At 41.3% G+C, this 121,896-nt stretch overlaps 3 protein-coding genes and 1 long non-coding RNA gene across 4 annotated transcripts in view; 1 reads left to right on the top strand and 3 right to left on the bottom strand.

Moving 5' to 3' along the window:
• Positions 1–1,655: 1,655 nt before the first annotated feature.
• LOC124271023 lies at positions 1,656–8,544 on the bottom strand. Its single transcript, XM_046706084.1, has 4 exons — positions 7,749–8,544; positions 3,155–3,288; positions 2,166–2,340; positions 1,656–1,934 (listed from the first exon to the last, which is right to left on the bottom strand). Exons 1-4 carry the CDS (start codon positions 7,910–7,912, stop codon positions 1,829–1,831), a joined length of 579 nt encoding a protein of 192 aa, XP_046562040.1. The 5' UTR covers positions 7,913–8,544; the 3' UTR covers positions 1,656–1,828.
• Positions 8,545–22,081: 13,537 nt separating this feature from the next.
• On the bottom strand, positions 22,082–53,592 carry LOC124271045 (uncharacterized oxidoreductase MexAM1_META1p0182-like). The gene is made up of 9 exons (XM_046706101.1): positions 53,413–53,592; positions 52,957–53,087; positions 51,977–52,069; positions 31,958–32,096; positions 31,630–31,670; positions 30,321–30,390; positions 28,972–29,008; positions 24,688–24,763; positions 22,082–23,397 (listed from the first exon to the last, which is right to left on the bottom strand). The coding sequence occupies exons 1-9, from the start codon at positions 53,447–53,449 to the stop codon at positions 23,245–23,247; spliced, it is 777 nt and encodes a 258-aa protein (XP_046562057.1). The 5' UTR covers positions 53,450–53,592; the 3' UTR covers positions 22,082–23,244.
• Positions 53,593–58,453: 4,861 nt separating this feature from the next.
• LOC124271044 lies at positions 58,454–80,128 on the bottom strand. The gene is made up of 4 exons (XM_046706100.1): positions 80,032–80,128; positions 63,690–63,784; positions 61,745–62,047; positions 58,454–61,017 (listed from the first exon to the last, which is right to left on the bottom strand). Exons 2-4 carry the CDS (start codon positions 63,756–63,758, stop codon positions 59,332–59,334), a joined length of 2,058 nt encoding a protein of 685 aa, XP_046562056.1. The 5' UTR covers positions 63,759–63,784; positions 80,032–80,128; the 3' UTR covers positions 58,454–59,331.
• A 37,608-nt stretch (positions 80,129–117,736) lies between these two features.
• Positions 117,737–121,896, top strand: part of LOC124271042 — an 8,607-nt gene continuing 4,447 nt past the window's right edge. Inside the window, exon 1 of the long non-coding RNA XR_006896927.1 lies at positions 117,737–117,747. This is a non-coding gene — a long non-coding RNA (uncharacterized LOC124271042). The remainder of the gene's footprint in view (positions 117,748–121,896) is intronic.

The raw sequence follows: 121,896 nt of genomic DNA, 5'->3' as shown, positions 1-121,896 counted from the left end.
AGGTCGACCACCAGATTGGCTGGAGAAAGTAAGATTTTTGGAACATCTTGCAACCAGTGGAACTTACTACACATTACCTTCGAAAGTATCAGATGTTCTCTTGTCGGTTGTAAAGGATAAATGAGTGATGACGGGGACGTAATTTTTTGATAGGGGGGTAGTGTGTAGCAGAGAAATTTTTCATGCTTTTAATGAGTCAGTTTGGTTTATTTGTATAGAACTATTTTACAATTATTGAATATATAATGGTGTTATAGTGTTTTATTGTTTACAAATAAAATAAGAATAAAAATATCATATAAGTCATAAAAAGGTCATTAAAAATATATTTAAGGTAGGTGGTAGTATTCTAAAGTTTGTGGTTTTAAGCATCTGTCAATCATATTGATATTTGGTTGTATTTTTCAAGTATTTCAGATGCATTTCATTCATCTGAAAGGTTCTTATTATGTTTAGGATTCACAAAATATGCTGGATCAAGAGTATGGTCTCAATTTGGATTATTGTTTATCACATGACCCTAATTCCTAGCTCTTAATTGGCTAATTTCAAATTCTCATAATTCCCATGCACCAATCTGAGCACCCTTGTAATAACACTTTAGCAAAATACAGCACCCAGGCAACAAGGCAACAAGGTCCAATAAACAACATCAAACAGGTTAGTTAAATACTTGAATTCTAAATTATGCTTAAGTGTATTTGTTCTTTTATATCTCCATTAAATTAATTGTAGTCTAAATGTTATTTGGTAATTTGTAATATATGGTCATGTTGTAAACCTACTAAACTTGGTTTATTACCTGAAAGCCAAAGTTCATGTTGTATTGTATTATAACTCATGTAAATCCAAATAGCATTATAAGTAATGTTCTGTTTTTAGAACCATTTCCCTCAGTTTTCTAAATGTATTTAAGTGCAATGGTTTTCTTTGAGTGGAGAGCAGAAAAATTGTGAAAGCATTGTCATGTTGATGAATGTTCTGTATGAACAACCATTCTGCTCAGCTTTCCCTGTGTATATGCTTACAGTGGTTTTCTTTGTATTGTGTAAATGTATTGTCACATTGATGAATGATGTTTGTAATTTGCAGGTCGCATATGAACTCATGTCTGTGCAAAACATTTCGTAATGTGTAAATGTTTCTAAGAATGTTATGTGTGTTTCAGGGCTTGATGTATTATTAAAGAAAATGTCTGAATAAATCGCACCTCACCCCTACAGCGAGTCATGTGAACCATTGACATTACTTGGCGATTTAACCAGCTGTAACATGCACTCATGTGACACATCACTATGCAGCCATGGAGGATGCCAACTTTGTGTTTACCCAGTTCCTATACTAATGTGTTCCAATCCCACATTTGCTATGTAACTGATGGTGTGTCAGCAATACCACCCGCAGTCTTATCCTTTTTTATGCAGCTTTTACCCACCTAAGGCTACATCATTACGACAGAAAGGATATTACATATACCTTCAATATCACTCATCACTTTCAAACACATTCACGTGTGCCCGTGTCATTGTTCAGATAAAAGTGTATCACTAGTTGGGAAACCCGATCTGACTAGTCCGTGTGTGTGTCTGCAGTTGAAACAAACAAACTCAATGTTTTTATCATCATTTAATGGTATTTGTCAGGTTATCTTTTTCGGCAAGCGTAGCATGAAACAATGAATGTTGGCTCACATTTTGCCAGTTCCTGGATATTCATAATTGATAAATATCTCACCCCCAATCAGAAAAATAGGATTCAAAGTCTCTTTTTTAACTTCAAACAGCTTTCGTCATCTGGGCGTTATGTCCTCCGGATTGTGGATTTCTTATCAGCGAGTGATGACAGTTATAACTCGTGGGGGACGAGATATCATCTCGTTGCTAAGACGTCTGGTACAGACACGTTTCTCTTGGACGTCAAGGCACATTACATCACTGAAATAATGTAGGCATGTTTTAATATTCTGAACAAAAAAGTTATTGATCATGCATAACTTATTAAAACATACATGAAGCATAATACAAATATCCCCCAAAATATTGATGGTGCCAGTTTTTATTCAGTATATAATACTAGTATAGTCATGCATAAAAACGACAATGGTTGTACAGATACGCATGGTGAGTATTTGAAACCGAGCTGGAATTCAATGAGTGCCAACTCACTTTTTGTCGGGCCAGATCAGATATATAGTGTTCACTGAAAACAGCAGCTTCGTAATTGACCAAGTGAAGGATCTGGGAACTTTCATGACAGTTGATCTGATGGGAGGATTCTCTGTATGGATGTCTCTGATCAGACTCAGCTTCCTGTCATCAGTCAGAACATACATCACGTGACCTGAAATCACGAACCCAAGATTTGGAGAAAACACATCCCTCACTGTGAACATTCCCTTGAATTTAAAACGATAACATCATTCCTACAAGTTAATATAACTATGATTTACAACTGTATACAACAATACCGTATTAGGCTAGTATGGTTTTACGTCGCACTTGGTAATATTCCAGTAATATTGCGACACCAGAAATAGGCTTCACACAATGTCTCCATTTGTGGAATTGAACCCTGGTCATTCCAAGCGTACGCTTCAACAATTAGGATACCCCACCCCATATAGACGGCGGACAAATGCGAGAGTTGTCAAAATGGTCTCGAAAAGTTCTTTGATGTCCAAATAGAATGGACCGTTTTGACCATGTGCCCTTCGAAATTTTTTCTGTGGCCTATTTGACCCTTTGGAGGCTATTCTGACATGAGGCCAAATTGACATGCTCCAATGCGCGCTCACCAAAGGTGCCACGCAGTATATACTTTCTGCATTGATCGGTACATCTTATAGTTTTAGTATCTGTAGGTCCCAGTGTCTGTACCCGTGAAGATCCGGGTTAGAGTTGATCTTCAGTATCCCATGCTTGTTGTAAGAGGCCACTAACGGGATCGGGTGGTCAGGCTTTCTGACTTGGTTGACACATGTCATCGTATCCCAATTGCTTAGATCGATGCTCATGCTGTGTATCACTGTATGGTCTGGTCCAGACTCGATTATTTAGAGACCGCCGCCATATGGCGAGAACAGTGCTGAGTGTGGCGTAAAACAATGAACCAACCAGCCCAGTGTCTGTGTTAGGTGTTGCAACTAGCAACCTACCTGTCGAATCTATGGTGAAGGTGAAACGGTTGCAGCTGATGTTTAAGGGATCCATATGTTTAACATTCTGTTTGTGTGAGTTCTTGAGAATTCGACCTATCCGTCCTTTACTTTCACTGCTATAGAATATCATGCTGAAAGAGATAAACAGTTTGATAAGATATATGATTTCATTTTTGTCACTCAGTTATACTAAGGAAGAGCGAGTGAGTATTGTTTCACGATGTATCAAGGGATATTCCAGAAATGCCATGGCGAGGAACATGAGCAATGCATTTCACACATTACAACCATGTAGGGTATCAAACTAGAGTGTCTGTCGTGACGGGCGTATACTTTAACCACTAAACTACCCTACTGCCTTCTACAGAAAAAGCAGGTGTGACGTGATGATCAAAATAGCAACAAACCATTTGCACATGTAGAAGAAATATCCGCTGAAAGCAGAGTCGGTTGTACAATTGTGATAATATCTTGAGTATATATTTCAGTAGTCTCCATAGTTGGGTCTGAGAACTCGAGCAAAAAACGGTAGTAAATTTGTTGTTCTAGTGCGGTTTCTCAGCTTCCCTTTACAGTTTTTCAACAAAACTTTAATTTTGATGCACAACCATTTTAATAAAACAAACATGTCATGAAGACAAAATTGATTCTGTGTTGACATCAGATTATATTTGCATCTTTGTAAAGTTGTGAATAGACCGATCCAGTATGTCAATCAAAACTGGCGCATGCGTCAATTTTTGGCTAATCAGTAGGCCGGGCGCTCTTTGTGGATTTGTTAGACTTATTTCCGGGGTCAAACGATGCCTCCGAAGCGATGTGCTTCGAATTGTGCCATTCGCACTCGCAATATCTAACATAATGCTGCGATCTGGTTAACAAAAACGGTCAAGACAAAACATGTGAGGCGGGTCAAGGAGTGCGATAGGCCTGACGATCAGTTAGTTATATGTCGGCACCACCGTTCACGAAACTTACGTCTGCTCGAAGGTGGGAATTTGCAAGATCATTACCAAAAGATGACAACAAATAGCAGTTTAAGACTTTGCAAATGTTATAAACACGGACAATTCTTCTCACAACGAAACTTTTTTCGCTTAACGTTTTTAGTCAATACTGGGCATTTAGATGGTAGGCCATAATCTGAAATGAGACGGGCGAGAAAGCCGTGACACAATGTAAACAAATCTGACATCGATATGATTTCGGTTAGGGTCGACCGAAAATAGCAAAACTTGTTACATAAAAGAACAATGTGGTTGATATTGTTGCCTTCGCTCTTAGAAATTCTTAAATTTGTCACACATTTTCGGATGTTTTAAAGTTTCAAACCACAATCTGAAGGCGTGCAGTATCTGTAAATAGTGCAAAAATAGTCGAAGAGTAAATTTGTTTATTCAAACAGATATATCGTCAGTGTCAGCAGTTGGCTATCATGCAATATCCAAATAACAAAATAAATTCATATGAAATAAACCATGTTCATATGAATGCCTATAAAACCATGTCTTAGGAAAACTGTGTGGGAAGAATAGTGACTTTCTGGAATATTGGACGGAGTGAAATAAAATGTGTTTTCTAATTATGAGGACAATATTTGAATTTTTGTTACAACATAAATTATTCATATGTAGGGGAGGTATATTGGATTATAGGAGTAATAACACAACTGTCATTTTAAATAATTCACTGGAAATGGTAGCAAGGTATGTTTTAAGAATCTTGCATCATTTAGTAAATGTGGAAAGGTAATAAATAGATAATAATCTAATCAATTATAAATAATTATTTAATTGATTGACACATCAGATTCATATGATTTTAAGCCAGAACTTGGCAAACAAATATTATAGACATACCATGACAGGACAATCACTTGGTACTAACTTAGTTTGTTGGTTCCTACTTTAACATATCTTTGGTTTTTTAAATAATATATTTACAAATAAGATAATTCAGAAAGTGATTGCTTGTAACACAACTCATTAAATTTATTTCAACATCCAGAGAATTTGAAAAAAGGCTACGTTTTGGTCACACCCTTGTCAGGCATTATTCAGTCCTGGAACAGAATAACTGAAAAAAATCTCATTTGACTGTTCATGTAGCTGGAATGAATATTAAAACATAATTTTAGACCAGATTCGATGTAATTCTTCTGATAAATCTTCAGCTTTTGATGAGATTACCAATATTTGAAGACTGAGCCAAACCTAGTGTATATTAAGATGTTGGTTTTGGACAATTTGTTCAAGGTTTGTTGATGGTTATTTGAAAAATGAGCTTCATATTAAATTGCACACTGGTTTGCAGGAGGTGAAAGCTTCAGGACATTTTCATGTGTGTTTTTCTAAACTTTTGTTATGACTTTATGAATCAACTTTACTATATTTTTTATGACACTAGTAAGTATCTTAGAAAAGGAAATATATCAAAATTAGTGTTATGTCCTCGAGGGATATGGTGTCAGATCTAATAAAACAAAGATTACCATTCTTTAAGAAGCAATAATGTCAATATGTAATTTTATTGACATAAAGCTTTGAACTTAGGATATATTCTTGGTACCTTATTTACACTAGTAGTTAGCAGTTAAATATCTCTGAAGAAAAAGCAATGTATTTGTATTTTGTGTAACATTCTATTTCAATGCTAGTTAATTGTTTGGATAACTGTGGATCCCCAGTTCAAAGATTTTGCATCACATGTTTCCTTTTTCTGGAAGATGGGTCAGTGAACAGGTGCAGACTGTATCTTGGATCTTCTGTGTTCTGATGCTGTGACATACCTGTACATTAAGGCTGACAGTTCATGAAGTTCAGTATTGTCGAAGTTTGTATGTAAATTAGGATTCCACAACAAAGTACATATAGAAACATTAAATTGGAAAGGGTGAATAGAAAATGGACTTCCTTATATTCAATGTCATTTTAGGATGGTGTACATATTTTGAAGAGTGAAACTCTACTGAGAATTTGCTGCAGATTAGCTGCTGAATATTTGCTTCTGGGTATGTCCAGATACGTCCATGGAAACATACTGTTTACAAGCCCAATCAACTTTTAAGATCAAATAAGTTATGCTGTGATTGATTTGTTTACATTAATATATACAGTGAATGAGTGAGTTAGTTAGTTTTACGCCGCACTCAGCAATATTCCTGCTATATGATGGCGGGCTCTAAATAATCGAGTCTGGACCAGACCATCCACTGATCAACAGTCAACAAAGTCAGCGAGTCAGACCACCCGATCCGGTTAGTTGCCTCTTACGACAAGCATGGGTTACTGAAGATCAATATTCTATTCCAACCCCGATCGTCGCGGGTTTGTATATACAGACAAATAAGGTGCACGAAGTAGTAGATGGGAAATATTTTCTGCTTTGTTTATATTTACCATTCTTTAATTCATTAAAAGATAGAAACTCATGTTTTCAGATTATTGATTTAACTAAATTTGAACAATGAATAAGGAAATAAAGGCACCACGCGCAGTGTTGACAATCTATTTATAGATACCGAAACGATCTACAACTTGAAAATGTGGTTGTGTTCACGGTTTTTATAAAATTACAATAGGACTATTTGAAAAAAAAAAGAAACATCAAACTTCAGTTCCTTGGTGGAATTTGTGCACTGAAACATTAATAAATTATAGCTTGTGCGTTCAAGTATCAGATTTTGCACAATATCCTACCCACAAATTCTCGCCATTATAATATGGGATAAGTTGAAAGCGATTTATGCAGCTATTGTCCTACAGAAAAGGAATCTATATTCCATTTGTTCTGGCAATGCCATTATATAGGCTCCGTTTGGAATAATTTGAAAAATTGGCTGCTACCAGAGGTTCAGATAAATATAAATATATCAGAAGAAATTGTTTTCCTTAGCTATACCGAAAGACATAATAACCCACTTAACATCATCACATCAACAACAAAACATCATATATTCACCAGAAGATCACTAAAGAAAGTGCCAGAATTCAACGAAATCCAAAGGGAGCTAACTGACTATTATAGACTAACTAAATATGCAGCCTCCATAAATTCAAATAAAGACACGTTGTATATGTACTGGTTAAGTTGCCATTTACTTTTTCGTTAGTTATTATGAATTGTAATGAGTATGCGCTACCGTAAAAATGCAACATAAATATTTTTTTAAAAATAAAAATAAATAAATTCAGTTCCCCTTCCTTGCTAATATCTTTGACGGACGTGAATTGACAGATAGATTAACTGGTTCGAACAAAAATACGCTTCGTATTCTCAGCAGCTGTCCGAGACGATTTTTACAATCTGTCAGCTAAAATCTATTAAAACATTAAAATCAAATACGTGTTACTCTGTCGACTAAAATATATTAAAAAACAAATACATGTCCTCTTTAAATAGCATTCATAAACGGCAGATACCAAATTACCACAAGCGAAATTCATCAACAACGTTCGAAATCACGTACGCTTCGCCCGCGGTGCCGCCATTGTGATTAGTCCTCCCTAACGTTAAAAACGAAGTGGGCGGGGCTTATCGGCGGGACTGGATTGGTCTATTACCACACTTCCATGAAATAATGATGGAATACCGTTTTCCGTTGAGTACATCTATGGCAATATCTGAAGGGGTATCCGGTAGGTTCATCACACGCTGTGGATCTACTAACATCTTATATCTTGCAAACCACCTAATCTTCAAACGGAACAGTGATTTGCCAGCAGACACATACAAGTAATCAAGATGCAACTGCATTCCTCCAATATTGTCCCCTGGAATATTAAAGCACTGTTATAGACGCTTTTAACATTTTTCATTTATATGTGATATAAAAACTACGACTTAACTACTCTTAACAGTTATTCTCCTTTTGAGACCGACAACGTATCATTCTGGGAGGTACAAAATTCTGTAATTTCTTCAAATGACGCAAGAACATTGGCTTTCTTTAGACTTTGAGCCTCCTTTCATACAAGGGATGGATGAACGCAAATTTACCAGTCATGTGACTGCAAACTGTTTCGAGTTCATGCAATTTGTGAATTGACCCGTGAAGATGAGCTTTAGACTTTAGACGGCTATTCCACGTATTGACGTCGTAAACTTACAGTTTGAAGGCACCTGCATACATGTACACTTTTCTAGGATCTTCCCAGAACACAAAGTGCGTGGATTGTCCAGAAGAACAATGGCACCTTGTGAAGAGCCAAACAGTGATGTAATCACAGCATGACTTGCATTTGTTATGGGAAACAATTTGACCTTCCAGGAATCCGCTTCTTCTCTGTTTGGGTCAAACCATCTGAGCTTTCCTTTCATTCTCCTTCCTTTTGTGGTCCATTCCCTTGGCGAAACGTGAGCACTTAAGAAGTATGCCTTCTTACTCAGCCCTCATTTAATGAAATATGAAATCATTTTTGTTAGAAATGTTTTACACCAAGCACCTGATAAACGCATGAGCATATGATCGTGTTTGGTGAAAGAATTATCTAACCACCATTTTGTTTTCTTGATGGATTTTTTATGCAAATGTTTTTTTATGTTTTCAAAGCATGTTGGAATAAATGTTACATTACTACGGAAGCGTAGTAGGGCCACGGTGAAGAAACCTTTTGGTCTCACTATCTCCTTCGTTGGACTTAAAATCTCCTTCGTAGAACTTAGCATCTCCTTCGTAGGAGATGATAAATATATATTAATATTTGTGTATACAACTAATGTTCCCGGAGGTGAAAGGGAAATTGATAAGAATCCTGCAGTTATGTGGATGAGTCACAATAATGATTAAGTCGAGCAACCACGTCATGACTTAATAATTATTTCTTCCATTTTTTTAATATCACATTTTATGTCTACTTAGAGGCTAGTAATGGCTAGAAAGTATTTACATTTCGAATCGGGGTACTGAGTGATGCTTAATGTTGTAATTACGTTCGTGGACATGTGTATGCCAATCGTAGCAATTGAATTATTGCGGAAAAAGTTCCCTTTTTAAGGTTCGGATTATGAAGTATGGGTATTAATGTTAGATAGTAGAAATGTGAGTCAGTGAATAATCATGACACTAACGTAATGTTGGTATACAGCGTTATTGTGTATGTGTATTACGTTAGGGTGACGTGAACCTTCTATTGATAAGTGCAGTTATGGCAAATTGGGTATGGTTATGTTTGATCTATTATACATGCATTTATTCATACACAGAGGGAAACTGAGGGTGGTGAGGTTATGATATGAAACTCTGGTAATAACACGTCTTCCGCAAGTTGCTGCTTGTCTTCAGGTGGTGCTAGGTTGGATCGGATACATTGGCTATCCTAGAAGGCAGGAAGACAGCACGGGAGATAGGACAAGAGCAGGGTAGAGAAAAAGAACTGGAGTGACTAGGAGAAGAACCATATCCTGGAATCCTATTGCAGTAGTCAGTGCCCCAGATCCTAGATGCTATCTTCTATAGAAACAGAAGAGATAGAGTAAGAATACAACGACCCACTGGACGAAAAAATGCAAACCATAGTGGTAGAGGCTGCAATAGCACCAATTCCAAAGAATACAACCAAACTTCTAAATGTCGAACCTGGAAAATATGCTCAGCAGCAAAAAAAAACAACAACAAAAACGTCAGTACGAATTCAAAATTAGATAGGCACTGTAATCAAATCATTACAGAAATTGATATAATATGCAGATCAAAAACATTTTTTGTGTACAATATCTTGACACATCAATGATTAACTCAGCAAAATTTCAAGATATTACGTGAACGTTTGCAGTCCATTCAGACTTTTGACTTCAGTATCTAGTGTGACCACCACAAGCGGCAATAACTGCAGCACAGCGTCTATGCATGGAGTGCACCAATCAATTGATGAAGGCCATTCGCACCTGGAACCACACTCTGAGGAAGGCATGGTTTGACATCATTCAGTCTCCTCTGAATTTCATCCCAAATATGTTCAATTGGGTTTAAATCAGGAGTAAGGGCTGGTCACTGCATAATGTTGACACCGTTCTGCTGTAGGAAGTCCCGTGTAGCTCTGGCAGTTTTGGCCCGGGCGTTATCATGCTGGAAAATGTTGTTCCGGTGCCGTGCGAAATGTGGTATGATGTGGGGTCTGAGAGCTTGGTCGATGTAGCGCACCGCTGTGATGCTATGGTATAGGTGCCACTTGGTTGTACAATAATGGAACGAAACAAATACAGATATAGAAAAAAATTCTACCAGTCCCCGAATGTGCATACCAAGCTACAAATACATTGCCTTGTGGGTGATCTGTTAGAACGAGACAGCAGTGTAGGCATGTCGATAGGTTTTCCCATTGTTTTGCTGGTGGTTGTACTATGAATAAGTTGGTGTCTGGAGGAGAAACCATCTCTAGGGTTCGTTCTACCAAACAGTTTTCTATTTCTTCCGAGTTGTGTGGATGTGTGTATAGCTAAACTTCTATGGGAATACAACCACGAGCTTGTGCGTTTGGATGCAAGAAAGTTTTCCGCAAGTGTTTGTTTGCGCAATCCGCATAGTCTGCCAGATGCCTACCAATTTGCTCCAGGACTTCTCCTGCTTCGAAACAACCTTGTTGTAGAGTTTTGTTCGCATTGTATAGCCATTTTAGGTCTCGACCCAAGTGCAGACGTGGCCCATGACAACACTCGCATTGTCTAGAATTTTTGGAATATTCGATTGCATATCAGAAGACAAGTCTCCTTGCTCTCGGAAGCCATGTTTTTTCCAAAGGTATTCCATGAGTGTGCGGTCCAGCACACCAGAGAAATCTCTTGTATAGTCAATTGAATACAACCCATAGCCATGTACTAGTAGTTATCGAAGTTATATGAAGTGCTATGCATTGGTAATACCAAATGTCTAATTGGAAGTTGTTCTACTAATGGTATGGATATTTGTTGGCAAAAAAGGTAGTACCAATCCTGGTAGTCCTGACCATTTTGCTGTCCAGAATTTCATTAAGTGATGTCAGAACTCACTAAATACCGCAAGATGAAAGAAGAGATTCGAACCAAGAATCGCAAAACCATGGCGAAGAAGAGAAAGGAAAGTTCATAGCACAGGGGAGACAATAAACCCGTCAAGCCTTCCTTACCAAAACCAAATAAATAGTTGAAGATTGACGAAACAATTTGAAAGACAATCAATGCGCATAGCAATGGAAGATTTATTAGAAATCATAAAGAATGCTGAGAAAAAAAAATTCCCTGGGAAAGAGATTTGAAAACAACAATTTATTTGTTTGTCGAAGAAGATCAAGACATAGAAGATCTAGATGAAAATCCATACATACAAATTTTCGAATATTCGATACCACGAGAAACCCTAGTAGCAAATCTTTTGGGATTAGTTTTACGATTGCTGAAAAACATGTTGAAACATTTGATTTCAGCGAATTAGAATCTTTTGAAAATTTGGCTGGGAAAAAATTCTACAGAACATCAAACTCACCATCGGTGGGAGCTTATTTGACCACAAATAACGCCATCAGGTACCTGTAATGGAACCCCCATTCCCTAAACTACTCAAATACCTGTGTTTGAAGTTCCTGAATTCCGTATCCAGATATAACCAGTATCGGATTTCTTCGCCAAAGTGCTACACTTTCCCTCGTTTTTCTCTTCTTTCATTGCAACACAATTGTCATCTTCCAGACACCGGGCAGCACACAGAATAAGCTGAGCAGTGAAGGTATTGGTCACTGAATGTCTTTTCCCTGATATTAACCTGAAGACGCTCGAACGAAACTGAATGCCATGGTGACCGATTTTCTTGCATTGTGATGATTCATAACTCCTGCAGGTCTTCCACAGGACAAAAAGGCAAAGAACCCAAAGCGAACAGGTCTTCATTGGAAAGTTTGTGAAACTATTCCTGACGTAGTTAGCGAGGCTGTTGACACGTCAATCCAAATCTTCTAAAACAAAACGGCAAAATGAAAATAGTATTTCAATAAATAATGAAGTTAAAGTTTGACATTTGAACATCTCATTTCACACAGTCACTTCTGCTTGTCCAACACAGGGAACACTAATATCAGATTCTCGATAAGAGAATGGGAAAAGAATTTGGCTCCCAAACATTTAATACGTCTTGTCCATACCGAAATGGTTATTTTTCTGTTTTTACATTAACGGGGAAAAGAGGATGGGGTTTTTAAAGATTAAAGGAATATTTCACTGATGAATACCTTTTCAAACAGTTAATATGTGCCCTGACATTTTGACTTTTCCTATTACCCAGAGACAATGAGAGCACTCACATTTGAAAGTCAGTCATGGCGAGTGACATTTCTCCAAGTGCACTGTGAAAGACCATTAATCCGCTTAAAAGTGGACATTGACTCCATCATGTATTCTGGTTCCTCAGGTGGAACCTGAAAGTGCCTGAATTTATGCATATATGCTGTCAAGAGGAGAACCAACAGATGGCCTGTCATGTGTTTCATGAAAATGGTTGACATAGCCGCCATTGCTCCCTATGTCATTTGCCTATGGAAGAATCCTCTCGGCACTAAACGCTGATCTCAATTCAGCCTCCATGATTCACAGGATCTATGCTTTGGTTTGATCCCAAACCGACTTTATGTAACATTTGGGCTTCTATCGGACAAGGGTTATGGCAATTCCTATTTGAGAATCCAGTTAATCACGTCGTGGTTAATCACATCGTGGTTAATCACGTCGTGGTTGTTGTGTATTCCCAAAATGTGTAAACAAGTTTTCTACGTAATGCAAGGGCAACCTGTCGGAAACCTGATTTGACATGTGGACTGGAAAAGGCCAAACCAATTTTATCATTTTATTACGAAATTTACGAAGATAAAAAATGAGAAGGTGGAATTCTACTGACCCAAATATCGTCATTGGACATTTGGAAGCAGAGGAGTCCCAGTCTGCTGTTGCAAGATACATCAACGTCCACCACAGCATCATATATCGATTATGGCATTAATATGCTCGCTTCAATTCGACCCCAGATCGTCCCAGAAGTGGAAGACCAAGACTGACCAGTCCTGGTCACGACCGATTCATCCGGGTGTTTCACCTACGTCACCGATTTGCTACGGCAATGGACACTGCAAGACAGGTGCCTGGTCTTCTAACGATTTCCGATAAAATCATCTGAGAGAAGCGGGAATTCGAGCATACTGACCTAAAGTTGGACCTGTCCTGGCACGACTACACCGACAACGACGTATCCAAAGGTGCAACAAGGCACAGGCGTGGAATCTGGGAAGCTGCGACAGGTTTGGTACAGTGACGAATCACATTTCCTCCTGCAGTGACGGGATGGGAGACAACGTGTCTATCGACGTCGACACAAACGTTTTGTACGGAGCGGGTGGACAAATTTGGTGGAACAAGCATCATCAAACTTCAATGTCATTCCCTGGCCTCCAAAATCTCCTGATTTTAGCCCGATTGAGGAAAAATCGCCGGTTCTGAAGACTAACTTGATGAACGCGTCCATAAACATCACCGTCGTCCTCAGACACTTGCAGAACTTGCCAATGCATTGCAGGAGGAATGGTGAAGAATTCCCCAAGCACAAAATCCGACGATTTATGCAACCCCTTCTAAGGCGGTGTTGAGCAGTGACGGCTGCACGGGGTTGTGTCACCAGGTACAGACCTGAACGCCCCCTTGTATCCACACATGTGGAGTGAACTGAATTAATGCAGACAATGACAACAATACATCTGTTCAGATGAATTTCCTTCATCTATGTTCAAGCTTAATCGACTTTATGTACATTTAAATACGTTTAATACCTTTCCTTATTTATGGCTAGTGCACGCTTCTATTTTTGAAGAGTTCACATATGCCTTCAACAGTGCATCTCATTTAGTCAGCTTACGTAAGGCGATGAAATTGCGTCCCCCTTTAGTTTGCTGTACTTGATTCGCTTGTACTTGTGTTTATATGGTGTGTCAAGAATATCACAAGCAATTTTTATCCAGTCTTATGCAGCTTTAATCCATCTAAGGCTACATCATTGCGATGGAAAGGATATAACATATATCTTTAATATCACTCATAACTTTCAAACACATTCACGTGTGACCGTGTCATCGTTCAGATAAAAGTGCATCACTAGTTGAGAAACCCGATCTGACTAGCCCGTGTGTGTGTCTTCAGTTAAATCAAACAAACTCAATGTTTTTATCATTATTTAATGGTATTTGTCAGGTTATTTTTTTCGGCAAGCGTGGCATGGAACAATGAATGTTGGCTCACATTTTGCCAGTTCCTGGCTATTCAACATGATAAACATCTCACCCACAATCACACAAAAATATGATTAAAAGTCTCTTTTTTTAACTTCAAACAAATGCAAAGGGTTTGAGCTTCTGTCATCTGGGAGTTATGTCCTCCGGATTGTGGATTTCTTATCAGCGAGTGATGACAGTTATAACTCGTCGGGGACGAGATATCATCTCGTTGCTGAAACGTCTGGTACAGACACGGTCCTCCTGGACGTCAAGGCACATTACATCACTGAAATAATGTAGGCATGTTTTAATATTCTGAACAAAAACGTTATTGATCATGCATACTTTATTAAAACATACATGAAGCATAATACAAATATCCCCCAAACTATTCGCGGTGCCAATTTCTTAATCAGTATGTAATACTAGTATAGTCATACATAAAAAAACGACAATGGAACCGGTTGTACAGCTACTCATGGTGAGTATTTGAAATCGATCTGAGCTTCAGTGACTGCCAACTCACCTTTTCCGGGCCAGGTCAGATATATAGTGTTCACTGAAAACAGCTGCTTCGTAATTGACCAAGTGAAGGATCTGGGAACTTTCATGACAGTAATCTCATGGGAGGATTCTCTGTATGTATGTCTCTGATCAGACTCAGCTTCCTGTCATCAGTCAGAACATACATCACGTGACCTGAAATCTAGAACCCAACATTGGGAGAATCCTCTGAATTTAAAAGAATAACATCATTCCTACAAGTTAATATAACTATAATTTACAATTGTGTTAAACAATACAACAACATCAGGCAAACTAGTATGGTTTTACGTCGCTTTTGGTAATATTCCAGCAATATTACGATGGGGAACACCAGAAATAGGCTTTACACAATGTATCCATTTGGGGAATTGAACCCTGGTCATTCCAAACGTAAACTTCAACCATTAGTCTGTGCTACCGCCCCAAGTAAGTAGAAAAATATTGGTATTATTTAGATTTGTTTACAGAGTGTTGGAATGTTTTCTTTTATGCACGACGTAAAATGACCTCGAAAAGTTCTTTGATGTCCACATGGAATGGACCATTTTGACCATGTGCCCGTCGCAATTTTTTCCCTTTGGAGGCCTTTCTGACATGAGGCCAAATTGACATGCTCCAATATGCGTTCACCAAGGTGCACGCAGCATAATTATAATTTCTGCATTAATCGGGACATCTTACAGTTGTATTATTAGGTCCCAGTGTCTGTAGCCGTGAAGATCCGGGTTAGAATTGATCTTCAGTAACCCATGCTTGTTGTAAGAGGCCACTAACGGGATCGGATGGTCTGGCTTTCTGACTGAATCGATACATGTCATCGTATCACAAGTGTGTAGATCGATGCTCATGCTGTGTATCACTGCATTCTCGATTATTTACAGACCGCCGCCATATAGTGTCTGTGTTAGGTGTTGCCACTAGCAACCTACCAGTCTATGGTGAAGGTGAAACGGTTGCAGCTGATGCTTAAGTGATCTATATGTTTAACATTCTGTTTGTGTGAGTTCTTGAGAATTCGACCTATCCGTCCTTTACATTCACTGCTGTAGAATATCATACCGACAAAGATAAACATTTTGATAGTGAGCAATGCATTTCACACATTACAACCATGTAGGGTATCAAACTAGAGTGTTTGTCGTGACGAGCGTATACTTTAACCACTAGACTACCCAACTGCCTTCTACAGAAAATGCAGGTGTGACGTGATGATCAAAATAGAAGCAACAAACCATTTGCACATGTAGAAGAAATATCCGCTGAAAGCAGAGTCGGTTGTACAATTGTGATAATATCTTGAATATTTATTTGCTTCAGTAGTCTCCATATTTGGGAAACGCTGACACACAAAAGGTCTAAGAACTCTAGCTAAAATGGGAGTAATATGGTTTTTAGTGCGGTTTCTCAGCTTTCCTTTACAGGTTTACAGCAAAAGTTTCTTATTGATGCACAACTTTATCATATAATAAAACAAACATGCCATAAAGACTGTTAACCTTCTAGCGCCTAATAGGCCGCTTGGGTTAACCGGGATAATAATGTCTTATCGCTTTGAATGGATGAGTTTAGTTTTACGCCGCTTTCAGCAATATTCCAGTAATATCACAGCGAGGGACTGCAGAAATGCTCTTCACACATTGTACCTATGTAGGGAATCGAACCCGGGTCTTCGGCGAGCGAACGCTTCTATCACTAGGCTACCCCACCGCCCGCTTTGCACTTCGAGCATGCATAAGTGCGTGGATTTTATAAATGTTCATTATTATTTTCTCGCTGAGGGTGACGGAATGGGGAATATTGTATTGAATGGATTAAGCTTTCTTCGATTTGAAGAAATATGCGATTGGTGATTATTTGAATTCGGTTCAGCTAACTCAGGCTCTCAATCACATATATGGGTACTAACAAAAGTTGTGAATAATGATGTGAATAATGACATGAAAAAAAAAAAAAAACAAAAAAAAAACAACAAAAGTTGTGGATAGTGTGATAAACAGACAGAACAAAGTTTAACGTTTTGTAAAATTTGAAATTAAAAATAGAGGTTTAATAGACGCCGGATGTGCTGAAGAAGTGGATGCGTGACCATGCCTGACGGACACAATCCCTGTACGTTCCAAGAGCACTGGTCCTGAACCGCAGGATCTCAAACAGCAGGGATCTCATTAGGTAATGTGTTGGTCCGAAACCCGGGTCGATTAACAAAGTCGTATTGTAACTAGTTGAATCAGCTATAAATTTGAATGCAAAATCTCCTTGCGCAAACACTCTGCTTTGCTTCTATACTTCCCATGGAGTTGAACGTGTGAATTGTGTGCACACTGATTCAAGGATCAAGACAAACACGCATTTAATCACGGTTCATAATTTTGAATATCTATTAAATACGCGCTTCTTTTTATCCAGCGGCACCGGTTCAAATCCATGGAGCCGTTCAAAAGGATCTTGCCTGTATTAAGGAGACACGTATGTAAAATACACAAATTTAATGTAAAGAAATGATATATTTTTAATAGAAAATTTATTAGCATAACAGAACCAAAGGAAGCATATATACATGAATTTTTTTATTTTTTTTATTTCCATTTTTATGTTACAATTTCCATTACAGCAGCTTTATGTTCTTCAATTGAAAGTATTTTAAGTGTACAGTGAGTAGTGTTGATGTAAATACATAATGTGTACATTACCTCTTATATATATAGTACACATATATACAAAATACATGTAGTTACAGTCAGTCAGTTATAGTATTTCGAAAAAGTAAATGGAAGGATGACCAGAAAGAATGAAAACTTGCATAGTTACAATTAGAAAAGGCAATAAATTTTGAGATTTCATAATATTTTAATACTTCTTTTTGAAACCATATAAAATTAGGTTTCACTGCTTTCTTACTACATTTATACAACATATATTTGATTATTATTATCACCACATTAAGAGGATTATTATGTTTACCTTTAAATCCAAATAATATATGTTCTTCACTTAAGTGAATTTTACTTTCGATGTATCCTTCAATCCATTCAGTAAATTTTGTCCAAATATCTATTGCATATTGACAATTACAAAGCACATGTGCTATAGTTTCAGCTGGATCTTTACACAATGAACATGCTGGTGACTTAACATAGCCAATCTTATATAAATAACAATTAGTGCTGAGAATATTATGTAAAATCTTAAACTGAAACCATCTTAAGTCACTGCTTTGTGTACATCTTTTTGCCATCAAACTATAGTTTATCCATTCTGTTTCAGTAATGTGTTTATTAAGATAAAGCTCCCATTTGCTATAGCTTTTAAGTTTTGTAAATTTAGAATTTTGCAACATTTCATAAAATAATCTACTACCTGAAGTACTGTTGATTTTAGAAATATTATAAGGTAATATTGGTGTTTGAGAGATGTCTTGTATTTGACTAAAGTTAATTCTTTGTAGGTATTGGGCGATAGATTGTTTCAACCCTTGAAATGTTAAAAAGTCTGTATTCAAAGCATATTTTTGAATAAATTCATGGAAATTAAACCAATTTCCTGTATCGTTGAAGAAATCGTTAATATATGTTATACCTTTTTCATACCAATGGGAAAAATATACTGGCTTATTATCAATTGTTATGTTATTATTGTACCAGATTGACTTATTCAATACATCCGTAACAGATAGTTCCATATTATCACAACAATTTAAATATGATGCATATACTGACAGTGTTTCTTTCCAAAACTGGTTGTGGATATTTTGGACAATATTGTTTTCTATGTAGAAAGCATCAGCCAAATTTACTATTTTTGCCTCAACTAAATGATCATAAAAGAAACATGCCCATTTGGACTTACTAACAGATAGTCTTTTGATCCAACAAAGTTTCTGAGCTGCAATAACTTTTTCTAATATGGGTACACTTATGCCACCATACTTAGGCTGTAGTGACATTGTATCTCTCTTGACTTTATCTGGTTTAAATTTCCAAACAAATTGAAAACATTTCTTTTGAAAAGCTTCTATTATATTTTTAGGTGGGCTTGGTATACTGCTGAATAAATGGTTTAGTTTAGGTAGTAATAATGATTTTAACACAATATTTCTACCCATTGGTGTTAAAGTTCTCTTTGTCCAATGTTCCATTTCTTTTTCAATATTATCTAATTTATTTACATAGTTCAGATTAACCATATTTCCTAAATCAATATCAAATTCAATACCTAATAGCTTAAACTGTGTTTGTGTCCAGTCCAACTTATACTCTTTACAGAGTTTGTATCTTGATCTCTTTTTGGAACCTATCCATATCAATTTGGTTTTTTCTGTGTTTACTTTTAATCCTGAAAATCTGGCAAAAAAGGATAATGTACTCATTGTAGAGTAGAGACTTTTTTCTGATCCATCTAAACTAAGGGTGGTATCATCTGCAAATTGTGCTAGAAGGGAATATATATTACCAAGTTTTAATCCCGTTATATTTTTATTATTTCTTAACATTATTGCTAGGATTTCTGCGCATAATATGAAGAGATATGGTGATATAGGATCCCCCCCTGACGACAACCTCTTGTAACCTTAAAGAAGGGGCTTGCAAAACCATTAACCAAAACACTTGTTTCAATGTTTTCGAAAAATAATTTTATCCAATTTTGAATACTGGGCCCAAAGCGGAAAAAGTTAAGTACATTATGTATAAATTTTCTATCCACAGAATCAAATGCCTTTTCAAAATCAATAAGTAGTAGTAAGCCTGGTATCTGGTATGATTCTGTATAGTCTAATATATCATAAATAAGTCTAGTCACTTCACCTATATATCTACCCGATAAAAAACCCTTTTGATCCTCATGGATAATCAGTGGTAAGATTGGCTTTATTCTATTTGCAATTGTCGATGCAGCTAATTTATAAGTAGTATTTAAAAGAGTAAGAGGGCGCCAATTTTTTAGAAAGAGTTTTGATTTGTTTTCTTTAGGCAAGCAATTGATTAGACCTTGTTTTGGGGTAGTAGATAAGGCCCCTGTTTTATATGCATAATTTAAAGCATTTATCAAATATTTATTGAGGTCTAACCAAAAGAACTTTAAAAATTCTGCTGTGAAGCCATCTGGGCCAGGACTCTTATCATTTTTCATTTTTTTAGTGCTTCAAGTACTTCATTATAGGTCAGCTCCCCTTCTAAGGAAAGTGATGTTTGACAGTCTAACCTAGGCACTGATACTTTAGCAAAAAGGTTTTCCAGATCAATCTGTGTACAGTCTTCAGTTTCATACAGTTTTTCATAAAAATGTTTCACTTCTTGAATGATTTCATGTTGTTTCTTCAATAACGTTCCATCTGGTTTTTCAAGAGCTGAGATAGATTTAGTTAGAAAATTTCTACTTTCTAATTTTAAAAAGTAATTGGATGGTTTTTCTCCATGTTCTATCCACTTGGCTTTTGATCTAATAAAGGAGCCTTGTGTTTTTACTTTATGTAAGTTTTCTAATTCAAGTTTAGTTGATTTGTATTCTTCTAGTAATACGTCTGACTGTCTACTAGCTACGTCTCCCAGTTTAATCTCAATTTCACTTAGTTTCTGTTCTAGATTCGATTCCAAAGCTAGATATTCTTTTTTACGAGTGGATGAAAAAAGTATTGATGTTCCTCTAATATTTAAAAGTAACATCTCCCATAATAACTGATCATTTATTGTAAACATCTTTCCATCTTTAACAGTTTTGTCTTCGTATTGTTCAAGAGTGTTATTTATTGTTTTTTTAATCATTTCTACATATTCCTTGTCCTTTAGTAATGAATTATTGAATTTCCAGAATCCTTTTCCCCTTTGCATGTCCGAAAGTGAAATTGTAAGAGATACTATAGAGTGATCTGAGTTTATACTAGGTATGATATCACTTTTCTCAATGGACTGGAGAATATTATGGGAAACTAGAAAATAGTCTAAACGAGCTTGCTTTAATGGTGTTGGTTGTCGCCAGGTGAATCTTCGAGCTGATGGGTAAAACTCTCGCCATGGGTCTTTAAGATCTAATATATCAATTGTTTTGAGTAATTCCTGTCTTGCTTTAGGGTTATTTATATGTTTATAATTGTAAGTATCTTTATCAGGGTCTAAAACTAAATTCCAATCTCCACATATAATAAGTTTATCACATGTTAAATTCCCAGCAATTTCTTTTATTTTCCTAATAAACTCAGGTTTATCAGAATTAGGCCCATAGAGATTGATTACAGTAAATATCTTATCATCAATGCTAACATCTACTGCTACATAGTTACCATCTTCTTTATCAAACTTGCATTGTAGTACTTTAAATTCAAAGGTATTATTAAATAAGATTGCTGTACCGCTTGCATTACTTCTAAATGGACTAATGTAGCATTCTTTATAACCCCACTGCTGTTTTATGATTTGTTCTTGGTCAGCTGTGAAATGCACATCTTGCAAGCAATAAATATGCGCCTTTTTATTTTTTAAAAACCTGAAAACTTGTTTCCTTTTGAAACTATTAGTTAAGCCTCTACAATTTATAGATACTATCTTAAATTTTCCTTTTGAGTTTGTCATGAGGATAAAATGTTGTATACATCTTATAGCAACTATTTTCAAAACTGTACACTGTTTTTCTGAGATGGAAAATGCATATTTTGTCAAAAACAAACAAACATAAGAAATTATACAAGTACATAGGAAGTTTGCTTCCTGGCTGGATATCGTATCCGCCACACAAATAATAAGTATACATCATGAAACTCGGGTTTTCTCAACTTTCTGTCTCATGCAGAACTCATACATAGACATTGCATTTATAATCTAATCATAAATGAAAACTGTAGTTAGCCAGTTGGTCTGGGATAATCAACGAACATTACCGTTTCTTACATGTAAGCCACGTTTTAGAAGTTATCATAAGTAATCTTACTTACATTGAAACAGAGTTTTACACTTTTAAATTCATTGTAAGAAAACTTTGTAACTGAAAGTTAAACATTCCAAAAGCGATCACCCAGAATATACATGTAAATGTTAAACTATTTAAGGAAATCGAAATGTGCTGTAAAGTAGAAATTTGCGTACACTTCTACAAGTAAAGTAAAATGACTGTATTTTAATTCATAAATAGACTTTCTTCCAATCAATCAAAAGACAAAACAATTGCAGCTTTTATATAATATTTATTAATTTTTATGAAAAACAAATCAGTGGTAACAGGAATAATTATTCTTGACGTAATGTATGTTAACCTATATACCTTCTGTTGTCGAAATTGTAAAGGGTTACAGCTGACTGACAAATTAAAATCTTATGTGGAAAAACATAGCTGTTAAAGTGTTTTGTCGACCAACATCAGACGAAAAAGGCTGGCTCACCCTTTACAAGGAGATAGTAGGTTTCGTTTAATGTGAGAATCATCAGGCTCTGTCAGTTGTTTCGAAAGTCAACAGTGGATAAAAGGTTTGTTTGATGTGAGAATCGCCAGGCTCTGTCAGTTGTCTACAACGTCACCAGGAGATGTAAAGGTTTGTTTAATGTGAGAATCGCCAGGCTCTGTCAGTTGTCTACAACGTCACCAGGAGACATAAAGGTTTGTTTAATGTGAGAATCGCCAGGCCCTGTCAGTGGTCTACAACGTCACCAGGAGACATATAGGTTTGTTTGATGTGAGAATCGCCAGGCTCTGCCAGTGGTCTACAACGTCACCAGGAGACATATAGGTTTGTTTAATGTGAGAAGAGCCAGGGCGCTTCTTCAGTCGTCTTCAACTTCACCGGGAGATAAAGGACCTTGTTTAATGTAAGAATTGCCAGGCTTCATCAGTCGTTTACAACGTCACCAAGAGATAAAAGACTTTGTTTATTGTGAGAATCGCAAGGCTCTGTCTCCAACTTCACAAGGAGATTGATCTGATTTGTATATTTTCATCAGACTACGTCAATATTGGATTATACTTCACCACGATATGAAGGGGACTTTGTTAAACTGATATCGTATAGCTACATCAAATAGTTCCACCATCAACAGAAATATAACGGATCGCTAGACTGCATCTCATGTCTCCAAAGTGAAAAGGAGATATGGAAAGGTTCTAATTAAGAATTCCGGGGCTGTGACAAATGGTTCAAATATCACCAGAAAATATAACGGATAGAAGTTAGCATAAGTATCGCTAGGCTACATTAAAGGTTCTAATTATGAATTCAGGAGCTGTGAGAAATGGCTCCGCCATCACCAGGGCAAACAGGTTTAGTTTTACGATATCATCATAAGGTAACGTTTGGCTTTTCACCAGGAGTGGTCCCATCCGCAGCAAGCCGCTGATGGCTTACGCATTAAACCGGATTCCACCATCTGCTCGGAGAGTCTCCCCATGGACAAAGGACGCCATGTCGGACGCCAGGAAGGTCGCCACCTGAGCTATCTCGTCAGGGAGACATTCTCTACGGAGCGGAGTTTTGGCATACATGTCTTCGAACATCTGCAAGAAAATGAGGGTAACCTAAGTTAAAAGAATACAGTGACTGTGAGTGAGTGAGTTTAGTTTTACACAGCTTTTAGCAATTATCCAGCAATATCATGGCGGATAACACCAGAAATAGGCTTCACACATCGTGCCCATGTGTGGAATCGAACCCGGGCCTTCCGCGTGACGAACGAACGCTTTAAACACTAGGCTACCCCACCACACCAAAGGAATATACACAAGACTTGAATAAATAGATGAGTCTCCTTTTCAATGCGAAATCGAGCTTATCTGAAGAGGTTCTGCTGCACAGTTACTTTTTTGAATTTCTTGACAGGAACTTTAAGACGCTTTAGTGTCAGTTAATATAAAGTGAGTGGTTTGGAGTAAACACGATCTAAACAAACTTATAAATTGTTAAGTAAGTGTGTCATCTTCAATGTGGGGGAAGGCCTAGTGCAGTGAAGGTGAGATGTTTCCCACTTTGGTGAAATTCACGACTAGGGGTATGGATCTCCTATAAAATCAAACAGGACCATCGCGGGTATACGATAAGACGTATATCATTGATATATACTAGCCACGAAAAGAAATTGCATATGGGAAATCAAAATATATTTTCCAAATAAATGTGAACATAAATACAGATGGTAACACAGCAATTACTGAATTAAATATGCATGTGCGACGTTTCGTGACATCAGTTGTTTTGGCATGTGCAACAAGTTTGCGCCTGTGCATCTCAAATAAACGACGTGGTGCAATGAATGACAAAAGCTGCTGTCGTTTTGGGAAACTCAGTTGTTTGACGTTTGATCGTTCAAACAATTAAACGACTAATGAACCGCCAATTCTGCCACGACGTACGACTGCACAACGCCATGAGGCTATTGAGATGGTCCGTGGGGGGAATGTCTCAACGTCAGGTGGCTGCGCATTTCCATTGCCATGGAAACACCATTTCGCCACTGTTGAGGCGTAATCAGAAAATTGGTGAGGTTGCCGATCTCCCACGTGCCGGACGTCCATGCGCCACATTGCTAAACAGGACATATGGATACGGTAACATCGGTTGTGGTGAAGGACTGTTATTTTTAGGGAGACCAGATTTAACATTTTCCTCAGTGACGGATGTCAATGTGTCTTCAGATGTCTCGGGGAAGCGTTATGCTCAAGCCTGTGTCATGGAGAGGAATCGCTTTGAGCGTGGTTCCGTGGTGATTTGGGGATGCTTACGTCACTTTCTGGAGTATTTCAACAATATCACTTTGGGATCCATCTCACGGTATTATTGTATGTCCATACCTTTGACAACTGCTTTCCCGTTAGTTCCACGTAGTTGCTTCTGGTGTAGAGGTTGGTGCTTGGCAGGGGCCCGGGACTGATCACACAAACATAGATTGCTCACATATCTGTCACATATGTTTCACTCATGTATTGAATTATATGTTCTTCGCTGCTACATCTCCCTCATCCAAACACGTCACACATCCATCTATCCTTCACTCACCTATAACATAATTATCACAAATCTGTCACTGGCTTAACTTGCACACACCTGCAACATTACTATCACACATCTTATCCTGAACACACCTGCAACATTACTGCCACACATCTATCACTTATCTTGCACACATCTTCAACATAACTATCACACATCTACCACTTATCCTGCACACACCTTCAACATTACTGCCACACATCTATCACTTATCTTGCACACACATGTAATATTATTATCATACACCTATCACTTATCTTGCACTCACCTTCAATATTACTGCCACACATCTGTTACATATGTTGCACACACGTGCAATATTACTGCCACCCATCTTTCACTTATCTTGCACACACCTGCAATATTACTGCCACACATCTGTTACATATGTTGCACACACATGCAATATTACTATCACACATCTATCACATATACACGCCACTTATCCTTATCATGTCTATGACATAACTATCACACACCAATCGCATATCTATATCATATCTGTGACATTACTATTGCACAGTTGTCATACATCTGTTCCACATTTGCCCTGCATGTATCGTGCACCAGTATTACACCCCCACATCTGTCATACATCTGTTCCACATTTGCCCTGCATGTATCGTGCACCAGTATTACACCCCAACAGCTGTCATACATCTGTTCTACATTTGCCCTGCATGTATCGTGCACCAGTATTACACCCCCACAGTTGTCATACAACTGTTCCACATTTGTCCTGCATGTATCGTGCACCAGTATTGCATCCCCACAGCTGTCATACATCTGTTCCACATTTGCCCTGCATGTATCGTGCACCAGTATTACACCCCCACAGCTGCCATACATCTGTTCCACATTTGCCCTGCATGTATCGTGCACCAGTATTACACCCCCACAGCTGTCATACAACTGTTCTACATTTGCCCTGCATGTATCGTGCACCAGTATTACATCCCCACAGCTGTCATACATCTGTTCCACATTTGCCCTGCATGTATCGTGCACCAGTATTACACCCCCACAGCTGTCATACATCTGTTCCACATTTGCCCTGCATGTATCGGGCACCAGTATTACACCCCTAACAGCTGTCATACATCGTTCCACATTTGCCCTGCATGTATCGTGCATCAGTATTACATACCCCACAGCTGTCATACATCTGTTCCACATTTATAACATGTGTTATATTTGGGATTACTTTTCTTAGTAAAGTACAAATTCTAGTACTTTTGAGTTGAGCCCAATCCGGGATTCGAACTCACACCCTCAGAGTCAGGGCCCCCAAATCGCCAGCACACAAAGTCAGCCGCCTAACCCACTCAGCTACCGTCCACATTTGCCCTGCATGTATCGTGCACCAGTATTACACCCCCACATCTGTCATACATCTGTTCAACATTTGCCCTGCATGTATCGTGCACCAGTATTACACCCCCACAGTTGTCATACAACTGTTCTACATTTGTCCTGCATGTATCGTGCACCAGTATTACATCCCCACAGCTGTCATACATCTGTTCCACATTTGCCCTGCATGTATCGTGCACCAGTATTACACCCCACAGCTGCCATACATCTGTTCCACATTTGCCCTGCATGTATCGTGCACCAGTATTACACCCCCACAGCTGTCATACAACTGTTCTACATTTGCCCTGCATGTATCGTGCACCAGTATTACATCCCCACAGCTGTCATACATCTGTTCCACATTTGCCCTGCATGTATCGTGCACCAGTATTACACCCCCACAGCTGTCATACATCTGTTCCACATTTGCCCTGCATGTATCGGGCACCAGTATTACACCCCAACAGCTGTCATACATCGTTCCACATTTGCCCTGCATGTATCGTGCATCAGTATTACACCCCCACAGCTGTCATACATCTGTTCCACATTTATAACATGTGTTATATTTGGGATTACTCTTTCTTAGTAAAGTACAAATTCTAGTACTTTTTGAGTTGAGCCCAATCCGGGATTCGAACTCACACCCTCAGAGTCAGGCCCCAAATCGCCAGCACACAAAGTCAGCCGCCTAACCCACTCAGCTACCGTCCACATTTGCCCTGCATGTATCGTGCACCAGTATTACACCCCCACATCTGTCATACATCTGTTCAACATTTGCCCTGCATGTATCGTGCACCAGTATTACACCCCCACAGTTGTCATACAACTGTTCTACATTTGTCCTGCATGTATCGTGCACCAGTATTACATCCCCACAGCTGTCATACATCTGTTCCACATTTGCCCTGCATGTATCGTGCACCAGTATTACACCCCCACAGCTGTCATACATCTGTTCCACATTTGCCCTGCATGTATCGTGCACCAGTATTACACCCCCACAGCTGTCATACAACTGTTCTACATTTGCCCTGCATGTATCGTGCACCAGTATTACATCCCCACAGCTGTCATACATCTGTTCCACATTTGCCCTGCATGTATCGTGCACCGGTATTACACTCCCACAGCTGTCATACATCTGTTCCACATTTGCCCTGCATGTATAGTGCACCAGTATTACACCCCCACAGCTGTCATACATCTTTTCACATTTGCCCTGCATGTATCGGGCACCAGTATTACACCCCAACAGCTGTGATACATCGTTCCACATTTGCCCTGCATGTATCGTGCATCAGTATTACACCCCCACAGCTGTCATACATCTGTTCCACATTTATAACATGTGTTATATTTGGGATTACTCTTTCTTAGTAAAATTACAAATTCTAGTACTTTTGAGAGTTGAGCCCAATCCAGATTCGAACTCACACCCTCAGAGTCAGGCCCCCAATCGCCAGCACACAAAGTCAGCCGCCTAACCCACTCAGCTACCGTCCACATTTGCCCTGCATGTATCGTGTACCAGTATTACACCCTCACATCTGTCATACATCTGTTCCACATTTGCCCTGCATGTATCGTGCACCAGTATTACACCCCCATAGGTGTCATACAACTGTTCCACATTTGCCCTGCATGTATCGTGCACCAGTATTACACCTCCAAAGCTGTCATACATCTGTTCCACATTAGCCCTGCATGTATCGTGCACAAGTATTACACCCCCGAAGCTGCCATACATCTGTTCCACATTTGCCCTGCATGTATCGTGCACCAGTATTACACCCCCGAAGCTGCCACACATCTGTTCCACATTGGCCCTGCATGTATCGTGCACCAGTATTACACCCCCGAAGCTGTCATACATCTGTTCCACATTTGTCTTGCATGTATCGTGCACCAGTATTACACCCCCACAGCTGCCATACATCTGTTCCACATTTGTCCTGCATGTATCGTGCACCAGTATTACACCCCCGCAGCTGTCATACAACTGTTCCACATTTGTCCTGCATGTATCGTGCACCAGTATTACACCCCCACAGCTGCCATACATCTGTTCCACATTTGTCCTGCATGTATCGTGCACCAGTATTACACCCCACAGCTGACATACATCTGTTCCACATTTGCCCTGCATGTATCGTGCACCAGTATTACACCCCCGAAGCTGTCATACATTTGTTCCACATTTGTCCTGCATGTATCGTGCACCAGTATTACACACCCACAGCTGCCATACATCTGTTCCACATTTGTCCTGCATGTATCGTGCACCAGTATTACACCCCCACAGCTGACATACATCTGTTCCACATTTGCCCTGCATGTATCGTGCACCAGTATTACACCCCCGAAGCTGTCATACATTTGTTCCACATTTGTCCTGCATGTATCGTGCACCAGTATTACACCCCCACAGCTGCCATACATCTGTTCCACATTTGTCCTGCATGTATCGTGCACCAGTATTACACCCCCGCAGCTGTCATACATCTGTTCCACATTTTCCCTGCATGTATCGTGTACCAGTATTACACCCCCGCAGTTGTCATACAACTGTTCCACATTTGCCCTGAATGTATCGTGCACCAGTATTACACCCCCACAGCTGTCATACAACTGTTTCTACATTTGCCCTGCATGTATCGTGCACCGGTATTACACCCCCACAGCTGTCATACCCATAACACATCTGTCTTGGTTTATACACTTACTTCAGCGCGTTAACCCTCACTCCAAAAGGTCCCAGCTCTGTAATGATAAACCAATCATTGCACAGTTATTATGACGTGGGTCATTATTTACTTTATTGTATAGTCCAATCCCTGCATTATCTCAGTCAGTTGATCTGTGTGTGGTCGTGTCATTCGCAACTCCTTTGGAGGTATCCAACCCAAAGTTTCATTCTATGAAGCGCTCGTTAATCAGGATACCTCTTCATTCAGTTGGAAAGACTGACTGACTGAGTTTAGTTTTACGCCGCCTTTAGCAATATTCCAGCAATATCACGGCGGGGGACACCAGAAATGGGCTTAACACATTGTGTCACTGTGGGGAATCGAACACGGGTTTTCGGCGTGACGAGCCAACGCTTTAACCACTAGGCTACCCTACCGCCCCCAGTTGGAAAAAAACGGGGAGATTGTTCGAACAAAGTCACTTGAATAAATGGGCGCAAAATATACCAGGTGCTCCAGTGTGAAACAGGGGTCAACATTTCTGAATATTGTCATATTGCTTTCATTCAGTCATATTCTTTTCATTTGCTGACGTGAAAATAAAGCAGCCATGATCACCTTGTGCTGCGTATTTCACACAGGTCACAAATAAGATTAACAATCGCTGATGACGGAGACTAGCTGATAGGATGACCACTCCTGAGAGTTTCTAGGATTTTAAGTCCTGGCTCACACTGACAACTGTTACCCGTGTCACTTAAAATACAACATTGACTTTGTTTATACGCGTACGTGGTGTATAGTCTACTTACATAAATAAGCATACCTTTTCTGGAAAAATTGATTGCATACAAAATCAAATAAAACGTTTCGATATCTAATCTGACGTACAAAAGAAAGTACACATCTGGGTTAAGGGGATTAGTTTTTATTACACCCCACCCACCCACCCCCAACAAAACTAAAGAAGCAAAAAAACCACCAAAAAGAAAAAAAAAAAACCACCAAAAATAACAACATAAAAAAACAAATAACAAACGTACAAAAACAATTAAAAACAATAAACAACAAATAAAACCAAAAACACACAAACAATAAAAACTACAAACAAACAGTTAACAAAACAACAATATCAAACTCCAAAACATGAAATACCAATAAACAATCAAACAAAACACAAAGCAAAAACAACAAACTAACACACAACAGCAAATAAAACAAAAGAAAACACCAACAAAACATAAGAACTAACCTCACAAAAACAAAGTTAATCAGAATCAAAACACTAGAAATATTTACCTTATTGTGGAATATAATCCAAAAGCCAGGATGTGTACTTCTTTTGGACGTCGTTATATAATACACGTAATACCAAACATACGTACCGTCTGCCAATACCTCCGTAAAGCTGTCCAGTGCTGCTTTCGACATGATATAGGCGCCCCAACCCTCAACCTGTCAACACAGCCATGATGTATTTAATCTTCTCCATTAAGGATATCAGTTAGCGAGACGCAACTCGGACTGTCGTATTCCGGCAGGCCTTTTGCGACATACGTAACGACATTGCTTCAACCACACCCCCGGTTTTGCGGATATATCGTCAGCCATTTGTGTCAAGATTGTTTTGTTCAGAGTCAAAATCGAGTTTCAATCGACTTGCAGAAATAGCAATAAAGAATTGGTGGGTGTCGTGATTGGTGATCGATAGGCCAATCATCCATGATTATGTTTACATTAAGTTTTAATAGATTACATGCGATGGTAGCGAAGTGTCCGGCCTTGTCATCATGTATTATACTGTGAAGCATTTCGAGTCGGGGGTCATCTCAAAATAATATTTTTGAATCTTTAATCCTCGCAAAGACACGAGGGCCTGTGGCCTGACCACCCGATCCCGTTAGTCGCCTCTTACGACAAGCATGGGTTACTGAAGATCGATATTCTAACCCGGACCTTCACGAGTCTTTTCCAAGATAAACGTTCAATCCATATATGGTTAAATGTCTTAAAAAGTTCAAAATTATTTATCGTACTTTCATGCAAAACTGTCAGCAGGTTGAAGTTTTCCGTATGTGCGTCCTAAGCAATGTGTGAATTGTACGCAAAATATTCCACAATGAGCCCATTTCTTTTCGAAATTGATTTTATATTCGAAATCCTAATATATAAAATACTCTCAATACAGACAAATGGGACTCTTGAAGATCCGGGTTAGAATAGATCTTCAGGGACCACTTCCACAAAGCGATCGTAGCGCTACGACTGTCGTAAGTCCATGTTAAATTATGGGAGTTAGGAATCACCTTAGAGCTACGATCGCTTTGTGGAAAGGGGGCATGTAACCCCATTATGCGTGTTGTGAAAGGCGACTAACGGGATCGGGTGGTCAGGCTTGCTGGCTTGGTTGACCATGTCATCGTATCTCAATTGCATAGATCGATGCTCATGCTGTTGATCACTGGATTGTAAGGTCCAGACTCAATTATTTACAGACCGCCGCCATCTAGCTGGAATATAGCGGCGTAAAACTAAACTCACTCACTCACTCGGCACATGTCAAGGTTGTTTTACTTTTGAATACGAATGTGTCATTTTTCTAAAATGTGTTTGAAATAGCATATTCATCCGGGGTTGTGACTAGTTCTAATTGTGATGAGATGTAATTAAAGAAAAATAAACGAAAACACTCACAACGATATCTGTAATTGCACTAGAGATGTTGATTACATTTCCTGAAAAACAAACGTTATTCCAACTTAGAAATGCAAAGGGGTATTTAAACATGCATTGTTAAATGTCTTACTTTAGACCAGGGAAATAGCAAAGCGCCACCGAGTCTGGAAATCATCGATGACGCATCGGTGTTCGACAAATTGGAAGCATTTGACATCAGCTAGGTAACACGAATGATATTGACTGGTACACCACTTCCATGACACGCACACATGCTAGATCTAGGCTTATTCAATGACGCTCAAATCAGAGTGAGCATTATGTAACATACGTAAATCTTGTTTACCTTTTGTTTCAAGCAAATGTGGAAGAGCTAGTTTGGTGAGAAACACGTGGCTCTTCAGGTTGATGTCCAATATCTCGTCAAACTGTTCTTCCGGAAGTTTTTCCAGCGGCGAAACATACAGCACAGAGGCGTTATTGATCTAGAATGTGCAGAACAAACTCTTATGGCAACAACGACCATGACGGCCACAACTATAACGTCAGGTGTATGTAGTGTCTAGTCTATAACGTCAGGTGTATGTAGTGTCTAGTCTATAACGTCAGGTGTATGTAGTGTCTGGTCACTGTAACGCCAGGTGTATGTAGTGTCTAGTCTATAACGTCAGGTGTATGTAGTGCCTGGTCACTGTAACGTCATGTGTACGTAGTGTCTAGTCTATAACGTCAGGTGTATGTAGTGCCTGGTCACTGTAACGCCAGGTGTATGTAGCGTCTGGTCTATAACGTCAGGTGTATGTAGTGTCTGGTCACTGTAACGCCAGGTGTATGTAGTGTCTAGTCTATAACGTCAGGTGTATGTAGTGTCTGGTCACTATAACGTCAGGTGTATGTAGTGTCTGGTCACTGTAACGTCGGGTGTACGCAGTGTCTCGTCTATAACTTTGGGTGTATGTCATTTCTGGTCATTACAACGTCGGGTGTACGTATTGTCTGGTCACTATAACGTCGGGTGTATGTTGTGTCCGGTCACTATAACGCCGGGTGTATGCTGTGTCCGGTCACTATAACGCCCGGTGTATGTAGTGTCCGGTCGTTATTGTGTCGGGTGTATGAAGTGTCCGGTCACCATAACATCGAGTTACGTCGTGTCTGGTCACTATAACGTTGGGTGTACGTAGTGTCTGGTCTATAACTTTGGGTGTACGTAGTGACTGGTCACTGTAAAGTCGGGTGTACGTAGCATCTGGTCACTATAACGTCAGGTTACGTAGTGTCTGGAAACTGTAACGTCGGGTGTACGCAGAGTCTCGTCTATAAGGTTGGGTCTACGTCGTGTATAGTCACTATTGCTACGGGTGTATGTAGTGTCCGGTCACTATTGCTACGGGTGTATGTAGTGACTGGTCACTATAACGTCGGGTGTATGTAGTGTCCGATCACTATAACGTCGGGTGTATGTAGTATCCGGTCACTATTGCGTCGGGTGTATGTAGTGTCCGGTCACTATAACCTCGAGTGTACGTCGTGTCTGGTCACTATAACGTTGGGTGTATGTAGTGTCCGATCACTATAACGTCGGGTGTATGTAGTGTCTCGTCTACAAGGTTGGGTCTACGTCGCGTATAGTCACTATTGCTACGGGTGTATGTAGTGGCTGGTAACTATAACGTCGGGTGTATGTAGTGTCCGATCACTATAACGTCGGGTGTATGTAGTGTCCGGTCACTATTGCGTCGGGTGTATGTAGTGTCCGGTCTATATAACATCGAGTGTACGTCGTGTCTGCTCACTATAACGTCGGGTGTATGTAGTGACTGGTCACTGTAAAGTCGGGTGTACGTAGCGTCTGGTCACTATAACGTCAGGTTACGTAGTGTCCGGTCTATATAACATCGAGTGTACGTCGTGTCTGGTCACTATAACGTCGGGTGTATGTAGTGTCCGATCACTATAACGTCGGGTGTATGAAGTGCCCAGTTACTATTGAGTCGGGTGTATATAGTGTCCGGTCACTATAACGTCGGGTTTACGTTGTGTCTGGTCTATAACGTCGGGTGTACGTAGTGTCTGGTCACTGCAACGTCGGGTGTACGTAGTGTCTGGTCACTCTAACGTCAGGTTACGTAGTGTTTGGTCACTCTAACGTCGGGTGTACGTAGTGTCTTGTCACTATAACGTCAGTTACGTAGTGTTCTGTCACTGTAACGTCGGGTGTACGTAGTGTCTGGTCTATAACTTTTGGTGTACGTAGTGACTGGTCACTGTAAAGTCGGGTGTACGTAGCATCTGGTCACTATAACGTCAGGTTACGTAGTGTCTGGAAACTGTAACGTCGGGTGTACGCAGAGTCTCGTCTATAAGGTTGGGTCTACGTCGTGTATAGTCACTATTGCTACGGGTGTATGTAGTGTCCGGTCACCATTGCTACGGGTGTATGTAGTGACTGGTCACTATAACGTCGGGTGTATGTAGTGTCCGATCACTATAACGTCGGGTGTATGTAGTATCCGGTCACTATTGCGTCGGGTGTATGTAGTGTCCGGTCACTATAACCTCGAGTGTACGTCGTGTCTGGTCACTATAACGTTGGGTGTATGTAGTGTCCGATCACTATAAAGTCGGGTGTATGTAGTGTCTCGTCTACAAGGTTGGGTCTACGTCGCGTATAGTCACTATTGCTACGGGTGTATGTAGTGACTGGTCACTATAACGTCGGGTGTATGTAGTGTCCGATCACTATAACGTCGGGTGTATGTAGTGTCCGGTCACTATTGCGTCGGGTGTATGTAGTGTCCGGTCACTGCAACGTCGGGTGTATGTAGTATCCGGTCACTATTGCGTCGGGTGTATGTAGTGTCCGGTCACTATAACCTCGAGTGTACGTCGTGTCTGGTCACTATAAGGTTGGGTGTATGTAGTGTCCGATCACTATAACGTCGGGTGTATGTAGTGTCTCGTCTACAAGGTTGGGTCTACGTCGCGTATAGTCACTATTGCTACGGGTGTATGTAGTGACTGGTCACTATAACGTCGGGTGTATGTAGTGTCCGATCACTATAACGTCGGGTGTATGTAGTGTCCGGTCACTATTGCGTCGGGTGTATGTAGTGTCCGGTCACTATAACCTCGAGTGTACGTCGTGTCTGGTCACTATAACGTTGGGTGTATGTAGTGTCCGATCACTATAACGTCGGGTGTATGTAGTGTCTCGTCTACAAGGTTGGGTCTACGTCGCGTATAGTCACTATTGCTACGGGTGTATGTAGTGACTGGTCACTATAACGTCGGGTGTATGTAGTGTCCGATCACTATAACGTCGGGTGTATGAAGTGCCCAGTTACTATTGAGTCGGGTGTATATAGTGTCCGGTCACTATAATGTCGGGTTTACGTTGTGTCTGGTCTATAACGTCGGGTGTACGTAGTGTCTGGTCACTGCAACGTCGGGTGTACGTAGTGTCTGGTCACTCTAACGTCAGGTTACGTAGTGTTTGGTCACTATAACGTCGGGTGTACGTAGTGTCTTGTCACTATAACGTCAGTTACGTAGTGTTCTGTCACTGTAACGTCGGGTGTACGTAGTGTTTGGTTACTATACCGTCAGGTTACGTAGTGTCTGATCACTGTAGCGTCGGGTGTACGCAGTGTCTCGTCTATAAGGTTGGGCGTACGTCGTGTCTGGTTACTATAACGTCGGTAATACGTAGTGTCTGGTCACAATAACGTCGGGTGTACGTAGTGTCCGGTCACTATTGCTACGGTTGAATATAGTGTCTGGTCACTATTGCGTTGGGTGTATGTAGTGACTGGTCACTATAACGTCGGGTGTATGTAGTGTCTGATCACTATTGCTACGGGTGTATGTAGTGTCCGGTCACTATTGCGTTGGTTGTATGTAGTGACTGGTCACTATAATGTCGGATGTACGTAGTGTCCGGTCACTATTGCTACAGGTGTATGTAGTGTCCGGTCACTATTGCGTTGGTTGTATGTAGTGTGTGGTCACTATAACGTCAGGTGGATGTAGTGACCGATCAGTATCACGTCGGGTGTATGTAGTCTGTGGCTATCTAAGTCGGGAGTACGTTGTGTCTGGTCACTATAACGTCGGGTGTACGTAGTGTTCGGTTTCTATTGCTACGGGTGTATGTAGTGTCCGGTCACTATTGCGTTGGGTGTATGTAGTGTCTGGTCACTATAACGTCAGGTGTATGTAGTGTCCGATCAGTATCACGTCGGGTGCATGTAGTCTGTGGTTATTTAAGTAGGAAGTACGTTGTGTCTGGTCACTATAATGTTGGGTGTACGTAGTGTCTTGTCACTATAACGTCAATTACGTAGTGTCCTGTCACTGTAACGTCGGGTGTACGTTGTGTCTGGTCACTATGACGTCCGGTGTACGTATTGTATGGTTATATAAGTCGGGAGTACGTCGTGTTTTGTCACTATAACGTCGGATGTACGTAGTGTCTGGTTATATAAGTCGGGAGTACGTTGTGTCTGGTCACTATAAAGTCTGGTGTACGTAGTGTGTGGTTATATATGTCGGGTGTACGTTGTGTTTGGTCACTCTAACGTCGGGTGTACGCAGTGTCTCGTCTATAATGTTGGGCGTACGTCATGTCTGGTTACTATAACGTCGGTAATACGTAGTGTCTGGTCACTATATCGTCGGGTGTACGTAGTGTCTGGTCACTATAACGTCGGGTGTACGTAGTGTCCGGTCACTATTGCTACGGTTGTATGTAGTGTCCGGTCACTATTGCGTTGGGTGTATGTAGTGTCTGGTCACTATAACGTCAGGTGTATGTAGTGTCCGATGAGCATAACGTCGGGTGTATGTAGTGTGTGGTTATCTGAGTCGGGAGTACGTTGTGTCTGGTCACTATAATGTTTGGTGTACGTAGTGTGTGGTCACTATAATGTTGGGTGCACGTAGTGTGTGGTTATATAAGTCGGGAGTACGTTGTGTCTGGTCACTATAATGTTGGGTGTATGTAGTGACTGGTCACTATAACGTCGGGTGTATGTAGTGTCTGATCACTATTGCTACGGGTGTATGTAGTGTCCGGTCACTATTGCGTTGGTTGTATGTAGTGACTGGTCACTATAATGTCGGATGTACGTAGTGTCCGGTCACTATTGCTACGGGTGTATTTAGTGTCCGGTCACTATTGCGTTGGGTGTATGTAGTGTGTGGTCACTATAACGTCAGGTGGATGTAGTGTCCGATCAGTATCACTTCGGGTGTATGTAGTCTGTGGCTATCTGAGTCGGGAGTACGTTGTGTCTGGTCACTATAATGTTGGGTGTACGTAGTGTCGGGTCACTATAATGTTGGGTGTACGTAGTGTGTGGTTATATAAGTCGGGAATACGTTGTGTCTGGTCACTATAACGTTGGGTGTACGTAGTGTGTGGTCACTATTGCTACGGGTGTATGTAGTGTCCGGTCACTATTGCGTTGGGTGTATGTAGTGACTGGTCACTATAACGTTGGGTGTATGTAGTGTCCGATCAGTATAACGCCGGGTGTACGTAGTGTCTGGGTATCTAAGTAGGGAGTACGTTGTGTCTGGTCACTATAATTTTGGGTGTATGTACTGTCCGGTCACTATATCGTCGGGTGTACGTAGTGTCCCATCACTATTGCTACGGGTGTATGTAGTGTCCGGTCACTATTGCGTCGGGTGTCTGTAGTGTCTGGTCACTATAACGTCAGGTGTATGTAGTGTGTGGTTATCTAAGTCGGGAGGACGTTGTGTCTGGTCACTATAATGTTGGGTGTACGTAGTGTGTGGTCACTGTAACGGTCACTATAATGTTGGGTGTACGTAGTGTTTGGTTATAAGCCGGGAGTACCTTGTGTCTGGTCACTATAATGTTGGGTGTACGTATTGTGTGGTCCCTATTGCTAAGGGTGTATGTAGTGTCCGGTCACTATTGTGTTGGGTGTATGTAGTGACTGGTCACTATAACGTCGGGTGTATGTAGTGTGTGGTTATATAAGTCGGGAGGACGTTGTGTCTGGTCACTATAATGTTGGGTGTACGTAGTGTGTGGTTATACAAGTCGGGAGTACGTTGTGTCTGGTCACTATAATGTTGGGTGTACGTAGTGTGTGGTCACTGTAACGGCCACTATAATGTTGGGTGTACGTAGTGTCTGGTTATATAAGTCGGGAGTACGTTGTGTCTGGTCACTATAAGTCGGGAGGAGTACGTTGTGTCTGGTCACTATAATGTTGGGTGTACGTAGTGTGTGGTCACTGTAGCGTCGGGTGTACGTAGTGTCTGGTTATATAAGTCGGGAGTACGTTGTGTCTGGTCACTATAATGTTGGGTGTACGTAGTGTGTGGTCACTGTAGCGTCGGACGTACGTAGTGTCTGGTTATATAAGTCGGGAGTACGTTGTGTCTGGTCACTATAATGGTGGTTGTACGTTGTGTGTTGTCACTGTAACGTCGGGCGTACGTAGTGTCTGGTTATATAAGTCGGGAGTACGTTGTGTCTGGTTACTATAATGTTGGGTGTACGTAGTGTAAGGTCACTATCACGTCGGGTGTGCGTATTGTATGGTTATATAAGTCGGGAGTACGTTGTGTGTTGTCACTATAACGTCGGGTGTACGTAGTGTCTGGTTATATAAGTCGGGAGTACGTTGTGTCTGGTCACTATAACGTCTGGTGTATGTAGTGTGTGGTTATATAAGTCGGGTGTACGTCGTGTTTGGTCACTCTAACGTCGGGTGTACGCAGTGTCTCGTCTATAACTTTGGGTGTATGTCATTTCTGGTCATTACAACGTCGGGTGTACGTATTGTCTGGTCACTATAACGTCGGGTGTATGTTGTGTCCGGTCACTATAACGCCGGGTGTATGTTGTGTCCGGTCACTATAACGCCCGGTGTATGTAGTGTCCGGTCGTTATTGTGTCGGGTGTATGAAGTGTCCGGTCACCATAACATCGAGTTACGTCGTGTCTGGTCACTATAACGTTGGGTGTACGTAGTGTCTGGTCTATAACTTCGGGTGTACGTAGTGACTGGTCACTGTAAAGTTGGGTGTACGTAGCATCTGGTCACTATAACGTCAGGTTACGTAGTGTCTCGAAACTGTAACGTCGGGTGTATGTAGTGTCTCGTCTACAAGGTTGGGTCTACGTCGTGTATAGTCACTATTGCTACGGGTGTATGTAGTGTCCGGTCACTATTGATACGGGTGTATGTAGTGACTGGTCACTGTAAAGTCGGGTGTACGTAGCGTCTGGTCACTATAACGTCAGGTTACGTAGTGTCCGGTCTATATAACATCGAGTGTACGTCGTGTCTGGTCACTATAACGTCGGGTGTATGTAGTGTCCGATCACTATAACGTCGGGTGTACGTAGTGTCTGGTTATATAAGTCGGGAGTACGTTGTGTCTGGTCACTATAACGTCTGGTGTATGTAGTGTGTGGTTATATAAGTCGGGTGTACGTCGTGTTTGGTCACTCTAACGTCGGGTGTACGCAGTGTCTCGTCTATAACTTTGGGTGTATGTCATTTCTGGTCATTACAACGTCGGGTGTACGTATTGTCTGGTCACTATAACGTCGGGTGTATGTTGTGTCCGGTCACTATAACGCCCAGTGTATGTAGTGTCCGGTCGTTATTGTGTCGGGTGTATGTAGTGTCTTGTTATATAAGTCGGGAGAACGTTGTGTCTGGTCACTATAATGTTGGGTGTATGTAGTGTGTGGTCACTGTAACGTCGGGCGTATGTAGTGACTGGTCACTGTAAAGTCGGGTGTACGTAGCGTCTGGTCACTATAACGTCAGGTTACGTAGTGTCCGGTCTACGTTAGAGTGACCAAACACGACGTATGTAGTGTCTGGTTATATAAGTCGGGAGTACGTTGTGTCTGGTCACTATAATGTTGGGTGTATGTAGTGACTGGTCACTATAACGTCGGGTGTATGTAGGGTCTGATCACTATTGCTACGGGTGTATGTAGTGTCCGGTCACTATTGCGTTGGTTGTATGTAGTGACTGGTCACTATAATGTCGGATGTACGTAGTGTCCGGTCACTATTGCTACGGGTGTATTTAGTGTCCGGTCACTATTGCGTTGGGTGTATGTAGTGTGTGGTCACTATAACGTCAGGTGGATGTAGTGTCCGATCAGTATCACGTCGGGTGTATGTAGTCTGTGGCTATCTGAGTCGGGGAGTACGTTGTGTCTGGTCACTATAATGTTGGGTGTACGTAGTGTCGGGTCACTATAATGTTGGGTGTACGTAGTAGTGTGGTTATATAAGTCGGGAATACGTTGTGTCTGGTCACTATAACGTTGGGTGTACGTAGTGTGTGGTCACTATTGCTACGGGTGTATGTAGTGTCCGGTCACTATTGCGTTGGGTGTATGTAGTGACTGGTCACTATAACGTTTAAGTGTATGTAGTGTCCGATCAGTATAACGCCGGGTGTACGTAGTGTCTGGGTATCTAAGTAGGGGAGTACGTTGTGTCTGGTCACTATAATTTTGGGTGTATGTACTGTCCGGTCACTATATCGTCGGGTGTACGTAGTGTCCCATCACTATTGCTACGGGTGTATGTAGTGTCCGGTCACTATTGCGTCGGTGTCTGTAGTGTCTGGTCACTATAACGTCAGGTGTATGTAGTGTGTGGTTATCTAAGTCGGGAGGACGTTGTGTCTGGTCACTATAATGTTGGGTGTACGTAGTGTGTGGTCACTGTAACGGTCACTATAATGTTGGGTGTACGTAGTGTTTGGTTATAAGCCAGGGAGTACCTTGTGTCTGGTCACTATAATGTTGGGTGTACGTATTGTGTGGTCCCTATTGCTAAGGGTGTATGTAGTGTCCGGTCACTATTGTGTTGGGTGTATGTAGTGACTGGTCACTATAACGTCGGGTGTATGTAGTGTGTGGTTATATAAGTCGGGAGGACGTTGTGTCTGGTCACTATAATGTTGGGTGTACGTAGTGTGTGGTTATACAAGTCGGGAGTACGTTGTGTCTGGTCACTATAATGTTGGGTGTACGTAGTGTGTGGTTATACAAGTCGGGAGTACGTTGTAACTGGTCACTATAATGTTGGGTGTACGTAGTGGTCTGTAACGGTTATATAAGTCAGGGAGTACGTAGTGTCTGGTTATATAAGTCGGGGAGTACGTTGTGTCTGGTCACTATAATGTTGGGTGTACGTAGTGTGTGGTCACTGTAGCGTCGGACGTACGTAGTGTCTGGTTATATAAGTCGGGAGTACGTTGTGTCTGGTCACTATAATGGTGGTTGTACGTTGTGTGTTGTCACTGTAACGTCGGGCGTACGTAGTGTCTGGTTATATAAGTCGGGAGTACGTTGTGTCTGGTTACTATAATGTTGGGTGTACGTAGTGTGTGGTCACTATCACGTCGGGTGTGCGTATTGTATGGTTATATAAGTCGGGAGTACGTTGTGTGTTGTCACTATAACGTCGGGTGTACGTAGTGTCTGGTTATATAAGTCGGGAGTACGTTGTGTCTGGTCACTATAACGTCTGGTGTATGTAGTGTGTGGTTATATAAGTCGGGTGTACGTCGTGTTTGGTCACTCTAACGTCGGGTGTACGCAGTGTCTCGTCTATAACTTTGGGTGTATGTCATTTCTGGTCATTACAATGTCGGGTGTACGTATTGTCTGGTCACTATAACGTCGGGTGTATGTTGTGTCCGGTCACTATAACGCCGGGTGTATGTTGTGTCCGGTCACTATAACGCCCGGTGTATGTAGTGTCCGGTCGTTATTGTGTCGGGTGTATGAAGTGTCCGGTCACCATAACATCGAGTTACGTCGTGTCTGGTCACTATAACGTTGGGTGTACGTAGTGTCTGGTCTATAACTTCGGGTGTACGTAGTGACTGGTCACTGTAAAGTTGGGTGTACGTAGCATCTGGTCACTATAACGTCAGGTTACGTAGTGTCTCGAAACTGTAACGTCGGGTGTATGTAGTGTCTCGTCTACAAGGTTGGGTCTACGTCGTGTATAGTCACTATTGCTACGGGTGTATGTAGTGTCCGGTCACTATTGATACGGGTGTATGTAGTGACTGGTCACTGTAAAGTCGGGTGTACGTAGCGTCTGGTCACTATAACGTCAGGTTACGTAGTGTCCGGTCTATATAACATCGAGTGTACGTCGTGTCTGGTCACTATAACGTCGGGTGTATGTAGTGTCCGATCACTATAACGTCGGGTGTACGTAGTGTCTGGTTATATAAGTCGGGAGTACGTTGTGTCTGGTCACTATAACGTCTGGTGTATGTAGTGTGTGGTTATATAAGTCGGGTGTACGTCGTGTTTGGTCACTCTAACGTCGGGTGTACGCAGTGTCTCGTCTATAACTTTGGGTGTATGTCATTTCTGGTCATTACAACGTCAGATTGTACGTATTGTCTGGTCACTATAACGTCAGGGTGTATGTTGTGTCCGGTCACTATAACGCCCAGTGTATGTAGTGTCCGGTCGTTATTGTGTCGGGTGTATGTAGTGTCTTGTTATATAAGTCGGAGAACGTTGTGTCTGGTCACTATAATGTTGGGTGTATGTAGTGTGTGGTCACTGTAACGTCGGGCGTATGTAGTGACTGGTCACTGTAAAGTCGGGTGTACGTAGCGTCTGGTCACTATAACGTCAGGTTACGTAGTGTCCGGTCTACGTTAGAGTGACCAAACACGACGTATGTAGTGTCTGGTTATATAAGTCGGGAGTACGTTGTGTCTGGTCACTATAATGTTGGGTGTATGTAGTGACTGGTCACTATAACGTCGGGTGTATGTAGTGTCTGATCACTATTGCTACGGGTGTATGTAGTGTCCGGTCACTATTGCGTTGGTTGCATGTAGTGACTGGTCACTATAATGTCGGATGTACGTAGTGTCCGGTCACTATTGCTACGGGTGTATGTAGTGTCCGGTCACTATTGCGTTGGGTGTATGTAGTGTGTGGTGACTATAACGTCAGGTGGATGTAGTGTCCGATCAGTATCACGTAGGGTGTATGTAGTCTGTGGCTATCTAAGTCCGGAGTACGTTGTGTCTGGTCACTATAATGTTGGGTGTACGTAGTGTCGGGTCACTATAATGTTCGGTGTACGTAGTGTGTGGTTATATAAGTCGGGAATACGTTGTGTCTGGTCACTATAACGTTGGGTGTACGTAGTGTGTGGTCACTATTGCTACGGGTGTATGTAGTGTCCGGTCACTATTGTGTTGGGTGTATGTAGTGACTGGTCACTATAACGTCGGGTGTACGTAGTGTCCGGTCACTATTGCTACGGGTGTATGTAGTGTCCGGTCACTAATGCGTTGGGTGTATGTAGTGACTGGTCACTATAATGTTGGGTGTATGTAGTGACTGGTCACTATAACGTCGGGTGTATGTAGTGTGTGGTTATATAAGTCGGGAGGACGTTGTGTCTGGTCACTATAATGTTGGGTGTACGTAGTGTGTGGACAGTGTAGTGTCCGATCAGTATCACGTCGGGTGTATGTAGTCTGTGGCTATCTAAGTCCGGAGTACGTTGTGTCTGGTCACTATAATGTTGGGTGTACGTAGTGTCGGGTCACTATAATGTTGGGTGTACGTAGTGTGTGGTTATATAAGTCGGGAGTACGTTGTGTCTGGTCACTGTAATGTTGGGTGTACGTAGTGTATGGTCACTATTACGTCGGGTGTACGTATTGTATGGTTATATAAGTCGGGAGTACGTCGTGTGTGGTTATATACGGGTGTATGTAGTGTCCGGTCACTATTGCGTTGGGTGTATGTAGTGTGTGGTGACTATAACGTCAGGTGGATGTAGTGTCCGATCAGTATCACGTCGGGTGTATGTAGTCTGTGGCTATCTAAGTCCGGAGTACGTTGTGTCTGGTCACTATAATGTTGGGTGTACGTAGTGTCGGGTCACTATAATGTTGGGTGTACGTAGTGTGTGGTTATATAAGTCGGGAATACGTTGTGTCTGGTCACTATAACGTTGGGTGTACGTAGTGTGTGGTCACTATTGCTACGGGTGTATGTAGTGTCCGGTCACTATTGTGTTGGGTGTATGTAGTGACTGGTCACTATAACGTCGGGTGTACGTAGTGTCCGGTCACTATTGCTACGGGTGTATGTAGTGTCCGGTCACTAATGCGTTGGGTGTATGTAGTGACTGGTCACTATATTGTTGGGTGTATGTAGTGACTGGTCACTATAACGTCGGGTGTATGTAGTGTGTGGTTATATAAGTCGGGAGGACGTTGTGTCTGGTCACTATAATGTTGGGTGTACGTAGTGTGTGGTTATATACGTCGGTAATACGTAGTGTCTGGTCACTATATCGTCGGGTGTACGTAGTGTCTGGTCACTATAACGTCGGGTGTACGTAGTGTCCGGTCACTATTGCTACGGTTGTATGTAGTGTCTGGTCACTATTGCATTGGGTCTATGTCATTTCTGGTCACTATAACGTCAGGTGTATGTAGTGTCCGATCGGTATAACGTCGGGTGTATGTAGTGTGTGCTTATCTAAGTCGGGAGTACGTCGTGTCTGGTCACTATAATGCTGGGTGTACGTAGTTTGTGGTCACTATAATATTGGGTGTACGTAGTTTGTGGTCACTCTAACGTCGGGTGTATGTAGTGTCTGGTCACTATAACGTCGGGTGTACGTAGTGTCCGGTCACTATTGCTACGGTTGTATGTAGTGTCTGGTCACTATTGCATTGGGTCTATGTCATTTCTGGTCACTATAACGTCAGGTGTATGTAGTGTCCGATCGGTATAACGTCGGGTGTATGTAGTGTGTGGTTATATAAGTCGGGAGTACCTTGTGTCTGGTCACTATAATGTTGGGTGTACGTAGTTTGTGGTCACTGTGACGTCGGTTGTATGTAGTGTCTGGTTATATAAGTCCGGAGTACGTTGTGTCTGGTCACTATAATGTTGGGTGTACGTAGTTTGTGGTGTCTATAATGTCTGTTGTCCGTAGTGTCTTGTTATATAAGTCAGGAGTTCGTTGTGTCTGGTCACTCTAATGTTGGGTCTACGTTGTTTGTGGTCACTATAATGTTGGGTGTACGAATTTTTGGTCCCTATTGCTAAGGGTGTATGTAGTGTCCGGTCACTATTGCGTTGGGTGTATGTAGTGACTGGTCACTATAACGTTGGGTGTACGTAGTGTTCGGTTTCTATTGCTACGGGTGTATGTAGTGTCCGGTCACTATTGCGTTGGGTGTATGTAGTGTCTGGTCACTATAACGTCAGGTGTATGTAGTGTCCGATCAGTATCACGTCGGCTGCATGTAGTCTGTGGTTATTTAAGTAGGAAGTACGTTGTGTCTGGTCACTATAATGTTGGGTGTACGTAGTGTCTTGTCACTATAACGTCAATTACGTAGTGTCCTGTCACTGTAACGTCGGGTGTACGTTGTGTCTGGTCACTATGACGTCCGGTGTACGTATTGTATGGTTATATAAGTCGGGAGTACGTCGTGTTTTGTCACTATAACGTCGGATGTACGTAGTGTCTGGTTATATAAGTCGGGGAGTACGTTGTGTCTGGTCACTATAACGTCTGGTGTACGTAGTGTGTGGTTATATAAGTCGGGTGTACGTTGTGTTTGGTCACTCTAACGTCGGGTGTACGCAGTGTCTCGTCTATAAGGTTGGGCGTACGTCGTGTCTGGTTACTATAACGTCGGTAATACGTAGTGTCTGGTCACTATATCGTCGGGTGTACGTAGTGTCTGGTCACTATAACGTCGGGTGTACATAGTGTCCGGTCACTATTGCTACGGTTGTATGTAGTGACTGGTCACTATAACGTCGGGTATATGTAGTGTCCGGTCACTATTGCTACGGGTGTATGTAGTGTCCGGTCACTATAACCTCGAGTGTACGTCGTGTCTGGTCACTATAACGTTGGGTGTATGTAGTGTCCGATCACTATAACGTCGGGTGTATGTAGTGTCTCGTCTACAAGGTTGGGTCTACGTCGCGTATAGTCACTATTGCTACGGGTGTATGTAGTGATTGGTCACTATTGATACGGGTGTATGTAGTGACTGGTCACTATAACGTCAGGTTACGTAGTGTCCGGTCTATATAACATCGAGTGTACGTCGTGTCTGGTCACTATAACGTTGGGTGTATGTAGTGTCCGATCAATATAACGTCGGGTGTACGTAGTGTCTGGTTATATAAGTCGGGAGTACGTTGTGTCTGGTCACTATAACGTCAGGTTACGTAGTGTTCGGTCTATATAACATCGAGTGTACGTCGTGTCTGGTCACTATAACGTTGGGTGTATGTAGTGTCCGATCAATATAACGTCGGGTGTACGTAGTGTCTGGTTATATAAGTCGGGAGTACGTTGTGTCTGGTCACTATAACGTCTGGTGTATGTAGTGTGTGGTTATATAAGTCGGGTGTACGTCGTGTTTGGTCACTCTAACGTCGGGTGTACGCAGTGTCTCGTCTATAACTTTGTGTGTATGTCATTTCTGGTCATTACAACGTCGGGTGTACGTATTGTCTGGTCACTATAACGCCGGGTGTATGTTGTGTCCGGTCACTATAACGCCCAGTGTATGTAGTGTCCGGTCGTTATTGTGTCGGGTGTATGTAGTGTCTTGTTATATAAGTCGGGAGAACGTTGTGTCTGGTCACTATAATGTTGGGTGTATGTAGTGTGTGGTCACTGTAACGTCGGGCGTATGTAGTGTCTGGTTATATAAGTCGGGAGTACGTTGTGTCTGGTCACTATAATGTTGGGTGTATGTAGTGACTGGTCACTATAACGTCGGGTGTATGTAGTGTCTGATCACTATTGCTACGGGTGTATGTAGTGTCCGGTCACTATTGCGTTGGTTGTATGTAGTGACTGGTCACTATAATGTCGGATGTACGTAGTGTCCGGTCACTATTGCTACGGGTGTATATGTAGTGTCCGGTCACTATTGCGTTGGGTGTATGTAGTGTGTGGTGACTATAACGTCAGGTGGATGTAGTGTCCGATCAGTATCACGTCGGGTGTATGTAGTGTGTGGCTATCTAAGTCCGGAGTACGTTGTGTCTGGTCACTATAATGTTGGGTGTACGTAGTGTCGGGTCACTATAATGTTGGGTGTACGTAGTGTGTGGTTATATAAGTCGGGAATACGTTGTGTCTGGTCACTATAACGTTGGGTGTACGTAGTGTGTGGTCACTATTGCGTTTGGTGTATGTAGTGACTGGTCACTATAACGTTGGGTGTATGTAGTGTCCCATCAGTATAACGTCGGGTGTACGTAGTGTCTGGGTATCTAAGTAGGGAGTACGTTGTGTCTGGTCACTATAATTTTGGGTGTATGTACTGTCCGGTCACTATATCGTCGGGTGTACGTAGTGTCCCATCACTATTGCTACGGGTGTATGTAGTGTCCGGTCACTATTGCGTCAGGTGTCTGTAGTGTCTGGTCACTATAACGTCAGGTGTATGTAGTGTGTGGTTATCTAAGTCGGGAGGACGTTGTGTCTGGTCACTATAATGTTGGGTGTACGTAGTGTGTGGTCACTGTAACGGTCACTATAATGTTGGGTGTACGTAGTGTTTGGTTATATAAGCCGGGAGTACCTTGTGTCTGGTCACTATAATGTTGGGTGTACGTAGTGTCCGATCAATATAACGTCGGGTGTACGTAGTGTCTGGTTATATAAGTCGGGAGTACGTTGTGTCTGGTCACTATAACGTCTGGTGTATGTAGTGTGTGGTTATATAAGTCGGGTGTACGTCGTGTTTGGTCACTCTAACGTCGGGTGTACGCAGTGTCTCGTCTATAACTTTGTGTGTATGTCATTTCTGGTCATTACAACGTCGGGTGTACGTATTGTCTGGTCACTATAACGTCGGGTGTATGTTGTGTCCGGTCACTATAACGCCCAGTGTATGTAGTGTCCGGTCGTTATTGTGTCGGGTGTATGTAGTGTCTTGTTATATAAGTCGGGAGAACGTTGTGTCTGGTCACTATAATGTTGGGTGTATGTAGTGTGTGGTCACTGTAACGTCGGGCGTATGTAGTGTCTGGTTATATAAGTCGGGAGTACGTTGTGTCTGGTCACTATAATGTTGGGTGTATGTAGTGACTGGTCACTATAACGTCGGGTGTATGTAGTGTCTGATCACTATTGCTACGGGTGTATGTAGTGTCCGGTCACTATTGCGTTGGTTGTATGTAGTGACTGGTCACTATAATGTCGGATGTACGTAGTGTCCGGTCACTATTGCTACGGGTGTATGTAGTGTCCGGTCACTATTGCGTTGGGTGTATGTAGTGTGTGGTGACTATAACGTCAGGTGGATGTAGTGTCCGATCAGTATCACGTCGGGTGTATGTAGTGTGTGGCTATCTAAGTCCGGAGTACGTTGTGTCTGGTCACTATAATGTTGGGTGTACGTAGTGTCGGGTCACTATAATGTTGGGTGTACGTAGTGTGTGGTTATATAAGTCGGGAATACGTTGTGTCTGGTCACTATAACGTTGGGTGTACGTAGTGTGTGGTCACTATTGCGTTTGGTGTATGTAGTGACTGGTCACTATAACGTTGGGTGTATGTAGTGTCCCATCAGTATAACGTCGGGTGTACGTAGTGTCTGGGTATCTAAGTAGGGAGTACGTTGTGTCTGGTCACTATAATTTTGGGTGTATGTACTGTCCGGTCACTATATCGTCGGGTGTACGTAGTGTCCCATCACTATTGCTACGGGTGTATGTAGTGTCCGGTCACTATTGCGTCAGGTGTCTGTAGTGTCTGGTCACTATAACGTCAGGTGTATGTAGTGTGTGGTTATCTAAGTCGGGAGGACGTTGTGTCTGGTCACTATAATGTTGGGTGTACGTAGTGTGTGGTCACTGTAACGGTCACTATAATGTTGGGTGTACGTAGTGTTTGGTTATATAAGCCGGGAGTACCTTGTGTCTGGTCACTATAATGTTGGGTGTACGTAGTTTGTGGTCACTATAATGTTGGGTGTACGTATTGTGTGGTCCCTATTGCTAAGGGTGTATGTAGTGTCCGGTCACTATTGTGTTGGGTGTATGTAGTGACTGGTCACTATAACGTCGGGTGTGCGTAGTGTCCGGTCACTATTGCTACGGGTGTATGTAGTGTCCGGTCACTAATGCGTTGGGTGTATGTAGTGACTGGTCACTATAATGTTGGGTGTATGTAGTGACTGGTCACTATAACGTCGGGTGTATGTAGTGTGTGGTTATATAAGTCGGGAGGACGTTGTGTCTGGTCACTATAATGTTGGGTGTACGTAGTGTGTGGTTATATAAGTCGGGAGTACGTTGTGTCTGGTCACTATAATGTTGGGTGTACGTAGTGTGTGGTCACTATTACGTCGGGTGTACGTATTGTATGGTTATATAAGTCGGGAGTACGTCGTGTTTTGTCACTATAACGTCGGGTGTACGTAATGTCTGGTTATATAAGTCGGGAGTACGTTGGGTGTACGTAGTTTGTGGTGACTATAATGTCCGGTGTACGTAGTGTCTTGTTATATAAGTCGGGAGTTCGTTGTGTCTGGTCACTATAATGTCTGGTGTACGTAGTGTGTGGTTCTATAAGTCGGGTGTACGTTGTGTTTGGTCACTCTAACGTCGGGTGTACGCAGTGTCTCGTCTATAAGGTTGGGCGTACGTCGTGTCTGGTTACTATAACGTCGGTAATACGTAGTGTCTGGTCACTATATCGTCGGGTGTACGTAGTGTCTGGTCACTATAACGTCGGGTGTACGTAGTGTCCGGTCACTATTGCTACGGTTGTATGTAGTGTCTGGTCACTATTGCATTGGGTCTATGTCATTTCTGGTCACTATAACGTCAGGTGTATGTAGTGTCCGATCGGTATAACGTCGGGTGTATGTAGTGTGTGGTTATCTAAGTCGGGAGTACGTCGTGTCTGGTCACTATAATGTTGGGTGTACGTAGTTTGTGGTCACTATAATGTTGGGTGTACGTAGTTTGTGGTCACTCTAACGTCGGGTGTATGTAGTGTCTGGTTATATAAGTCGGGAGTACCTTGTGTCTGGTCACTATAATGTTGGGTGTACGTATTTTGTGGTCACTGTGACGTCGGTTGTATGTAGTGTCTGTTATATAAGTCCGGAGTACGTTGTGTCTGGTCACTATAATGTTGGGTGTACGTAGTTTGTTGTGTCTATAATGTCTGTTGTACGTAGTGTCTTGTTATATAAGTCAGGAGTTCGTTGTGTCTGGTGACTCTAATGTTGGGTCTACGTTGTTTGTGGTCACTATAATGTTGGGTGTACGAATTTTTGGTCCCTATTGCTAAGGGTGTATGTAGTGTCCGGTCACTATTGCGTTGGGTGTATGTAGTGACTGGTCACTATAACGTCGGGTGTACGTAGCGTTTGGTTTCTATTGCTACGGGTGTATGTAGTGTCCGGTCACTATTGCGTTGGGTATATGTAGTGTCTGGTCACTATAACGTCAGGTGTATGTAGTGTCCAATCAGTATCACGTCGGGTGCATGTAGTCTGTGGTTATTTAAGTAGGAAGTACGTTGTGTCTGGTCACTATAATGTTGGGTGTACGTAGTGTCTTGTCACTATAACGTCAATTACGTAGTGTCCTGTCACTGTAACGTCGGATGTACGTTGTGTCTGGTCACTATGACGTCGGGTGTACGTATTGTATGGTTATATAAGTCGGGAGTACGTCGTGTTTTGTCACTATAACGTCGGATGTACGTAGTGTCTGGTTATATAAGTCGGGAGTACGTTGTGTCTGGTCACTATAACGTCTGGTGTACGTAGTGTGTGGTTATATAAGTCGGGTGTACGTTGTGTTTGGTCACTCTAACGTCGGGTGTACGCAGTGTCTCGTCTATAAGGTTGGGCGTACGTCGTGTCTGGTTACTATAACGTCGGTAATACGTAGTGTCTGGTCACTATATCGTCGGGTGTATGTAGTGTCTGGTCACTATAACGTCGGGTGTACGTAGTGTCCGGTCACTATTGCTACGGTTGTATGTAGTGTCCGGTCACTATTGCGTTGGGTGTATGTAGTGTCTGGTCACTATAACGTCAGGTGTATGTAGTGTCCGATGAGTATAACGTCGGGTGTATGTAGTGTGTGGTTATCTGAGTCGGGAGTACGTTGTGTCTGGTCACTATAATGTTTGGTGTACGTAGTGTGTGGTCACTATAATGTTGGGTGTACGTAGTGTGTGGTTATATAAGTCGGGAGTACGTTGTGTCTGGTCACTATAATGTTGGGTGTACGTAGTTTGTGGTCACTATAATGTTGGGTGTACGTAGTTTGTGGTCACTCTAACGTCGGGAGTATGTAGTGTCTGGTTATATAAGTCGGGTGTACCTTGTGTCTGGTCACTATAATGTTGGGTGTACGTAGTTTGTGGTCACTGTAACGTCGGTTGTATGTAGTGTCTGGTTATATAAGTCGGGAGTACGTTGTGTCTGGTCACTGTAATGTTGGGTGTACGTAGTTTGTGGTGACTATAATGTCCGGTGTACGTAGTGTCTTGTTATATAAGTCGGGAGTTCGTTGTGTCTGGTCACTATAATGTTGGGTGTACGTAGTTTGTGGTCACTGTAATGTTGGGTGTACGTAGTGTGTGGTCACTGTAACGTCGGGTGTACGTAGTGTCTGATTATATAAGTCGGGAGTACGTTGTGTCTGGTCACTATAATGTTGGGTGTACGTAGTTTGTGGTCACTATAACGTCGAGTGTACGTAGTGTTCGGTTCCTATTGCTACGGGTGTATGTAGTGTCCGGTCACTATTGCGTCGGGTGTATGTAGTGACTGGTCACTATAACGCTGGGTGTATGTAGTGTCCGATCAGTATAACGTCGGGCGTATGAAGTGTCTGGTTATATAAGTCGGGAGTACGTTGTGTCTGGTCACTATAATGTTGGGTGTACGTAGTGTCGGGTCACTATAATGTTGGGTGTACGTAGTGTGTGGTCACTGTAACGTCGGGTGTACGTAGTGTCTGCTTATATAAGTCGGGAGTACGTTGTGTCTGGTCACTATAATGTTGGGTGTACGTAGTTTGTGGTCACTATAATGTTGGGTGTACGTAGTGTGTGGTCACTATAATGTTGGGTGTACGTAGTGTGTAGTCACTATGACGTCGGGTGTACGTAGTGTCTGGTTATATAAGTCGGGAGTACGTCGTGTTTGGTCCTATAACGTCGGGTGTACGCAGTGTCTGGCCTATACCGTCGGACATACGTAGTGTTTGTTCTTTACAACGTCTAACGTCAGTCGGGAGAATGTAGAGTTTAAACAATGCACTAACCAGGACGTCGATCTTGCCATATTTTTCAATGGTTCTGAAAATGAGCGTCTTCCTGAATTCCGCTTTCCTCAGGTCCCCGATTGCCGTCAGCATCTAAAACATATACATCTGGAATATATACTCGAAAATAACAGATAATTACAGAAACACAAACAGCTATCTAATGATAGAAACAGATGGATAGAAAACGAAAGTACTAGGTGTAGCATTATAATCAGCAGAACATATTTGCGTTGTGATGTAAGGATACAAACAGAAGAAAGACGACAGGATTTTGTTGCTATAACATTTGAGACGCGGGAACAATAATAGGTCAAACGTTCGTCTCCATGGCGTAGTATGGTCCGGATTTATCGCCATATGACAATATCAAAGAGACGGGCCAAGGTCGGCTGACGTAGCAGATGACCTTAGACGTCGGTGTTCAGGTCTCTCGATGATGCCCCAGAGGTGCCATGTTGTTGAAAAGGCCAGAGTTTTGACCCACAAAGCGTTCGTAACGTTACGACCTGTCGTAACTCTATAGTTTATCGTAGGCTAACGAATGTCGGAGCGCTACGAACCCTTGAGAATCGGGAATCAGGATTACTGGGTTGCTGTATGATGTTGTATGTAAGTAAATCGGGTCTGAACCAGGCAATCCAGTGATTGTCACCATGATACGATGACATAGCATGTGTTTATGAATCACCATGAAAAAGTGATGATAACAGGTGTTCGCGAAAAGGTGAGCGTATCCTGCCCCACCGGCGGAACCCGTTATATACATATGCTCAGTCTAGTCAATTGTTTACCTGAAATAATTCGGAAACGTATGGTATAAGTCAAAATAGGGAATTGCATCGGACATTACTTTGTCACTGATGCATCAAATTTGGAAATTTCCTCCCCATGTTTATCATAAAACTTCTTGAAAGCTTTACTGAGGTCTTGAATGTTGTAACCTTGATCAAACAACTTCATGTAAACACGTGAGTCACCTTATCGTTGCCAAGGCCTGTCTGTTTGGCCACAGCCGCAAGGTTCTCCTGCTTACGACCAGTCAGAGAGAGTCGACATCCGCGCTTGGCGAACAAGACAGCCATGCTCGCTCCTAAACCGGAACTTGCGCCTTCATGGAAACAAAACTGACTTTATATTTATTCAAAATACAAACTATTCCTTCTCTTTAAAATGTCTGTTTGTAAGTGTAAGTTCATTGTACGTGGCTTCTTGTAGTTACAGTTCAATGCATATCTTCCAGTTGCCACATCTATTTGAAAATATTAATATTAGAGATTCAGATAGTCAGAAAAACATATCAATACCCTGTTGATGAGTACTTCTAAACTTCAAGTTAAAATGATGCGGCGACTGCGTCTGTCCTGAGAGAGAGGCTGGTTCTTAAAGACCCCAACAATCATACGTTTTTAGATATTAAATCTGTAGCATGATACCTGTTATAATGACGACTTTCCCTTTTAAAGATTCCATTTTCTGAAGTAAAGTCCTTCTTCACTTCTTGCTAGAAAACAATACAATTCCTCATGATACCAAAGGTAAATTGTAGAACATGTATGAATACCAAACTGTTCTTATAATAACAAGAACAAGAACAACAACAGCAGCAGCAGCAACAACAACAACGAGAATGCTGCTGCTGCTGATCAGATGATGATGATGAAGAGGCGGAGGAATAAAAGATAAATAAACTAACGAAGGTTTCGATGGAGCTCGATTGTTATACCTTCCGATACCATCATCACAGTTAACTATTGATATTTGAACTGAATGAATGAATGTATGAATGAATGAATGACTTTATTTGGTGATGAGGCCACATGCCCTTTACACAGTGTATTACATCTGGGAAAATTCAGAAACACAGGGAGCGCCTGTAAAATCAGAGGTACCGATGACAACAGAGGCAATAACTGTCAATGGCAAGCATCAATATGAGAAGTGATCATGGTGATGGAAACTTATTTCGCAATTCAAATGCAAGAAATGTGTACATTCCCAGATTAGTTATTATTTCCATATGACATAATGGCAGCTGCTTAAACTTATCGAGAGATGGAAATTCCCAGAAATATTTTGGGAAAAGATGTTTTCTGAGATCATCGTAAAATGAACATTCTAAGGTGAAGTGGAACTCAGTTTCTATCACAGGAATAACACAAATAGGACATAATTGCTGATCTCTTGTCCTAATTTCCGACCATGTTTAATCATGAGATTGATATTCGAACTTGTCAACCACGTTACGCTGAGCTGTCAAATTTCCAGTGGTGTTCAAAATACACTCCAAAATACTGTTACACCACGCTGCAAGTCCCCCCTAAACGCACCATGCTTCCGTTCGTTCTCCCTTATGCTGTAGAAACGTTGCTTTCCATCAGCTCGGAATAGAAAGAACTTTGAAGACGACCTTCTGCTAATCACGTCGCTGCCAAAGACGTATAATCTGACTTACTATGTTTCTGATCTCAATACCTGTCCCCAGTAAGGTCTGTAAGCACTAATTCCTGGAGCGAGTGAGTGAGTTTAGTTTAACACCGCACTGAACAATATTCCAGCTATATGGTGGCGGTCTGTAAATAATCGAGTCTGGACCAGACAATTCAGTGATCAACAATATGAGCATCGATCTGCGCAATTGGGAACTGATGACATGTGTCAACCAAGCCAGCAAGCCTGACCACCCGATCTCGTTAGTCGCCTCTTACGACAAGCATGGGTTACTGAAGATCAATACTAACCCGGATCTTCACGGGTCCCTAATTCCTAGAACCCCGGGTCATCTGGCCATAGCCTGTCGATTTCCGTAGATGCAAAGTACGTAAGTACCCGTCTTAACTGGGCGTAGTTACCCAGGGTCTGCTTGTTCTTGACCTATCTGATGTTTGCCCGATCAACGATGTCTTTTGCCCTGACTCCGGGTTACATATTTCCAATTGCACATCGCTTGATGTCACGGGAACAGTGGAATGGAAAGTTACCGAAGCATCAGTTACCAATCATGCAATTCAAGAATTGTATATTAGGTAGAATAAAAGAATAATGTAATATTGGATAAATGCATTTTATCGATCGTTGAGTGAGCGAGTTGAGTTTCACGCGGCTTTTAGCAATATTCCAGCAATTTCACGGCAGGGGACAGCAGAAATAGGCTTCACACATTGTACCCATGTGGGGAATCGAACCCGGGTCTTCGTCGTGACAGCGAACGCTTTAACCACTAGGCTACCCAACCACCCCTTATCGTTATGCAGTTATAAGAGAGACAAGTACATCCAAAACAATATAGAAATAAATTCGGCAAAAATGAATCACACAAATGGAATTATTTGACACGCTTGAACAGGTTGTGTATAATAAGTTCAAAACAGTTGTATACTATATTGATATATGTTTTCGGAAAAACTCGCAGTAATATATTTTCATGTAGGAATTCGTTTGTTGTATACGCTGCAGCCGGTCATTAGCCGGATATACCTTAATGGCCTAAAAACCAGGGGATGATATAATGAGCAACTCATCGGATATATAATAAATACTGCCCTTCTTCTACATCACTGATGTAAAGATAAAAGAGTTTACATACTAAAGAGTTTAGTATGCATGAACAGGTACCAGCTCACAACTTCCATAGAATTGTTCTTAAATGACAAACAGTAACCACCAAGGGGTTAAAGTATAAATTTGTTACTTACATATGAACAGTCTGAAACCAACTCGCTCTGTTTGAATATCCTGACGAATGTGAAAACTAGTTGGGCGGATTTGATCAAGTAGCACTTTATATAGGCACAGGATACCTCGTCTCCGATTAATCTGCGCATGCGTATTATGCAGACATACGAAATACGGTCACCCTTTCCAAAACACAAAAGAGTACTTAAGACTATTTCGATTCAGATTCGCTGTCTGGTTAGTATCTGATTCCGTATTAACATACCACAATCATCTGCGAAATAATACAGATTTAACAAAACATCTATATTTTTATGAATAACATCATCAATGGATTGTATACGTCATCTTTGATGTATGTTATGGGCAGTTATTTTCAGTTTATGGTTGAGCCAAGTAGAACTATATATCCTATCAATTATACATCCATCCCAAGCTATTCTGTGACAGCTCTTTTTCAAGAATAATATCGCCATAATTCTTGTATTCCTGCAGAAAATCAACTTTTCTGTCGAAATATAGTTATAAATATGTAATACCTAGTTTTGTAATACCAATTTGAATAGATGCATATTCATAGAAGAAAATGTATCTGTCCTTCGCATTAAGTGATGCAAATGAGTATTGAAAATATCATTTTCTCCTTTCCAATTCGTCATGATAATACAGTAATGTGATGCTGTCCCCAAAGTGGCACAACACGTGCAGCATGTGGATTGGCAACGTGAGAGGTAAGCAATATAAGTTGTTCACTGGTCACGAGGGTGACATGACTTGATGTACCCCCTACGTATAAGAACCGGTTTCGATTATCCACACGGGTACAATGTGTGAAGCCCATTTCTGTCGTCCCCCGCCATGATATTGCTGGAATATTGCTAAAAGCGGCGTAAAACTCAACTCAACCACTCCTTTATTTCTGGTGCAGGTGGATAAGTTAATGGAAGGAAATTGAACAGTCGATATTGCTAAAAGCGGCGTAAAACTGGACTCACCCACTCACTACTGCCTAAGTTTAAACCAACAAAAGGGAGGCAACCACTTTTGATTTTTGCATTTTAGTATCATAATCTATAAAAATCTCTTTCACGTAAATGGTTGCCTTGACCAATAATTATTCCCTCAAAGATACTAGAGTTGTGCAGGATTGCATCTATTAGGCAAGATATTATCAACGGTCTCGAACTTCGATATTAACGGTCCTTGGTTTGCCATTATCCACCAACAGGTAAATCGTCACCTCGGATTTCCTGCACAAGGTGACGCGTGTGTGATATAACTGTTTTGTTTGCTTGTTGCTGCTTGTTAGGGCCCCACTCACAATATTCCAGCTACATGGCGGTGGTCTGTAAATAATCGTGTCTGGTTCAGATTATCCAGTGATCAACAGCGTGAGCATCGATGACATGTGTCAACCAAATCAGTGAGCCTGACCCTGTTGGTCGCCTCTTTCGACAACCATAGGTTACTGAAGATTAAGTCTAACTCGGATCTTCACGGGTAGCACTGATGTAACTGAAAACACCGTACGTTTTCATTTATACATGAAGTAAAAAAGGCGGTAAGCCAACAATTATACTTGCCAAGATGTAAGACAAGGTGTCACGAGTGCAATATTTACGTTGGGTTTGAAGCGTGACAACTGTATTCATTTATTGTTTTTACAGGTGGTCCAGCAGTATCAGTAGTGATTATTGCTCCTGTGCCAGGATCCGCTGAATTTTGGTTCAAACCCCAGTTTCCGTCCGCTCTTGTCCTATGGAACATTGTTACCAAACTTATGGGTATGTATGCTTGACCTGATTACATTTCTTGGCACCAACACCTACTCTTTGATAAACGTCACTTCGGTCTTCCCTCCACAGTAAGATCACATATCGTGATCAAAATAATTTAAATAACAGTTTAACATCAGACACACAAAGAATGTTCATGAGTAATGTCCGTGTCACAATTGATCTCCAGCATCCCTTGCTTGTCGTAAGAGGCGGCTAACTTGAACGGGTAGTCAGGCTCGCTGACTTGATTGATGCATGTCGCCGTATCCCAAATGCATAGGTTGATACTCATGACGTCACTCACAAACAACCAGCAAGACATGCACACGATCACTGGGATCAGAATGCATCCGAGTTTCATTCTCAGCTCCTGGGGACCCCAAGCCAACCCAGGCTCCACAAGGGACAGTCCTTCGGTCAAACTACCTTCTCACCCTACCGGGTACCACTGAACTGTGGGTGAACAGAGTGAGCATGTTTTTACATAGCGTTAACAGTATTCCAGCAATTCCCGGCGAGGGACACCGGAAATGGGCTTCACACATTGTACCCATGTGGAGAATCGAACTCGTTGTCTTCCGCGTAACGAGCGGAAGCTTTAACCAGTAGGTTAAAAGATGAAAAGAAGTCACTTGCCAAAGATGACATCACATATAACATGTGTTTCAGTGTGAAGCAGCGCCGTGGCCCGAGACAATCTGAGACGTTCGACAAGATTACTCAACCCTCTCTCCACGATCAATGGGCGGTTGGGTAGCTTTGTGGTTAAAGCGTTCGCCTGTCACGCCGAAGACCCGGGTTCGATTCCCCCACATGGGTACAATGTGTGGATCCCCTTTTTGGTGTTATATTGCTGGAATATTGCTAAAAGCGACGTAAAACCATATTCACTCACTCACTCCACGATCAATGATGCTTTACGTCACCCGGTAATTGACGCTGACCACAGAATGACCCGTCATTAAAACTCCTGAAAACAATCCCCTTGATCTAATGGGCATCCAACGCGTTTTTAAAACGAAAGTATTTTGAAAGAAAGAAGTTTATTCAAACAAAATTCCAGATTTCCAAACATTCATCGGAACAAATAATAATATGTCAGCATCTAACAGAAAAGATGAATCATCCATAAAATCATCTCGAGTACAAAATTACAACAAAGTGACAAGCATTTCCTCAAGTTCTTGAAACAAAGAAACAATTCCAATTAATGATCTAAATAGGAGCAGTGGTAACACATGAGATATTAACGCTGAACATCCCATATCGATACCATACAATAAATACAAACGAGTATGTGCCTCAATATGAAAATCACATCAAAATATTATCCTTGATGTTACAACGGATTTAGGCTACTTAACAGCAACGTTACAGCCATCATAAAACAACGGTGTTCTCCGGCAATAATGAAGTAAATAGTGGATTCTAGGTCAGGCAAGCCAGTTTTTTTATGTCCAGCCATCCATATAACACCTGATCCATGCGTGTCCCAGTCAATCATCCTTCGTTGAGGTTCACCTGCATGCTGTAGGTGATTGGGACATTCGCAATCAGAATCATCAGCAGGTAATGAATATCTTAGGGTCTACATTTGCACCCAGGCGATTTTGGTTCACTGTTTAAATATTTAAATACAACATATCATGAAACATGAAAATAGTTCATTTTATCTCGGAAACGATGTACTAGCAAAGTGACGGAAAGCTAAATCACTGGAGTAACAAATCGAGACCATATATTGTACAATTTGATGCAGCAGAATTACTGTGCATTTTGAAATATTGATTTAATGAGTTGGCACTCTGTAAATGTAAGATGGAACTCGTAAATGGACCGGTGGTCGTTTATCCAAAAACGAAGTATTGACAAATATACAAGTAATGGTTTCAAGGGAGGCGATCACGCCCATTCTTCCTCGTTCAGCACCGTGCGTTCAGCCTTGAAAGTCTCAGCTTCTTTAATCGCTTCTTTCTTCTGCTGTTCTATCTCAGGATCTTCTGCCGGAGGCGGAGGTAAGACGGCTTTCATCTCCCTTTCAATCCTCTCTATCCTCCTCTGCACCTTTGTGTCAAACTCCAGCTGCTTCTGGGCAACAATCTCCCCAATAGACACTGTGGCGTCCTGTGCCTGTCTTTTCAACTGGGACATCTTTCGTGAGACGGCACCTTTGTCGTTCTCTGCACCCAACGCAAGTAGCTCCCCAAGGCTGGCCACTTGATCCATCAAATGCTTCTCGGACACTTCAACATACATCCCTGCCAGGTTGTTCACCATGTACGACAGCTTGTTGGCTTCAGATGCTTGTACATAGATCGTGTCCCTCATCATATCGGACATCGTGTACGTTAGACGAAACTCTGCACCTCGCTCAGCGCCCTGGATGAAATTCTTTACATTTTCATCCATACAGCATTTGATGATGTTTGAAATTGTTGTGAAAAATCTCACCAGCTTTCCCCACTGTGTTCGAACCTGTCCGAGAGCTTTGATACCCCTCTGCAACAACTGTTTTATTTCATCAAAGTTGACCTTGTCAAGGTTTAAATGTGCAAGTTCTTCAATGACTGATGTCACATGGGCATTGGTTTCCTGCAATGATTTGCTTTTGTTCTTGAAGTCTTCCCTGATTGACTGAAGCGAAGCAGCATTTTGTTCCACCTTGAATCTACATTGCTCACTATATCTTGCTGAAGCTGAACTGGAACCATCCTGTTCTTTTGTAGACATCATGGGTGTTGGTGTTTGCACAGGTTGCTGAAATGCATGTGCACAGAATGTCTCCAGTGCTTTCATTCTACCTTCAAGCCGAACTGCTATCATCTTTGCTTCATTTTCCAGTGCCTGTTCCTTGGCAAGCTGCTTGCCAGCGGTCTTCATCATCTTGAGGAGTTGACATCCGTCAGTTTCAATGTCGTTTACTTTCTGCTTACAGACTCCCGAGTAGGATTTCAAAGCCTTCACAATATCTTGAAAGGTTGACTCGACCGTCATGAGATGATCCAATTCCGTTCCTTGCATAATCTGATCAAAATCTGTTACGAGAGTCTTTACACAATGCGATAGTCCTGGAAGTTCCATCAGCAGTGTAGCTTCCTTGTCTTCTTCTTTCTGCCCATTCTTTCCCTTGGAGGATTCCTTGTTTGCAGAATTCCTTGTAACAGCATTGGTGACTGATTGGCAGACACCAAGAGTGCATTTGGCCAGCCCTTCGACGAAGTCCATACTGATCATACTCCAACCAGATGGCATAGAGTCCATAGCTTTTTGATATGATTCTTGGGTCTTTTTAAACTGGTCACGTAATTCATTGTACTCCTCTTCAGCGAGCTTCTTTCTTTCTTCTAATGACTGCAGTCTTATTGTCTTCACCTCATGATCCTTTTCCGCTTTGAGGAGTTTCTCAGAATACTGACCTTCAGCAAATGTGCATGCTTTCTGGAGTTCTCCTATCAAATCCATTACAGTACAAAATCGTGTCTCCACTGCTTCAGCTCGTACAACGCAAGTGTCAGTAATTCGTTTAATGTTAGCCAAGTAATCGGGGACGAGTTTGCGCACTTCCATTTCTGATCCATTGACAATGTACTGAAAAAAGTGAAACATAGCCATACAAGACCGATATAACTTGAACAGTGAACATGTAAGGGAAGGAGAAAGGTCTTCTAAAGTGAAGAAGTCTGGGAGAGAGTCAGAGTGTTGGGATGAGTCATTGTTTTGAGGAGTTTGTGAGCAGTGAGTGAATTTAGGTTTACGGTTTCAGCATATATTTCAGCAATATCACAGCGGTGGACACCAGAAATGGGCTTCACATATTTTACCCATGTGGGGAATCGAACCAAGGTCTACGATTCCTTAAAGGAGTGTCAATGTCTTGGAGGATTGTATGAAGGAAAGAGCGTCACTGTCCGTCTATAGTCTTTCAGAGGCCGTGGAGGTTTTGATTGACTGACTGATTGATTGTTGTTTAACGCCACAAGCAGCAGTATTCCAGCTATATGGCGGCGGTCTGTAAATAATCGAGTCTGAACCAGACAATCCAGTGATCAAACAACATGAGCATCGCACTACGCAATTGGGATACAATGGCATGTGTCAACCAAGTCAGCGAGTCTGACCACCCGATCCCATTAGTCACTTGTAACGACAAGCATGGGCTGCTGAAGACCAATTCTAACCCGGAACTTCACAGTTGCGTGGGGGTGTCCGAATGAGGTCCATGGGACTCTTAAAAGAAAGTCCTTTCAAGAAATCAAAATCTCCAGGAGATTTAGAAGTTTAGAAGTCACCCGATTTGGTATTTCAAAATACTTACCTTGACAGCGTTCTTGACGTGCTGGGGAATCTGCAGTGTCAGCAGTCGTATCTGATCCATGTTTTTGTTGGCCAGGTTGAAGGCATTCCATCCGTCATCAGCAACTTGCAGAATGCTGGTCCGCAGAGATTCTGGGTACTCGGTGTGTTCGAATCGATCTCTTGTCATATGTTCCGACAAAAGAGACACGTCCTTGTCCAGCGTGACGAGAACCAGTTGTCCCAGGAGACATACGGAGAGAGGTGCTGGGCACAGCATCTCCTGCCAGTTCATGTGAGGTCCGAGGACTAACATCATGTCCTCCTGAAATCAACAACAGGTGCAAGTGGCATCAGACTTGTTTCCTTATGATTAAGAATTATCCCTTGGGAATTGTCCCAAATGACGCTGGTCGAAATCCTCTACTCGGTTGCTCGGTGAACACGGTTGATTTTTTAAAACCGCTAATTTCTCATTTATAATAGATTTCATTTATAATAGGAAAGACGTTCTACCTGACAGTAGAAAAACAGTTAAAACGGTAATTTAGTTAGCCAATAATGGGCAATCAATCAATGTATTGCCGGTTAATCCTTTGAAAGAAGGACGTTGTTTTTACGCAGACACGACAGAGTGTATTCAGTATGGATAGGAAAATCTACATACATAAACACTACCTTCTGACAAATCCGCTGTGTAAGATAAAAGTAATTAATCAATCAGCGTGTTATCGGTTAATCCTTTGATCGATGTTTATAATGTTAAATATATTTACTCCATACACAAGAAATGCCAAATGGGAACCTTTGTCGGGTAATCTAAGTGTGTTACCACTAATTAACTGACCATCAAGTGAATGATGACAAATAACATGTGTAGGTTTATACCACCTAACGCGGGTTACAACAAGGGAGTATTAATTGCTGTATTGCATGTGAAAACTTATGGGCCGACACTGTTTTGAGAATACAAACAGATTTTTACATGGCATGATTAAATATCGAGGTAAAAACACAGAAATGGGATCAATTTGGATCAGTCATTATACAAATAAGGCCTAACGACACCAAGCGATTTTGACAGAATCGTCTATGAAAACAAGTTGTTATTGGGAAGCTAGGCAAAGCAGGAGACAAAAGTATATGACAGTAGATTGTGAGAACATATAGCTTTCATTTTCCACAACAGATGTTACGATTTCAGGTTTATACAAACCTGTAAACAAGATAATTTACCCCCTGAAATGTAGATGAATTCTGCACCGGCCCTCATATCTATTCCTCATATGACGTGACAGGGACGCCCCGCTCTGATTGGTTGAAATTTCGTTCGCGGGTGAGAATTGTGCACTGTTGTCAAAAAGGTCGATTTAAGTTAATTAAAGACCGAAGAGAGTTGTTTTAATGACGGGGTTTCATTTATAGCGATGCCAGTTAGTGATTTATGTATTTGTACCCCCCTAGAGTATATGTGATCTTTAAAGACCCTTTGAACTGGAATTTTTTTAAATAATATTTTAGTCTTGGGATAGTAGGAAAATATACCTTATTAAAACATGTTGCACTCATATTAATAAGAACATTCAATTTGGTAGACGGGAGGTATCCCAGCCATTTAACAAGAAGTAAACATTACCAGAAAAGGAGTTACCTTACAAAGACCCGTTGCACTTCATATTAAGAAAACTGGTAGACGGGAAGGTACACCTCGTCATTCAGAATATGTAAAAATTGTAACAGGACTATGGAAGATGATTTTAATTTTTCGTGCACGTCCTGCACGTGCTGATATACGCTAGGAAATATTCAAAGATACACAGCCGCATGTTAACAGGGACTGCCTAATACAAACTTTGAAACCTTGAAATACAAATGTTTTGTTAAACATAAGCAAATACATATAGTATGCAATGACTGTGATCTTCTGATTCTTGTATAAAACATAAAAACAAACAAAATTCCTTTACCTTAATGTCCTGTGGACTCATCAGGTCCTTCTCGGCCTTGGCAATCGTCTTCTTGCTCACCTCCGCCATGATGCAGCAATCACGTAACTGTAAATCTTTAATTAGAATCAGAACAATTTTTGAAAAAGAAACCCAAACAACCCACAAACATGTACTAAATCAAAACCAAAGAAAGGCTTGTACAGTGAATTTGGCAGGGCTTCACAGGCTCGAAAACACATCATCTGACCTTGAATACATACATTCGACTGATTTGAGATGTATAGATAGCTGTAATGTATGTTTAGTTTTGTGAGCGCATGAACGTGAACTTCGTGTGACCACTGCCTAATATTGCAGAAATGATTGGAGGATATGGCAACGAGGCTATTACACAACCTTGGGCTGCCATTTGTGTAAACGGAAAGCCAATTGGTCTGAATATACGCTTAGTTTGGTCTCACTGTAACCAAACCGTGGTTTGATTCGTTGGATAAAAATAGCGACTTCAATAAGGTACATTTTGTACTTAATGTCAGCCCCAACATTTAGCGGAAGCTTGCAAGCTATGTCTTTGCTTTAAAAAGGAGTATATACTTTTTAAAAAGAAATATATATATTTGCTCCCGAAATACTGGAAAATATATTTTCACCTCATATTCACCAGCAGACTGGTGGTCGTGTTATATGATCAGTAACATTTGTTTGTTCGGCTCGCACTCTCTGAAACTGGTCATTTATCATACGAAAATCCCTCCTGTCCCCCTTTCCACTAAAGCTTGGATGTTCATTTTATATAAGTTATATTTGCGTCTTCATATTTTACTTGACTTGGCTGTTCCAACAATTCTTCACATATGTCTGCGACAACCAAGTTCAAACCTCGCCTTGTGGAATATATTGCTGTATTCACGTCCATGTTTCCTTGATGTTGATCTTTGAAAAACAACTTTCACTTTTATGACGCTTGAGTGAGTGAGTGAGTGAGTGTGATTTTACACCGCTTTTAGCTATATTCCCGAAATATCACGGCGGGGTACACCAAAACCGGCCTTCACGCATTGTACCCATGTTTTGAATCGAAACCGTGTCTTTGGCGAGACGGTGAGGAAATCAAGAGCTGTATATGTCAAGATGCAGAAACGTCTACACAAGCTATGCAGTGACGTGGCAGCAGGAAGAAAATCAATCCTTGAGTTCTTACATGGCGTGGCGGTGAACATTAGAATGAATAAGACTCAATACACATTCCAGACCTATGCTGTATACGAGAATGAACACATCAATATTAACCTCTGTAATGTAAACATGATCTGTCTGTTTTACATGTGTTGTATCAATATGTCAATGAACGCTATGAAAAACTATGAAATACTTTTGTTTTGTCAAAAATCTCCTTTTTCAAAATAGGACTTTTTTCCGGAGGACTTTTTTTCTCGATAAATTAAAACTTTTTTCCTGTACATTTTTTCCGAGGACTTTTTTCCGCACATCGGCTACCCACCGTCCCTTATGAAGCCTGAATCGTGCGTTTAAAGAAGACACTTTAATATTTTATCATATAGTATCTAAGCATTAGTCGGGTTAATGGCAGTGTCATATACGTGTTCGAGTGATCTACAAAATCAGGGATGAGATAGAAAAAAGATAAAATACTAAAGTGAAAATCTGTATATAATGCAATCATGCATCACATGCTGTTTGGACGACAAAGCATACTTAACATCCTGAAGAGAAATCAACACTTTCATCTTCAAGAAGGTAAATCGAGACATGGCATTGAAATAGTCACATAACTACCAATTTAATTGCTTCCTCTGCTTAAATCATATCACCGTTACCTACAGGATGTGCTCGTGCCAGTCAAGGTGATGTTGAACTCACTCACTCTTGCACAACCATAAATAACGTATCAGTATCATAGACATCTTAAGACCCATGTTAGAAGTCGATATTGAAAAAAGGATTGCATACAATTTTGGAACTTAAGTAAAAGAATGGAACGAATAGTTAAAAGTCAAGAGGTTTAATAACTTCAGTACTTTCTGGATATATGGATTTAGTGATATGGTGACAGTCATCTTGGTGAAATGTCATTTTCGCCAACAACCTCTCGCAGAGGAAACTTATTCAGTCAGGAAACGGTAATATAGGTCCTCTATAAACACGCTGAGCATTATTGCACATAAACTCCTCAAAACTGTCAAACAAACTTTTAAGAGGAATCCCAATCTCTGCTATATCATGCATGATGGATGTGGCATCTCTCAGTACTTCTGCTCGTCCTGAGATTTTCCCTAGACGAGTCATCGCCTTCCTCAACGCTGTAAGGGTTCTGTTTTGTTCGTTTATGTCATTCCTGCATGTTGAAATATTCTTGCGAATTTTCCTCATTTCTTCTTCCATTTTGGTCTTTTCCTTTTCACGTCTGGTGATATCGCCTTGCTACGTTCTGATGTAATCTGACTTAGGGTGTTTTCAGCACTGTTTTCGGCTTCAGGCAGGAAACGGTAATATAGGTCCTCTATAAACACGCTGAACATTACACGCGGTCTGTTAGTCAGTTGCCAAACATACACTGACATGACCTCCATTAATCTATCCTTTTCAGAGAAAACCTGCTGAACATTCATAAGCTATTACTTTAACAACTTGAGTTTCTATTCTAGGCAACAATTACAGAGACATAAAGTGTGGAAAAGTGTCAAGGTGTCATTTCTGTTTTCAACACCATCCACCGTCGTCATCATCACAAATGGCTTGAAATACAGGACGAGAAAGGACTTTCTTCCATAGATCGGGTTGGGTAATAAACTCCTCAAAGCTGTCAAACAAACTTTTAAGAGGAATCCCAATCTCTGCTATATCATGCATGATGGATGTGGCATCTTTCAGTACTTCTGCTCGTCCTGAGACTTTCCCCAGACGAGTCATCACCTTCCTCAATGCTGTCAGGGTTCTGTTTTGTTCGTTTATGTCATTCCTGCATGTTGAAATATTCTTTCGAGTCTCCCTCATTTCTTCTTCCATTTTGGTCTTTTCCTTTTTACGTCTCGAGATATCGCCTTGAGTATTGTTACGTTCTGATGTCATCTGACTTAGGGTGTTTTCAGCACTGGATAAATCCGACTTGGTGGAGTCAAGCGAATGTTCTGCATTATCAACGCCTTTTTTGAGTGCTGTTTCTGAAACTAGCAACAGCGATGCTCCGACAAAAGGTATCCATATCGTTGCCCATCCTGCTATCTCAACCCCTTCTTTAGTCGCAATAGCATCTTCTAATTTAGATCGAGCCTTTTTTACACGTTCCTCAGCATTGTTTACATCTGCTTTGGCGCATGCAACCTTCTCTCTTTGCTCTTCGAGTCTCTTTGACAAAGATGCCAGTGAATCAGTCAAGCCTGCCAGTGATCGAATTATTTCTTGGTGTCTTGTCTCCATGTTTGAAAGTCCCGCTTCCTCTGCCCTGCACTTTCTGGTTTGACGACGGATATGGTCTTCTAACTTACCCTCAGCCTTTGAAAAAGCTGCATATGCATTTTTCGCATATTGTTTAATATTGTGATCTCCAGCATATAGTGCAGTCATTAGCTTGTCAATTAACTTGAGACCAGTCTGGAACTGGGATACAACCAAACTTGGCAAATGTCGCTCAGATCCTCCAAATGCCACCATCGCCATCTCCTGCAAAGGAGGAGCTGAATGAATTTTCAGTTGTGATTTACAAATTGTTCTCAAATAACTCGAACAAATACAACTCTTGTGAGTGCCTGATGAATATCAATGATGCTGTTGGTCCACTGTGCCCAGGACATAATTGTAATACGTGTCAGGTCGTTACTCTATGGAGCTGGTTGGTGTTCGCCTCATTCCCCATGTTGAAGGCTGTTATTTATGCTCACCGGTGTGACATGACCGTAATGTTATAATAAAGAGCCCAAATATGTTTTCAAGTACATCCAGTAAATTATTTGAAAACCCTGACGACATTTGACCACTTTCTAAATGGCTCTGTGTAATCATACCCTGACGACAATTATTATTTCCGAGCAGTTTAGGGACAAATTCAGGTTTGTTTTAAATCCCATCCCTACCCTCCTGAGAATATCGCTTCGTTACTGCAATTTAAAGCAGACTTCGGATTCATCGTAACACTGATATCTCATTAAACCTTCAGACTATATAAAGATAGTTTGAGCGGCTATTGGCTGCATCGTCGATGTGCAGAGAGTGATCCGCCACAGATGCTTCGTTTTCGGAAGTGACGTCATCATCTTTATCTCTCTGTCCTCTCGCTTATGAGTGTAATTTGGACGGGGTAGTAGAGCTGCATCATTTGAAACGAAACTGTGGTTGTTTTTGCCCCGGGGACTTTGCCACAATGGAATGAGATGAGTTTCTGTGGTAATCACGTTGCTTGCGAGGGGAGCAAAGAATAATCTTCACAATCATGTATATATCGACAGTCTTTGGTTATCTTATGGTTGGTATTTTCAAATTTGACGCATCAGTGACATAACATGTTGTCCGATGAAATTCCTGAATATGATCTAGGTGTTTTCAGAGATATGTCATTACAGCTGTATCATTGCCTTGCCTCAGCATGTGTTTGATGGGTGCCGCTCACTTCTTTCGCATAAATCTATACTGGACAAAATAAGTTAGGGATATTGGTATTTTTATGATTGATATTTAATCAGTGTATCAATGAATAAATAGTTCATTATTCATAATTTCAGAATGTACATATATCCCTAACTAGTTTTGTCCAGAATAGTATGATCTTCAGTAACCCATGCTTGTCGTAAGAGGAGACTATTGGAAGATCGGGTGGTCAGGCTCGCTGACTTGGTTGACGCATGTCATCGGTTCCCAATTGCGCAGGTCGATGCTCATGTTGTTGATCACTGGTTTATCTGGTCCAGACTCGATTATTTACAGACCCCGCCGCCATAGAGCTGGCATATTGCTGAGAGCGGTGTGAAACTAAACTCACCCACTCACTGTACAATAGTCACTGGGTACTTCGACCAACCCCACACATTTCACATCTCTTATACACGAGCAGCACGTATAGGCAGTCGCTGGGGTGAGCGACTTACATGCAATTTTCTCAAATTTCAAAAACCTATAACAGCATATAACATAACTTCCCGCCCTTGACGTGCCACAAGATACTTTTTCAGACAGATTATAAGTCATAGGATTTTTAAACAGAGGGGCAGCAGTAACTGACAACGAATAATACAACTGTTTACATTGACCTGATGATGAATGTAACTATAGTAGACATGCAACTACATATGATATGGCTGGTTCAGGTGCACGCATGTATCAGTCTTTTGTTTCAAACATGGAACTTCACCTCTGACTTTTTGTGCAAATACTTTACAAAGAAGAGCTCAACTGAAATATACATCAAATGGCAGGTTAAAAAAGGGCCAGTTTGTTATATTTATGACTAAATGTACATTTCTGAATACGGTTTGATAATCGCAAATAGAAATTTGCCTAAAAATTCAAAAAAATAATATTTATTTTCAGCTGTAGTAAGTTCCAAAGCAGACAAAGAATAAAATTTAAAATAAAATCTCAAACTGAATAATGCGTGGAGCTGCCTATCGTAAGTTAGTGTAAGCTGTGTCTACCAGTTGTATAAACTTCCATGTAACCTTGATGCCCAATCCCAGGTGAAATGTTAAAATGAATACACAGAACAAAATATGACTGACCCCAGCAACGTCAGACTAAAACATTCCCAGCGAAGTGAAATGTAAGGCAATGTTTACGACTTAAGTTGATTAGTTATCATGTTAGATGGATCGTTTCGAAACGCGTGGCTGTATATAATTACATTAGTTTACAAATCTGTAGTCTCTTAATACACATCAAAATGGGTATAAACATGAAATAAAACCAAATAAATCATCAGACTGTGTGAGAATTAATTACACTTCATGTCGGAAAGCGCATGTAAAATCTCCAAATCCACCAAACAGGATCGTTAGAGTAAACACACGATGGGAAGCAGGAACCGTCATATGCGAATTTGAATATTTCAATGTGCGTGGTGCTCTCTTTATTAAAATTTCAAATTAGGCAACACAACTTTGTTAGCTGTGTCCCTTGTAATGACAAAATGACGATATGATATTCTCACGATGTTTTAAACAATCACATACTACCATAACCGATTTATGTACTAGTGAATATTGATATTTTTTATCTGAGTATGGTTTACCCAGCTTTTAGCAATATTCCAGCAATATCACACCAGAAATATGCTTCTATATTTTTGGTGAAGTACCTCAATCCTTCCACGCATTATGATTTGTGTCTTATTTCCACACATAACATCAACAACATGGGGAAGATAGCAGCGAGTCCGCTTGTTCTTTATGAAAAAGAGCGAATGGAGACGAATGGGCTTCGCTCATTAGCTTGAGGGACATCCCTTAAGTACATGGTCTCTGCTGGGAGTAAAGACTGGTCTGGAAAGACGGAATAATCCTGCGTATTCTGCCAGATTTGTGTGTGTGTATACATTGCATGTACACAGGATGCACACTCTTGCCTCGGGGCATTATGACCAGCAGCTGTGTGAAGATCACTATAAATTTTCACCCTCATTTTCTAGCCTGTAAATGTTTTGGAATATTAAGAAAAGCTGATATATACAAAGTCATTACCCTTCTGGAATATCCTCACGATAGAAATATTATCGTGAGATTTCTATGAATGTTTTGATGAAGCGCTTGATTGGTTAGCGAATTCCCCTGCGCCTCCCGTAAGAACATTTGATAGTTTATGGGCATATCCTAACGTTGATCAACAAAGATGAAATACAGTTTCGTCTCATAATTTATTTGCAAATGAAGTCATTTTTGCGTCCATTGATATATCAGTTACTTTACAAACTGGCTGCAAAATATGTCTAGTTTATTATACCAAAAAGTGTTAGACTGTCCTTACAGATAGTAGCCGGCCTAGTCTCACGTCAAGCTGATATGCAACCGCCGGGAGATCGTCTCACGGCAACTAATGACACAAATGAGTGAGTGAGTTAAAATTTAACGTCACATCGGCAATATTTCAGCCATATCGTGACGAACACAAATGAGACCTAGGTGGCAGTGTTGAACTTCCGGGTTGAAGCCATGGGTCAATTCAATGTAGGTCCGGATGGAGATTCCAAACATGCACTCATACGATCTCCATGAATCTTCTCTCAGTCATTCCCAAATAAAACCTGCTGTCTCTTCTAGGTGACATAGAGACATGAGTCGTGGCAAAATGTCATGGCAAAATGTCATGATGGTATCATTTCTGTTTTCATTCACCAGTCACCGTCGTCATCATCACAAATGGCCTGAAATACAGGACTAGCAAGCACCCTTTTCCACTGATCTGGTTGGATCATGAACTCCTCTAAACTGTCAAACAAACTTTTAAGAGGAATCCCAATCTCTGCTATATCATGCATGAGGACAGTTGCATCTCTCAGTACCTCTGCTCGTCCTGACACTTTCCCCAGACGAGTCATCACCTTCCTCAATGCTGTCAGGGTTCTGTTTTGTTCGTTTATGTCATTCCTGTATGTAGAAATTGTCTCCTGAATCCTCTCCATATCTTCTTCCATTTTGGTCTTTTCATTTTCACGTCTCGTGATATCGCCTTCAGTATTTCTACGTTCTGTTGTCATCTGACTTAGGGTGTTTTCAGCACTGGATAAGTCCGACTTAGTGGAGTCAAGCGAATATTCTGCATTATCAACGTTTCCTGTGAGTGCCGTTTCAGAAACTGCCAACAGCGTTGTTCCGACTAAAGGTATCCATATCGTTGCCCATCCTGCTGTTCTAACCCCGTCTCTAGTCGCTACGGCATCTTCTAATTCAGATCGAGCCTTTCTGACACGCTCCTCGGAATCATGCACTCCTCGTTGAGCGTGTGCAACCTTATTTCTCTGTTCCTGGAGTATTTTTGACAGTGACTCAAGCGAGTCAGTCAAACCTGCCAGAGATTTAAGAATTTCTTGGTGTTTACCCTGCATACCCGATAGCTTCACTTCCTCTTCTCGACACTTTTTGGTCTGACGACAAATATGGTTTTCTAAGTCACTTTCAGCCTTTGAAAATGCAACACAAGCATTTTTTATGTTCGGTATGACATAATATCTAAATTGCAGAGCAGCTATTAGTCTGTCAATGAACTGGAGACCCGTCTGGAATTTGGCCCATTGAAGTGCTGCCATCAATTTGTCAATAAACTCGATACCAGTCTGGAATTGTGACACAACGGAACTTGGCAAATGTCGCTCAGATCCTCCAAATGACACCATCGCCATCTTCTGAAAACGAGGAGCTGAATGAATTCCAGTACCTATTTACAATGTATTCTTTCATAACTCGTGCACATGCCAGACTTGGGAGCTCCAGAAGAAATTCAGAGGAGAAGTTTTCCACATTTCACAGGATCACCTAGTTACAACATGCAGCTGGTTGAAGTTCTGATACCCCAGACACGTGGCTTGTTACTCATGCTATCGACCAATGGTATGGCTGGCCCAGACTTCTCATATGAGGAGTCACAACACCATTTTCCAGACCATCCAGTCTTGTTTTTGAAAACCTTAGAATATTTTTTGTCCAGTATTTTTAGGAACAGATGGAGGTTATTTTCTGTTTGAAATACCAGTACAGCTCTTCCTCCTAAACAGAACAAGGGCTCGGTTTCGTCCTTAATAGGAAATTTGTTGTTACATTGAAGCTCATAGACCGTTGATTATATAGGTTTAGAAGTCATTGCCTGTCTTAGATGAAGAGAGAGTGATGTCTGCATCTCAATCTTTCTTAGCACTATCTTAGCACAGGAATACTCCCGCTTAGAATGTTTGTTTGTTTGTTGTTTAACGCCGCATTCAGCAATATTCCAGCTATATTGCGGCGGTCTGTAAATAATCGAATCTAGACCAAACAATCCAGTGATCAACATTATGAGCATCGATCTACGCAACTTGGTTACGATGACATGTGTCAACCAAGTAATTATTACCAGATGTTCACCTTATATTTCCAATTATATTTCTAAATAGGGTTTGATAATCACAAATGGTATTTGTTTTATTAATATGTAAATAAAATTTATAAAAGCTACATTAAATCCCAAAGCAGAAACTCAAAAATGACTTTAAAATATTTCTCAAACTGAACAATTGTGCTGTCATACCCCAAGTCGAATTTTAAATGAATTCGCTGAAAAATATATAAATGACAAAAAACCGTCTGACTAAAATATTCCCAGAGATGTGAAATATATGCCCAATGTTGATTAGTTACATGCAGGTATATGTCTAATATTATTGTTTAAAACTCGTAGCGATTATTAATTACATTTCCTAAAATTGTTGAAAGCGCACATACAATCTCCATAGCAAGCCCACAAGATCGTCAGGAATACCCTCAGTTGGACCCATGAGAGCCGTTATGTCAACAAACGCACGTGCTTGTATTTGAATCAATCACCGTCAATCGCATGATTCTTATCAAAAACTTCATAATAGGCAGCAAAATCCTGTTAGTTACGTTCTTTGTACTTTCAATATGACGATATATATTTTTCATGATTTTCAAAAAAATGACATAATGCCATAAACGATAGGGGCTCGGGTCTTCTTGGAGGTAACAGAAAGAGGCGAGTGGTGACAAATGCCACCCCTGCTCACATATCCCCAACAATAGACACATATCCTCCCACCCATACATACATACCAACCACACACACACACACACACATACCCTTCCAAGAATAGACACATACCCACCGAACCCATGCACATAAACCCTTCAACCCATACACACATATCCTCCCCACCCATACACACATACCCTTCCCACCCATACACACATATCCCCCAGCAATAGTCACATACCATCCCACGCAAACACACATACCATCCCATCACTACACACATACCCACGTCCCCACCCCCCAGAATAGACACAAACCTAACCCACCCATGCACGTATACTCTCCCACTCATACACACATACACACACACCCACACACATACACACATACCCACCCCACCCATACAGACATACCCTCCCTACAATAGACACATACCCTCCCACCCATACACATAAACCCTCCTACCTATACACAAATATCCATCCCACAGATACAACTACCCTCCCACCCATACACACATACCCTCCCACCGATACATCTACCCTCCCACCCATACACACATACCCTCCCACCTATACGCATTTACCCTGACACCCATACACATATACCCTTCCACCCATACACACATACCTTCCCAGCCATACACACATACCCTCCCACCGATACACCTACCCTCCCACCCATACACTCCTACACTACACACATACCCTTCCACCCATACACACCTACCCTCCCACCCATACACACATACCCACCCACCCATAGACACATACCCTCCCACCCCCAAGAATAGACACAAACCCAACCCACCCATGCACATATACCCTTCCACCCATACACACATATCCATCCCACCCATACACACACACCCTTAAAACAATAGAAACATACCTTTCCACAGATGCACACATACCCTCCCACCTATACACACATACCCTCCCACCTATACCCACATACCTACCCACACATACCCACCCCACAAATACACACATAACCGCCCAACAATAGACACGTACCCTCCCCACACATACCAACCCGTACCAAACGCACATACCCTCCCCACCCATACACATATACGTATCCACACATACCCACCCCACCCATACACACATACCCTCCAAACAATAGATACATACTCTCCCATCCATACACATAAACCCTCCTACCTATACACAAATATCCATTACACCGATACACATACCCTCCCACCCATACACACATACCCTCCCACCAATACGCACTTACCGTCCCAACAATAGACATAAACCCTCCCCACACATACACACATACCTACCCACACATACCCACCCCACACATACACACATACCCTCCCCAACCATACACACATACCTCCCCCAAAACACACATACACACATACACACCCCATCCATACCACATACCCTCCCAACAATACACACATACCCTCCCCACCCATAGGCACATACCTAGCAACACATACCGACCCCACCCATATACACACACCCTTAAAACAATAGGCACATACCTTTCCACAGACGCACACATACCCTCCCTACCATACACACATACCCTCCCACCTATACACAAATACCAATCCCACCCATACACATACCCTCCCACCCATGCACATATACCCTCCTACCTATACACAAATACCAATCCCATCCATACACATACCCTCACACCCATACACATACCCTCCCACCTATACACACATACCCTCCCACCCCCAAGAATAAACACAAACCCAACCCACCAATGCACATATACCGTCCCATCCATACACACATACCCGCCCAACAATAGACACATACCCTCCCACACATACACATATACCCTCCTAACTATACACAAATACCCATCCCACCCATACACACATAACTTCAACAATAGACACATACCCTCCCCACCCATACACAAACACCTACCCACACATACCCACTCCACCCATACGCACATACCCTTCAAACAATAGACACTTACCCTCCCACCCATACACATGTATCCTCCTACCTATACACAACCACCAATCCCACCCATACATATACCCTCCTACCTATACACAAATACCCATCCCACATCCATATATATACCCATCCCCTCTATATACACACATACCCTCCCTAACCATACACACATACTCCCTCCCAACCATACACACATACTCCATCCCACCTATACACACATAGATTAAACCACACACATACCCTCCCCCTACATATGCACATACCCTCCCAACCCAGACACATAATGTACCCACACATACCCACCCCACCCATACACACATACCATCCAAACAATAGACACATACCCTCCAACCCATATAAACATATATCCTCCTACCTATACACAAATACCAATTCCACCCATACATATACCTATACCCATCCATATACACATATACCCTCCTACCTATACATACATACCTCCTGACCCATATGCATATACTCCTCCTAACAATAGACACATACCTCCCACCCATACTTCTACACACATACCCTCCCACCCATACACATATACTCCTCCCCTTTCTACCTATCCATACATACACCTCCCACCATATACGTATATATACTTCCTCCCAACAATAGACACATACCTCCCACCCATACACACATACCCTTTCCACCCATACACACATACCCACCCTACCCATACACACATACCCTCAACACTTATTCACAGATACCCTCCCAACCATACACACATACCCTCCCCACACAAACACACATACCTACCCACACATACCCACCCCACCAATACGCACATACTATCCCAACCATACACACATACCTTCCCCACCCATAGACACATACCTAGCCACACATACCCGCCCCAACCATATACACATACCCTCAAAACAATAAACACATACCCTCCCACCCATACACATATACCCTCCCACCCATGCACATATACACTCCTACCTATACACAAATACCTATCCCACCCATACACATACTCCCCCAACCATACACACATACCGTTCCACCTATACACAAATACCTATCCCACCCATACACATACTCAACCACCCATACACACATACCATCTCACCCATGCACATATACCATCCTACCTATACACAAATACCAATCCCAACCATACGCATTTACCCTCCCAGCCATACACACATAGCCACCCCTTCCATACACACATAACCTTCCAACAATAGACTCATGACCTCCCACCCACATACACACATATCCCATAGCAATAGACAAATACCCTACCACCCATACACACATACCCTCCCAACCATACACACATACCCTCCCCAGCCACACACATACCTACCCACATATACCCACCCCACCCATACACACATACCCCCCGAACAATAGACACATACCTTCCCACCCATACACATATACCCTCTACATATAAACAAATACCAATCCCACCTATACACATACCTCCCACCCACCCATACACACATACCTCCCACCCCTAAGAATAGACACAAACCCAACCCACCCATGCACATATACCCTCCCATCCATACACACATATACCCACCCCACCCATACACACATACCCTCCCAACAATAGACACATACCCTCCCACCCATACACACATACCCTTCCACCTATACACAAATACCTATCCCACCCATACACATACTCAACCACCCATACACACATACCCTCTCACCCATGCACATATACCATCCTAACTATACACAAATACCAATCCCAACCATACGCATTTACCCTCCCAGCCATACACACATAGCCACCCCTTCCATACACACATAACCTTCCAACAATAGACTCATGCCCTCCCACCCATACAAACACACACACCCCACACATACACACATACCCTCCCACACATACACACATACCCTCCCAACCATACACACATACCCTCCCAAGCCACACACAAATACCTACCCACACATACCCACCCCACCCATACACTCATACCCCCCGAACAATAGACACATACCTTCCCACCCATACACATATACCCTCTTACATATAAACAAATACCAATCCCACCCATACACATACCTCTCCCACCCATACACACATACCCTCCCACCCTAAGAATAGACAAAACCCCAACCCATACCCATGCACATATATACCTCCTCTTATCCATACACATATACCCACCCCACCCATACACACACATACCCTCCCAACAATAGACTCATACCTTCCTGACTGATAACCTCCAACCTATACAGAAATACATCTCCCACCCATACACACATAACCTCCCAACAATAGACACATACCCTCCCACCCATACACACATACCTACCCACACATAACCACCCTACCCATATGCACATACCCTCCCAACAATAGACACATACCCTCCCAACAATAGACACATACACTTCTCACCCATACACACATACCTACCCACACATACCCAACCCGCCCAAACACACATACCTACGCACACATACCCACCCAACCCATACGCTCATACCCCCCGAACAATAGACACATACCTTTCCACCCATACACATATATACCTCCTACATATAAACAAATACAATCGCACCTATACACATACCCACTCCACCCATACCCTCCTACCTATATATAGAAATACATCTCCCTCCCATACACACATATACCTCCCAACAATAAACACATACACTTCTCACCCATACACACATATACCTACCCACACATACCCAACCTGCCTAAACACACATACCTACACATATACCTACTCCACCAATACGCCTATACCATCTTCTGAACAATAGACACATACCTTCCCACCCATACACATATACCCTCCTACATATAAACAAATACCAATCGCACCCATACACATACCCACCCACCCATACACAAATACCTATCCCACTCCATACACATACTCAACCACCCATACAAACATACCCTCTCACCCATGCACATATACCATCCTACCTATACACAAATACCAATCCCAACCATACGCATTTACCCTCCCAGCCATACACACATAGCCACCCCTTCCATACACACATAACCTTCCAACAATAGACTCATGCCCTCCCACCCATACAAACACACACACCCCACACATACACACATACCCTCCCACCCACATACACACATACCCCACAGCAATAGACAAATACCCTCCCATCCATACACATTCTACTACCCTCCTAACCATACACACACATACCCTCCCAAGCCATACACACATACCTACCCACACATACCCACCCAACCCATACACACACATACCCCTGAACAATAGACACATACCTTCCCACCCATACACATATACCCTCTTACCAAATAAACAAATACCAATCCCAACCATACGCATTTACCCTCCCATCCATACACATACCCACCCAACTCCATACACACATACCCCTGAACAATAGACACATACCTTCCCACACTTACACATATACCCTCTTACCAATAAACAAATACCAATCCCAACCATACGCATTTACTCCCTCCCATATACACACATATACCCACCCCACCCATATACACACATACCCTCCCACCCATAAACACATACCTACCCCATACATACCTAACCTGCCCTAAAACACACATACCATACGTACATACATACCCACCCAACCCATACCCATGCTCATATATACCCCCTGAACAATAGACACATACCTTTCCACACCCTCCTACTTCTATAAACAAATACTCTAATCCTAATACCTATACACATACCCACTCCACCCATATACACACATACCTCCCACCCCTAAGAATAGACACAAACCCAACCCACTCCATGCACATATATTCCTCCCATCCATACACACATAACCTCCCAACAATAGACACATGCCCTCCCACCCATACACATATACCCTCCTACTCTACACACAAATACTCACCCCAACCCATATGCACATATACCTCCAAACCGTACACATACTCCACCCACCCATACACACATACCCTCCCACCCCCTAAGAATAAATACAAACCCTACCCACCCATGCAATACATATACCCTCCCATCCATACACACATACCCACCCCACCCATACACACATAACCTCCCAACAATAGACACATACCCTCCCACCCATACACACATACCCACCCTCCCTAACACACATCCCCCCAAAAGAATAGAGACATAAACCCACGCCACCAATGCACATATACTTCCTCCATACATATTCTACCACCCCTGCCACATACACACTCATATACTTCACACACAAGCACTCGCGCACACACTCACATACTTCACCCATACCTCCCACACACACCCATCCCTACAAACACCCCAACACACCCTCACCCCTACATGCATACACCCTTCCCCAAATACAACCCTTCTATCTCCACACACCATGTCCCGAACAAGCACATACACACCCCAACATACATCCCGTCTCCCTACACATTATACACGCATGAATCTCTAAACGACCTCATTTCACATTCAAGCTTCCACACTATACAAGTGAGATAGCAATACATGCTCGGGGATAGTAAACTGTGTCTGAATTGTGTATCATTATTAATCCGATGCAAGGTGTTTCACTGCACTATGAAACAATCATAAAGTCAGACTACAAACACCCACACACTCGTTGATGGATAATTCTCACAGCGTGGGGCTCCATTTTACATCAAACCACCAATTGTCAATTGAAACAGGATATCCGAAGCCTATTGCTGCAACATTGTCTCCCAACACACATATTTGACCCATCTAGTAAAAAATGAGCGTACTTACCGCCTTTCGTGATGAGAGCTGGACGAGAACTGCGACGTGAAGATAACGTTGGGTTTATATACGACCATGCTGTGATTTCTTAGAAAAACCAGTCTCCAGCTCCCGGCTGGTTTTCCCCACACTCGCCAATTCTCGGGAATTACCCAGTCCAAGAAAAAAGCTAATTATAGAGCAAGGTCACAGTCAGCTGCAGTGCTACAACTATCTCCCAGACTCCAAATGTCAGGATAACACTTGAAGCCCACTCAATTCATTGTGAGGCAGCATTTACCGAGAATTCAAAACAGAGCAGCACTGACAGGCCGGTAATAGATGTTTTCACACTGAGAGCAGCAATGCATCGCAGAAAAACCTTCAGGCATCTGTTTTTCTTAGTCTGTTCATCGTCTACAGTTCTTTTAATATTCTACTTTTGTTGATCATAAGTATGATAAATGATTATTCTCGTCACGGTATGGCTGAAATATTGCCGAAGTGACGATAAATATTCACTCACTCACACGTAAATTCTCACGAACACCACCACCAACTCCTCTCCCGCCCAGCAGACACATACAGTGCCTTACGCACCCCCTACATACATCCCTCCCCATATATACTCACACCCTCCCCTATGTATACAAAAGTAGTTTTCACACCTCATGCACACTCTCACCCAAACATACACACACACTCACCCTAACATACACACACTCTCACCCAAACATACACACACTCTCACCCAAACATACACACACCCTCACCCTAACTTGCACAAGTGTCTAAGGTCATGATTAATAGTGTAAATGATAATTTCTTAGAAAATATGTAAATAACAGACTGGGGTACTGTCAGCTTATCTACACTTGCCTCTTTCAAGGATAGAATTACTATACATGGGCTTAGCACTCAGTACAGCCTTGGACCAAGGCTACCCTAACCCCAACATACACACTACCCTCGCCCAACATACACTCATAAGACACAGATACCATTTCCCTCAAATATACACATCTTTCCTTCAAATTACACCCCGATTCTCCTATGTAAGTATACTACAGATCTTTACATACCCTCCCCCTTCGTAAGCACCACTATACACCTACCCTTTAAAACACCCACCTACACATACCTACCTCTAATCACATACATACACACTTTCACACAAACCCTCATCATTTCATGTCCCCTCCCTCTTACTCTATACACGTACATGTATACTCCTCGTCACAATCATTGTCTATTCACTGTTTATTCATTGATATATTAGGGACAGTTCATATTTTATGGCTAGGGGTGGGTGGGGGTGGGATTTTAGGGGTCACCCATTTTGTTCGGGGGAGGTAGGGGTCAGCAATTTTGCACCCATGTACTAAAGGGGTCAGCAATTTTGTACATACAAATATATAAAATTATGCTTATGGGGAGGGGTGGGGGTTATTGATTTTGTACATGATAAGCAGGGATGGGGGTCACTTACTTTGTACGTAAATTTCAGGTTTGGGGTGTGTGTCATTCACATTGTGCATGCTTCTGCATAAAAATCATCATCACCATCACACACCACACACCCCAACCCCCGCCATAAAAGTGTGAACGGTCCCTAAAATTATGACTCATTCCTCGAGGCAACGAACATACTGGCTGAATGGTCATACAAATGAGAATGGGTTACTTTCCCGGCAGCACCAGAGGTCAAGTGAAAGAATATTTAGTTCAGTAATTAGATTCTTAATCCTGGGTCTTCGTAACTTACGATCAACTATTTCAATTGAGAGTAGACATTTCCCAACGCACGAACTGAAATCTAGCGAAACCAACGAATCAAGCACTGTTCTGTTCCCAGGGCTGATCACATGGGTTGACGCATGGAGACGGTGGTCTATATTTAGCAAGGAATTGCAAACCTGTTGTCTATCACTGCATGAAAAGCCTATTTCTTGGTATAAGGGTGTTATTGGATAATGTGTGCATTTCAAGTATTCCAAATCAACAGGTTATATTTCCTTGTGTGCATAATTTCGAACTGTTGTAGAAATAACATCATTACATATCAGTGTCTATATCTGTCCATAATGCAGGCACGTGTATCATGTCATATAAGCAAGGGGTTTGCCTACAAATAATACACACATTCCCCACTGTACAAAAACACATCCCTCAGCCTGTATTCACAGACCTCCCTTTATGAAAGTATGTACTCACCATTCACTCAACAAACACTCTCTTAACTATACATACACACATCCGTCACACTACAAACACTCATTCTTCTTCATACAAACACACATGCGTCACACAAGAAACACACACGCTTTTCCCTACATACATCCCTCACGCTACGTACTAACACTATCTTCCCCTAGATACACACAATCGACACACTACATACACTCACTGTTCTCAATACATACAGATAACCCTGCCACTGCAAACATTGTCCCTACATACACTGGTCCGTAACACTACTCTCTCACTCACTAACTCACACACTCACACACACACACACACACACACACACACACACACACACACACACACACACACACACACACACACACACACACACACACACACACACACACACACACACACACACACTCCCTAGACACACACATCTGTCACACTGTCACATCTCCCTACATACAGATATCCCTGACACTAATACACACACTATTCTCCCAACAAACACATATCCCTCACACCACTAACACACACTCTTCTCCTTACATACACACATCCGTCACAATCCCAACAGTAGTATATAAGTAATCCAGATAGCACAGACAATAGCATTCCTAAGAGAACAAAAGCATTCCTGAGGAATACAATAGCATTCCACAGGAGCGCTCCTTAAAGCTCCTTAAACTATTCACACTATTTCAGTCATACAATAGCATTCCACAGGAGCCCTACTTAAAGCTTCTTAAACTATGCAAACTATTAAACGATAGCATTCCACAGGAGCCCTACTTAACACTCCTGAAACTATGCAAACTATTAAACGATAGCATTCCACAGGAGCCCTACTTAACACTCCTGAAACTATGCAAACTATTTAAACGATAGCATTCCACAGGAGCCCTACTTAACACTCCTGAAACTATGCAAACTATTTAACGATAGCATTCCACAGGAGCCCTACTTAACACTCCTGAAACTATGCAAACTATTTAACGATAGTATTCCACAGGAGCCCTACTTAACACTCCTGAAACTGCAAACTATTAAACGATAGCATTGCACAGGGCCCTCTACTTAACACTCCTGAAACTATGCAAACTATTAAACGATAGCATTCCACAGGAGCCCTACTTAACACTCCTGAAACTATGCAAACTATTTAACGATAGCATTCCACAGGAGCCCTACTTAACACTCCTGAAACTATGCAAACTATTTAACGATAGTATTCCACAGAGCATTAAAGCTCCTGAAACTATTGAAACCATTCAAACTATTTACGGTGAACAACCAAGTTACACATTAACCCTTGAGCAGCTCGATCCGGTTAGTGTCGTAAGCGTTCTATTATACACGTGTTTCACAGCTCTCACTAGTGACAAAAACATTCCAACAAGTTTGGAGGTGTGTTTTATTCCATGAAGGTTCGTTAGTTTATAAATGAACCTTTTTGTATATGTTTATAATCTTCTGTCATTATTCAGATCTATGACAGGAGGTAAAGAGTTAACTTTATGAAATGCTCGCATATACATAGAGAATGAGCGATGTTCCCGTACGCTCCTGAAATTGAACGCCAAAACGCAAAAAGAGGAGAGGTAACGCATTAGGTGTTGCTTGACAACGCCTTAGCAGTTGCGTTCGAGTGAATATTTCTGGTTCATTGTCCATGTAACGGAATTGTAAACGTTAATGCATAAATAACATCGAATGTTAGCAAAGTTCAACACCTTTTAGTGTGATGGTAAACTCGCATGTAAGACATATTTACATATTACTCAAAGTAAAACAAATAAATTAATAAACTTACCTAAATTTGAACAAAACAGGGTTTGCAGACACACTCCGCCGTTGTCATCACATCAGTGTTAATACAGTGTTAGTCTTTCCAGTTTCACTGAACATTCGGTCTTTAAACACAATGTTTTAAGCCTTTTCACGTTCGCTTTCTTCGCCTTCTCTTCCTTGCTCCTTTCTCTTAAATTTTTCAGTTTGTCTTCTCTTCTCCACCTTTTCCGTCTCTCACTCTTCACTTCTGTTCTTTTTTAAACTTTTCACAATATTCTTTAATTATTGGTTGGTTTTCTAATAAATATGATGATTTGTTCATCTGTCAAAGTAACAGTTTGTTCTATAATTATGTTTTTACTTATTTTCACTGAACCTAACACTTTCAAACATTCTTCCTTTTCCATGTCATAAGCAGTAACTCTTATTCCACCAACCCAAGCGACTTGTAGAACCTCAGAATTCCGCGACTGAGATGTGCGCATGCGTAAAATAATCAGTTTGGCGCTTTGCTTAGAATGGTCAGCAACTAATTAACGAAGCTCTGCGTAAGTTTTTGCAACAAGTTCGGAATACGGATACAGACAACTTTCTGGTTTACGTGATCGGTTGCAGAAGTGTCTTGGAGGGACTTTTGTGGGTCGGAAGAGGGCACAGCCTTCATAGACCTTTTCTTTGAACCGTTGACGGACACAGTCCGTGGTCAAAGAGTGGACACAATATGGCGACACCTACCAAAGACAATGGGGTGACGGAGCACAGCTCTACCCGTATAACAAAGCCCAACACAGTTGGCATGAACAGACCCTCATCGTTTGAAGTGGTCGAAAATCTGTCGCAACAGTTGGATAAACCGAGACCCAAGTCCAAACCCCGAATGGACTCAGAAACGGAGGAAGAATACCCAGAGGGTTGTGAACGGCACGAAAGTGAGATCGAGGGTCAAAGGTCAGTGCCAGCATCCACGCTCGAGGCAATGATGCGGGCTATGATAGACGCCCAGCAGAAGCAGACCGACAGGCTGATGGCCAAGTTGGGGCCCCGTTTGGGTTATGAAATCTCGGACTCGCAACCCGGGCCGAGTACGTCCGGAGTTAGCCGAGATGATTCGAGTGTGACGGAAGTGCCACACGGCCATGACAGTGAGAGTGAGGGCGAAATCATAGACTCGCACGATGATTATGAAAACGCTATGGATGGACTCGATGGCTTTCTATCCCAGCTTGAGCAGTCTAAACCCGATAAACAGGACGACGGCGAAAGTGATGTGGCAGGCCTTGTGGCCGAGTTGAAGAGTTTCTTCGATGACACGGATGAAACATCGCCAAATGTGAGAGCCGAGCTTGCCTCAACGGTGAGTGATGGGATACGGAACGTGGTAAATATAAAAAAGATCAAGGCGATTATGGAAAAGTACAAACGACCTGGAAATTGTGAAGGACTTCTCGTCCCCCAGGTAAACGATGAGATCTGGAGACAAGCCAGAACGTTTGCCCATACAAGAGACATTCAACACCAACACACGCAGGCTCTCATTACCAAGGCTTTGATCCCAGTGATCCAGGCGACTGACCACTTAATGGCTGCCGCCTTAGGTGAAACGCCAGTGAATGTAAAGGAACTTTTGGTAAAATCAATGGATGCCATCAGACTCCTGTCAGGTGCCATAAGCGAGGTAAACAAGAAAAGAAGAGAAGGGTTTAAACCTGAGGTGGGGGCACCATACAAAAGACTTTGCACAGAAAAAGTGACGACAACCAAGTACCTATTCAGGGATGACCTGCCAAAGAAAGTTAAGGACATCTCTGACAGTAAACAACTAGGCTTAAGATGACTGAAAATGTACAAAGAAGAAATACCACGGAGAGAAATTCAACCCGCACCAACATGCAACAATAGGGTCCATTATGGACAAGGGTACCCATCAGGTGGTAATCGTGGCACAGTGGGGAAGATAAACTTCAGGGTCGGAACGTCCCCTTACCCTACCTACGGCAAAGGAAAGGGCCCTGCTTTTTTACCAAAAGGAGGGGAGAGGAAATATCAGTAGACTGTCAACCCCTCATGGACAAATCGGCATCACAGGTGAGAAAACATTTCAGCCTTGTGAATACTCCCAGTAATTTTGTGGCTGGTAAAATAAGTGAGTATCCAGATATCTGGAAAAGGATAACTTCTAACAGATGTATTATATCCTCAATTAGGGGGAGCTCACATAGAATTCACCTCTCCCCAGAACAAGTATATATTCCTACACCAATTCTGTTCAACAAATATAAACGGGAAAAGATTGATGTTCAATTGAGTCACATGTTAAAGGCAGGGTCGTTGAAAATGTGAGCATCAATGTGGTGAATTCATATCAAACATTTTATGAGGGATAAGAAAAATGGTTCTGTGAGAATTATTCTTAACCTTAAACATTTGAACAAGAATGTTGATAATCACCATTTTAAGATGGAAACTTTAAAAATCTGCATTGTATTTGGTGCGGAAGAACTTTTTTCGCCAGTGGATTTAAAGGATGCATTTTACACCATCCCAGTTAATGTGTCTGATAGAAAATACCTTCAATTTGTTTGGGATAATGAACTTTATCAGTATACCTGTTTTCCTAACGGATTAAGCTCAGCCCCTCGGATGTACACAAAAATTCTAAAACCTGTGTTTTCTCATTTAAGGAAACTTGGTTATGCAAATACTGCTTACATTGATGATTCGTTGTTAGTGGGAGAAGCAAAATTATGTGTAAAGACAATGTGCATCACACTGTTCATCTGCTTGATTCTTTAGGATTCACTATTCACCCAGAGAAATCGATGTTATATCCGACTCAAGAAATATCCTATTTAGGATTCACCATAAACAGTGGCTATGACAGTCAAGCTTACCCAAGAGAAAAGTGAGAAACTGATTGCACATTGTAAGCAAGTTTTGGGGAAAGAGTGCTTAACTATCAGGGAACTCTCTGCGCTGATAGGACAGTTAAATACAAGTTATCCTGGGGTGCAATATGCACCACTTCACTCCAAAAGATTAGAAATTCAGAAGTATCGGGGAATTAAAAGTGTACAAGGGCAATTTTGATACCTCTATATATCTCAGAAGAATGCAGAGAAGACATTTTGTGGTGGACACAGAATAAGTGTGAATTTTACAATGTGCTCAACAGGAAACAGACAGATATGTTGTAGTAAAATCAGATGCTTCAAACTTAGGTTGGGGCGGAGTTTGTGAGGATAGTCATGCTGGAGGAAGATGGACTGATGTTGAGGCATCCCATCACAAAATTACCTCGAAATCCTTGCTATGTGGCTCAGCTTTAAGGCCCTTTGTAGAGATAGACATAATGTTCATGTCAGACTTCTGAGTGACAACGCTACAGCTGTAGCCTATATCAATCATATGGGTGGTACTAAGTATTTGTGCAATAGTGTAACAAGACAATTATGGCTTTGGTGCATACAGCGAAAAATCTGGATTCGGGCTGCACATAGTCCAAGTACACTGAGGCTGATTGGGAATCATGCAATTTCTCTGAAGACGCATGGGAATGGGAATTAGATACAGAGGTGTTCTCTCACGTGTGTAGTGTTTTTGACTCAGTGCCAACAAGAGGTCTATTTGCCTCCCGCATAGTAGACAAGTTTGTATCTTGGCATTGTGACCCAGATGCAGTAGCGGTAGATGCTTTTCTTTGTCATGGCAGAGTGAACTCAATTATATTTTCTGCCCTTTCAGTCTTCTAGGATGGACCCTGCAAAAACTCAGCCACTGACAAAGCCAAGCTGATTGTGATAAGCTTCAACCATGGACAACCAGTCTTGGTTCAACAGGCTGTTAGAGCTGTCAGTAGACTGCCCCAGACTGATACCAAAGTCAAGAACTCTGCTACGACTCAGTCCCACCTGCCAGAAAAAAAACATCCTCTGTGGCAGAAACTTCAACTGACAGCTTACCTTGAAGGTGAAGGACTATCGCCAGAAACTATAAACATCATCCTGCAGTCATGGCGTCCCCAGTACACAAAAAACAATATGGGACATATTTCATGAAGTGGATGCAGTTTTGCTGTGGGAAAGACATAAATCCCATTGCACCAACTCTGAGAGAAAGTTTGGAATTTTTCACTGCACTGTTCAAGACTGGCATCAGTTATTCTGCTATGAACAGTGTCAGATCAGCACTGTCTAGTGTTTTGAGTGTTAGAGGTACTCCCATAGGACAACACCCAATGGTGAAACGCTTTATGAAGGGTTTTCAATATTCGCCCTGCCTTACCCAGATATGCGACAACATGGGATGTATCTTTAGTTCTAGATTACATTAAAAATTGAGTAGCTCTAGTCTAGAGAGATTGTTGTGTTTAAGTAGAATTATAGCTACATTGATATTGTTGTTGTCTGGACAAAGACTCCAGTCTCTACATCTAACAGACTGTAGAAATGTAGATATCAAGGACAGTGAACTTATTAGATTTGGTGATCTCGTAACAAACAAGGCCCTAGTTTCCACCAAAGGGAATTAGTTTTAAAGTCGTTCCCTGACAAGAGGTTGTGTGTTGTGGAGTCTATGAGACTTTACCTACAAAACTGCAAGCTTGAGGGGTAAAGAAACAGCCCTGTTATCTCCACACAATAAACCCACAAGAGAGTGACAAAAGACACTATTGCACGTTGGGTAAGGCTATCCTGAGTTTTTCTGGAGTGGATACATCAGTGTTTAAGCCACACAACATCAGAGCAGCCTCGACTAGTGCTGCTGCTGCCAAGATTCCCCTAAGAACAATACTCAACACTGCAGGGTGGAGTAATGAATGTACTTTTAGGAAGTACTATGACAAACCTGTAACAGAGACTGTATGTGAATTTGGGGAGGCTATTTTGCAAGCTAACACTTAAACAGTGTTAAATGTCATCTAGTAAAACTCTTAATTAATGGAATTCTGAGGTTCTGTTTGGGTTGGTTGAATTTACAGTTAAAGCGAGACTTACCTGTAAGGTGATGGTTGACTATAATTCCACCAACCCAAGCAGAACTGAGGGATTACGTGCCCACCCTTTCTCCCACCCAGGGATATTTTAAGGTCTACATTGATTGCTAAAGACTGATTATTTTCGCATGCGCACATCTCAAGTAATCCCTCAGTTCTGCTTAGGTTGGTGGAATTATTGTCAACATCGCCTTACAGGTAAGTCTCGGCTTAACTGTAAATTCCTTAAAGGTCACATGCAACGTAAAACACAACTTTGCAGATTCTGATACCTTTCGGTATGGACATGCGAAACAAATCGTCAAAATGCAATTCAACTTATAAAAGATGAAAAATAACGCAATGAAAAAAAAACGCGCGAAATCGAGTTCAAACGTTTCACTAATTTTCCCCAGACTTTTCTGGGGAAAGCGGGTTTCAACAGCTGGGCTGCGCTCATAGCACGATGCGCAAGTAAATAGGTTCGCGCAGCTTGGAAGCGGGGTTGTCGGGTGAATACTCGGTGAAGGCTTTGGTGTGAGCTATTTTTCTAATGTTTTGTTGATATCTCACAGGCGCGAGCTTTCTATATGTTATGACAGTAAATAAACTGTTTATATAATTTCATTTGTCTATTTCACCACACGTTCTTCTTACCGAGACACTTTCTCAGTTCGATACTTAAAAGCAATGTCATTATTTAGCGTTGACAGAATTTCTAACTGTGATATAGATATGTCGTTGTCACAGACAAAACTCAATGTCTTGTTTTATTGACACCTGTGTGTCTGCCTGCCTGTCTGCTAATGACAATATTCAATACACAGCTGCTATCACTGACCACATGCAATTTGAACTTAACACCAATCGGTCTCTGTCACATTATGTAATTACACAGACAGGCAGGTGTGATACTTGAACACATGACATTTTATGATGTCTGTTGATTGCAAAATGTTATACACAAAAAATGAGCATGTATTTACAAAACCCAACATCTCTATATATACACACACAATTAGCCGTGAAGGCATCTGCAAATGAACCAGCCGTTACACTTGAGTGCACACCCACCCGCTCTGACTGGGTTCGGTATCCCGGCTGCTTCGTTTCTTGGGAAGTAAACCGAAGTACACAATTTTGCACTTTCGATTTGCGATTGTACGCTTATAATTTTGTTCATATATTTTTTCGTAACCAGCAATATATATTATATGTCATGAATAATTGATAATTGTGTTTTAATTATGTTTGATTTTTGGTTGCATGTGACCTTTAATCTCAAGAGGGTCTGCAGACCCTGAGAATATGTGTAACTTAGATGAAAAATGCATATCAATCAGCTCCATGAATGGATTAAATTCACAGAAAGGAAATTTTAATACAGCATGAAAGTGAAAAGTGGATATATGTAATATGGTATGTCACAGGCATCCCATAGAGTCTCTTGGACTTGGGGATTGGAAATGCTAATAATTAATGAAAATGAATGACGTACATGAAACTGAACATGAGATTGGTACCCTGTTGGGGAGTCTGTGGAACCGTTAATCTTGGCGAAGGTCTGCAGACCCATATAAATACAAAGTAAATTAGAGGGGAAGAAAATATCAATGAGCTCCATGAAATGAATGATTCCACAGAACGGAATGCTAATAATGAAATAAAATGAATGACACATATCATCTCCATGAAAAGAAATTTCGCATAATAACAATGCTTATAATGGATGAAAATGTTACATGAATGTTACTAGGATCCCATGAAGTCTGTGGATTCAGGGTTGGAAATCTAATGGTGAATGAACAAGAATGACATACACAAAGGGAAAATAGATATAAGTACTTATGCTATGTAACTAGGATACCATGGAGTCTTAGGAAGTCCCAAAGGTGTGAAGACCCCAAAGTAAAACAAAACTAAGTTGACTATGAAGATTATGACATAGAGAAAATATACATAAACATGAAAATGTAAAAGAAGGATGCGAAGAAGATATGTAAGATTATTGCCTGGAGTCTGCGGTTCCGGCTTATGAGTCTGCATACCTAGCATCTTAGGTTACATATATGGTATTAAGAGAGAGCACCGAAACCAATTACATCATATAACGGGTGGGAGGGAATTGGGTTTGGAATATTGTTTTGCTGAATGCTGTGCTTACGACACACGTTTGGAAGAAGGAAGTTAGGGAATTGTGGGATGTATACAAAAGTAGCATGACGGATGTACTTACAGGAATATTTAGCATAATAGAATGTACCAGTATGGGAGATGATGATGCCAGACAAGCAAGGCAATAAAAGTGGTAAATGTATCATGGGCCAAAAAGGGTTACAAGAAACAAGTACTAGATTGAAGATTGTTTGTAAGGCGTCTTATGTTTGCACAAACAAAAATATAAATTATCATTTTGTGCAAACACAACACAACAGATGGATAAAACACAGTATTTTTAATATGTAAACATTAGGGTTTAATATATATACTTTTGGCACAACTTGGGAGCTGATTGATATGATAAGGGCATGACCCGAGAGCTAGGTTGTGTCCTGGGGCTGCCTCGCGGCAGCTTGGACAGTCGAGGTATGGGTTGTCGAGTCTGCAGACTCTGGGATCTACACGTGGGTCCTGCGGACCAGCTTGTAACCTGAGCTCTGGTTTACACTTTGGGGATAATGAGCCACTGTGAAGTGGATAAATGCCTAAGCGAGTAGGTGATTAACTTGAAGGAACAAGAGTCCCCAAGTTGTGAATAGGAATGAATGAAATATGAAAAGCAAGAATAAAGCCTGGAATAAGCCATATAATAGACATTACTGTCGCACAGTAAACAAAACATGATATTCATAAGAAGCTAGCATCCAGGTTACAGGTAATAGGTAGCTTGGTTGTCACGATTCCTGTAGGGGAGTTTGTCTGAGGAGAGACCGTTGAGCCTCTTTAATGACAGTCTGTGGGAGTACGGACATATCGTGTGAAACAGGTCTGATTGCCACCTGCCCAGTGTCTTGATCAGGTGGTCTTCCATATGCACACTAGCAGCAAAGGTTGCTGCACCTATCTGAAATGAGTGTCAGAATACAGGGTTGCATTGAGTCCTGCATGTCTCATTGTTGTGTTTAGCCACTGGAGGAACACAGAACAGGAAATAGCTTTTCCGAACAGTCCACAACGATAGGATCACCATGCAGTGCTCCATGAGATAGTCTAATCTGCTTGAGATGGTTGAGACCCACAAAGGGCAAAGGGAAGTATGGTGATAGATATCAGTCTTTGAAGCTTTAAGATACAGTGTACACTTCCTTGCTAGGTGGTCCTACATCACGTCTGGTAAAGTAATATCTGTATTGGAGTCAAGTTCGCCTGCACTAGTAAACTCAGCACCTCAAGAATCAAAGAAAGCAACTATAGACATGACCTCCATCACCAGGTCATTAAAGGGTCCAAGGACCTTGTCGTAACGGACACAATCTGCTTCAGAACATCATAGGTGATAGGACAACATGAAGGTGCACTCGGTTTTGCAACTTCTTGTATCCATGGAGCAGGGAACATAGTCGATTGAACTCACCACTTTCGATGCCTGATTGAATACTGTATGGATGCCTGCTTGCAGTAAGTAAAAGCGGATACCAGCTTGGTAGGATTTAACTGTGACATATTGGAGTTTAGCCACGCCCGAAACAGTAAGCCACATATTGTTGAAGAAGTACAGAGTTTATAGGTGGCAACTTCTGTAGGGGGCTGAATCAGGGTAAGAGTACAAACTGTAGCGCAGAGGAAGGCAACATATGACTGGAATCCTGAGGCGTCACGTACTTCTGGTTCTTGCTCAATGGCAGCGTTCCACAGTGTGTTCAAGTGTGTCGCCAGACCCATTTCAGTGGTGATGGAGGTGGACATGACGTTGCATGAGAGTCCGCATGTGGGGCAAGAGTCGGGAACCATGCAATCTGTAAGCGAGATAAGGAGTCAGAAATTTGATTATGCACACCAGGGACATGTTTTGCACTAACGATAAAGTTGTGCGAGGCAGCTAATGTGGTCAGCATGCATATATGGTATAATATCTCTACATTTTGATCTTCCCTTGGAAATAATATGCACAGTGGACTCATTGTCACAACAGAATACAATCCTCCTGGCTGCCCACTTAGGTCCCACACACTGCTGCAACCTCAATAGGATATAGTTCAAGGGCGCCATTGATGGACCTTCGGTTTGACACATAGTCTGCATGTCCGCTTGCCAAGTAGGATATAGTTCAAGGAGAGCCATTGATCGACCTTCGGTTTGACACATAGTCTGCATGTCCGCTTGCCAAGTGGAGAGAACCATGCACCATTGAAATAACCTCAAAAACCTAATGTAGAAGCATCGGTATACAGCTTCATGTCTGAGGCTAGTGTCACTGAAGACTCGTGGAAGAATGATCGCCGTTCCACTTCTGCAGAAAAGATGTGCCACATGTTCAAGTCTGCTCGATCGTTTCTGTGCAGGCTTGGCAAAATCTGCCATTCACCCACATCGAACAGGAAAGATAATCGAGAAGTCGAGTTGCTGCTCCCAGAGACCGAGCAGGTATAGCTTCTATCGAGAAAAACAAAACAAAACAACAACAACAAACAAACAGACCACGACCTTGAGAACCAAAGAGATCTTGCAACTGCCATGGACTGCGAGGACCCACCATCCTAGTAGTGTAGGGGAACCACGTCTGTGCCCAGGTTGGAACCTGGAATAGCTATACCATGCGCGAACAAAATCTACAACAAAGTAGCTTCTAATTTCGAAGCCAGAAGTCACGAGAGAACACATGGGGTGGCCATTTGGCTGACTATGCGGATTGTTCCAGCGAACACCTGCAGAAATCCTTTCTCCATCCAGATGTCCAGGCTAGAGGTTGTACTCGCATAGAGGTCTCTTTATGCAGCGCACAGGACCAATGGCGCGGTAGCCCGGCGATTTGGTAGATGAAGCACTAGAGCTATTCTCGGGGAGAAAACCTATTTGTTGCACAACCACCGGCAAAGCAGTGGGAGAATCTATCGAAATGTCTAGACCGTTGCATGGTGCTTGCGGACAGACCCCAGGGGACTATCTTCGTGGGTTGAAATGCACACACAGGCACAGGAAGAGTATCCGGAATCAAATACAAACCACCAAAGCCAGTGTAGGCGGCGATACTCGATGGAACTGCGCCGTAGAATGGGCTACAGCCGATTCGAGCATGTCCTCTACTTCAAGTAGACATTTTGGCGCTACACCTACAGGAGTAGAAATAGGACCACAGCGAGGAATTCCGCAATGCTCTAGCAAAAACAAAACCCAGCGTGGAATACAATTCCTTGAAGATATAGAAGGCATTGCCAAAGAAAACAGAAACTCCTACAATGCTCGGACATATTTCTCCAGAAATGGCCAGAAGTGGAAGAACTGGTCTCGGTAGTTTGTATCCAGTAGCAAATCGTGGGAAGATTTTTGTTCTGTATTTTTTTACTAGCCATGTTGTTCTGAAATTTTATGGAAGCTGTGTACCAGAGGACTATCGACAGTATTGTTTATGTTTTGCGTTCACCCATAATTTTGCATTTATTATTATTAGGAAATCACTGAGTATGGTGATATTGTATGAAATCAGTTTTATATAGCTGAGATATGTATCTTTCTATTTCCCAGAGATCACTTCATGAAACATATATTATTGTAGATACTGTTTAAACAGGTGTTCTGAAACATAAGAAATCTGAATATTATTATGATTACTGAGCTTTAAGTTGTATACACTGTTTGTGTATCATGGGTTGATAGTGTTATAAATGTATGCCAGAGGTGTAAACTAGTACAGATTTGCTTGGTGGCACTTTCATTTTGAAACTAATAACAAAATTTGCTATGTCTTTTCTAGAACCCTAGAAACTTCTTTTATTTGCTTAGTGGTTTGCATAATTAGCCATTATTGATTGCAAATTATCTCCCCTTATAAACTAGCTTTTAGGCAACTGGCGATGCTCTAGAGCACATGTCGAGCAACATGCAGCGGTCAGAGGGGAGAGAGACTCAGAGTGATTGCATATTTATTTGCCCAACTTTTCTTTGTGGAGAAATCACTCTTCAGGTAGGAAATTATATTATGCAAAGAATATTCACAATATATTTAATGACTACTATTTCATTAATAATAGCAACTTGTGGAGTATTGCATTTATCTTTTCAAATATCTTCACATGCAGCTCTGGAAGATTCCATTTTCGAAGATGATATGCGTAGGCAATTTGCTGTATGTAAGCAGTGTTTGTAATGGAAAGGACTGTTTAATACTTGACAGATTTATTCCACGGTTCTTTAAATAATTACTTTGTACACAAAATTCTGTGTTTGAGGGTAGTTTCGAATTTGAGTAACTTTTGGAAGAGTCCATGTGTATATTAGGGTATATGCCTTATCAGTTGGTACTTAGGCACGTTGAAAGTGGTTTATCATTATGTTAATATTATAATACTTATTTGCTCATATCATTTCGAGCATAGTTGGTCTGAAGTATATTATTTATATTATGTGGAAGTATAATTCTTGTTCCCCGCACGTGGAGAGTCCAATGTTGAATTTGAGATTTAGTATAAATCTTGGGTTTCAGAGATGTTTACATTTGTATTCATTGGTGTATGTATTTACTATGAGACATGAAAGTATGTATTTATTTTCTGTATTTCATTCTTGCAGAATATTCCTTGAGCTACATTAAAGGATATTGGAAGACTCCACATTTAGTCATTGTTCATTCAAAAACACATGTTGTCTTGTAGACCTTGCAATTTCTAGTGTGCAGAATCTATCGTTCTTTTCTGCGGCATTCTTTTTGGTTTTGCCGATGGAGCAGAGAATTGGAGATTCCCTGTTTGAAGAGCATCGTGTCCTCTGAGCAGTTTGATTTTTTTTAGATAGAATCCACACACAGGTACATCTTCGTCTGTTGTTTCCACCTCATCTGCAATCAGATATCGTTCTTTGGTTTCCACAATAGCTTGCAGAAGCAAATTTCCGACAAATGTATTCCCCAGGAAGCATATTGAATATCACGTGTTGTTTCGTTGGTTTCGTTTCTTCTATTGCTTTTTGTCGCAGTCTGTCGAGATCTTAAGCTGCAGATTCCACAGCAATTGCTTGGCGAACAGTTTCTTCCATAACATCTGGCAGCGATATGACAGACACTGGATTCGAATAGATAAGAACACCTGTTTGAAACTCCTACTAGGCTCTACATTAGAAAGAAATTGTTCCATTGGGAGTCCAATACGTAGTTCGTCCCCACCTATCGCTTTTCTCTTCCATAAACTTCGTTGCACGCTGAGAGAATTGGAGTTGACACATGTCATCATATCCCATTTGTGTAGATTGAAGTTCATGCTGTTGATCCTTGAACTGTCTGGTCCAGACTCGATTATTTACAGACTGTCGATTATTTACAGTTGAAGATGCAGATGTTTTAGGTAAGGTAGTCCTGTTAGCGCAAGTAGAACCAGTATTTATTTAACAGCAAATATCACGGACTTCGTTGAGATGCGTTTCGTAGTTAGTTCGGCTAGTTCTCTATGCTTTGTTGTAAATGGCGACATACTTGTATTGGCTTGTAACCGTTCCTTGACGGAGTGGACCGTTGCTCATATCAGTCAGTGTTTTGTCTTAGTGAAATAGTCGCGATTGTAAAACTAAACTCACTCACTCATTTTGTGTGGTGATAGTTATATATCCGATATACCCTTCCCTCTTTCATTTTGTATGGTGTTAGTTATATATCCAATATACCCTTTCCGCCTTTCATTTTGTGTTGTTAGTTATATATCTGATATACCCTTCCCACCTTTCATTTTGTGTGATGTTAGTTATATATCTGATATACCCTTCCCATCTTTTTATATATCCGATATACCCTTCCTTTCATTTTGTTTGGTGTTAGTTATATGTCCATTATACCCTTCCCACCGTTCATTTTGTGTTGTGTTAGTTATATATCCGATATACCCTTCCTACCTTTCAATTTGTGTGGTGTTAGTTATATATCTGATATACCCTTCCCTCCTTTCATTTTGTGTGATGTTAGTTATATATCAGATATACCCTTCCGTCTTTTTAATATATCCGATATATACTCTTCCCACCTTTCATTCTCTGAGATTGAAGTTATATATCTGATATATACCCTTCCCACCTTTCATTTTGTGTGATGTCGTATGGTGACATTCACTAGATTGTCTGGTCCAGACTCGACTGTTTACCAACAACATTGTACAACTGTAATACTGTTGAAACAAATACATATTCTTGATAAAATCGGAATTGTACAATCGACTCTGCTTTTAGCAGACATTACTTATGGATGTGTAAAGGGTTTGGTCGCCTCCTATTTATATATCAAATATACATCCTTGCCATCTTTCATCATCTGTGATGGAACTTATCCGACACACACCCTCCTAGCCTTTCAGTCTAAATGATAGCATATAACATAGCCGATTTACACACCCAAGTATTTTTTCTTAACACTTTTATCTGCTGTAATTTGTTTGAGCTGTACCCAAAACAGCTGAACTATGCAACCAGTTGAAAGTAAAAAGAGCATGTGTAAATGCAGCAAGCTGAATCAATTTAACACCTAAATACAGCAAGAATCAAAATTATTTCAGAAACACAAATTATTGTTTGAACTATTTTAATTAATGTGAACGGTTATGTAATTTTATTAAGTGATGTTACATTATGTTTGCATTTTAAAATAACACAATAATTAAACATCGCGACAAAATAAGTTTTGCCTGAAGGGCCACGATGATATAGGCCACGCAGTGAATAACTGACGAGTACAAAATAATTAAAACGCTTTTAAGGTGCTTCCAAGTTATATTCAAGAATTAAATGTGAGTTACGTGATTTGCAAAAGAATATGTAAATATATAAATGATCATTTTCAGTGTTTCCCCACAAAAACAAACTAAATCATATTCCGTGCATTGATAGCTTTAAGTTTTAGAATTAGCTAAGGGGTTAGGTTCCATCTGAACTATTACAAATGATACAATAATGCAAGTGAAATAAAATGCCAGAATACTGACTCATGTGTTACATGGTACACATCACAAAGATACCGATATATGGTCTCTGGTCGAGATATTTATGTCTGAGCAGGTTAACAGGACAAGTGGATGAAAATGAAACTGAGCAATAAAAGAGGGTGGTTTGGAAAGTAATGACTGATATATATAAGGGCCAAATCATGGGCGTTTTAATCTTATTTTCCATGGTCTTCCCATTTGGTGTGTTAAAACATGGGCGGGCAGAGGAAGTTGTGTTAGGTGCCCTTTACTTTACTTGAACCTCATGAACTAGGAGTATAGAAAGTATACACAAATTGTGCACTTAATCCAGAGAAATTCGGTTCTTAATAATATCCGAAATATCTGAAAGAAAGAAATTTGTACATCTACTTCTTTCAGTTCAAGTTCTTTTTACTGTTTTTTTATGAAACGATCTGTTTCTGCATTGGCACTATTGGCACAGGGGTATAATTTTCTACTGCTTTTAAGGATGTCGACTGAGGTAGTCAGGATTGTCCTCACCTGGGCCCTTAGTCTCAAACGCGTTCAGTAGCCCTAAGAATTCTTAACTTTGATCGTGAGCCAATGTGTTAAGAATGGGCTTAAGAAGTTCAGAGGGGCTCTGAAACGTTTGAGAATAGCTAGCCTGGTCTGTAGACAACTTCCATAACATATTGCTGGATTCTCATTACCCATCTCTCCATCTGTGGTGATAGTTTTGCCATTGGATTGTTGAACAAGTGAGACAAGCAGTTTGTCCTTCTCTGGTAATGGTGTTCCAAAGAACTGTACTTGGAGATGTTCACAATCCAATGTCATGGCCAGAGCTTCACTTTAGTTTGTGAGTAGCATTGCTCAGTTGGGGTCAATGCACAGCTTGCAAACTGTGACATCATCATCCCAGGTCATGACAACACACAGTCTGACTTGATTAGCATCAATATAGAGCTCTATGTTCTTCTTTTGATCAAGGTAAGTGTATAAACTTAATTCAGTGTATCACCATGCTGTTTTGTTCACTTCTATGGAGTGTTCTTCTGGGTGAGTACTTGCAACTCATGCTTATGGTTGCATAGTTACATATGAATCTGAATCCACAAGTTTGTCATTCCAAGTAGGCTTCTTACGTCTTAATGCATTTATGGGTGTGGACAAATTCAGATGTTGTGTACTTTTGCGGCCTTGGTTTGACTCGGTTGACAATGAAGACATGTCCCAGAAATTCCAGAGAAGATTTGTTGTACACACACTTGCTTGCCTTTAGTGTCGGGCCTTTCTCATGAAGTTTGCTGAAACAATCCAAGCAGAAGGATATAATTGCTTGAGTTAACAACTCCTCTAGGACCATCTACAACTTGGTGAATTGTTCCTTTAATCAACTCAGCTGCACTGTTATTGCCAAAGTTAAGGCGCCTGAATCAAGACAAGCCAACATGTGTAGCAAATATTGTGTGATATACCTTGAACCTTCTGTAAGTTTAAGTTGGTTGTAGGCTTGGTTCAGATCCAACTTGCTTGAGATTTTTGCACCTCAGAAGTGATGTGAGCTCACCAAGAGTTTGTGCTACATGTCGCATACTCTTACTTGGTCTAGAGCTGTTTGGCTTCAGAACTACACACCAGCTGTGGTGTAGGGACAGTAGCTTTTTCTATAACAACACCTCTTCATAATTTTTTATCTGCCCTTCAATGTCTTCAGATTTTAAACAATTTGAAGTTCTCAGGAATGCTTTGGTTGGCTGAACAAAATGATGGCTCGCCAGGTGGAGTGATAAAGGTAGTAGATCGCTGCCTGGTGACCGTCCGGACATAACTGCAGTGACCTCTGAACTAAGTGCTTGAGCTAATGTAGAAACCGAGTAACCCCAGCCAAAGTCAAAGCGTTCTTGGGTGTTTCTGTCTGACACCCTCGATAAGCAGTCTCTCGGCTAGCTGACGAAATCCCGACACAATCACCCTTATTGGGAATGGCACCCTGCATCGTTACGAGCAATTGAAGGCTGGGATTGATATCCCGACTCATGGGACCAAGACAAGTCTGCCAGGGCACTTCATAATCACAGCTAATCATCAAAATTTCTAGTAAACAAAGCGTTACCCACGATGCAACAGTGATAAAAATCTGGACAACTCAGTCTTGGTTGACCGGGCAAGTCATAACCCATAAAATCCAGGGCTAAAAAGCGATGCAAGCTGCTTGACAATACATCACTGCTGGTACCTGTGCAGAAATTTGACCCATCTGTCCAGAAGCTTGTTGATGATGTAAAGGAAACGTGCTGAAGATGATGAACCAGCCCATGACTGCACCCAGCGATACACCAAAAGCGCTGTTACGAGAAGTCTGTAGTAAAACACTCTGTGAAGCATCGTAAAATATTCCTGGATAGCAAGCTTATGTAGTAATACCCAAGCGGGTGGTTGTAGAGCTGATATCTATGCGAAGGGGTAGTTTTCGATTGAACCAAATCATTCATCAAAGGTGAAGATAGGATGGTACATTAAATCTGGAATGAGATGAGCCCCGGTCACAGAGGAGTCTTGAGATCTGGGATCATCAGAGCGTCAAGTGCCGGGCATAGATAACTGCACTACTGACATCAAATGTGAATCGATTTGCCATGGTGAATCACATAGCTACTACCTCTGTTCCACCAGCAGAAAAAACTGGGTACCGGTGGGATTAGTCATGTCACTAAAACTTTAAAAGCCTCACAAGCGGTAAGGTAATCGGAGAAACCAAACAGATTGTTGTGCTTAGAGCTTGCCACTATGTGGTGAGGAATTCAATGCATCACAAATGGCCTGAAAACTCAGATCGTGTTGAAAACTGGTATAGTTTGACAAATTTGGCGGTATCTAGATGCAAGTTCAATGCGATCCTCGATGAGGATGTAAAAGAACAGTGCTGACAAATCCAGATCCATAATGTAGAATGTAATAAATAGATCATCTGGTATCTTGCTCCAGGTAGCTGTAGGTGGTCGGCGAACCAAAGCGATCATGTGTGTCAAATCAACCAAAATCTTTTAATAGTCTGCTCAAACTGTTAATCCTGACTGAGTGAAATTATCGATTTTTGGGGTCAGGATATATTGAGTCATCGCGCGTTTTTTTCGATAAAGCTGATTCTATGCATGATTGTTTTATTACAGCCGTGTCCTTTGATGGCCAAATGTTTTATTTTTGCACTTAAAGCGATTTAGGAGACAGGGGTTGGGTTTCACTATGCCGTCTCATTTAAGCCCGTAGTCAAAGGGAAAAATTGAAGGTCTATCCGAATTTAAATTTACGAGGAATAAGTGGGATCCTAATCGACCACCTCAAACAATCGTCGTCGTTATTTTTGACGTTAGTCATGGCTTTTTTCTTCTTGTAATAGGGTGTCAACTCGATGTAAGATCCCCTTTGAATGGCATGTAGTTCAATATGTCCAAATAAACGGTGTCAATACTTCCAACCACCCATCCGGAACCCTGTGCGACCAGTGTTCCAAAGATTCCCTGTATTTTTACTGTGACGACGCATCGATGGTGAATCAATCGAGTCGGTTGGAGTTATGACCGGCTGTTTGCCTCTGAAGTAGGGTCTACATGATCGAGACTGCTGTCTGCCTGTTGTTTGTCGATCGACATTTTGATTGCCAACTGGTATTTGATGCTTTCCAAATCGTCCAACTCCTTGCCGATCTTTCTAGCAATCATGGGTTTAACTTTATTGGCATCAATATCAGATTTCACTGCCATCCGGAAGCCTTGCAGATACTTACCAACGGCGTGCTCTGTAGGCAGAAATCTCAGCTTGACCAGTTTGCTGTCTTCCAGCAATGTTAACAGTTGGGCTTTCTTCATTCTGGAATATCCGTTAAGCCTGCGTTACCGAGCCCTGAACTTTGAGTTCTCGCTCAGTTTTGACTGGTTTAATGTCCAGCAATGTCAGCAAATCGGCCTTTTATGCGAGAATAACCAACCATACCACGTTCTCTTGCAATGCGCTTTGAGGGCTCTGACTGTAACCATGGTTGCTATATCTTTGAGTGAACAGAAATTTAAAAAAATTATTTTTTTTTGTGTGGAATCGTCTGCACTTGTGAACGTAATCTTTCTTCTGCAGCATTTAAGCGCTTGGCGGGGATACGAGTATTAGGCTCCATCCGTCCGTCGCGTCACGGTAATTGGAATATCTTAAGAGCAGTTGACTAGATTCTTTTTTATATTTGGTACCTAGGTTCATCACAGTATAAGAAAGGTCCCAGTCAGGTTTGGTGACCTTGACCTTCATTTCAAAGGTCACAAAGGGGACTTTAACGTTTCCCTCTTGTCAGCGAGATATCTCAAGAACCGTTCACTAGATTTTCTTTATATTCAACACCAAGCTTTATCTAGGGAAGGCACAGGGCCCAGTCGATTTTGGTGACCTTCACTTAATTTTCAAGGTCACTGCGACACTTTGAAGATTTCAGCATGTTAAACTGATTTCACTGGATGTTTTCATAGACTTTCAAGACTTCCCATGAATATTTTTCAATAAGCAATTTCTTTAGTACCACTTTTGCATATTTCATACACTATGACATTCATGTCAAGGTCAAAGTCAGTCTTGAAAATATTTGTGTGTTTGAACAACTAAAGAGCAAGATATCAAGAGTGGTTGACTGGTCATGTTTTTGTTGACATTTAACTTCATCTTAAATTTTCATTACTTTTAAGTTTGATTTGATAATTTGCGGCGGGGATTATGTCACCTTAGTGACAAGTGACAATGCTTGTTTTGTACATGAACTTGAACCTGAGGGCATCACCTCTGTGTGCTTTGCACAGATGATAATGACATTTCACCGAACACGTGTAGTTCGTGTTACCTTCCCTTATCAACATCATGTGTATTCCGCAGTTTTCAGTTGTGCATTTCTTGCCGCAGGTCTCAGCTATTCCCAGAAGCACAAATTTGCAATGATATGGAGCAGACCTCATTGCTATACACATATAAAACTATTTTAATTCTTGCAAGAAGCACCATCACCGTGAATGTCAGCTCGCGATATTTCTGACCCTGGGAGGCGTGTCATACAGCGAGATAGTCGGCGTGTCGCTGAGCGGTTTCAATAGTTTTCCAATGATTTCCCATGACATAATATTCGTTCATGGCCTGCGTCCATGTCTTGAAAATTCTCAAAGCATGACCTTCTCGCCGAGGTTGGTCATTGAAAAAATAGATTCTCTGCGTGCAGTGTCTTTTGTAGTTGGTTTGCAAGGCCTGCAGTTTCTCAGGGCTAAATTGTGGCGTTTTGGCTCTGAATTTGATGTTTGGAATGTAGAAAAGTGATAATTGCTGCCCAAAAATGCGAGGGGCATTGACTAAAGCCCGACCAACCATCATATTGTCGTGGCCATATATATATGTACCATATTTTTTAACTTTAAAGTGTTTGCGAATGATGCCATGCTTTCGATGAGCATATCTCTGGTGGCTATCACTAGTTGCAGATCTAGGCTGAGCATGCCCATGTTGTATCGCGTTGAAATTGAGTTTGGGAGTTAGTTGTTTGGTGATCATTTTGCAGAGAGATCACGTGTTGTTGGCGAATGTTTTTCCATCGGTGGGAGTAGACATTATTGTATATATATTTAATAAAATATTTTATAACATAATATCGCGGATTTACCTCTAATTGTTTGGTGGTGTTGGGCTGCTGGGTGAGTTTTGTTTCCGCATTATAGCCATGCAGCGGCTGATGCATCGCGAGGTAGTATCACCAGCGATGTTAGGGATCCATGTTTCATCCGTCGAGCCAAACCACCTATTCTACCGGTGGCTACTGCTTTTTTGTCTTTTGTTTCTTCTTACCCTAACCACCATTGTTTCCCTCTGGCGGTGATGTCTCGTTGGCTCTTGTCGCCCGAGACATCCGTGTTCATCATTGCAGCATCCTAGTTTGTTGTTTGTTTGTGGACAAATTAAATTGACAATGTTTCACACGTAATTATGCTGCTGTGATGGGAAGCGAAAAACATCGTGATGAACGGATCCTTGTCAAGGGCTTAGCGATTATATGCGGTCGATGTTCCGTCAGAATGGGAAGAACATCTGAAACCATGCGGTGTATATTTGCATCATGACCGACCCCATAGTTTTCGTCATTTCAGGGCCGGAGTCTGGTTTTGTATCTCACATACAGTTTGTCGACTTCTTCGCCGGCCGGGCATCTTTATCAGTTAGCCCCTGCTGCGTAAAGCGCCGCCAGTCTTTCCAGCTTGGCTGAACCACTTTTACTATTTTTGGATAACATTTGCTTTCGATCAGTTAGTTCGTGCACTACATCTTATAATGTCAATCGATTTTTTAATCTAAAATGATACAATCTGGCCCGAAGCAGAAACAACGATATGAATGTCAGGTGAAACAGAGCGAGAATTTCAAATATCATCGTTAGCTTGAAGTTTGCTTGATTTTTGCTAAGCAGTTGCTAAGTGTTGCTTGAAGTTTGCTTGGCTAGCACACCATATATGCCACAGGTTGGTCCGTTTTCAGTAGGAGTTTGGTGTGTGTTTTGTTTCGACCAGCAGTTTTGTTGGCGCACAAAGTGGGTCAAAGAATGATGATGTGGTCGAAAACGTCCCAATAGTAATCTTCCAGCATATCCAGCACAACAGCGGTCTTCCATAACCCGTCTGACCGCATTTTATCGCCGGGAGATCAATAGAAGGCTTGCACAAATCTTCCATTGTCTATATAATGATATATGATTTGGATTGTGATCCCTCGCTCCTTTTTCAATGCGGTGACCGCGACCATGAAGCCGATTGTTGTCCGTGGAACACATGTCCAGCCACAGCATGTACTTGTGTATCAGATACTCACTGATATCAGCTGTAGAGTTGAGATCCTTGATGACCACATTGATTTCCAGCACGCTTGATGCGCCAGTCATTTTTATCTTCGGCCCCTACTGTTGGTGGGCCCTCATGCCTTGGCTGAACAGCTGACTGGGCGACTATTCAAAATTCAAAACGATCTAAAAAGGGATACTGTGACTTTAAAGCTCATCCTGGCGTCAATTTCATGAATTTCCACTGCGAGAAAAGCGTCCATGCTCACCAGTCGCATACGGTGTCTAATTCATCCGCAGCATACTGGGTCTGGTGCACTATCGTTGAAACTTTCCTTGAAGACCACAAAGGCTTTGCAAATGGTGCAGGCCAAGCTTGGTGCAATGTTGATCTGAGAGACAATGATCTGAGAGACATTCCGCAACTCACCAAGGAAGCTTCGGACGGGCTCGGCGACATATTGGCCACCATAAACAATAGTGCGCCAGAAACACGGAGCTGGAATTCACTGCTTGAGAAGTATGAGCAGTGAACAAGGCCTTGCGAACCCGTGGATGGCTCATGGTCAACATGGCCAAACATGGTGGATGTGTCACTATTTGCGGGATGCGTGCCGACAGGTGAGTCATGTTGACGCCGGGGTTCCGCGCCCTAGTTTTTGGTCGGTGGTGGCAATTGAATTTCATTATTCCCACCACTTTATTCACCCTCAGTTGGATGTGGCTCTGAGACATGTACAACAACAACATCAAACACCAACTGGTAAAGGAATGTGACACACAACTAGGACTGCACAAATAATACGCAGAGCCGTGAATGCTATTGTGGCGTAGACACCGAGCTTGTAGCAGTCAACATGGGACTCGTAGCGACCAGGGTCAGCTTATTGTCCACCATCATGGCGCACCTGTCTTTCTCGGCATGGAAATAGTGGCTGGGGCCTCTGGATTGGTGGGAATAGCTCTTAAATTCATATCCGCCAGTTGCAACATAAAGCATTGAAACACGGACGAGATATGCGTTCTGGTCGAGGCAAGGTTAAATACTATTGAGGATCATATCTCTACAGCCCTATCTGATAGTAAGATATCGGAGTGTAGCGTATTGATAAAGGCAAAGCCAGTGTCTGTTTTATCCAGACAGTGTCGTTCATATGAAAAAGTGTGCACATGTACGCGTACCGGATGTTGATGTAGCTTGCTTGCTCGCTTGCAGACCACATGGCTGCGGCTTGTACTTAATAGGTGGATACTGATGGAATACACTGTTAAAGAAAACAGATGTTTGTTATTGTTGCCAAGGTCATCACATATTTTGGCGACAAGGTAAAAAACTGTGTCTCTGAAGCCAACTTACTGGTCATTTTGTGTTTTGCGTCCGCTGCTTTTCTCCTCCTCAAACAAGATGGTAAGCCTACCTCCAGGAAGATCAGCGAATTTAATCCAGAAAGTGAAAGCTGGGACATCTATTGTGAGAGGTTAGAGTTGTATTTCATAGCAAGATGTCTCAAGGATGATAATAATGCCATGAAGCAGGTTATTCTACTTAGTGAAATGGGTAAGGCAGCCTACACACTTCTCCAGAATTTGTGTACTCGAAATAGCCTAAGGAAATGAGTTTAGCCGACATAGTGAAAATGATGCACGATCACCAACACCCTACACTGTCAGTGATAGTTGAGACTGAAATTTCACAAAGGGATCGGAAACTTCAATTGTGAATTGCTGCGCATGCTTCGAGTTTTGCAAATTGCAAGTTGGCAAGTACATGTGAATAACCTCGATGATTCGGCTTAGATACAGGCATTAATAACGCGATGTGATAACCGCAAAAGATGATTATTATCGGAAAATTATCTTGATTACAATAAGGCTTTTACATTATCACAGTCAATGGAACTGGCAGCAAAGAATGTTGAAGATATTAAAGTGGGTGGTTCAACCAGTGCAGCATCTACAGGGGTAACATGCACCTGTCTACCCACCATGTGACAGATGTGGTTTTTACGGAATCACAGATCTCGGATTGTCACTTTCGCAATGCAAAGTGTTACACTTGTGGTAAACTTGGCCACATGGGCAAGGTGTGCCGTTCAGCACAGAATGGTAGAGGATCGCGTCGTGGCCATGGCTGCGATCGATCTAGAGATCAAGGTCGAGGCGGGGTCAATACAACTACAAGAGTTCTGCAACTAATCAGGTCACTCCGATAACGATGGTGATGTTGAAAATGAAGATGAAGTGTATGACATTTTATAAGTTGGAGACTTGTTCTCCAACATCTGTTGGGAGGAAAGAGAGGGAACCAGCAATGTACGTTGATGTATCACTTAATGGTCAGCAATTAAGCATGGAATCAAACACAGGAACAACGTCTTCAGCGATTAATGAGGACACTTACAGATCTTTAGGAAAGCATCCACCAAAACTGGGACCTGCTCATACTCTGTTACATACTTACATTGGTGAGAAGATACCACTCTTTGGTTCCTGCACAGTGAAGTAGGTTATGGCAAACAGGCAGTGGAACTGCGGTGATAGTAGTGCAAGGGAGAAGAGCTAATCTCTTTAGTCGTGTTGGCTGCGACATGTTAGCCCTAGACTGGGGAACAGTCCTCAGAATGGACTGTGAAGATGTTCAGAGCATCCTCAACTCTCATCCAGATGTCTTCAAGCAGGAACTTGGCGAAATGAAAGATACAAAAGTGAAGATTAACATAACTGTCCCTTCACAACCATGTTTCTTCAAGCACAGGAACATTGCATATGCCTTGAGGGACAAGGTAGAGAACGAACTTAAGCGTTTAGAACAGCAGGGTGTCATTAAACCTGTAAAATATTCAGAATGGGCTGCACCCATCATTCCAGTGTTGAAGTCTGATCAATCTTCCGATGCGCATATGTGGAGATTATAAGCTAACTGTTAACCAGGTAGCCAAACCAGATTGTTATCAAATTCCAAGGTTTTATTTTGGGAGGACTTGTTTGCATCTCTCAGGTGGTCAGAAGTTTACAAAATTGGACATAAGTAATGCCTACCAGCAATTGGTGTTGGATGACGATTCCAAGAAACTCACCACAATTAACACTCATGAAGGTCTCTATGAGTATTAGCTTACCTTTTGGGGGTATCTGCAGCTCCTGCCATCTTCCAGCGAGCGATTGAATGTCTTCTGAGTGACTTACCTCCGCGTGTCGTCTACCTGGATGATATCCTCATCACAGGTGTGGATGATGTGGAACACAACCGGAATCTCAATGAAATTCTTGACAGATTGCAGAGAGCAGGGTTGCATCTCAATGCTTGCAAGTGTTATATCAAAGAGACTCAGTGACTTACCTGAGACACCAGATTGGCGCACAAGGATTGCATCCACTAGAGGAGAATGTCAATGCTATCGTGTTAGCACCAGCACCTCAGAATGTGACAGAGTTAAAGTCATTCCTTGGGATGGTCAATACTATCAGAGATTCCTGCCCAATCTCTCCACTACATTAGCACCATTACACAACTTACTACAGAAAGATACTCCATGGTCATGGACCAAGAAGCATGATACAGTATTTCAGAAGGTGAAATCTCACTTGTCTTCATGTAAGCTATTGACTCACTACAATCCAGACCTTTCACTCAACCTTACGAGATGAGTGCGGTGTTGTCGCACATCATGTCAGATGGTATCGACAAACCAGTGGCATTTGCCTGCGCATTCTTTGTCTCTTGCAGAAAAAGAACTATTCACAGCTTGATAAAGAGGCTCTAGCGACAGTGTTTGGAATAAAGAAGTTCCTTCAATACTAAATCTTCTGCCACTTTCTCACCAGAACTTCCAGTGCGAGTTCCATTATCATTTCCTGACAGACCAGCTCATGCGTATTACGTTCCCTATATGTGACACTAAACCAGAACTGTCTCTTTCAGTTGAGTTAAGAAGATCAACTCATGAACAGGAATGCTTGAAGGAATGCTCCAGATAGACAAACTCTGTGAACTTGTGTATTTCTGGTTCTCTTTCAGAGTACTGAACTTTAAATTACCGGTACATGTTTTATTTCATTATTCCCAGTGTTCAAGACTGATCTTACAGTTCCAGAGCATAGTGTTGATCAGTGAATTTTAGTGTTAAAGAATTATTTTTTTCCAAGAATTCCAGTGACTTCTTAATTTCATAAGTATTTTCATCCTCAGAGAATGTTGAGTTAGTCAAATGGTTCTTAATTGCAAAACTAAAAGGGGAGGAATGTAAGTATTGATAAGGCAAAGCCGGTGTCTGTTTTATCCAGACAGTGTTGTTCATATGAATGAGTGCGCACATGTATCGCCCGGATGTTGATGTAGCTTGCTTGCTTGCTCGCTTGCTTTCGCTTGCAGACCACATGGCTGCGGATTGTACTTAACATGCAGATACTGATGGAAAACACTGTTAAAGAAAACAGATGTTTGTTATTGCTGCCAAGGTCATCACACTGAGGAAGAGTTTTGGTTAGTGCTGTTCGAACTCACCAATACCACAGGATGAAACAAGATATTAGAACCAAGTCCCGTAAGACAAGTGACATCAGTGAAGTGAGAGAAAAAAGCTGATAGAGCAGGACAGACAAGACCTTCAAGCATTCCTTTCCAAAACCACAGAAATAATAGGAGAATAACACTGAACTGTTTCCTCGTGGTTGAAAAACACTGCATTCCGAGAGGCCACGGTTACCAAGGTAAACCCTAGCCTGACAACAAGCGTTCCCTATATGCGTCGCGGTTGTCAAGGTATGGCTCAACCCTAACTTGGCAGCGTTCTTTTCATGAGTGCTTGTCAAGGTATGAAGCTCACTCCACGGCTGCAAACTACTCACACACAGCACGCATGGGTGGCATTGTATCATGGACGAGTGATCATAACTTAAATGGTGATCATAACTCTGCTGACTGCTGATAATGAAACACAGGTTTATGTACCTAGGCGCTGTCTTTGTACTGTGTTAGGGCTCCTAGTATTCACCATTTAAAACCCACCTTTCTCCTTGGTATGGCTGTTATAAATGCGCATATCAAAAACAAGCTCAAGCATGCTGATGCAGTCATGACTCAGCTGTCTCATTGAGTGTCAGCTATTTTATCGATCCATTTCGCTTTGTTGGTGCTCTATGTTGCCCTGACCCAATACATTTATGGAGGACATCAAGCGATTGTTCTCCTCTGTGGCGTTTGTTTTACTACCGCTAAGGCCTTAATTAACTAAAATAACACCGTTGTAGTGATATGAGCCCAAATCCTTATTGTATATACTACTGGAACATATAGAAGGAAGTTCCTATTGACCAGATCGAGCGGCTTTCATAGAAGTGAATAAAAGCGCAATAGAGTTTTCCTTTTCTTCTTGGTAATATACTTTTCTCACGAGGCACTGCAATAGGAAAATACTGTCCCGATTGTGGAGTGATTTTTCCTGAAAGCTCCCTTGGTTTTAAGCCTAAAAGGTTGTTCAGTTCGATTAAAAAATTCTGAATGTTTAAGATTTTGCACATTAAGGTCGTCATATATAGGGTTAACATATGTACAGGTGTTTTATAAAACTCAGAGTGATCCGTCACATCCAGAGGATTTTCCTGATTTGAGAAATAATTAAGAAATACAGTTAAGCTCTACCACCATGTATAGTGTAATAAAGCACACTTTAGCCCTGAACTATTATAGTTAAAGTACAAGGCGGTTGCTTTTAACTATAATAGTTCATAATAGTTCACACTATACATGGTGGTGAGCCCGAACTATATTCTTCTAAAGATCATAAGTTTAATACATACTAAGGATAATTCACGATTAATTTAAGGCAGAAAACAAGCGACAGTGTCGGTGACTTAAATTAAGAATCCTCGCACAGGGCTAATTATGGCTGCGCTGTTCTATTGATGTGTCTGCCCCTCACGTTCAGGCGACTGACTGACTGACTGAGTTTGGTTTTACGCCCGCTTTTAGCAATATTCCAGCAACATCACGGCGGGGGACACCAGAAATGGGCTTCACTCATTGTACCCATGTAAGGGGATTGAAACCGGGTCTTCGGTGGCGAGCCAGCGCTTTAACCACTGGGCTACCCACATTGCGTTCAGGCGAACTTAACCAGAAAAAAAAAATGATAACAGTTTGATGATGGTTTACGTTCGGATTAACTATCTTCTCTAAATTATTTTTATTATGTCTGTGATTAACGTAAAACCATATGGGACAATATGAGCGTCGCATTTCTACTACCAAAAGTAAGTTTAGATCGGTACATCCAGATGAAGCTGAGTAGTCAAGCGACACTCCATGATTGCATTGTGAGAATGTAAACATTGCAAAGCGTTACCGTGTAAGCTGAAAACTTGTTAGTCGAATTGAGACATTTTAACCGTCGGGAAAACATAAACATAATGTTTCCACCAGTGATGTTAGCTGGATGAAGCAACAGCAAACAAAGGAATGGGATGCAACAGAGTTGTTTACTGTAGGAGGCTGTACGAGGCGATGACAACTGACGCATGCATCATGGCGTCGCTTACATTGTGACAGAATGCAAAATTGTTTTGATTCTGAGGGCAGACTAGAATGTCGCAGTGAAGCCAATACATTGTGACGTAATGCAAAGAGTGCACATTGTCGTCTGATAAAAGTACTGTCGGTGCCTTTGATCTTTCATCAGAAGCATCTTAGAATATTGCATTTATAACATCTTGTTCTGTTATATATAGCATGATAAAATATCATCCATTTTACACTCATGAAATGTTGCAGGATTGTAGTTACTGAGAAACCATGACACCTAGGTCATGTGACTGTTGGCATTTGTATCTGGAGCTACTGGATTAATATAAGTAGCTTTTCAAAGTAGTAGAACCACCTGTCTGCTGATATGGCAAATGGCAAATGCATAAAGTATTAGCTCCGTTTGATAATGCTGTCCCGAACAGATGCCCATACCAGTGTTATAATATGCTTTGATCGATATCGGCCCGAGGCGTAACAATTGGTCAAACAACATACGGAATCTTTTGTTTAGAAACGGATTTGGGCATGTATGGCTTTGTCAAGAAGTTGGTAATGAGGAACTATTTATGAACATTTTCAAACAACGTTTATTAGATACCTCAACTCAGATGTGGCATGAACGTCTTGACAGCGATTCTCTTACCAGTATATTACTGTATATAAGCCGATTTTTAACGACCCCAAAAAGCAGTCAGTAGAAGGGGGCGGCTTATCTATGGGTTACACTTTCATCTTTTTCCAGGGTAAGAAAACAACATCGTGATCGCGCATGAACAAACAACAGAAGACGACTTTGTCAGTAAAGAGGTCAAATTAAACATCACTAGACAGATTATTTACCTTTTAAGTTCCAAGTTGTTTTTGCTGGACATTGCATTATTTGCAGGGATTGCGATTACTGTGTGTATTTGAGCCGGAAATAGCAATCAACTGTGCATCACGTTTCCCAGCGATTAAGTTCAAACATGCACAATAATATAGCGGGATGAATTCTGATGCAGTCATCAGTAAAATATAATACATAGTACTATTATTTAACCCAAGGAAATATATCCTAGCATTGTGTAATTTTAATTACAGTTTTTTGCTCTATAAATGTAAAATATATATAATCAACACTAAGGTCACTCTCCTACCCAGAGTTCCATGCTGCCAGCCAGCATAGTACCTCTGCCAATAGGCCAGAAAGATGTGACGGTTCGTCACATCTTGCACAGCCCATGCACTATAATCTACATATTTCTTAAGTCTTTTATTTTTATGTGTCTACACTCCAAATTAAACACCATTGTTAGAATTGTTTAGTTTCACTGAGAAAATATCCTAAAACTATTTTGATTTCCATTAGCGATCCTTTGTTTGCATTGGTTGTATGCGGCTCCACGTGCTGTTGTCGAAGCCTTATGGAGAGTAAATGATGCAACCCGTTTGATATGTAAATATGAATTGTCATAAATCTTACTGTCGCAGTTGTAGAAGAATGTTTATGTAACAATGTAAAAACATTATGAAGGCCGCACCGAATCGCTTGAGTTGGGCCAGTCTCTTCTTATTTATGAATATGCGATTTGTTTACAAACAAGAGAAAAGTCTGGTCACTTGATATGCAAATTAGCCTGGTGGCAGTGATGTTATGCTAAGTCATTACTGGCGCCAAAGTGTGCACTGGGGTTATCACGGACCCTCATGAAGGTGGTAACCGGAAGTTATGCCTTTATGGAATGGGGTAAAATAAGCAAGCCATTTAAATTCACACATTTTAACCAATGTTTACTGTAAACTAGAAGTCCATGGAAAACGAGGATGGAATCAGTTTGTGATTGTTGAATGGGGTAAAATAAGCAAGCCAGTTTGTTGACATGTGATCATCTAGCTACAAAAAGTATAATATTTAAGAGAAACTAAATATATTATCCTTTGCTGTCAACTACACTTCATTTAGATGCGTGAGTAGGCTTAATATGATTGTGAATTCTTTGAATAATGTGGACCAAAGTTATAATTATTGGTAACTGCCAGTTGTCTGTGGTCTGTGTTTGCCCACGATTAGGACTCCATCGAGGGGATCGGCTTATGTAAGAAACATACCATTTTTACACTGATTTTAAGGGTCAAGTTTGGGGTCGGCTTAACTATGGGGTCAGCTTATACGGTAATATGCAGTACATTTTACTCCTCTTTTAAATCCCTGTTGGAGTGTGAACAGTATTTATCTGTAGTAGCATCACCGATTCAAAGACAGATCTGAACTAAATTTGGAAGTGGCAATATGAACATTGGAGTGATGTAGTGATATTGTGTTGGACCTGTTTATCCCTAGAAGATGAAAGTCATATATTGTGCTGACTGTACCATATTTGCTGGCATAAGAAAAAAAATCATTCCAAAGAAAAAGCGATGGACATTACACATCTATTTTTTCAATCTTTAATTTGAAATCATTAATAATCTAGCTAAATATATTTTCCATGTGTTCAAACAACGAGGAACACTGTAAACTCTAACTTACTGTTAAATTGCTTGGAATGTTTAATGTGTATGTACAATGGGTCATATGCCTTTAATACAAATAAACATTCTATCTCCCTCTCTCTCTCTCAGTATTTTGCTCATTAATTAAATATCAACACAACTTGGACATCATACTATGAACATTCATATTATAACCAGGATATTAAGGATTGAAAACTTAAAATATATTTGGTAAACATTTAAGGAAAATTTGAAGTTCAGTTAAGAAGTGTCATTGTGCTTGGAAAATGCATTGACCAGAGTAACCAGATTCATATCGATTCATTTCCCTTGCATACAACAAATCTAATAAAGGAGATGAGTGGAACATGTGGATTGGGTGACTCATACACCATTTAGGTAATTACTGGTAATTAAGATACTCAAGAATCAGAAAAGGGACACACGTAATGATTCGATTAAGCATCTTCTGCCGCCTGCCAGTCGGAAGTTTTATTCGGGTTGAATGCTTCACGAATGATTTAAGCTCATTAATAAAGAACATTTATGATGGAATAAATTGATGGTACCGATTAAGTCTTGGAAGAGAGGAAATGATTGTAGTTAGTGGTGCAGCTGGAATATGAGTCATTTGAAAAGGACTAATGAAAGTAACTTATTATTCAGATGGGTTATGAGTCATTTTTATATGGTGTAGGACAGTATTTCAGGGGAGGAGCCAAAATTGTTAGAATATTTTGCTAGTTGACTGGGAGAGTGAGGGAGATTCTAGGCCCCACCGCTGACTTGAGAGGTTCGGCTTCTGTATATTGAGAGAATGGCTCAGATGAACTAGTAACTTTAGGAGTTGTACAAGAATCCAACAAGTTCTTCCATGAAGTTTGTGAATCTGTGTTGTGTGTAGACCAGAATGCTAGGCAATATCTGAGGACCTTTGTGTGAGAATTCATTCCAAAATAAATGGACTTGAACACCATACCGACTTATCTTTGACTATCCATCTTAGCTACATCATCCCCAGAACCAGAGTGGCTAGACAGATTGCCTAGGGAGGAAGGGTAGAACACCCAGACACCCTCAGGTAACAATATTTCAACATTTGTATAAATGTATATGTGTATTTAACATTGATACAAGGTGAAAATGTGGTTGCTGGATGTAATGTTGATGAAGGTTTATGTACCTCCAGAGAATAAACATGATTATTGGCATAAACATTCGGCTCTGGGATGTGCGTGCTATTTTCTCCAAATTCAACTACTTCATTGGCTAAATCTCCTATTACGCATACTCCTGTCGGTGGGGATTTATCCACTTTAACATCCTTATTATCTTCTCTTAAAGAAGATCTTAGTTATTCATTTGGCAATGCATTAAAAGATCTAGAAGATTGTAGCTTTAACAAGATGAAAGAGCTGAAGCGGTCTCACATCTAGCTCTAGGTCCAGTACCCATGGCTCCTCTTCCTGCTGTGGGAAAGAGACAACCAGCAAGAGCTCAATGCGACTACCGAACCACCTGGGGAAGGGTCATGAGCTGTACACGGTACATGGCACCATGGCACCCAGCAAACTGTACAGGGAAGCCATGGCTATCCAGCCAGAACCACGGCTCCCCAACAAGTTTAACTGTCAGTGCCCATGGGGCAATGGCAGTCAGAGCTGCACGCAACCAGCACTGTGCCCCCAGACAAACCAGTCACGGCCAGCCGTGATGATATAAACAATTCCCAGATGGCACATGCGAGGCGGGGATCAAGGGTCAACTCACATCTCCTGACGGGAATCAGAAATATTTCGAACAAGAAAAGGAAGAATTATTCCAACAATCCCCTGGAATTGACTTCCATATTCAATGGACAATGCCAGCCTGCCATCTCATCTTAAGTGGCTCAGTTATCTCGAAATTTAAATCAACAACTGGCCTCCGGCTCTGATTGCTCAAGCTAGAACAACACGGGCCCGAAGAGGACAGAGAGCTGCTGGTGTCTTCAGATACTCAGTCTAGAAATATACCTTGGAGCTCCAGCCTTATATAGTGGTAATGGATCCAAGAATTTTCATCCCTACAAAACTGTTCCTAGAAGACGATGACTCATCAGATCGCTTCAATCCTTTACTCTAATCCTTACGACTCAGACATGCCCATGGACAAGATTATAGAACTTGATTTCAACCAACCAGTCAGTCCCTTCACCCACGGGGTCAACAAAACAGTATACTCAGCAATTGGAAGCAGATTACAGTCGACCCTTGATTCTGTCGGTCATAAGCCAAGGGTATTCTCTGCAATTCAATCAGCATACTAATTCCAAGTACTACCATTCAGAGTGTCTATGTTCCATATGGCTATTCACAGTCATCATGAACCCAATACTCAACTTCTTATGCCTGAGATGTATTATGATCCATGACTATCAAGACGATTTCTTAGCAAGATATGTCCGCGAGTGATACTAATTCTACACACACACAATTCACAGTCCATATTTTCACTCACTTGGGATTTCTCCTACACCCCTGAAAATCCAAACTAACTCCAGGCCAAGGTAAACTTATGCCGGATCTTGCCTTATCCCTACCGACCATGGACCATTGGTTAAGCATCAGGGACTTGATAACACATCTTCTACAACTTCCATCAGCCACGCACCATCAGATGTCTCTTGTGGGTTGCCTGATCGTTAAAGGAGAATCTGAACGAAAACACAACTTTTGATATATTCTGAAAGTCACCTTCCGTGATTAAAATTGAACACAAAAGTGTGTAAAATAGCAATAAAAACACAAAATGTAATTTCGATTTCCGCCTTTTACGGAAACAATTTCGACAGTTAATGAGCAGAGGGAGTCATGACATGACATCATATGTGCCTGTTGTTGATGGCTGCCTCTTTGATTTTACCTCACAACTTAACAGTGTCCATGGATTCTGAAGCTGTAAAAGGTGTTCCTGATGTCATTTCTGAAATTGATGTTAGTCCGTATCAATAACGATCCGATTTTACATCTTGCAAGACAATCTTCCAGTGAAGATGAAGAAGAAGAATCAAACGGAGGCACCGCTTTTGAGTTCAAATAAAATTTTAAAATATGCCATATCATTTAACAAGAATACTATTTGACAGCAAAATGTGATACAGTTCCAACCAGAAAACCCACCCCCTATAAGTATATGACCAGTCCATAAGAAATATATTTTTGCAATGTGATTGCAGTTCCTTTAGCGTCAAATGGGTGACTGTAGGGTGTCTGGGATTTAAAAAACACAATAATTATGGATCCGACGGGGGAAATAGAAATAATCTGCTACAAACATTACACTGGAGTTACTTTGTTGAAAACAAAAAGTATCCTAGTTCTCATTAATAATTAGCAAGTCTCCTCGACAAAATCCCAGCCTGGTCGAAAGCAGAGATAATATTTAGCGACGCAGATAAGTTATTCCCTAAAACTGGTGAATTATAAAATACTCTTGTCAAGGACAATGTATGTTTTCCCAGTGTTTGGTTATGGAAATAGTTATGGTACTTCGGCCATAGCCTTAGAAATGGCATCTTGTCAGCCAATGTGAACACAGAACAACTTTCACGGCACACACTACTGACAAATAGCGAGTCTGATGCCGACGCGCGTAATTGGACAAAATGGAAAAAACAATGAAAGCAACAAGTACTTCGCGGATTTGCCCTTGTATTGGCAATGTTTCGGTAGTCTGTAGCATTTAAGGCTCAAAACCGAAAAAGAACGTCATAGCTAAACATTTTCAAGCTCATGTGAAATCTCTTACTGATTTTGATATCTATCTCATGGGTACCAGTGGAACTGCCCCAGCTACAAAATGCCCAGCAAATTTGGTCATTCATTCTAATTTGGTCAAATTTATTTAAAATGATTAAATATATGCAGTAAATGCATAGTTTTTGTCAACTTTGATATCATGTTCTTCATATAAAAGTTATTAAGAAGTAATATTTCTGATAAATGTTCCATCAGTAAACTCATACAACTATGTATATACTTTTATATGAAGAACATAATATCAAAGTTGATTAAAAACCATGCATTTATGGCCCATATTTCATCATTTTAAATAAATTAAGACATTTTAACTACCCCTGGGGCAATTTGACCAAAACTCCGGGGCAATTTGCTGGCGGGGAGCTATTTGACTGGCAATCGTGACGTGATTTAATTTATGTTAAAAAAAATACTACTGACAGTAAGCTGTAACAGGGAATGATGGAGTATAAATGAATCTGCGTGGGTAATTCTTCCTTCTTCAGCCTAGCTTTGGGATTTGTATGCCCCATGTGTGCTTGTCTCTTTCATCGCGTCCAACTCCGAATGATCGGACCATTTTCTCCTGCCTAAGTCTGTCTCTTTACTTGGAAAACGGAAGAAATGGTGGCTTTCCATTGTTCGGATGATTCGGTGCATCCCCCAGGCAACAGAATACACCATCGCATTCTCATTTACAAAACGACAGAAACAACACGATTTTGTACTACTGTAGCTTTGGTCTTTGGCAATATGGCGGACTCCAGGCACATTTGACGTCCGCAATGAAAGGTCCACGATGGGTTCCAGCGAAATATGTTTAATGGCGAAGCTGAGATTTACAGAAACTGTTTTCGCTAGATAAAACATAATTATACAAAAATTAATTGTAAATTTCGAATATGTTTCTGATGACTTTATCTCTTACCAAGCAAATCATTGCAATTCACTTGTATTCTCCTTTAATACAGGACTTTACAGTACGGGGAATATCTAAATCTGCGTCATGCACACAAATGTGGCTCAACCTGGTCAAGTTCAAAGACCTGGACAAAGAATCTCTGTGTCACAGGAGGTTGAACATGAACTTTCGTGGTGGACAATCGAAGACAACATCCTTGCCGGTGCTCCTTTCAGACTATCTCATCCCTGACTCACTCTCTACAGGGATGTGTCGACCTCGAGATGGGATGCTCACTTGGACCAATTCCAGGCTCACTCTAGAGGTGGTCGAAGCAAGAAATACACCTTCACATCAATGTGTTAGAGATGTTAGCAGTTATTTTCGAGCCCTTTATCACTGGTGGAATCTGATCCACAGCAAGTCCATGATTGTGACAGACAATTCCATAGTTATAGCATATATCAACAAGCAGGCGGGACTCATTATTCACAACTGATGCAGGCGACTGCGATCAATTTTACAGCATCACCAGATCAGTACAAAAGTGTACCATCAGGGGCACATTCCAGGATGCATCAACATCCTCTCTCTCTCCAGGGAGGGCCAAGCCTTAGCCACCCGAATGAACACTCCATCATGAGGCTTTTACCTATGATTGTCAACAAATGGGAAACTCACTCAGTTTGTGATTTACAAGGTCTATCAGTAGGATCGGATTTTTTTCAGATTAAGCACTTATAGACACTTTGCTATATATCTTCCCGAAATGGGACTTGTGTCTAGTGCTTCAATCTCTACTCAGGGCTCCTTTCAAACCTATGCAAGCATCTCCCCTCAAGTTCCGACTTTTATAACAGCCTTAGTATCACAAGGCTACACACCTTAGTATCTGAGAGCTACATGAATTTCTCATCTATTCCGTTATTCAGGAAGGCTACAAGGGAGATATGTAGAATGCTCCCCAGAGTTTGTAGCTAAGAATCAGACTACAGGCCAGCTGCAGAACTTATAAGATTCCAGCTCTCCCAGCCACAGTACTGCTTCGAGGTCAAATGAAACAGATTGCTATGCCACATCAGAGCATTAAGATGGTACTCTCAAAGAACAGTATCGTTCAGGAGGAAGCGGTGTAGACTATTTATTTGGGGTATGGGTATCAGTGTGGGTTGGTGGTGGTGTGTTATTCATCAAAAGACTAGGCGAGGAATATTCAGATAGGACATGGACCTACAGGAATACCGCCATTGGTGGAAGGTGAGTCTGATTCCGGATTTAATAAGTGTTGTGAAATTTTACTTTTTATAATAAGGATAGTCTGTAATACACCATGAAGTGGAGGAGGAAATGGCTAACACAACCCTGAGGTAAGAAAGCTTTACTTATAATTACAACAATAATTGTGATTGTTCATAATTTTAATTTAATGGTCACATGCAGCGTAAAACACAACTTTGCAGATTCTGATACCTTTCGGTATTGACTTACAGTAACAAATTATCAAATATGCAAAATTCAACTTATAAAGTTGAAAATAGCGCCAGTGAAACTCCCCTGCGAAATCGAGAGTTCAAAGCGATTCACTAACTTCTGGGGTGAAAAGTGGTTTCAACAGCTGTCCTGCGCCGTGAATAGGTTAGCTCAGCTTGAAGAGGGATTCCCGGATTATAAGGTCGTGAGCAGGAGTAGTCTAATCTTGGTTATGTACACAAACAACAAATAGTAAATTATCTACTCGTTACATATAATAACCTTGTTAAGGATCTAGATCTAATAATCTTCTATGTGTCAACCACTGAAGTGTTCGACATTTCAAGAAAACCTCAGCTGGTGGTGAATACCTCGAGTAGGCTTTGATGTGAGCTTTTTTTTCTAATGTTTTGACTTTTGTTGATATTTCACGAAGGCCTTGAGCTTTTATGTGTTATGACAGTAGATTACTGATTTAACTGTTAAAATAATTTTTTATTTGACTATTTCACCACACATTCTTCTTAACGGAGTCACTTTCTCAGTTCGATACTTAAAAGCAATGTCATTAACATCGTCAGAATTTCTAACTGTGATATAGATCTATATGCCTCTGTCACAGACAAAAGTTAATGTCTGTTTTATTGACACCTATGTGTCTGCCTGCCTGTCTGATAATGACCAATATGCAATACACAACTTCGATCACTGACCTCATGCGAATTTGAACTTAACAGCCTATCAGGCTATACACCATAAACAAGACGCATTGATTTATAAAGGCTCGTGCACGCGAGTTCTGTCTCTGTCACATTATGTAATTACACATACAGGCAGGTGTGATACTGCGTACACATGACATATTATGATGTCTGCTAACTGCAAAATGTTATACACAAAAAATGAGCATGTATTTACACACACAAAGAGCCCTGAGCATATCGGCAAATGAACCAGCCAATGAAAGACTTTGTTACCGCTTCCACCAGCTCTGACTGGGTTCGGTTTCCTGGGTGCCTCAAGTTTGGCGGGAAGTAGACCCAAGTACTAAATTTTGCATTTTGATTTGTGATTGTATGCTTATAATTTTATTTATTTGTTTTTCATAATCAGCAATGTACATTATACATCATGAATAAGTGATAATTGTGTTTTAATTATGTTTGCTTTTTGGTTGCATAATGTGACCTTTAATGAATAGTTCATGTACAAACGTCTACACATTTATAAAACTAATGGAGATAACAAACTGTATTTTGGTCCGGCCCTGTGTTGTTTATTTTAGTTAAAATATACGTAACAAACTACAGTTATAATGAACTAAAATTAGTGAAGCCTTTGAGTTTGTTATAACCATAGTGTACTGTATATAGCTATATGCTATTTGTATACTTTGACCTAACTAGAAAAACTCAGTTTTACAAAGTGCTGTCATCTGAGATTAAAAGATTCTTATTTCATGGTTATTGTGTAATTTGGATTGAATCTGAACTTGGGGGTAACAGCAGATGATTGAATGTCTTTATGATACTAGTAATTGATGAATACGGGCTTTTAACTTTGTTGTAAAGACAAATAACCCAGACAAATGAAGAGTATTATTCTGATGGGTGTTTATAACAGTAAAAAGTCACTGTGAGTTTTTTTTGTACAAATGTCAAAACAACCAACAGGCTCTGACACTGGGATGCAGCCACACTGTGACACTTGGTGATATTGTTACTTATTTCCAGGTGTTGGGGAGCAGTGAGTGTATCAGGGGTCAGGAGGTACAGGGATACCCCAACCAGCAGGCTCTGACACTGAGATGCAGCTACACTGTGACACCTGGTGATGTTGTTACTTTTATTCCAGGTGTTGGGGAGCAGTGAGT

This window comes from Haliotis rubra, unplaced genomic scaffold, assembly GCF_003918875.1.
Source record: "Haliotis rubra isolate DU_JTF1 unplaced genomic scaffold, ASM391887v1 Scf157, whole genome shotgun sequence".
NCBI lineage: Eukaryota > Metazoa > Mollusca > Gastropoda > Lepetellida > Haliotidae > Haliotis > Haliotis rubra.
Note: the sequence above shows the minus strand (reverse complement) of the source record. Positions and strands in the feature narration are given on the sequence as shown.

Excerpts from the sequence above, each read along its gene's own strand:
- LOC124271044 (XM_046706100.1), bottom strand. The coding sequence starts at position 63,758 with ATGGCGGAGGTGAGCAAGAAGACGATTGCCAAGGCCGAGAAGGACCTG. Across the intron at positions 62,048-63,689 it reads TGAGTCCACAGGACATTAAG|GAGGACATGATGTTAGTCCT; the intron begins GTAAAGGAATTT and ends TGTTGATTTCAG. Across the intron at positions 61,018-61,744 it reads ACGTCAAGAACGCTGTCAAG|TACATTGTCAATGGATCAGA; the intron begins GTAAGTATTTTG and ends CACTTTTTTCAG.
- LOC124271045 (XM_046706101.1), bottom strand. The coding sequence starts at position 53,449 with ATGGAATCTTTAAAAGGGAAAGTCGTCATTATAACAG. Across the intron at positions 53,088-53,412 it reads GAAAGTCGTCATTATAACAG|GCGCAAGTTCCGGTTTAGGA; the intron begins GTATCATGCTAC and ends GTTTCCATGAAG. Across the intron at positions 24,764-28,971 it reads GTGAGGGTTAACGCGCTGAA|TCCCGGGCCCCTGCCAAGCA; the intron begins GTAAGTGTATAA and ends TTGTGTGATCAG.
- LOC124271023 (XM_046706084.1), bottom strand. The coding sequence starts at position 7,912 with ATGCAGTTGCATCTTGATTACTTGTATGTGTCTGCTGGCAAATCACTG. Across the intron at positions 2,341-3,154 it reads CTTCACCATAGATTCGACAG|GTCACGTGATGTATGTTCTG; the intron begins GTAGGTTGCTAG and ends TCGTGATTTCAG. Across the intron at positions 1,935-2,165 it reads CTGATCTGGCCCGACAAAAA|TGATGTAATGTGCCTTGACG; the intron begins GTGAGTTGGCAC and ends ACATTATTTCAG.